The 144,179-nt window shown below is 37.7% G+C and overlaps 2 protein-coding genes across 2 annotated transcripts in view; both read right to left on the bottom strand.

The window, feature by feature from the left end:
• Nucleotides 1-35,453: 35,453 nt before the first annotated feature.
• LOC132129573 (PR domain zinc finger protein 5-like) lies at nucleotides 35,454-130,958 on the bottom strand. The gene is made up of 16 exons (XM_059541206.1): nucleotides 130,694-130,958; nucleotides 126,400-126,483; nucleotides 115,973-116,095; nucleotides 105,042-105,216; nucleotides 104,050-104,227; nucleotides 103,871-103,966; nucleotides 103,619-103,740; nucleotides 99,700-99,779; nucleotides 92,280-92,364; nucleotides 92,030-92,187; nucleotides 90,961-91,054; nucleotides 88,559-88,719; nucleotides 83,323-83,416; nucleotides 56,671-56,756; nucleotides 46,783-46,887; nucleotides 35,454-36,281 (listed from the first exon to the last, which is right to left on the bottom strand). Exons 1-16 carry the CDS (start codon nucleotides 130,790-130,792, stop codon nucleotides 36,117-36,119), a joined length of 1,905 nt encoding a protein of 634 aa, XP_059397189.1. The 5' UTR covers nucleotides 130,793-130,958; the 3' UTR covers nucleotides 35,454-36,116.
• A 9,451-nt stretch (nucleotides 130,959-140,409) lies between these two features.
• Nucleotides 140,410-144,179, bottom strand: part of LOC132129454 (protein NDNF-like) — an 18,203-nt gene continuing 14,433 nt past the window's right edge. Inside the window, exon 4 of the mRNA XM_059541070.1 lies at nucleotides 140,410-142,595. Coding sequence (XP_059397053.1) covers nucleotides 141,187-142,595 — 1,409 coding nt within the window. The 3' untranslated portion in view covers nucleotides 140,410-141,186. The remainder of the gene's footprint in view (nucleotides 142,596-144,179) is intronic.

Raw genomic sequence — 144,179 nt, 5'->3', positions numbered from 1 at the left:
TTAAGGAAAACATTATTATTATTATTTTTTTATCCAAAGCACAACCCCAAACAACCCTGGTCTCTGTTCATCACTGACTCCAAACAGGTGGGTGAATGAAAGCCAATAACTTTACACAAGATCTCTCAAGTTACCAGTTGTTTTTTAAAATGCTATGACATCAACATAAATTACATCTAGGAGACACAGGCCTCCCTGAGTAAGGCATCATGGGTACATGGGGCTACAAGAGCAACTGCAGCCCTTTGAAGATGAGAAAGTATATAAAAATCTGTTAAACAAACACTAATCCTGAGCAAATGTCCTCTTTAGTACTCGTCGCTGATGAATTACTGAAGGCTCGGGGCACACATAAAAAGAAGCAAAATAAAAACAGAGTGAAGCAATACATTCATTGTCTGCATATAAGTTATGACTTTTCAGCAGACTGTAGAGGAAGCCTTATAACTTAATTTGAAACATGCTTTTGTTACTGTTTAAAATAACATTCGTAGTGAGAAAGAAAATAAGGGTTGCTTGGAAATTATAAACCACTATTATAAATCACAAAAATGTTTCCTTTTTCTCAAGAACAGAAAAGTACGGTGCCACATTAATGCTGCCCACTCCAACACAAATGCAATATAAACAGAGCATTAAAAAAATACAAAACCTACATGACGACTGTAGTGTTAACCAGATCACTGCGACAAAACTGCAGCCGAAGTGTGTCAGATTCTACTTCCTGTGGTTCTATATTTGGATAACATACATTTCATTGATGCACACTTAAAATCACTCTTTTGTGAAGGATACTCATAAAAAAACTCACAAATTACACCACTTCAGTATCTCACTTATAGCGACAAGGAGTGGCTGTCTTTGTGAGAAAATTAAAAGTAAAGAACTGCAAATACAGACAGAAAAGTAGAAAGCTTACAGAAAAGGAGAGTTTAAGAGGACCCAGAGGCGAACCCTGTGGAACATCTTGCCTCATGCACATAAAATAAGAATTAATGTCACCTCTTTAGATTACATATTATATGGTTGTACAAATGTGCCTAAGTTTTCTGAGATGTCAACCAATTAATATATAATATCATTTTATATATATATATATATATATATATATATATATATATGATTTGTTTCTTCTAGACAATGATGCAATGAAAATGTTTGCATTAGATTTTTCTCCTAAGAGAAAGTAATCATATATGAGTTCCAGGGAGGTAATATCTCAAAATGTGTTCCAATTTGACCAGATACCAATGTCTAGAGTCCAAAATTTGAATATGAACTCTAATAATATGTTTTTTAATATGTTCCTCTTCAGAATCTTCCAATGTTTGGTGTACAGTATATGCAAATTGTTATACCTCTATACTCTTACTGTATGTAACAACAGATTAATTCATGTATTTTTTCATCTCTCTTTACAATGTTAATACTTCAAAGAAACACAAGGGAGATTTCAATTAAGTCCCTTGAGCTAAGAAAGAGCAATTCTGAGCTCTAATATTTCCTTTGGGTAAAGGAGAAAAAAGTTTCATTGAGCCACAGATGGATTTAGTGTGTGTGTGTGTGTGTGTGTTAGTAAATGTTTGTGTAAGTGTGTAGTTGTAACGACTGGGTGAAGGAGTGGCAGGAAGCAAGTGTGAGATATTTAATGAAGACAATGATACAGACAGTACTTGAGACACAAACAACGCTGGGAGGAATGCACAGTCCAAGATGGTGGTGATGAGTGACGAATCCGGAAGGCGGAGGTGAGTAGGCAGCAGGAGAGGGTGACACAGGAACTGCAGGGAAGCGAGCCGAAGGTAAGTGGTGTTGCTTGGTGGTGGGTTGCGTAGAGTGGACGGGGTTCCGGGGAGAGACGGACATCCAACGCAGAAACACACAAGAAAGCAAAGCATTGGTCATAAACATGGAACAACGCTCTTACGAACACAAGACGCTAGACAAGCCAATATATAGGGATGAGTAATGAGTGACAGCTGTTGCTGATGACAATTAACGGAGACGCCCACAAACTAATCAGTGCTGACGCGTAACACACAAAGTGCAAAACCCAGAGATCACGATTTACCAACCGTGACAGTACCCCCATCCCCCTCTAAGAACGCCTCCTGGAGTTCCCAGAAGGGCCTACCTGCTGATTGTAATCATCAATAAGGGAGTGATCCAGTATGTCCCTAGCAGGTACCCAACTCCTCTCCTCCGGACCGTAACCTTCCCAGTTCACCAAGTACTGGAATCCTCATCCCCTCCGTCTCGAGTCCAGAATACGATTAACCGAATAGGTCGGTTCCCCATCTACGAGACGAATTGTGAGCGTACTCCACCATAGAGAGTTGTTGGCTCCAGGAAGAAGGATTCTTGGAGACCAAACATCGCAACGTTCTCTCTAAATCTTGGTTGGCTCGCTCAGACCGCCCGTTACTCTGGGGATGATAACCCGAAGACAGACTAACCGTCGCTCCTAGCAATTTACAAAATTCCTTCCAAAATTTGGATATGAATTGGGATCCCCTGTCAGAAACCACGTCTACCGGGAGGCCATGTAACCGAAAGATGTGATCTAGGACAGTGACCGCTGTCTCCATGGCTGAAGATAATTTTGGCAAGGGAATGAAATGTGCCGCCATCGAGAACCGGTCCACTACAGTCAAAACGACCATCATGCCATTAGAGGGCGGGAGGGCGGTAACAAAATCTAGTGCGATATGTGACCAGGGTCTCGAAGGGACAGACAGCGGTTGAAGAAGCCCATCAGGAGGCCGGTTAGATGACTTACCACTGGCGCAAACTGAGCAAGCCAAAACAAAAACGTGGACGTCACGAGCCATAAGTGGCCACCAGAATCATTGTTTAACTAACCCCTTGGTTCGACTTATCCCTGGATGACAAGCAACATTAGAGCAGTGACCCCACTGAATAACTTTGGACCATAACTCTTCCGGCTCACATAAACGATTCGGTGGGCAACCGGGCGGAGGCGTTACCCCTTCTAAGGCTGTCTTGACCTTCGATTCGACCTCCCAGTGATAAGACAACTATTTTCTCAGGTAAAATACACTCGGGAGTCACCGGGCGGGCGGAGGGATCAAAAAAAAGTGACAACGAATCGGGTTTGACATTTTTGGAACCCGGGCAGTACGACAGAGTAAAATCAAAACGACCAAAAAAAAAGTGCCCACCGAGCCTGCCTGGAATTGAGTCTTTTGGCAGTTCTAATGTACTCTAAATTCTTGTGATCGGTCCAAACAATGAAAGGTACCCCTGACCCTTCCAACCAGTAATGCCACTCCTCTAAAGCTAATTTGACGGCCAACAATTCTCTGGTACCAATGTCATAATCGCGTTCAGCAGGAGATAAACGATGTGAGAAAAATGCACAGGGATGCTTCTTATCATCCGAGGCAGCACGTTGAGAAAGAACTGCTCCTACCCCCACCTCTGATGCATCGACCTCCACCACGAACTACCGCGTGGGATCATGAGCTACAAGGATGGGAGCCGAAACGAAGCAGATCTTGAGGTTGGTAAATGCAGTTTCGTCTGCATCCGACCACCTGAACGGAGTACTGGGGGAGGTCAAGGCCGTCAGAGGTGAGACTAGTTGGCTGAAATTACGAATGAAACGACATCCAACGCAGAAACACACAAGAAAGCAAAGCATAGGTCATAAACATGAAAAAACACTCTCACGAACACAAGACACTAGACAAGGCAATATATAGGTATGAGTAATGAGTGACAGCTGTTGCTGATGACAATTAACGGAGACGCCCACAAACTAATCAGTGCTGACGCGTAACACACAGACTTCACCCACAAAGTGCAAGACCCAGAGATCACGGATTACCAACTGTGACAGTAGTGAGATCCTATCACACTAAACACTGCATAGCTCAATGGAGCAGTTCAGAAAGCAGATGAGCAGGTGATAAAGGACAAGTTTTAAAGAAGTTCCTCTGTTTGAAAAAGAGATATATTCAATTCAATTCAATTCAAGTTTATTTGTATAGCGCTTTTTACAATACAAATCGTTACAAAGCAACTTTACAGAAAATTACGTTTCTACAATATTTAGTAGTAGCTTATAAGTGGTGACCGTCGGTTTGTGCACGTATGACAGGATTTTTAGAAAAAATAATACAAGACGTAGTCAGCCAGATGATGAACATTATTAATATTATTAATAATTAATAGTTATTATATGATGCAGTCACACTTGTAGCAATATTTGTTTGTTCGGTTTGTTGTTTCAGGGTGAGCATCATCTGAGGTCCTCTGATGGGTCAGCATCATCTCTTCAGACTGGAGCTTGTGTAAATCTTTGTTACATAGAAACAAATAGAGATATCATAAGCATAGTGCTGATCCAACAAAGTAAAATGTATTAGTTTAACCCAAGCTAAAGAATAAGAATGCACATTTGATGAGATGCAACTACACTCACAATTTAAGAGATACATTATTCGAATGCTTGGCGAAAGAGATGAGTTTTTAATCTAGATTTAAAGAGAGAGAGTGTGTCTGAACCCCAAACATTATCAGGAAGGCTATTCCAGAGTTTGGGAGCCAAATGTGAAAAAGCTCTACCTCCTTTAGTGGACTTTGCTATCCTAGGAACTACCAAAAGTCATGCTTTTTTCGACCTTAGGGAGCGTGATGGATTGTAACGTGGTATAAGGCTGGTTAGGTATGCAGGAGCTAAACGATTTAGGGCCTTATAGGTCAGGTAGCCAGTACAGAGACTGTAAAATTGGGGTAATATGATCATATTTTCTTGACCTGGTAAGTACTCTAGCCACTGCATTTTGGACTACCTGTAGTTTATTGAAGATGCAGGACAACCACCTAGAAGTGCGTTACAATAGTCCAGTCTAGAGGTCATGAATGCATGAAAGTGACGTGACATTCAGCCAAGTATGGTGACCCATACTCAGAATTTGTGCTCTGCATTTAACCCATCCGTAATGCATACACACAGAGCAGTGAACACACACACACACTGTGAGCACACACCCGGAGCAGTGGGCAGCCATTTATGCTGCGGCGCCCGGGGAGCAGTTGGGGGTTCGATGCCTTGCTCAAGGGCACCTAAGTCGTGGTATTGAAGGTGGAGAGAGAACTGTACATGCACTCCCCCCACCCACAATTCCTGCCGGCCCGGGACTCGAACTCACAACCTTTCGATTGGGAGTCCGACTCTCTAACCATTAGGCCACGACTTCCCATAACTAGCCCCTTGAACTAGCTTTTCTGCATCAGAAACAGATAACATGTTTCGTAGCTTGGCAATGTTTCTAAGATGGAAGAACGCAGTTTTTGTAAAATGGGAAATATGATTTTTAAAAGACAAGTTGCTGTCTAATATAACACCCAGATTTTTGACTTTAGAGGAAGTAACAGTACATCCGTCTAGTTGAAAATTGTAATCTACAAGATTCTGTGTAGTGTTTTTTGGTACAATAATTAATATCTCTGTCTTATCCGAATTTAATTGGAGAAAATTATTGGTCATCCAATCTTTTACATTTTTAACACACTCTGTTAGCTTAAATAATTTAGAAGTTGAATCTGTTCTCGTTTAAATATATAGCTCAGTATCATCGGCATAACAGTGGAAACTAATCCCGTATTTTCTAATAATATTACCAAGGGTCAACATGTATATTGAAAATAGAAGGGGACCTAGGACAGATCATTGTGGCACTCCATATTTTACTGGTGATAAATTAGATGACTCCCCATTTAAATAAACAAAATGGTAGCGATCGGACAGGTAGGACCTAAACCATCTTAGAGCCTGCCCTTGAATATCTGTATAGTTTTGTAATCGATCTATGAGTATGTCATGATCTATGGTGTCGAACGCAGCAATAAGATCAAGTAAAACTAGAAATGAGATGCAGCCTTGATCTGACGCAAGAAGCAGGTCATTTGTAATTTTACCATTTACAAACGATCTGCATACAGCACATTTTTAACACTCAAATATGCACATGAGTGCATCTTTCCTTGTTTGGAATTGAATGCTATGCCATACTATTTTGAAAGCATGTAGTATGTACAAATACAGTGGACAGTATCAGTAGTAGTAATTATTCTACTGCTTATGTCATGATGATTTATGACTTTGACCTTTGACCTTTTGACAGGTTGAACTTCCGGTGACCTTATGATGGATGGGTTGAACTTCCGGAATGAGTTCAGGGGTTAACCTATGACCGTTTCCCACGCATCGATCATGTGGTTTTGACAGAAAGTTTTACCCTATTGACCTAGTTAGTATTAAATTATAGTTTTTGACGGCTAGTTTAAACGGTAAAGGAAACACTCCCCACGCATCGATCAAGTGGTTTTGACAGAAAGTTTTACCCTATTGACCTAGTTAGTTCTAAATCATGGTTTTAGGAAACCCTCCCGATGCATCGATCATGTGGTTTTGACAGAAGCTGTTTGAACTTTGTGTCAGTTAGCTTGTTTGAAGTTTGTGCCAGCTAACTTGTTTGAACTTTATCCCAGTTATACGGTTATGTGTGTGTGTGTGTGTGTGTGTGTGTGTGTGTGTGTGTGATTATATGGCTTCTCCCCCCTCCCATCACATTCCTGAGCAGTGTATAAATGGGATCGGTGTGTTCTACGTTTATATATAAAACATTATATAATTTATATAATATAATAATTATGCTAAAGTTGGAAACATTTTAGTTATTTCATATATGTGACATTCAGTTATTTCACATTTATATATAAAACATTCTATAATTTATATAATATAATAATTATCATGCTAAAGTTGAAAACATTTTAGTTATTTCACATTTATATATATATATATATATATATAAAACATTATATAATTTATATATAAAACATTATATAAATTACTAAAACAATTAAAGGTTTAAAACACATTTTAGTTATTTCATATATGAGACATTCAGTTATTTCACATTTATATATATAACATTCTATAATTTATATAATATAATTAATTAAAGGTTTAAAAACATTTTAGTTATTTCATATATGTGACATTCAGTTATCTCACATTTATATATAAAACATTCTATAATTTATATATTAGAATTATCATGCTAAAGTTGAAAAAAAAAAATTAAGTTATTTCACATTTATATATAAAACATTCTATAATTTATATAATATAATAATTATCATGCTAAAGTTGAAAACATTTTAGTTATTTCATATATGTGACATTGTTATTTCACATATATATATATATAAAACATTATATAATTTGTATGATATAATTAATTATCATGCTAAGGTTGAAAAACATTTCAGTTATTTCACATTTATATATAAAACAGTCTATAATTTATATAATATAATAATCATCATGCTAAAGTTGAAAACATTTTAGTTATTTCACATTTATATATAAAACATTCTATAATTTATATAATATTTATATAATTTATATAATATAATTATCATGCTAAAGTTGAAAAACATGCCGTTCTTTATATTCTATCTTTTATATAATATACATAATCTGAAAGCAATTTAAATAAGGTTGAAAAACATTGTGTTCTTTTAAAAAGGTTATACATGAAACGTTTATAAAAAATATACTGAAACCGACTGTTTCAGATAAAACAAGATCCATTTTTTTAGGGGGCAGAAGAAGCTGTTTTCATATCAGCTTTGATCCTGACCCTCTGTGTCCCACTGTCTACGTCTGCACGCTACAGTGCACACTCGTCCGAATTTACTACAAAATCACAATATCTTCAAAGCCATTGTTAATTAAAACTAACGTATCTCACGCAGGAGTACCGTGTTTTGACAGTTTTCTGACGGTTCACCTATGAATTACGGTTGGTGCGCGGCTAGCATCTCTTGTACCCCTCTCTCTCTCCCTCTCATACATTCATTCGTCTCCAAGTCTTATTTTCTTCTTTTAATGAATATAAACACATTATACATTCGCAAACAATATAAAACAAAACATTTACATTAGTTTTAGTCATCACTAAAAATATACATTTTACCAGAATCGTGGAAAAAATATATAATTAAACAGAACAAAGAATATGGTCTATTGAGGAACCCGGATGTGTCGTTGACACAATTCAGTTAAATTCATTTCACATTAATCATTGCAAAACATTTTCTATATTATATTTAAAACCTTTTATATCCATCTTTATATCATATCTTTTTCAAAAAGCTGTTTAATTATTTATTTTAACCGTACACCTACAGTAGCACCACACACTAAAATGCTGCATGCACGTACATTTTTTTTATTAAATTTAGTTTTTAAGCGATCTGAATTATGACTACCCTATACATTTAATCATAAACCACACGTACCCTGTTATATCACTATAATATCCATTCCACTATATATATGTATTCTGATAAACCAAATAAACAAGCGGACATACGCATGAACATATCAAGTTAAAAAGAGACTTATCTCTATTTTAAAAAATATGAAAAAATAAATAAATAAAATTATATATGACAACGTGTTACTAAACCAGAACACACGTTTTAAACAAGTATTCATCATGTTTATAAAACACATCGCAGTAACAGACATGTTACTAAACCAAACCAAATCATTTATCATACATTTTTAATCATGTATTCGACATATACTTATAACACCAATGTCTGGGGGAGGGCAAAATACCTCCAGTCACCCCAAAACCCACTCAGACTCCAGGGGTTAAAGAATATGGAAATAAATAATTATATAATGACATCATCATCCTAAAGCAATTCATTAAACAAAAAAAGTATAACTTAAAAAAAAGATCACTTATTTTAAATGTGATAGCATAGTATATAAAATAAACATTTCTGATGATACATATAAAAAATATCCCTTACATATCCCTTACATAGACCGGGAAGAGATGTCCAAACATGAATGAAATATCCCAAAATAAAATAATACGACTTAAAAAAATAAAAGTAAAATGTTTAAATCATAAACAGAATCTCACAGGTCCAAGTTGGGGTATTCTCCTGTATGTGAGACCTGAGGGGGGTGCTTCCCACACCCCGCGCGCGGCGAGGGTGGAGTTCCAGACCGCATGATCTAAGCCAGAGGGGTACATTATTTCAAAGTTAACATTAATGTAATGTTTGAATAATCCGTACCCTCACTACATCTGATGTAATTCATTACATCTGTTTAAATGTTTCTTAATTCAACAAAATGATGATATATATTACCTAAAATATTTAGATTTTTATATAATATTATATAATAATTATTTATATCATATCATATATATAATTATATTATATTAGATGCGTTATGCATTAATCACTTTAGAATCTTTAAAGTTCTTATTTTTTGCATGATCTTCAAAGTTTTTAATACCATCTTTCTGTCTCCCTCTCCCTCTCTCACACGGACACACTGACACACACACACACACACACACACACACACACACACACAGACAATGAAACATGATGCCAAAGTCTTTCTGTATGTTTTAAAAATAAAACTAAAAATATTGATTTTGCTTTAAATGTATGCTACATTTGTTTGTCGCAGCATAGACTGTGAAGTTTAGATGAAGTTGATTGATCTTTTAGAAGAATTCTTTCAGAGAAAGACCCTCGATCGTATTCACCCATTAAAGATGGTTCAGGAGAGATGGGTTTCTGGACCCACGCATCCTAGAGATGTAATTTATGTGCGTTGCTACGGTCGTAAACCTTTCACATATCTACGGTACTTTCAGACACAGAGCAGGAAAGACATTTTCAGGGCCTCTGTTTAACCGTTCCAAAATACCTCCATTTAAAAGCAAAATTAAAATATAAAAATGACCGCCTGTACAGCTGTAGTTCTATTTTATATTAAAAGTATCCTTACTATCTACTATTACTATTTAACCGGCAGTATCCCCCCAACGTGTTTTCCATCAGTTGTTTGGCCTTCGGGCTTTTTACGTAGTGCTTTTCAGTTACTGTAAGATCGCTTTACACTAGTGTAATGAAAGTTAACTTTTCTTAAAGTTTATAGTTGTATTTTACTGTATCCGCATCCTTCTATCCTGTAGATTGTATGTGTACTGTAAAATAACAAATATACATTTTGCTTAAAGTCAGTAAAATAATTACACCTACGATTTGAAACGTGTTTAAACACATTGTGTGTCACTAAAGCAAGGCACGCCGTCTATCGTCTTATTTTTTTAAATAACCTGATGAGCAGCATTGTTTCTTCATATAATTTATGCCCCCGAGTGCTTTTCTCACACGAGTAGAAAACTCTTTCTCTTTGGATGTGTTTGGCAGAAACATAATTTCTACATCAGAAAATTTTTTAAATGTACGACTGAACTTTTCTCATTCGACAGAAATACTATTTTCAAATTATTTACCCGGCCTATGACACTCGGTGTAAATGTTCTTACCTAGAACAGAAAACATACGCTTTGATTATTTTGTTGGCATCGTGTAATGTTAAATGGTTTACTAAAAAAATTAAAGCACCGGCAGCTGTGATTTTCAAAATGAAAGACATGTACGAGCTAAGGATGTGTCAACTATTATCGTCATTTCCTTTTGACCCGGATAATACGGTAATTAATTTTCTATGCGAGTGACACAATATACAGTTCTCATACTATTGGTGTAAATAGCCGTGCTAAAACATTTATGACTATTTTTGCAGGCCAGCAGATCATGTCAAGGGTGTTTCACATCTAAGAATCACAATGTTTTGTAAATTACATTTTTCTTACACCTCGAGATTTAACCGTATCAAGATTTTGGGCGACCGTTCGCAATTTCATCATTTCGTCATCGTGATAGGAATAAATGAAAATTAAGAAATTAAGTTACAGTTTTTCTCTTCGAGATATTTCTTTTAGCGCAACTTCGTGTCTGTCCAAAAAGTGTGATCGCATGAAGCATCGACGCAAAAATGAAGTCTAGCTGTTTTACACTTAAAACTATTACAACATCAAACGTTACACTCGTTTAAGTTTCCACACTCTTGTTGAGATACATTTTTTTATCCATAACCTTTCGTGTATTCGAGCGACCAAATCACTAAGAAAGACAGTATAGCAAGAAAACTAACGTTTACAACGCATATAGAATTTATTTATTTTTTTTATTTGTAAATGATATTTTTATTACTCCGTTAGATTTAGTCATCGTGTTCGGATAGCCGATGACACAATTCACATTCTGTTTTAAGACTCCTGTAAGTTCGTGCTAACTCTCGCGTGGGAAAGAGAGCGGGGTGAGCGCATTCTATTCATTTAAGAACAATTATTAAACATTTGCCCAAACTTTTTTATTATTTTGACAAAACACAACACGACGACATTAAAGATTGTTATCAGTTCCTACGGCCACCTTCTTTGATTCAAATAAAGCAACATCTCTGGTGTACGTGTGTATGTGCTAAACATCTTTGCTTTTCCACTTCTGACAGATTTGTTAGATGGGCTACCGTTGTAATACAAACACATTTGAGAACTACGATGTTCTCACTTTTGTAACGGTTATAGAAAAATGCCATACACACTTTTGCATTTCATAATTCAGTGATTTTAGCTGTAATGAGCACATGAGACAAAAATTGTCAATGTGTGACTCGTAAACATGAATAATTTTATTTATTTATTTATTTTTACCAGAGATAGTCGACCGATCTGTTGACACGTTGTTTTGCAGTTTTCTGATGAAGAGTTTTCTCTGACAGCGGTCAAACATACACTGCCTGTTCATAGGAATTTTACAGCATAAAAATATCACCCCTACATCTAGAGCTCTTGTTCATATAGCCGATGACGACGTTCACATTTTACTCGTCGTACTCGTTTCAACATTTCCGCTTGACATTAAAGAGTAGGCCTATGCCCCTTCGGTCGTAAGCATTATCATCTACCGCGTGCTGAGATTTTTCTGCTTTGTCCACTTTTGACGGATTTGCTAGAGGGACTATGTCACCTCGTTGTAACGTGATTACGTTTAAGATCCATAAGATTGCACTACATTCACCTGAAAAGGTTATAGACTTACTCTTTTATACAGGAAACGCGTATCAGAATAACAAATACCTAATAGTGAAATCCAGTATTCTAAACTATTGTGAAAGTTTTAATGCAACTCTGTAAATAGCTTTTTTTTTCTACTACTGTATACATTATTGTTTGGTTGTCTTTGTACGGTATTTCAATCAATAAACCACTGTTGATAAGTCGTTCATTTAAGTGAGAGACGGGATGATTTTGACTGTTTCAGTCATTCATCGTGTTTAAGGTCTGTCCCGAAACTGCGCTACGACTGGAACTGCGCTCTGTCACGTCTAAATAACCCGTTGTTCTTTAAGAAAACACGAGGCGAGCAGTTTCTGACATCTATTAATTCACTTCATTTTTTCACAACCGCAAATGTTTTGTTTAGCATACATATTAGTTTTAGTCAGTTACATAGGCGTCACGCATGAAGTTTATAGTTATTTTAAATAATTATGATAGAGTTACAGGTTTAAGTTAGTGTGGCGCCTGTAAGCGGTGAAAACTTCAAGCATCGTCGACGACGGTGTTACTCAAACAGCCCATAGCGTTATCTTTTAACAAACTATTGTATTGCGCGTTACTAAGACAAAATCTGTAACAGCGTTCATTAATATGTTGAAATGAAAATAAACATACAAAACTTTATAATGACCGCGAGTTTAGTATAGCCTAACACCGCATAGACAAATGTTTGTTCTAACTCTTTCGCCCTAAAATTGCGAGATTTCTTGACTTTGCCGTGTTTAACGGACTCTAGATCTCATCGCGCCGTAGCGAACTGTAAACCACACACTTTCTCATCGCATTACGCTAAGAAAACATCACATGGTTAAAGCCTTTACACCATAAACTGTCTAAAGTTGTTAATGTACAAGCACAGTAAACTATTTCTACAAAAAATATCATCGCACTACAGTTTTTTTGTTTTTTTTTGCGTATGATACATCGTTCAACAATACTTTTGCACACTCATTCGACTGTATTTATTACCACCGTTCTCACGTTCCTGCTGTTCATAATGTATATATAATCCTTCATTGCATTCATATTTATATTCTGTATATACTCCGATCGATATTGTACGTATATAGCAACTACACTGTACTTTCTGTATGTCATAGCTTTACTTACTCTGCACTTTTATGAATATAAAACACTATATTCTCGCGCTTCTGGTTAGATGCTAACTGCATTTCATTAGCTCTGTACTTGTACTCTGCATAATGACAATAAAGTCGAATCTAATCTAAACAAGTACAATCGTACGCTTCCAGGACTTTGCTCATTCTTTCTGTTTAAATTTGTTTAAACGGACTTTCACATTCTTATTTTCACCAACTAAGTGTAATTTCCTAGGCCTCGCGGATTGTTTTTCTAGTTTTGCCGTCAACCCCTTTGTTCATACGCCGCGATATCTCTGTGAATCTGCTTGATTTCATAAAATATTTTATCTCTTACGTTATATCATTATACTATCCTAGTTTATATCAGATACAAGTTTGTTTCTTCATATTTCTCGCGAGTCAAACCCTAACCAAGCCCCCTTCACCCTACTCCGCTTTTGTGTGCAACACCCCCATTTCAACAACCAACCAAGCAACATTTGATACGTAGAAACAAGACCGCTCATTTTTATTTTTTGTTCGAATGTACAGAAGATCCGCCACTACTTCCTCGTGACTACGGCTAGTCTTTATTCCTTGTGAGCGGCTGACCTCATAAACTCTGCAGTTATCACAGGATTTTTTATGATCCGCGAACATCTTGTCAATCAAACTGCAACATCTTGTCAATCAAAACATTATCTACGTGGACTGACAGAATCGGCTTCAGCGATCAAAACGATCAAAAAATTGCACAAGGCCTGGATAGTCGTGGATTTTAAAAACACTCGGTTTACGTCTTGGAATAAATTCTGAAAAGGATGTCTGCCACTACCAGCGCTGGTGCGGATGAGCGAGTGGAGTGCGGCTGTGCCGAAGGAAAGATGTGTCCTGTAAAAGCCAACATAGACTCTATGTTTAAACAATGTTACAGAGAGCAAATGATCGATCTGATGCGTAAAATCATAGACGATGCGTCTGATCCGAATCATGATTGTACGACGGATTCCAAGCGCGTAACAAATCTCAAGAAAGAAATGGACGTTGTAAGAAGCCTGAAAAATAATCCATGGCCCGATTTGTCGAGCTTGTATACGACCAGCAAGGCGCCGATTTGTGTAACGACCAGAAAGATTCTGTATGTGACGGCCGAATGTAGCGACGAGATGTACATTAACGAGACTCTCTGTCTGTACGTGCATAACGGATTTGTGTGTGATGTTAGTCGCTAAACATTATGGGTTCGCGATACATGAAATTATTGAAACCGTCGTCAATTTCATAATAGAACAAAACTTGAGGGCCTGCCGAGATTTTCTTTTCTGGCTAGATAACTTGTGATGTCATCACTATTATTTGTAATAACAATTTGATCACTTTCTTCATTACTTCATTGTATGCATGTAAATTCAACACTGTATTGTTGAAATAAAAGTTTGAATCCCTTCACTGGATATTCTTTCACCGAGTTCATTTTTTGGATTTTTATGATTTAGCATACGTCCGAAGAGACTTACAAATGAGTACACAGTCGTGGATACTCTAATGGGGTAGAATGGACGGGAGTAGATGTAAGAGAAATATGAAGAAACAAACTTGTATCTGATATAAACTAGGATAGTATAATGATATAACGTAAGAGATAAAATATTTTATGAAATCAAGCAGATTCACAGAGATATCGCAGCGTATGAACAAAGGGGTTGACGGCAAAACTAGAAAAACAATCCGCGAGGCCTAGGAAATTACACTTAGTTGGTGAAAATAAGAATGTGAAAGTCCGTTTAAACAAATTTAAACAGAAAGAATGAGCAAAGTCCTGGAAGCGTACGATTGTACTTGTTTAGATTAGATTCGACTTTATTGTCATTATGCAGAGTACAAGTACAGAGCTAATGAAATGCAGTTAGCATCGAACCAGAAGCGCGAGAATATAGTGTTTTATATTCATAAAAGTGCAGAGTAAGTAAAGCTATGACATACAGAAAGTACAGTGTAGTTGCTATATACGTACAATATCGATCGGAGTATATCCAGAATATAAATATGAATGCAATGAAGGATTATATATACATTATGAACAGCAGGAACGTGAGAACGGTGGTAATAAATACAGTCGAATGAGTGTGCAAAAGTATTGTTGAACGATGTATCATACGCAAAAAAAAAAAAAAAACTGTAGTGCGATGATATTTTTTGTAGAAATAGTTTACTGTGCTTGTACATTAACAACTTTAGACAGTTTATGGTGTAAAGGCTTTAACCATGTGATGTTTTCTTAGCGTAATGCGATGAGAAAGTGTGTGGTTTACAGTTCGCTACGGCGCGATGAGATCTAGAGTCCGTTAAACACGGCAAAGTCAAGAAATCTCGCAATTTTAGGGCGAAAGAGTTAGAACAAACATTTGTCTATGCGGTGTTAGGCTATACTAAACTCGCGGTCATTATAAAGTTTTGTATGTTTATTTTCATTTCAACATATTAATGAACGCTGTTACAGATTTTGTCTTAGTAACGCGCAATACAATAGTTTGTTAAAAGATAACGCTATGGGCTGTTTGAGTAACACCGTCGTCGACGATGCTTGAAGTTTTCACCGCTTACAGGCGCCACACTAACTTAAACCTGTAACTCTATCATAATTATTTAAAATAACTATAAACTTCATGCGTGACGCCTATGTAACTGACTAAAACTAATATGTATGCTAAACAAAACATTTGCGGTTGTGAAAAAATGAAGTGAATTAATAGATGTCAGAAACTGCTCGCCTCGTGTTTTCTTAAAGAACAACGGGTTATTTAGACGTGACAGAGCGCAGTTCCAGTCGTAGCGCAGTTTCCGGATCAGACCTTAAACACGATGAATGACTGAAACAGTCAAAATCATCCCGTCTCTCACTTAAATGAACGACTTATCAACAGTGGTTTATTGATTGAAATACCGTACAAAGACAACCAAACAATAATGTATACAGTAGTAGAAAAAAAAAGCTATTTACAGAGTTGCATTAAAACTTTCACAATAGTTTAGAATACTGGATTTCACTATTAGGCATTTGTTATTCTGATACGCGTTTCCTGTATAAAAGAGTAAGTCTCCTGGTTAAATAAAGGTATAATAATAATAAAAAAGTCTATAACCTTTTCAGGTGAATGTAGTGCAATCTTATGGATCTTAAACGTAATCACGTTACAACGAGGTGACATAGTCCCTCTAGCAAATCCGTCAAAAGTGGACAAAGCAGAAAAATCTCAGCACGCGGTAGATGATAATGCTTACGACCGAAGGGGCATAGGCCTACTCTTTAATGTCAAGCGGAAATGTTGAAACGAGTACGACGAGTAAAATGTGAACGTCGTCATCGGCTATATGAACAAGAGCTCTAGATGTAGGGGTGATATTTTTATGCTGTAAAATTCCTATGAACAGGCAGTGTATGTTTGACCGCTGTCAGAGAAAACTCTTCATCAGAAAACTGCAAAACAACGTGTCAACAGATCGGTCGACTATCTCTGGTAAAAATAAATAAATAAATAAAATTATTCATGTTTACGAGTCACACATTGACAATTTTTGTCTCATGTGCTCATTACAGCTAAAATCACTGAATAATGAAATGCAAAAGTGTGTATGGCATTTTTCTATAACCGTTACAAAAGTGAGAACATCGTAGTTCTCAAATGTGTTTGTATTACAACGGTAGCCCATCTAACAAATCTGTCAGAAGTGGAAAAGCAAAGATGTTTAGCACATACACACGTACACCAGAGATGTTGCTTTATTTGAATCAAAGAAGGTGGCCGTAGGAACTGATAACAATCTTTAATGTCGTCGTGTTGTGTTTTGTCAAAATAATAAAAAAGTTTGGGCAAATGTTTAATAATTGTTCTTAAATGAATAGAATGCGCTCACCCCGCTCTCTTTCCCACGCGAGAGTTAGCACGAACTTACAGGAGTCTTAAAACAGAATGTGAATTGTGTCATCGGCTATCCGAACACGATGACTAAATCTAACGGAGTAATAAAAATATCATTTACAAATAAAAAAAAAAACCTAAATTCTATATGCGTTGTAAACGTTAGTTTTCTTGCTATACTGTCTTTCTTAGTGATTTGGTCGCTCGAATACACGAAAGGTTATGGATAAAAAAATGTATCTCAACAAGAGTGTGGAAACGTAAACGAGTGTAACGTTTGATGTTGTAATAGTTTTAAGTGTAAAACAGCTAGACTTCATTTTTGCGTCGATGCTTCATGCGATCACACTTTTTGGACAGACACGAAGTTGCGCTAAAAGAAATATCTCGAAGAGAAAAACTGTAACTTAATTTCTTAATTTTCATTTATTCCTATTACGATGACGAAATGATGAAATTGCGACCGGTCGCCCAAAATCTTGATACGGTTAAATCTCGAGGTGTAAGAAAAATGTCATTTACAAAACATTGTGATTCTTAGATGTGAAACACCCTTGACATGATCTGCTGGCCTGCAAAAATAGTCATAAATGTTTTAGCACGGCTATTTACACCAATAGTATGAGAACTGTATATTGTGTCACTCGCATAGAAAATTAATTACCGTATTATCCGGGTCAAAAGGAAATGATGATAATAGTTGACACATCCTTAGCTCGTACATGTCTTTCATTTTGAAAATCACAGCTGCCGGTGCTTTAATTTTTTTAGTAAACCATTTAACATTACACGATGCCTACAAAATAATCAAAGCGTATGTTTTCTGTTCTAGGTAAGAACATTTACACCTAGTGTCATAGGCCGGGTAAATAATTTGAAAATAGTATTTCTGTCGAATGAGAAAAGTTCAGTCGTACATTTAAAAAATTTTCTGATGTAGAAATTATGTTTCTGCCAAACACATCCAAAGAGAAAGAGTTTTCTACTCGTGTGAGAAAAGCACTCGGGGGGATAAATTATATGAAGAAACAATGCTGGTCATCAGGTTATTTAAAAAAATAAGACGATAGACGGCGTGCCTTGCTTTAGTGACACACAATGTGTTTAAACACGTTTCAAATTGTAGGTGTAATTATTTTACTGACTTTAAGCAAAATGTATATTTGTTATTTTACAGTACACATACAATCTACAGGATAGAAGGATGCGGATACAGTAAAATACAACTATAAACTTTAAGAAAAGTTAACTTTCATTACACTAGTGTAAAGCGATCTTACAGTAACTGAAAAGCACTACGTAAAAAGCCCGAAGGCCAAACAACTGATGGAAAACACGTTGGGGGGATACTGCCGGTTAAATAGTAATAGTAGATAGTAAGGATACTTTTAATATAAAATAGAACTACAGCTGTACAGGCGGTCATTTTTATATTTTAATTTTGCTTTTAAATGGAGGTATTTTGGAACGGTTAAACAGAGGCCCTGAAAATGTCTTTCCTGCTCTGTGTCTGAAAGTACCGTAGATATGTGAAAGGTTTACGACCGTAGCAACGCACATAAATTACATCTCTAGGATGCGTGGGTCCAGAAACCCATCTCTCCTGAACCATCTTTAATGGGTGAATACGATCGAGGGTCTTTCTCTGAAAGAATTCTTCTAAAAGATCAATCAACTTCATCTAAACTTCACAGTCTATGCTGCGACAAACAAATGTAGCATACATTTAAAGCAAAATCAATATTTTTAGTTTTATTTTTAAAACATACAGAAAGACTTTGGCATCATGTTTCATTGTCTGTGTGTGTGTGTGTGTGTGTGTGTGTGTGTGTGTGTGTGTGTGTGTGTCAGTGTGTCCGTGTGAGAGAGGGAGAGGGAGACAGAAAGATGGTATTAAAAACTTTGAAGATCATGCAAAAAATAAGAACTTTAAAGATTCTAAAGTGATTAATGCATAACGCATCTAATATAATATAATTATATATATGATATGATATAAATAATTATTATATAATATTATATAAAAATCTAAATATTTTAGGTAATATATATCATCATTTTGTTGAATTAAGAAACATTTAAACAGATGTAATGAATTACATCAGATGTAGTGAGGGTACGGATTATTCAAACATTACATTAATGTTAACTTTGAAATAATGTACCCCTCTGGCTTAGATCATGCGGTCTGGAACTCCACCCTCGCCGCGCGCGGGGTGTGGGAAGCACCCCCCTCAGGTCTCACATACAGGAGAATACCCCAACTTGGACCTGTGAGATTCTGTTTATGATTTAAACATTTTACTTTTATTTTTTTAAGTCGTATTATTTTATTTTGGGATATTTCATTCATGTTTGGACATCTCTCCCCGGTCTATGTAAGGGATATGTAAGGGATATTTTTTATATGTATCATCAGAAATGTTTATTTTATATACTATGCTATCACATTTAAAATAAGTGATCTTTTTTTTAAGTTATACTTTTTTTGTTTAATGAATTGCTTTAGGATGATGATGTCATTATATAATTATTTATTTCCATATTCTTTAACCCCTGGAGTCTGAGTGGGTTTTGGGGTGACTGGAGGTATTTTGCCCTCCCCCAGACATTGGTGTTATAAGTATATGTCGAATACATGATTAAAAATGTATGATAAATGATTTGGTTTGGTTTAGTAACATGTCTGTTACTGCGATGTGTTTTATAAACATGATGAATACTTGTTTAAAACGTGTGTTCTGGTTTAGTAACACGTTGTCATATATAATTTTATTTATTTATTTTTTCATATTTTTTAAAATAGAGATAAGTCTCTTTTTAACTTGATATGTTCATGCGTATGTCCGCTTGTTTATTTGGTTTATCAGAATATTATACATTATATATAGTGGAATGGATATTATAGTGATATAACAGGGTACGTGTGGTTTATGATTAAATGTATAGGGTAGTCATAATTCAGATCGCTTAAAAACTAAATTTAATAAAAAAAATGTACGTGCATGCAGCATTTTAGTGTGTGGTGCTACTGTAGGTGTACGGTTAAAATAAATAATTAAACAGCTTTTTGAAAAAGATATGATATAAAGATGGATATAAAAGGTTTTAAATATAATATAGAAAATGTTTTGCAATGATTAATGTGAAATGAATTTAACTGAATTGTGTCAACGACACATCCGGGTTCCTCAATAGACCATATTCTTTGTTCTGTTTAATTATATATTTTTTCCCTGATCCTGGTAAAATGTATATTTTTAGTGATGACTAAAACTAATGTAAATGTTTTGTTTTATATTGTTTGCGAATGTATAATGTGTTTATATTCATTAAAAGAAGAAAATAAGACTTGGAGACGAATGAATGTATGAGAGGGAGAGAGAGAGGGGTACAAGAGATGCTAGCCGCGCACCAACCGTAATTCATAGGTGAACCGTCAGAAAACTGTCAAAACACGGTACTCCTGCGTGAGATACGTTAGTTTTAATTAGCAATGGCTTTGAAGATATTGTGATTTTGTAGTAAATTCGGACGAGTGTGCACTGTAGCGTGCAGACGTAGACAGTGGGACACAGAGGGTCAGGATCAAAGCTGATATGAAAACAGCTTCTTCTGCCCCCTAAAAAAATGGATCTTGTTTTATCTGAAACAGTCGGTTTCAGTATATTTTTTATAAACGTTTCATGTATAACCTTTTTAAAAGAACACAATGTTTTTCAACCTTATTTAAATTGCTTTCAGATTATGTATATTATATAAAAGATAGAATATAAAGAACGGCATGTTTTTCAACTTTAGCATGATAATTATATTATATAAATTATATAAATATTATATAAATTATAGAATGTTTTATATATAAATGTGAAATAACTAAAATGTTTTCAACTTTAGCATGATGATTATTATATTATATAAATTATAGACTGTTTTATATATAAATGTGAAATAACTGAAATGTTTTTCAACCTTAGCATGATAATTAATTATATCATACAAATTATATAATGTTTTATATATATATATATGTGAAATAACAATGTCACATATATGAAATAACTAAAATGTTTTCAACTTTAGCATGATAATTATTATATTATATAAATTATAGAATGTTTTATATATAAATGTGAAATAACTTAATTTTTTTTTTTTTCAACTTTAGCATGATAATTCTAATATATAAATTATAGAATGTTTTATATATAAATGTGAGATAACTGAATGTCACATATATGAAATAACTAAAATGTTTTTTAAACCTTTAATTAATTATATTATATAAATTATAGAATGTTATATATATAAATGTGAAATAACTGAATGTCTCATATATGAAATAACTAAAATGTGTTTTAAACCTTTAATTGTTTTAGTAATTTATATAATGTTTTATATATAAATTATATAATGTTTTATATATATATATATATATATATAAATGTGAAATAACTAAAATGTTTTCAACTTTAGCATGATAATTATTATATTATATAAATTATAGAATGTTTTATATATAAATGTGAAATAACTGAATGTCACATATATGAAATAACTAAAATGTTTCCAACTTTAGCATAATTATTATATTATATAAATTATATAATGTTTTATATATAAACGTAGAACACACCGATCCCATTTATACACTGCTCAGGAATGTGATGGGAGGGGGGAGAAGCCATATAATCACACACACACACACACACACACACACACACACACACACATAACCGTATAACTGGGATAAAGTTCAAACAAGTTAGCTGGCACAAACTTCAAACAAGCTAACTGACACAAAGTTCAAACAGCTTCTGTCAAAACCACATGATCGATGCATCGGGAGGGTTTCCTAAAACCATGATTTAGAACTAACTAGGTCAATAGGGTAAAACTTTCTGTCAAAACCACTTGATCGATGCGTGGGGAGTGTTTCCTTTACCGTTTAAACTAGCCGTCAAAAACTATAATTTAATACTAACTAGGTCAATAGGGTAAAACTTTCTGTCAAAACCACATGATCGATGCGTGGGAAACGGTCATAGGTTAACCCCTGAACTCATTCCGGAAGTTCAACCCATCCATCATAAGGTCACCGGAAGTTCAACCTGTCAAAAGGTCAAAGGTCAAAGGTCAAAGTCATAAATCATCATGACATAAGCAGTAGAATAATTACTACTAGTATCCATTATTTTTTATGCAATACTGAGATGACCTGAACGTTTGCTTACAGTATTTAACAGAAAGCAATGCATGAGATACTTTATCCCAAAATGAAATGTGCTGACCTAACTTTCCATTTGAAGTGTGACTGTTATTTTATTATTATTTTCTATTATTATAGTATTTATTAAAATTTTGAATTAGCGTTTATTTATTTTTAATTTGAAAGTTATGTCAAATTAACCATGGCCCTGTGAGTTATGTGCTCTTCTCTCACTCATGGTGGAGGCACTGTAGGGATCAGTTAAACCAGCAATTCCCAAACTGGGGTTCACAGACAGACCAGCAGGGGTGCGTGAGAGAATGCTTTTGATGATCTGTCTGCATTTTTTGGAAAGGGGAAGTGAAAGAAAAATTTTACTTGCCCGACTGAAATACTAATCTCATCTAATTAAAACATAAAACCAAATTAATTAACATGACACAAATAAGAGAGTGCAGTTTTCCCCGAAAATCAGTACGACTGTAAATTCGACATTGATTTTAAACAAAAAAAAACGAGTAGTACTTCAAGCGATTAGTTAATATTGAGTGACTTAAGTCCTACATTTTAGTACAATAATGTAAATGTGACTGTTTTTGCTCGATTTGTTTAACAAAAATAGTTTCAAACAAACTTAGCAGCAGAACTGTCCTGCATCTCTGAGTAACAGACAGTGGTGTTTCATTATTGATCCACGTTTTTGAATTAATAACTTGACTCAATGATTCACTGGTCCATTCATAAAGACAGGTGCTTGCTTCATTCTTGAATGAATCGGCCTTCTGAAAAAAAAAATATTTGAATCCCTCAATGAGTTACTCATTAAGACATTCACTTGCTGCCACCTACTGGTGGATTTCTTTCAAATTTAAATTTAACTTTTTTTTTTACTTTTCATATTTGTAAATAATAATAATAATAATCATCAAAAACTGATGTAAAATACCAAGCTCACGCATTAGTAAAGCTGTTGTAATTCTGCAGTGTAAATGCATTCATGCTACATTTCAGCTTCATTAAACTGTCTGTGTAAATGCATCTTAATGCCACTTCAACTGCGTCTGTTTCTCCAGCAGTGGAAGAAATTGTTTTGTTAATACTTATTTAATTTGATTGGCCACAGCCCTACAAATCTTATTATATTAAGTGAAATTATTAATACAATGTAAGAATTTGATATAAAAGATGACACATGCATTTAATAAGGTAAGAGGGAAATTTTTAAAGGCAAACATAAATAAATAAATAAATAAGACCTGGAAATCAATTCAAATACATTTTAATATGCAGTAACTTTAGTCACATAAAATGTAAATGTAAAGGCAAAAAATTGTGTCCAGTGAAAATGCTGAGTGGCTAGTAAATTTGGAAAACCACTAGCCACAGTTGCTGGTGAGCAAAAGAGTTAATGTCAAGCCCTGTATACAGTAAATACTTGTATTTATAATTATATTGCGGTTAAAAATGTGGTGTTTAACCAGAGTATGGTGGTGGTGGTGCTTGACCAGTGTCAAACACTAGAAAAGGGTTCACGCTGAAAAAAGTTTGGGAACCACTGAGTTAAACTAACCAGGGCTGGTATGGTATAAATCATCTGATCGTGGGTGTATCTCTCTATTAGTTTTATTGGATCTTAGTGCTGCGTTTGACACAATTGACCACAACATTCTTTTGCATAGACTTGAACACTTTGTTGGCATCAGTGGAAGTGCATTAGCATGGTTTAAATCGTACTTATATGACGGCCATCAGTTCGTAGCAGTGAATGAAGATGTATCATATCGATCACAAGTGCAGTATGGAGTACCTCAAGGCTCAGTACTAGGGCCGCTACTCTTCACGCTTTATATGTTACCCTTGGGAGATATCATCAGGAAACATGGTATAAGCTTTCACTGTTATGCTGATGATACTCAGCTCTATATTTCTTCGTGGCCCGGTGAAACACACCAATTTGAAAAACTAATGGATTGCATCGATATAAAAAACTGGATGACGAGTAATTTCTTACTGCTAAATTCTGAAAAAACAGAGGTGTTAATTATAGGACCTAAAAACTCGCTCACAATTCTGCCCAAAAACACAGCCATGAATAAAGAATGGTACCAAAACACCCTCCAACAGCAACTTCTTCCAACAATCCAACAACAGTTTGGTGAAGAACAATGCATTTTCCAGCACGATGGAGCACCGTGCCATAAGGCAAAAGTGATAACTAAGTGGCTCGGGGACCAGAATGTTGAAATTTTGGGTCCATGGCCTGGAAACTCCCCAGATCTTAATCCCATTGAGAACTTGTGGTCAATCCTAAGGAGGCGGGTGGACAAACAAAAACCCACTAATTCTGACAAACTCCAAGAAGTGATTCTGAAAGAATGGGTTGCTATCAGTCAGGATTTGGCCCAGAAGTTGATTGAGAGCATGCCCAGTCGAATTGCAGAGGTCCTGAAAAAGAAGGGCCAACACTGCAAATACTGACTCTTTGCATAAATGTCATGTAATTGTCGATGACAGCCTTTGAAACGTATGAAGTGCTTGTAATTATATTTCAGTACATCACAGAAACAACTGAAACAAAGATCTAAAAGCAGTTTAGCAGCAAACTTTTTGAAAACTAATATTTATGTAATTCTCAAAACTTTTGGCCACGACTGTACAGACCATCAGAGAGAGAATATAGTTTCTGCCACTGTAATTTGCAACATTTGCTCGTTTACATTTTGCAAAACTTTTTTTTTTTTCAGAATTGCGAAATATAAAGTTTTGACATCAGAATTACATAACATAAACTCATTATTGTGTAAAAAAAAAAATCTTTTATAACTCCTTCAGCATTGGAGTTTATATCTGAAAATTCTGAGAAATGTCACAATTACCTTTTAAAGAAAAGTCTTTATTCAGTGGCAGAAACAGACGTCCATGGTTTTCTTTTTTTTTTTTTTATTATGTATTTTATTCCTGTGATCAAATCTGAATTTTCTGTTTTATTACTCCAGTCTTCAGTGTCACATAATCCTTCAGAAATCATTATAATATACTAAATTTATTTCAATCAATTCAATGCATCCTTGATGAATAAAAGGGTGTACCACATAATACGTACATACATCATTCCTTTTCTGTATCCTAACAAATTGGACTGAAATGTTTTATCATCACAGGCCTAACAGAAGAAGAGAAGCATTGAGAGATGTTTCCGCCCTGTTCAGAATTACCCTGTCCTTCCATGTGTTTGAGCAGATGCAGTATATAAAAGTGAGCTGTTTACTGTAGGCAAAGAATCATTGTGTGTGTTTGTGTGAGTGTTTTTTGGCTCAACTCAAGGGGTGTAGCCTTGAGACAGACACGGACACAGAGTTCTAGCCCCACACCAGAGAAAGTGAGAAATGTGTGTGTGTGTGTGTGTGTGTGTGTGTCTGCAAATTCTGATGGCCACATATGAATTGTGTTTTCCTGTCTGACAGATATGTGTTGTGGTATATTAGCACAGCGCCAAATATTCACTGACACCAAGGCCATCGCTTTTGTTGAGTATGTGTGTGTGTGTGTGTGTGTGTGTGTGTGTGTGTGTGTGTGTGTCCACATGCATGTGTGTGATCCAGAAGGTTCAGTGTAACTAATTGAGGGGTCTCAGACAAGTTTCCCATCTTTTCAGAAACACACATGTACACATACACTATAGGGTATTATCTTTGAATCCATGTGTCAAGGGGGAAGATGGTTATGCACAGTTATAGCAAGACGGAGTGGCAAAAAAGTGTCTGTCTGTGTGAAACTTTTTTAAATAAATGGAAATACAGAAGGAGAAATGTGACAGAGAAAATGAGAATTTAAGAGAACCCAGGAGCTAACCCTGTTGAACACCTCACCTCAAATACATAAAATAAGAAATAACAACATCTTTTCAGATTCTAAATGTTAATGGTTATTCCTGTGTACTTGTTATGAATTACATACTATAAGGCTTGGTTTAGGATTAGTTGCATTTATTGATAGGTCCATTTTCTTCTTTTTTTCCCCTTTTTTTGGCATTACTGTCATCTTACCAAAGGTTTTATTTTTGTTTAAAAAATTTGTTTGTGAGTCTGGGAAATTAGATTTTGTATTAGAGAACTCAGACAAACGTCACAAGGGTCTTCTTTTTTTCTGTATTAAAAATGTCTCTAAAATGTCATTAATTGTATTATCTGAGAGTAGAATTAGATGTCATTAACAATATAAGGAATCTTAAGAATTTAAATTATAATTTAGGAACTATTTAATTATTTATTTTAGATTTTTGATCACACTTTATTTTAAGGTCCAATTTTCACTTTTAACTAACTATATTTTTTTGCCTCAATAAACTCCAGCCAATATGCTAGTAATATGCTTTCTATTTAATAGTGAGAATTGGTCCTTAAAAGAAAGTAATTATTATTATTATTATTATTATTTATTTTTACACAAAGCTAATTGGCTGCTTAAGGTAGCTAATGTGTTTTGTAGTAATTCCAAAGTCAATTTCATGTAATAAATGACCATAATCAAGAAGATGATGAAGAAGAAAATCTTCATAACCCTTGAAACATATGAAACAAAATGTTGACACAAACACATTTTAGCTTATCCTTTCTGTTCAAATGTAATTGTTTATTTTGTTAGAATTTCCTGTGTTTTTTTTTTACTGTTGAAAATACATGCCTTCCATTCATACTCCAACTGGGGTCTTTCTCTGAAAAGCAGTTCCCATTTTTCTGTCAGCATTAGCCTACAGAGTGAGGACAGGTCAGTGTGTGTGTGTGTGTGTGTGTGAATGTGCAGGAGAGTGTGTGAAAGGCTATATGTTTATGCACGTGTGTGTCAAGTGCGAACAGGTTTGTGGTGGAGTGCTAATATATTTCGAGATGTTTGTGATGTGTGTACTGACTGACCTAAAGGTTTTTGAACCACACAGTTGTGTCTCTGTTTCTCCTTCTTGGCTTTACCAGATTCATATTACAAATTCAATCAACATGTTTCTATCATTTTCCCTCTTTTTGAATTCCCTTTTGAAACTTTTAAAGACACACACACACACACACACTTGGTCTTTCCTTATTGTGGAGAAATGTTTTTGTAGGTTTAGGATAAACCGCCCTGCATTTGCTGAAGACAAACCAAATAAGTGGAATTTAATGACTGCTCTTTGGAGTTGTATTCTCCTCCAAACTGGAATGTCAGGCTCTCCAGCAACCACTAATAATTCTCATCAGAGTGGTGGGCTGGCCGCATGTCCTCGCAACCTCTCGATGCCTGCCTCATTCAGCTTCCTGACAAGGGTATGAGGGAGAAAACTCCATTATGCTCGGTTTTCTTTTGCAGAAGGATGAAAGCATGGAATTCTGACTTGGGGATTGTGTGCTTGGCCTGGCAAACCAAGTCATGAGAGATACAACATGAAAAATTCTAATAACTCACTCGAATCTGCCTAGATTATAAAAAAAAAAAAGTAAACTGTAATCAATCTTCCACCTCTTTATGAGACAAAAATGAGTAAGAAGAAAACACAGATTTCCCTGATGGTTGGCTAGACACAGAGGCACTATAAAATCACAAAGCCATAGGAAAATATTAGGATAAATGTTTGCTCTGGCTTGAAGTAGAACTGTGGAGAAAATACCTTTAGAATGGTTTGGATGAAGGACACTAGCAGTGTGTGTTCTCGATGTCTCTGCTGATGTAATTGTCTTAGCAGACATGATTGAAGCAGTATTTTTATTTGGAAAGATCTGAGGAGGACAATGTTGATGTGGAGGTAATAAAGAGACCTGAGAACTATAACTTTCATTCAGCTGTTACTGTATGTCTGATCACAATCCCAGACACACACACAGTTCTTCTGAGGAACATTTATTTTGGAAACTGCAGCATATGTACTTATTGGTACGTATTTCGCGTCTCGGTAAAAAGTGCACCCAGGTACATTTATGAGATGAGATCAGGTAGTTTAAAATGGTCATTCTTTATCCTGCCAGCAGGGGCTTCAACTCTCAGGTAAAGGCAGCACGCAAAATTCACTGCTATGCTCTTTTATTTAAACTACTGTCTCTTTGTGATTTATCGCCTGCTTTTCTCTTCCTCGCTGTAGTTATGGGCCTGGGTTTACCTTCTTGGTACCACTCCCTCAATGCAAACACACATTAAACTCACTCTTTTCCTTAGATTCCAGAGCCACAGGATTCAATCTGGACAGCCATACTTTACATTCCGAGGGTCAGGAAGGCATCCCACACTACCTGTTACTGTGGTGACGGCGGTCCCATCTGATTGGACGGTTTGTGTGGTGAGAGGATAATGATAATCCTGAAGTCAGGGTGGAGACCAGTGTCACCATCCACACACACACAATAATTAGAAACACACAAATATACTCACTGTGATACTCTGTGTGTGACGTGGTGTTCTCCATCACCGCAGACAAACTAAAAAATTCCAGGATGTTCTTGCAGTCTGCGGTCAGCGTGTGCTGTGACTTTGGCCATCAGCGTGGGTTGACACGGACCGGGATGTTCTGTCACTCCTGTGGGGGTTGCTGTAGGAAATCAGAGGGAACGCTGCCAGGTTTGGGGCGTCAATGGACGGAACCCACAGTTTGGAACAGATGCAGCAGATACTGATTCAGTAGCCTCACATATCACTTCAAAAACCTTCTCACACACACACACACACACGCCCTCACAGCTATGCAGATGATGCTGAGTAAATCACTCTTGTGTGTGGACTAAGCTCTGTGATCGAGGACCAATAGAAAGGATGTGAGAGAAACAGTCCACACTCTGAAGTGGTTTGGAAATGGTAAACGGCCCATTGAAGGAATTTGAAAAGATTATTTCCTATATTTGAGGGCAACAGGTTTACTGTCATTCTCAAGCACATCCACATCACGACTTTTGACTTCTGACTGAAAGTCTGGTCAACTTTGCAGCTTATTTTGGCCCAAAAATGCCCACTTGAATAGGAGGCAATCATCTAAGCGATGTTTGAAAGGCCAAAGTTTTTTGGGCAATACATTGTAAAATTAAGCAGCAACTTATCTCCGCTAATCATTGTGGCTCAACTTACTCAAGTCTCGACCTGGACTCGGACTCGAATTGAGCTGGTCTCTACTACAGCTCTGGTAGATGTTATCAGAAATGTTAATATGGTCAAAAGACCTTCAGAAGTCTTTAGAAAATCATTAAGATAAAAATGAAAAAAACTGAGGAGGATAGAATTAGTAATAAAGCAAAAAAGTGAAAGGAAGAGAAATTAAAAGAGCAGATGGATGTAGGATTGTGTGCAAAGAATATTTAATATTTCAGCCTATAAAATGATTTCTCTTAAACTTCAGGCCCAATTACATACCAAAAACTTATTTCATTCGACAATACATGAGCCAGAAAGAAAGTACAGTATGATCAAGTGGCCAAATTTGCAAGTTATTTTGACCAAGAAATGCTTACTTGAACAGGAAACAATCATCTGAATGATGTTTGAAAAACCAACCACACTTATTTAATTGTCTCTGCTAAGCTCTGTACACGTCTTGACCTGGACTTGGATTAGAATTGAGCTGGACTCAACTACAGTACAGTACTGTAGAGATTTTCTAAAAAAAAAAGTCTAAGACTATTTATAGGTGCTTTATGATTCTTCATGGTAGAAAATGCTGAATATTAAACAACATTAAGTGAAAAACTTAATTGAGAGACGACAGGGATGGAAGATTGTGTGTAAAGAATATCTCACATTTCAGCCTATAGCCCTTTATTTCAGCCAACAAGACATGAGCCAGAGAGAAGACATGGTCAACTGGTCAACTATACAGCTATTTTGGTCAGAGAAATGCCTGCGTGAACAGGAAACAATCATTTGACTGATGTTTAAAAATGACCAACCACACTTTTTTTAATGAAGATTTTTGGGTCGCAAACTCTGAAATGAACTTGTAACTTGTTAAAAAAGAAATAGCTCAGCAGCCTCTGCTAATGATTGTTCAGACAAAACCAAAGAAACCAAAGTGATTTCCTGCAATTTCAGATCAATCCTGCTCAATGGTCAGCAGGAATTTTGCACCACTCCTCTTAACAAAACTGTCTCAGCGCTGCAATATTCCTGGGATGTCTGGTGTGAATTGTTCTCTTGAGGACACGCCAGACCATCTCAATCAGGTTGAGGTCTGGACTCTTGGGCTACTTTGAGTATTTTCTTCTGTTTGAAGCTATTCCGTTGTTGAATTACTCCTATACTTTAGGTGGTTGTCTGCTTGCATCACTCAACATTTGTTCAGCTGTGACTGGCAGACAGATTTTTATCAAAATGTCTTGATGAACATGGGAATTTATTTTTCTGTCAATGATGGCAAGCTGTCCAGGCCCTAAGGCAGCAAAGCAACCCAAACCATGATGGTTCTTCCAACATACTTCACACTTGGGATAAGGTTTTGATGTTGGTGTGCTTAGTTTTTTCCAAACCTCTTCAGTTACAGTACAGACCAAAAGTTTGGACACACCTTCTCATTCAAAGAGTTTTCTTTATTTTCATGACTATGAAAATTGTAGATTCACACTGAAGGCATCAAAACTATGAATTAACACATGTGGAATTATATATGGAATTATATACATAACAAAAAAGTGTGAAACAACTGAAAATATGTCATATTGTAGGTTCTTCAAAGTAGCCACCTTTTGCTTTGATTACTGCTTTGCACACTCTTGGCATTCTCTTGATGAGCTTCAAGAGGTAGTCACCTGAAATGGTCTTCCAACAGTCTTGAAGGAGTTCCCCGAGAGATGCTTAGCACTTGTTGGCCCTTTTGCCTTCTGTCTGCGGTCCAGCTCACCCCTAAACCATCTGGATTGGGTTCAGGTCCGGTGACTGTGGAGGCCAGGTCATCTGGCGCAGCACCCCATCACTCTCCTTCTTGCTCAAATAGCCCTTGATGCCTTCAGTGTGACTCTACAATTTTCATAGTCATGAAAATAAAGAAAACTCTTTGAACGAGAAGGTGTGTCCAAACTTTTGGTCTGTACTGTACATCTGTCCATAGGATATTTTACTATAGTAGCATGGTGGAACATCCAGGTGCTCAAATTTAGACGTGCAGTAATGCTTTTGGAAGTAAAGGAAGCAGTGGCTTCCTGCAGGATTTGCTCAGATGAAGACTGTTCTTGTTCAGGGTTTTACAAAATGTAGGTGTCACTGTTGAAGCACTGGAGGCAGAGGCCATCTCAAGTCCAAGTCTCAGACCATATTTTCTAGTCTTTGTCTTGGTTCGATCTTAACCAGAACTTGGACTCAAATTGGGCTGGTCTTGACTACAACACAGGCAGATGTTACTATGGTCAAGAGATTTTCTAAAATTCTTTAGCTGGGCTTTATGATTCTTCATGCTAGAAAATGCTAGAAAGAAAACAGAAGATAAAAAAAGTGATGAGGGCAAAGGATGTAAAGTAGAAATAAACTGAAAAAAGGAAAGGAGGAGAAAACAAAAGAAGGATGTGGGATTGTGTTCAAATAATATCTAGCCTATAGCTCTTATACTTTAAGCCCAGTTAGATACTGAAAACTATTTCAGCCAACAAGACTGAGCCAGTGAGAAGATATGATTTGAAAAGTGGGTAAGACAAAATCCCTCCGCTGTGATTCATTCTTCATTTTTTTTTTCAGAGATAAAGACCATTTGAACTCAACACTTTTAATCCAACAATAATTCACTCCCACATGCTTATATGAAAAAAAAAAAGTGAGGAATGACAAGAGGAACGTCATGTGCAGGAAGAAATTCAGTCTCCACCTAATAATGAAAGAGAAGAATTAAAATTATGGAATAATCCAAAAGAAGAAACCCGAATTTGGACTATACTGGTTTAAGTAATTACCAACCTATATCGAAAATACCTTTCTCATCAAAAATTTTAGAGAAGGTTGTTCTGTCTCAGCTTGCATGACATTTAGATATGAATGCTGTTTTAGATATGTTCCAGTCAGGTTTTAGGTCTCTTCATAGTACAGAATTTGCCCTTCTTAAGGTTTTTAATGATATTCTATTGGCAGTTGATTCAGGAAAGGTAGTAATTCTTATTTTACTTGATCTCACAGCTGCTTTTGATACCGTTGATCATGGTATTTTATTGCAGCTTTAGGAAGTTCTGTGTTTAGGTGAGATAAGAGCCTGGTTGGCAAGCAATTTTCTTCAAATGAACACTAATAAGACTGAGTGTGTTGTTTTTGGACCTTCTTCTGCTTCCAGGGAAGTTATAAGTAGGTTGGCCGCTATGAAGATAAGTGTTTCAGATCATGTTAAGAATTTGGGTGTTATGATGGATTCAGCATTAGTTTTAGATAAGCAGGTTACTAGTGTTGTGAGGGCTGCCTTTTATCACCTATTAGAGTGACTATTATTGTCATAATAGAAAATGAATAATGAGACTATTATTCATGCCTTTCTGTCATCACTCATTGATTACTGTAATTCTGTTTATATAGGTATTTCACAGGGTCAATTATCTCGTCTTCAATTAGTACAAAATGCTGCTGCCAGACTTTGGAAACAAAGGAGAGAGATGATTAATTCAGTTTTGTTTTCTTTACACTGGTTGCCTGTAGAATTTAGAATTGAATTCAAGGTTTTGCTGATGGTTTTTAAACCGTTGCATGTCATTGCTCCAAAATATATTGTGGACATTGATTCCTGATCAAAGTTCTAGAAACTTGAGATCTTCAAATCGGATGATACTTCATGTTCCCAAAAATAGATTAAAATCGAAGGATGATAGGGCTTTCACAGTGGCTGCACCTTGATTATGGAACCCTCTCCCAATGCACATTAAATCTTCCCCATCTGTGGATGCTTTTAAGTCTAGATTGAAATCATACCTTTTTGGTAGAGCTTTTAGAATTGATTAGAGGGACCAGGTTTTTACATTTTAATGTTAAAACTTGTTTGTGTGACTGTATGTAATGTTGCTGGAAAACTTTTTTGTCAACAGCAGTTGTTTTAAATGTGCTATAGAAATAACATTTGTATTGCTGTATAGTTTTTGTTCGTATCTTGAATTATTTCTATATTTTTTGCTGTCATTTTCATTTATTTACAGTTTTAGTATTTTTGTTGTTTTTAAATGTCTTTATATTTATTACATTTTATTTCAGTTTTAGTTTGAATTATTTTAGAACATTAAATTAAAATGGGAAATGTTCCCTTGTCTACTTGCTAGAATAAAAGAGTTTAAGTAGTTTATTTCAATTGACATTTATTTCAGGTAAAAAAAATGTATTATTAGTATTTGTATTTTTAGTTAACTATAATAACACTGGTGTAAACAAAATACCAAACTGTCTTAATCAGAATCTACTCAGTATTTATCTTTCTATACATACATATGTCTAATTGTTTACTTAAGTACTTTTATCATATCTAACCATGATAAAAATAGTTTTTTTGTAACTATTTAAAAGTTTCACTATTGCTTTCATAAAATTATATGAATATTTCGTGTGATTAATGCTTTAATAAAGTACGAACACCTGGGTTATGAAAATTAAAGAGAATAACTTATTATTACTGTATTATTATTAGTGGTAGTAGTAGTATCAATAATAATACAGAACAATTTATTTTCTGGGCTGGCTTTTTTTATTCCTGATTAAAATGCAAAAATGGATAAATGTAAACAAATGTTTGAATAAAGATATAGCATATTTAACTTTATTTGATAAATACCAAAGTGAATAAAAATTCTGAATGGCTGTTTGAAAGCATGTAAATAGTGTCTGACTTCCTTTGACCTTCCCGTGACAAACAAGCGGGAGTCAGGAGTTGTGCTTGCGTGGTGCTGCTGTGTGAACAGGGGTAACCATGGTAACAGCCATATTTCTGCTGTTCCTAAAGTGCCTCATGCTGTCAGAGAGTGAACTGCATCTTTATTCCTCAAGTCTGCTGCTTTGGTTGACTGAATGTTTACATAGCAAATGCGCAGACCTGTAACTGGTCGATGGAAAATAAGCTCATGTGCGTTCTAGATATCTACGCCATTCTGAGATATCTAGATTTATTCATGTAGTTTGAAGCGTCCAAGACAATACCATTACTGTTGTTACAGGAACAGAGAGGTGCGCTCAGGAAGGCGCATGCACACTAGCTGGGCTAGCCTGAAAAAAGGCTTTTTTAAACGCTATTGGAGCAAAAGAAACTACATTTATGAGACAGTTGTTTTCAGATTTCATTGCTGATTTCAAATATGAAATTTAATTGTAAGTTTGGTTAACAGTTTTAGACAATTTGATGTTTCCCCATTCAAAGAGAGAGGAGCTGCACATGCATGCCTGAGAGGTGTTTCAAAGATGGCCGCTCTGAGTGACATGACTTGCCTTTAAGGGACTTTGTTATTACCAAGCATTACGGCGCTGATCCACTTGTCCGTGCGACACTTCTGTCGCGCCGCGCTCCACTATATTCCTATGGGTGACGTCACGCGACTTTGTCGCACCCGCAAAGCATTCCGGGAAGGCGGCGCTTCATTTGAAAAAGTGCTGCGCGTCAAAAAGCTGGCCGATGCCCATCTTTATGCAAATGAAGTCCGTCAAACGCGGCGTGTCTATCCAATAGAAGTAGAGCATATGGAGACGGAGGAAAGTCTCTTCGCAGGTCACATCCTACTTCAAAAATGCGCGGAAACTTTAGTTCCAGAGTACAAAATGGAGGAGCTCCAACACAAGGCGGTGGTACTCCCCACACTCGCGCCGGACAACTTCACTCCGGATAGGGTGAACCCAGTGCCGACGACTTTTGAGGGATTTATTGAGGGAAAAGTCTTAGTTAATAGTGAATATGTGTTCCCTTATCAAAAACTATTGATCCTACACAAGGAGTAAAAGTTTTGTTCCTAGAGTTCAGAAGCAGAATTTGTGAATTTGGCTCTGGATCTCTGACTTAAAGAGTAATTTCTTTGCTATCCAAACCCACACAGAGGCTTTAATTATCCTATAACCAGTGGTAACCAGATTTAGAGAACAATCATTAACCAAGCATGTCTAATCAAGGATCAGAGCACATCCGATTCCTCCAACCATTTACCAAGAATCAAATGTTAATAATTAACTAAAAGCAAATGTGATCAGGGCAGAAGCACTGTCTTGTGTATCCCACAGAGAACTGCAACATGTCTCCTGCAGATGGACGGGGCAGGGTCGGGACAAATGTTTATTTAACAAAAACATAAACAACAGACTGAGCAGATTAGTGATATCAGTGATTAAATCGTTCACTTATCAAAACGAAAATGCAAACTTAGATGTTAACACAACATGGTAATCTTTCAATCAAATACAAACCTCGTGTGAACCCAAACGCTTAAAATATAAAATGATAAATATTGGATAATACAGTTAAATGCAAACCAACAAACTTTACTCTCAACAAGGATGTAGAAAATTGGTATGCCATGTTCTTTGGTCACGCAACATCTCTTAACATTTCTGAAAAACATCTAAATCTGATATTTACATACAAAAGGACAAACATGAACAGAGAAATGAAATGGATCAATATGATGGCTATACTTTGCTCTGTACAATTGCACATTTTCATGCTTTCCTCCTATTTGGATATGAACCCCCAGCCATAATTAAATGCCATTTAATGAGTCCAATCAGTCTGATAAAGTGTTAAATGTCTGAAGGAACTAAAGCGGTTCTGTACATGTAGATAATACAGATCTTTGGAAGGAGCATGGACACTTAAGCTTGTGAAAATGTCTGTTGTTTGTACCCTGTGTATGTATGTGTTCTTTGTATACTGGTTTTATATATGGCTTGAGTGGATGTGAATATGTTTGTGCATGACTGTCTATCCCTCTGTCTCTCCGTGGACGTTCTCCATGTGGACTTTGAGGTAGTCGTTGCGGGTGAACTTCTTGTGGCACAGGGAGCATTCAGCCATGGGTCTGTTGGGATTATGGGTCAGTTTGTGTCTGATCAACATCTTCTTCAAACTAAACGACAGGTCACACACCTAGAAATACACAAACACACAAAGAATAAACAATAATTCAATGGTTTCCTCATTGAAAAAATAAATAAATAAAAATAATAATATATTTAATATATATTTTCGTAAACATAAACTGAAACTAACACAAACTATTGGTCAAATCAAAACATTTATTTTCGTAAACTGGAATAATAATAATAATAATAAAAAATCACAATAAATGAAAAACGAAACGAAACTAACAACAGTTACTGAAATAAAATGTTAATTAGCGAAAATTAATAAACGTTTTCGTTATTAATAAGCTATTTACTGTGTGCGGAAAATCTGGCCTGTGGCTGTTTAGGGAAATGCCTGTTCGCGCGTGAAGCTGATGAGGCGATTAACCGCTCAGTGAAGGACTGTAACCTTGAACACATCGCTAATGCTGTTAATCCTAAGCAGCTGATCATAAAGGATGCGTCTGTGGCAGTGAAATGGAAAATAACACAGGTTATGAGACAGAAGTTGAACTTTAAACTTGAGCGCTGCATTTTTAGTTTCTTGTGTGAGACACTGGTGCAACAGCAAAACAAGACCGTCAAGCACAAAAAAAAACAAAAAAACTTTATTGTAGCCTACTTCTACTGTATGTTTGAGATGTCATATTTTCACAAAGGGTTGGCAGGCTGAAATGTGCTGTTATTATCTTTGTTTTTAATATTATCATCCATGTGGAGACACATTTCCCCACAATGTAGAGAATACCAGGACAACACACACACACACGCACACACACACACACACACACACACACACACACTGTACACAAACAGACAGACACACAATTTCATCTTTAATATGAATTAGTTTGTCTGAAGTTTTTACTTGTATATATATAAATTGCATTTATTTTTTTATTTATTTGTTGTTTAATCTCATACCATTATTTTATTTTTATTATTAAGAGTTAACTAATCTGTGCAAAAAAAAAAACTTTGATGAAATTAAATGTCTTGCTTTCGTCTTCACTGGAAGTGTTCTGTTTGCTCTACTAAACTATTACTAACTTTTGCTCTACTAACAACTAATAAAATAATATAATATGATTACTAAAACTGAAACTAAAACTAAATAAAATTAAATAAAAACTATATAGAAATGTGTTTGCAAAATAAAAAAACTAAAACTAACAAAACCATTGATGAAACTAAACTGAAATTTAAAACAAAATTGAGAATGATATTTAAATAAAAACTAATTTAAAAATGCAAAACTATCATAACCTTGTGACAAACATAAGGTTAACTGCAAGGTAGTTGGCTAGCACTCCAACTTGTCACTATTGAAAGAGACAAAAATGTCCATGAATAGTAATTAGGCAAAGGCAGTTAAAACAAAACAAAACAATAAAACCATTAAAATATCAAGTAAATAAGTATTGTGATACTTGGTTCCACAGTGACACTCTTGTCCCAAAAATTATTTCTATACCATGATACTCAATATGTTGTCCCACGGCGAGTAATTTTTATCTGTTGCACCTACACAAAATTTGAGGGGTTCCCCCACCTGCCAAATCCCACTTTAACCACTGTATATATATATAAACAAATAAAAATGTTTATATTTTTCATACCTGCAGGCTTACATTGAAGAAAGGTATTCAGAGACTAGGGGCCCTATCATACACCTGGCACAATGTGATGCAAGTGTGTTTGCTAGTTTTAGTCCAATGCCGTTTGCATTTTCCTTTCCAGCGCCATGTCGTTTAATTAGCAAATGCATTTGCGCCCATTTGTGGGCCCATGGGCATGCTGGTCCAAAAAAGAGGTGTGTTCAGGCGCATTGCTATTTTAAGGAGCTGAAAATAGACTGTGCAATAGACCAACTCAACCTGGTCTAAAGTCAATGGCACAATATTTTTTTGTTATTTAAAGAGCGCGTTGGTAGAAAATGCGCCTCTGGGCGGGTCCACAGTGCGCATTAACTTTGCTTATTACACAGAGGGATGCGCATCACACAAACTTGCCAAATATAAAAACAAAAGGATTACAGTGTAAACGAATATTATTGTGTAGGCTACATAAATATAAAAATGTAATGATGGATAGTCATTGCATGTTTTAGAATTAAGCTACCTATTTGCAATTCAGCCTATTACTACTTATAATGATGAATGAAATTGGCTAATTAATTGAACAATCATGCCAATACACACACATATATATATATTAACTGACTCATCGCTCTGAGCTTTGGTGGATGCAACCGGTTCTTTTGTTCATTATCTGGCTCGGCATTCATCTCTCTCTTCACAGCAGTTCAGTCAGTGTACTGTTTGAGTAAATGAATTACTTCGGGATTATGGGTTTGTTTGTACTCAGAGGGAGTGTCAGCCACATTAAAAAAGTTAACAGCTTAAGTCATTTGTGGATTAATGCGTATTGGAGACGCGAACCGTTTAAAACGATTCAGTTCAATTTGGTAAAAAGGTAATCTGGTTCAAAAAGATCCGGTTACATCGAATGATTCGTTCGCGAACCGGATATCACAAACTGCTTTGTTTTGAACTCTCTCGCACAACAGAACCGGAAGAGAAGACAATGCCTAATAAAGTCTATTTTTGCTATTTTTGGACCAAAATGTCGGTCCGCCATGGCGCGAGCACATCTCGCTCTTAATGAATGGGAATGGGAGATGACACTCTGATTGAACGTTACGCCATTACTAATTAAGAGAATAGGGACAACCCATTCCAGAAATGCGCCCAGGCGCATGGACCGTTTTTCCGTCATTACAATAGCAAAAGTGGATTTGGACACACCCAGAGTGCACCAGTGTCATGCGCTTTACACTTTGAGATTAGATCATTAAAATAGGGTCCTAAAATATCATTGAGATATGAAATAAAGGCCACTGGAGTGAGCTGTTGGCTTAAACTAGTAATCATTCACCAAGAAACCATCCTGAAACCATTTAGCAACACGCTAACAAGCACTTCAGCCACTACATAAGCAATGGCCTGGCAAACCTACACTGTGGCCGTGACTTTGGTAGGACAGGACATAATAAATTAGACTAGTAGCCGTAAGTGGATTTATGTTACATAACCAATGAAAAAGATCCATGAGAGGATGGTTTTTATTTTGGCATTTCACATGTTGTGAAACAGCTTTGGTTTACAGACTTCATGCTGTTATGTTTCGTGTGTTAGTGTGACTTCATGCCCTGTGACCGCAAAGAGGATGTGAAGGCAATGCTCAATACATCAGAGTAGACACACAAACAACCAATAACTGAAGAAATAAAAACACAACCAAAGAACTGCAAGCCAGGGAGAAATCTTCTAAAGTTTGCCACATGCTATTGGTTCAGACACACACACACACACAGCAGAACCACTGGACACAACACTGCCAACAAAACAGACACTCAGAAACAGCCAGTTAGCAAAGTGAAGCCAAACCAAGCAGTAAATCGGATTGAGTTAAATCCTGCAGTCTGAGCAGAGGCTTGGTGCCACGACACACACACACACACACACACACACACACACACACACACACACACACACACACACACACACACACACACACACACACACACACACACACACACACACACACACACACACACTCACTCACTCACTCACTCACTCACTCAAATATGCATCACAAATGGCACACAAATCAATTTCACATGATAAATCAACTTGATCTCTCCAAGAACACACAATATTCTTCATCTCCAAGAATAGACAGTGAGAGATATTTTTTTTTAAACAGCATGAAAAAGCACTTAATGCCGTGATAGACGACTTATTAGTTTCGGTCTCTCACTGTCACATGAAGTGGACATGTTGTTGTAAAAACGCTGCTACAGAGATGCTAAACTATTACTATATACTATTGTTCCAAATAAAAACAAAACAAAAAATTCTCTTATGCTCACCAGTGCTGCACTTGTTTGATTAAAATGCAGTCAAAACATTAATATTGTGAAATATTATTTCAATTTAAAGCGACACTTTTCTATGTGAATATATTGTTTAATGTATTTTCCTGTGATCCGCATCTGTATTTTCAGCATCATTCCTCCAGTCTTCAGTGTCACATGACTCTTCAGAAATCATTCTAATATACTGATTTACTTCTCAAAAAACATCTTTTGAATGGTAGTGTATTTTGGGGGTGAACTGTTTTAACAACTGTTACTGGGACATACAATGAATCAAAGTCATATATTAGATTTCAGTCATACTGCACATCACAACATGTAAGTGGATGCTTGTGCGCTCGCTATATTGGTTTTCACATGTTTTACGAGTCAGCTATTCTGACAAACAAAGGCTAACAAATCTTCACAGATTCTCATTGCTTGCATGGTCATGAAAAGTGTTAAAAAATCCAAACTTTTTTTCATGTTATTATTTTTGCCTTCTGGTCAGTACTTGCATTCATCTCAGGGCTCTCGGAGCAGTGTGCATGCTAAACACACCCAGAGCCTCTCAGACGTCCACAGCACATGCGGTGCGGTTCAGATCTAAAGCTCTTTGTGAACACAACACGCTCTGGTTTAATTCCGTTACACAACAGCCTCTACAAGACACCATACAAAGGTTGCGAGTTCAAGTTTCGGGGCGGCAGGAATTGTAGTTGGGGGAGTGAATTTACAGTGCTCTCTCCTCCTTCAATACCATGACTGAGGTGCTCTTGAGCAAGACATTGAACCCCCAACTGCTCCCCGGGCTGCCCACTGCTCCGGGTGTGTGTTCACGGTGTGTGTGCACTTTGGATGGGTTAAACGCAGAGCATAAATTCTGAGTATGGGTCACCATACTTGGCTGAATGTCACATCACTTTTTTTTTTTCCGTCACTTTCTTTAGTAAATCTAAAACACCATCACTCACAATCTAAAACAGAATAACAAGATCTGAGCCGATTTCTTAGGCCAAAAATGTGGCAATAAAAGGTTGAAGTGTTCAAATCCTCGTTTTGACACAAAATTGTGTGTTCTTTAACTTCAACGGGAGCCGTGAAAGACAGGCATGACCACCCCACAGACCACTTAAAATGCAGTCAAATATTAAAATAAAATGAATTTGGAGTATGGATAGTTTCTGGCACGCTGCACTTCAAAAATGCTGTGCATGAAAGAAGTCCCGGGATAATTTGCCATCATCAATGGAAGCCGTTCTAACAACTGTCATCAGAGCGCCAGATTTCAGATCAGATCACTCCAGGTTTAAAAGACTTGTCAAGTCAAAAGCAGAGAGAAAAAAACTGAGGAAACAGCCAATTTCATTCGCTTATACTCTTTAAAACAGTCAAAATAGAAAGACATGCTTGCAGTTTGCCATAGAAATGAAATGAATAGAGGGGGAATGTTTCTCATTTTCCTCAGCAAAGTGTGTGTGTGTGTGTGTGTGTGTTTAGATTTCTCAATAATCTCCTGAGGAGTGAGTTCACTGCTGGCAAAGTTGGAAGCTGCATATGTGTGAGTGTGTATCTTAATATAACTCTCTTAATTTACACAGGGCCTAAGAGAGAACACTAATAAAGCATTAAATTGTAGGTCTGATGTGAGGAATAGTAACAGCACTACTCTCCTCAACATTATTTGAGGAATCAATCACATCTGTAGCATAATTAAATCATACTTTTTGAAGTGAGGTGCGTTTCAATTAATGTACGTGCTCACACTTACAATTCATCTGACAGATGTATAAAAATATAAAACAGGCAGCTACTTAATAAAAAATATTTCTGGATTTCATTTTAATGGTTTAATTAAATGTTAAAAATATAAAATCATGTCTAATCAATTTAATTAATAAAACTGAAAAAACTGAATAATTTAATGTGATTTATACAATAAATGAACCCTATGAAATGTGTTTATTCTTCCTTTCTTTCTAGAAATACTGTGTTGTTTGTTCTATTTTGTTTTTTTCTAAATTTATGATTTAATGCACATTTATTATTTAAAAACAGTGGTAATCAAGTTAAAGTATAAAACATCATTTAATTCACATTTCAAAATGTAATCAAAAGAAAATGTAACAATTCCTGCACCTAAAAAACAAACAAACATGGTTTTAGATGTCCCAGGCTTCAAGGAAGTGCTAATCAGCAGTTAGATACTAGAACGCTTCTGTACAGTTCAGTCATGACAGCCCTCCGAGTGATTATTATTTTATCCAGCATTTATTGTAATGGGCATGAAATATACAAAAGCTTGATTTTGGCGGATGAGATCTTCTACGCTGCTGCTGCTGAGCAAATACAATTATTTGTTCAGCTTAGTTAAAAATAACAAAGGAAGCCTGCTGCAAGAAATGCATAACCCCCCAGCAGATCTCTACAGGTGGTGCTGGGGAGGAGGAGGGATAATATAAGCTTTCATAATCGTGCAATGTGCCGAACACAGGCTAGGATACAATGTATATGGATATGTGGATTAGGACATACTTCTGATTGGCTGATCATGACTGAACTATATATTTATAGTTACAAATTCTTTCTAATTTCTACTGACCTACACTTATAGTTTGAATGTGACAAAAATTAGAATAAATGAATAAGAATGTTAACTAACACATTCATTCATTCATGTATGTAAGTATGTTCTGAATTGGATCTGAATATTATTGTTATGAATTCCTTTGGCCTTCTGATATGGTGACAGCCCTACTGATGAATGCCCTTATGAATAATGCTTAGTAAGACCAGGAGTCAAAACTTTGAATTGCACTGGTTTTTATCATTATCGCTCATGAGTCACAGTGATCCGGTTCTTGTGTCAAACTCAGTGATCTGGCCTCGGTGGTTAACAGCTCACTGCAGGGGAAGATTATCGATGAAGAATGACTTCACTTTGGTCGGTCGTACACACAACACTGTCACATGACTTCAGAAGGCATGGGATTCTGATTCATATGAACCACATTTATTAGGGCCCGAGTACCAAGGTGCAAGGACCCTGTTGTATCTGTTTTGTTTATTAGGGCCCGAGCACCGATGGTGCGAGGACCCTATTGTATCTGCTCCGTTTATTATTATTATTCCACTTCTTCTTCTCCCAAATGAATCGCATTTTTTTTAGGGCTTAAACATGCTCAAAAAGTCCTGAAACTTTGCACACGCGTCAAACCTGGTGAACATTTACGTCTGATATAGGATTCAGAAGAGGGTGTGGCAAAATGGCTCGACAGCGCCACCTATACTAAGAAAATCAACAGCCTTCCAGCTATGTTTCACGTACATGCACGAAAATTGGCACACATAAGTAACACACCAATACCTACAAAAAAGACTCTTGGAGCAAAATTCTAAACCCAACAGGAAGTAGGTTATTTTTAATATTATGAGCAAATTTTGTGTAATTTTTGTCATTTCCATGCGTTGTATTTGAACGAACTCCTCCTAGAGATTTATTCAGATCAACACCAAATTTGGTATGCCTAATCTAAAGGCCTTTGCGATGTTAAATAGCGAAGATCTTTTTGTTTTTGTTGAAGGGCGTGTCCGTGGCGGCCTGGCGAATTTCGATGATTCGCCATGAAAAATGAAGTTGCTATAACTCAGACATACAATGTCCAATCTGCCCCAAACTTCAAATATTTGATAACACTTCGAACGTGAACAGATTGACATGCCCATATTCAGTTATAGTCATAGCGCCACCTATTGGCAACTAGTGTTGTCAAAAGACTACTAAAAAAATGAAAATGTCACGGTACCAGGTTTCTTTAAGTACCGGTAGTACCAAGGTCCCGTTCAAACCCGGTTCAGCACTATGATTTCCGCGAAGCAGAAAACGCGGACGGAATCTCAAAATCCAGTCATCAAAATGAAACTTACATTTTAATATGGACAATCACGGAATTTGTCAAAGTTAGCATAAATTAATCAAAATCAAATCTCCATATGGACCAGTATCTGTAAATGTTAAGCCGCAAAAGTTGGTTGAAATCTGCATCCTGCATGTTCTGCACGTTTCTGTGTAAATGAATGAATGGTTTGTTTACTACATAGGCTGAAGCGCATGATGCTTGCAATAATGAGGACATAAATACACAAACAACATCACCAGAACTGTTCTGAGTCACTTCACAAGCATTTTACCATTTCATTTGAGTAAAACCAGTGTCAATTTAAAGTTATTCACGGAAAACCGTCAAAACAGCCTCTACATTGCGAGTAAATCACTCACATATGTGAATAAATTTTACTCAGGGCGACTAAATTATGTCTATTGTTAGCCATTGGCTAATAAATTCTTTAGATATATTCTCAGATATATTTTCACTCGCTGAACACTGAGCGCTTCAGAGTTTTCTCTCCATCAAAGGATCTGTACTTTTCAATTCATCTCAATGGATGCACAGTACACCTGTATTTGCCTCTTTTACTGTCTATGGTATTTGCCGAACTGTAAACTCTGTGTCAAGGCGCACGACTCGCCGTCGCTTTGCTGATAGCTCTGTTTCTCACACATGCAAAGAGAGAGAGCGAGAGTCTTACCACGCTGAATCGACATGCTACATGTAAACTATATTCTTTGTTGTCTTCTCCTGTCAAAATAATGGACTTCATTTAGAATTATTCATATTTTCGAACAAGCAGAAGATATGCCGGTTTCTCCAGTAGTGGGCGGAGCTAATGCGCAAATGGCAATTTCATTGGCTGGCGCTAATCTATTACCGTCCCTGTTTTGATTTCAGCAAATCAGATTGACCGAACGCAGACAACGTGATTAATATTCATGAATCAGCAGCTCATCAATCCATAGTGCTTTGTATATTGCACAGTAGTATGGTAGTAGAATTAGTAGTATTATTATCTTTTAATAATAATTATTATGATCTATTACTATTTTTTTTTTTTTACAGAAAACCTCAATGAACAAAAATGTCTTAAGCATCACCACCAGTCTTAAGTTCAGATAAATGACAAATATGCATTCATTACAAATTCATTTTTACATAAAGGCATTGTGCTAGATATATTACTATTATTTTGTAAAATGTATGTGATACTGCTACTACTGTTAATTAAAAATTAATCACACAATATTTCTTCCATGCTTTAATTTTTATAGCAAATCCCCTTTATTTACCAAAAAATAAAATGTGTTTAAATTTCATAAATTAAAAGACAAATTAAATTTGGGTGAAACTTGTTTACTGTTTTTCATAATTATATTACTTGTAGAAGAACTTTAAACAAAATTGTAAATAAGTATAAAGAATGGCATTGGTTTTATTTTTAGTGATAATTTTTAATTAGCATATTTTTGTGTTTTGTTTTGGTACCGAAATTGTTTAGTTGTGAAGATCTTGAGTTTTCATTAAAAGGCGTGTGGGAATAAAAGATATTATAACTCATGCATAAAATGTCCGATCTTCCCCAAACTTCACATGTGTGAGAAGAGTCCTGGCCTGAACAGATCTGAAGGCCAATATTCCATCGGGTGTGGCAAAATAGCCATCTATAGCGCCACCTATACACTTTCAACGGAGTGCGCCTCGAGCTATGTTTCACGTACATGTACGAAAATCGGTACACTCATCTAACACACCAATTCCTACGAAAAAGTCTCTTGATACGAAATCCGAATCCCAACAGGAAGTCAGTTATTTAGAATTTTCTCTGCAAAATTGTTGTTGTTTTTGCCATTTTCAGGGGTTGAACTCCTCCTAGAGATTTATTCAGATCAACACCAAACTTGGTCAGTTAAATCTAAAGTCCTTATGGTACCTCTTTGTATCTTGAAAGCTCCTGTAGTCTTTCAATGTAATTGCAAGGAAACAAGTGACAGGTGCGTTTTTCACACAGGAAGGACATGAAAGTGAGTAAATGGTGACTTCTTAGTTGTTCCTCTATGAAAGTAAACATTGAATGAAGTTTGAACACTAATCTAAGCCCTGATTTGCTGGACCGTGTGTGTATCCTAAGAGCTGGAGACTATGACGCAGGATTCACCAATGGACACAAACATCTTTTCAGGGACTGTGAGAAGATAGAGAGGAGTTCAAAACTGCTGTGGTTTGGAGCTGATTGTGTGTGTCTTAAGGCGCTGAAGGGTCAGAGATGGGTCAGTTTGCACAGGGCGGTTTCGTCCTTGTGTCCGCGTGGCAGGACATCCTTCCACTGCGGCTTTGATACCACAGTAACAGCCTCACACTCACATAGACTCATGCAAACACAGCGTGAGTGTGTGCTGGTGTATGTGCCGTGAGGGCGTTCTGGTTCGTGGTCTGATGCGCGTCACGGTGCTGATTATGTGGACTCTGCGTGGGCCGCAGGGTTAAACTCAAGACCGGCTTTAGCTCTTCCAGCGGTCTTAGGCTAAACCCCTGCTGAACGTCACACACTACCCACAAGCCACCTCTCTCTCTCTGCTCTTCCATTGGGATGTGGCTGTGGTGCGTCAAGAGCGGTTGTGTGATAGTCAGCCATTATCAGACATAAAAAGAGCCTGTGCTTGTGTGTTAGAATGCAGCATTATGCAATGCGGTCTGCGTGTGTAACTCACGTCACACTGGAAGGGCTTCTCTCCAGTGTGTGTGCGCATGTGTTCATCCAGGCCACGCTTCTGACTGAAGGCCTTGTTGCACTCGCTGCATTTATATGGCTTTTCCTGAATGAGAGAGAGAGAGAGAGACAGTGAACACAGGAAAATCAGGTAATATTCTAATAATCACGTTCCTTCCAACAGCACAAATCGGCAACTTTGTATCATCATTTCACCCATGTAAGTATGACTTCACTGGTTATTCACGTGTTTTAAAACTCATAATTAAGATATGTGTGACTCCACTTGAAGGGCTGATAGTCTACAGGCAGGCGGCCCTTCAGACACAAGACTGGACCCTAATTAGGACTTTCCTAATTAGGATCTGAAGGCATGTGAGTGTGTAATAGTGAGTTCTGCTGGAGGGATTGACTGCAGTTATTGTGATTTTGAAGAGACTAATGAAGAGCTGATAGATTCAGAAAGAGAGTATAATTCCTCAGGCATGAACATACTGTACATCTAGAAACTAGAGATCCTTATTACACACACAAACACATAGACACACACACCAAAGATGGTCTGGGATAAACAAATGAAATGCCTATCATGTGTTACACACCTGGAACTCATTTTACATGGACACACGCATACATTTACTTACATAAGAGACTGAAAACACAGCACTGATGTCACACCACAAAAAACATGCATACATGCTGAATAAAACACACCTGGAACATACACACTTTTGACACACCAACCCATTTTAATCACTTAATAATTTATAATAATAATAATAATAATAATAATAATAATAATAATAATAATAATAATAATAATAATAATAATATACTAACAAATGTGGTGACCATTTTTAAATGCATCATTAAATATATATTTTTTCATAAATAGACTTTAAATCTGTGTTTAAAATATATATGTTTTGTAACATAAATGTCCTTACTTTCACGTTTACTCACTTCAAAGCACTGCTTAATAAAACTTACTGAACTTAAAAAGTGTACATACTGTATATTTTATATAAATATTTACTTTATGCATGAACCATTTTTTAAGGACCATTCTAACTGAAGCCAAGAAGTGTGTGACAGCAGATTTGTGTATTATAGATGGGATGTGGGATGTGTTGAGCAGAGTGGCGAACATGCATACATTGATAGTCCGCTAGGGCTGTGCAAAAAATCGAATGCGATTTTCATGCACATCTCATCAGTAAAGACGCTCCTGTAATTAGAAGTATATCTCCAGCACGTGCGTTCAGAAAAGGGTTGCCAGGTTTTGACAACAAATCTTGCCCAGTTGCTTCTTAAAACTAGTCCAAAACTAGCCCAATCGTGTTTCCAGGAGGGTCTCAGATAAAAATTGCTTCCCGGGGTTAATATATATTTTGTGGTAAAATTCGCATTTTAGGGGCTAAATATCACGTTATTGGTATTGGGGTTGATCAAACCGCGGACATAAAAAAAAAACAATCGCAGACTTGGCAACACTGGTTCAGGTGGAGCGGCAGTTACCACACAGAGCCGTAGTCTACTGACAACTAACACAAAATCGTTTTCAAAATCGACAAAGAATCGCCTGCGATTTTAACATTGATTTTGTGTAGATTGTCAGTGAATTACGGCTTGGTGTAGTAAATGCCAACCGGTGTTGCCAAGTCTGCGATTGTTTTTCATGTCCGCGGGTCAAAGTGACCCCAATACAAATATAGTGATATTTAGCCCCTAAAATACGAATTTTACTGAGGCAACCCTGCTAAAAAAAACGTATATTTTAACCCCGGGAAGCAATTTTTTATCGGGGAACCTTCTGGAAGCGCGATTGGGCTAGTTTTGGACTAGTTTTGAGAAGCAACTGGGCAGGATTTGTTGTGAAAACCTGGCAACCTTGATCTGAACGCACGTGCTGGAGATATACTTCTAATTACAGGAGCGTCTTTACTGATGAGATGTGCATGAAAATCGCATTCGATTTTTTGCACAGCCCTATAGTCCGCTCACACTTTCAACACCAAGCTGTCATGGGAATGGGTGGACATACATAGGAAGAGAGGATCCTGGGATATGCAGCAGGGCAAGGTGTGGTCACATTACACAGGATATGCAAGGTGCTGTGGATCAAGTGTTTTTGTTTGTCAGAGACAAATGTAATCAGTATGGGCCTGGGCCAGCGTGGACACGTGTGTTTGACAAAATGAGACAAAAAGATTTAGTGTAAGACAAGACTTCTGCTGTTTGTAGAGCAAAATACATCCAGCGTGTAGCTGAGAGGCTACATCACTGAATCAGATCAGCAGTAAAACTGTCAGCTGGGGCCGTGAGCAAAACAACCCCCACAAAATATGTAAAGGTCAAAAATCATGCACTACCAATACATTAGCACAGATGGACAATAGTGAATGGCCCATAATGCTTTGCAGCTTTGTCAGTATACCAATGTACCTTCTTCAGTCTGTTTTTAAAAGCATGTATCCTTTGCTGCCTGTGAACAAAAAATAAATAAAAATAAACGGATAAAAAAATCAGACTAACGGTTTAGGATGAGTTTGAAAAAGTAGGTTTTCAAAAATCTAAATGTAGGACAGGAAGTTTGGTCGATTATGGCAAAATTGGTATTGATGTTCTCGGCATGGTCATCAAGACCAGATAAATGACAATAGGCAAAACTAATCAATAGCTATTGGCATATTTTGAAATATTATTATGATTTTTGACCACAAGGTGGGATTGCACAAAAACGTTCAGTGCTTCAGACACATAACAAATTTTGTGATGATACGCCAATGCATTTGTAAAATGTATCATTTTACAAAAAAATTTTAAATGGGAAAATTGTTCAACTCAGTATGTCGCCTTGAATCTAAAAAAAAAAAAAATATTTTTTGGCAAAACTGTTCAGAAGTTAAATAAATAAATAACCATGTTGCACATCTCCTAACCTCTAGGCGGCACTGTGCTGAAACTGTTCAGGTACCCTGGAGTCATAATTGTTTTAACATACACCAAGTTTGGTTTGAATACGTTAAAGCCCAAAGTATACTTCAGCTGTCAGTGTTACGCAACAATCCACACACTGTCCACGGGATGCAATTAAGTGTCTGCTGACATTCACGCACACCATCCACATGCAGCCCAATTATTGTGACTGCTTAGACGATCCGCGTGAGGCGTGAAGTGAATGTTGAGACCGAACGAGTCAAGTAGGTGATACTGAGCATGTGTCGCTCTCATCCTTTCCCGCTCTTTCATGGTTGAACACTGTGAAAGCAGCTGAGCAAGAGATGGAATGGAACAAGTAAAGTGAAGTATACCTGGGCCTTAAAGGGTTAGTTCACCCAAAAATGAAAATTAGTCCATAAATGACTCATTCTCAAGTCATCCTACAGTAGGTGTATAAGACTTAGTTACAATACTAGTATAAAAAAAAAGTGTCTCACATTGCTCCGGGGGGTGAACAAAGGCCTCCTGTAGTGAATCAATGTTTTCACGAGCCTTACCGACGCATGTGCAGCGCTGACCCCATAAGTCTTCAGCCCAGAACTGATTCCGTGTACAACTGTTGGCGCAAGCTACATTAAAGTGATAATTAAATTTTGAATGTGGATATTTTTTCTTAGAAAAACACATCGATTTGCTACAGAAGGCCCTTGTTCACCCCCAAAGCCGTGTAAGACACTTTTTATTATGTATGGACGCTTTTTATTTAAATTCTTTTGGACTGATACACTTCAAAGAACTGAACTACAAAGAACTCGGCTCGGTGTTCATCTTCAGTTCTCTCTTCACAGCAGTTCAGTCAGTGTACTGTTTGAGTAAATGAATTACTCCGGGATATTGGTTTGTTTAAACTCAGAGGGAGTGTCAGCCACATTAAAAAAGTTAACAGCTTAAGTCATTTGTGGATTAATTCGTATTGGAGACGTGAACCGTTTAAAACGATTCAGTTCGATTTGGTGAACTGGTTCAAAAAGATCCGTTTACTTTGAATGATTCGTTCGCAAACCGGATATCACAAACTGCTTTGTTTTGAACTCTCTCTCACAACAGACACGGAAGAGAAGACAATGCTGAATAAAGTCGTAGTTTTTGCTATTTTTGGACCAATATGTATTTTCGATGCTTCAAAAAATTCTAACTGACCCTCTGATGTCACATGGACTACTTTGATGATGTTTTTCTTACCTTTCTGGACATGGACAGTAGACCGTACACAAAGTTTCAATCGAGGGACTGAGAGCTCTCGGACTAAATCTAAAATATCTTAAACTTTGTTCAGAAGATAAATGGGGGTCTTATGGGTTTGGAACGACATGAGGGTGAGTTATTAATGACATAATTTTGATTTTTGGTTGAACTTAAAGACAGACATGTCACAGAGTGTCGCCGCTCGTGCTCCCCCACGACGGGACCGAGGGCCTCAGCGACGCTCTGAGTCAGGGGCTTCTAGGGCTAAGTCCGATTTAAGATCTGTCATCGAAGCCCGGAAGTCCTCGACGAAAAGATCCTGACGCCAGGATCTTGAGGGTAGCCTCTACTGGGGTAGAGCGCGGTCCACCTCATTATACGGTGCCTGCCTCACCTGAGTGCCCTCAGGAGGTCAGTCTGCCAACCCTGCCAGAGTTTCAGGCCGCAGCGGCCTCCAGCGAGCACTACTTCCAGTTATTTCCGCCCGTGAGGGCAGCGGAGCTGGGATGCTCGCTGCCCCTTCGGGGGCCTCTTACACCAGAGGTCAGTCTCGAGAGACTGATTCCCTTAGTAGATTATTTAGCAGCGTGGAAACTACTGCCAAATGTATCTCAGTGGGTCCTGCGCACAATAGAAAGAGGCTATTGCATTCAGTTTGGTCATCCACCACCGAAGTTCAACGGGGTTACACCAACTGTGGTCGGCCCCCAGCAGGCTCTGGGTATGGAACAAGAAGTGAATACCCGATTAAGGAAGGAGGCCATTAAGGTGGTCCCTCCTCTATACAGGAAATCCGGGTTTTACAGCCGGTATTTCATAGTTCCAAAGAAGGATGGGGGGTTGCGTCCGATCTTAGACTTACGTCACCTGAACCGCTCAGTTATTCCACTGAAGTTCAAAATGCTCACTGTCAACCAGGTTGTAGCTCAAATCAGATCCGAGGACTGGTTTGTCACAATAGATCTCAAAGACGCATACTTCCACATATCCATCCTTCCACAACACAGGAGGTTTCTGAGGTTCGCTTTTGGGGGCAAAGCTTATCAATATCAAGTACTTCCCTTTGGCCTCGCACTCTCAACCCGCACGTTCACGAAATGTGTAGATGCGGCTCTGGTATCCCTCCGTATGCAGGGCATCCGCATTATAAATTATATCGACGATTGGTTGATCCTAGCTCAATCAGAGCAGATGGCGGTTCGACATCGAGATGTCGTTCTCACACACATGGGGGAGCTGGGTTTGAGACTAAACGCCAAGAAGAGTGTACTTCCTCTAGTTCAGAGAACCACCTATCTAGGCGTAGTGTGGAATTCGACCACGATGCAGGCACGTTTGTCTCCTGCTCGGATCGAGTCGATCCTCACATCAGTCGAGAGAGTCAAAGAAGGCCAGTCACTCACTGTCAAACAATTCCAGAGATTGTTAGGGCTGATGGCAGCTGCGTCCAACGTGACACCTTTTGGCCTGCTGCACATGAGACCCCTACAGTGGTGGCTCAAGTCCAAGGGCTTTTCCCCGAGGGGAAATCCACTTCGAGTTATCAAGGTCACGCGGCAATGCCTTCGTGCCTTAGACATGTGGAAGAAACCTTGGTTCTTGAATCAGGGCACGGTGCTGGGAACTCCTTGTCGCCGTGTAACGCTAGCGACAGACGCGTCCCTCACCGGTTAGGGTGCGGTCATGAGTGGCCATCCTGCCCGCGGTCTGTGGAGTGGTCGCCATCTGACATGGCACATCAATTGCCAAGAGATGCTAGCAGCCTATCGAGCATTGAAATATTTCCTCCCAGACCTGAGAGGTCACCATGTGCTGGTGCGTACCGACAACACATCAGTGATCTCTTATATCAATCACCAGGGGGGTCTGCGCTCACGCCCCTTGTACAAGCTGGCACACCAGATCCTTCTGTGGTCCCAGGGCAAACTCCTCTCGATCAGAGCAGTGTATATTCCTGGGAGATTGAATGTGGGAGAAGACATACTGTCGAGGCAGGAGCCGAGGCCCGGGGAATGGATGCTTCACCCCGAGGTGGTGAAGCAGATATGGAGAGTATTTGGCACAGCCCAGGTGGACCTCTTTGCGACTCAGGAGACATCGCAATGTCCCCTCTGGTTCTCTCTAGTTCATCCAGCTCCTCTGGGATGGGACGCTATGGTACAGACCTGGCCGAGGCTTCGTCTGTACGCTTTTCCCCCTATCGCTCTGCTCCCGGGAGTTCTGGCGAGAGTACGCCAGGACGGAGTCCGTCTGTTATTAGTAGCCCCATTCTGGCAGGGCCGAATATGGTTCTCAGATATAGTCTCGCTCCTCGACGGCTCTCCGTGGGAGATACTGATCAGGACAGACCTACTCTCACAGGCGCAGGGCACGATAATTCACCCTCGCCCGGAGTTGTGGAAGCTGTGGGTGTGGCCCCTGAGGGGGTACAACTGTTAGCAGCTGGTCTCTCAACCGAGGTTGTTGAGACCCTACTCCAATCCAGAGCTCCCTCTACGAGGAAACTGTACGCCCTGAAGTGGAAACTCTTCACTTCATGGTGCAGAGACCGCCAGCTTGACCCAGCAAACTGCCCAGTTGGTACAGTTCTGGAGTTTTTACAAGCCAGGCTCTCTGCGGGGTTATCTCATTCCACCTTAAAGGTGTACGTGGCGGCCATAGCTGCTTTCCATGTCCCTTTCAATGATCAGTCAGTGGGTAGACACCCCCTAGTTACACGTTTCCTCCGTGGTGCGCTGAGGCTGAGACCTCCAGTACGGTCCAGTGTTCCCCCCTGGGATTTGGTTGTGGTTCTAGAGGCTCTTTGCAAAGCTCCATTCGAGCCAATTCAAGACATCTCAGAAAGACATCTGACGATTAAAACTGCCCTGTTACTGGCAATCACCTCTCTAAAGAGATCTCCAGGCCCTTTCGGTGGCCCCTACCTACCTAGACTTTGCCCCTGGTATGGCCAAAGCATTCTTATACCCTCGAGCGGGTTATGTTCCCAAAGTTCCCTCTGTTACACCACAACCTATCGTACTGCAGGCCTTCTGTCCTCCTCCCTTTCGGGAGCCAGACCAAGAGAAGCTAAACTGTATGTGTCCAGTGCGAGCACTGGACGCATACGTCCACAGAGCTGCCCTGTGGAGAAAATCCGACCAATTGCTTGTTTGCTACGGTCCTTCTAACAAGGGTTCTTCTGCCACCAAGCAGACCCTTAGTCGTTGGATAGTCGAGGATATCAACGTCTCCTATGAGTCCTCTGGTCTTCCCCCTCCTTTGGGGGCCAAGGCTCACTCTACTCGGGGTATGGCGGCCTCTTAGGCCTTCTCAGCAGGTGTGTCCCTCTTGGACATCTGCAACGCTGCGGGGTGGTCCACGCCCTCTACATTTGTCAGATTCTACGATCTTGATATGCGAGCCACTCCGGGCTCTTCTGTTCTCCCGCCTTAGCTGTGCTCTTCGGATACACACTAGGCAGGGATTTGGAAGTCTGGCAGCGTGGGCACATCGTTCCCCAAAGCGCTAGACGCAGCTCGAGTTCCTGAAAAGGAACGCTTCAAGGTTACGTATGGAACCCTAGTTCCTTGAAGGAACGAGATGCTGCGTCGCAAAGCCATACTCCCGGCAACCCTGCCGGCGCTTGCTTCCCTATTCTAAGCTGAATCCAGCTGCACGGCACGTGCTTTTATAGCTTCCTGGTCGCTACGTCACCCCGCCCGTGACGTCACGCCTTTCCGATGGACGGATTGCACACGATATTCAGAGTCGGTCTCGTCAGGGACGTTCCCCAAAGCGCTAGACGCAGCGTCTCGTTCCTTCAAGGAACTAGGGTTACATACGTAACCTTGAGGCGTTTTCTCCCACTGTTTTGTCTCAAATTAACATTTTTAATGTTGTTTGCCTCAGAGCTGGTTAGTTTGGTTCATGGCTTGTAACTCTAAAAAGTACATTTTGTAAATCCTTATGAGACAAATGAATGGAAAAAAATACTTCAGAAACAAGGCTGCTGAAAAAAAAAAAGGAATCGGAAGCATTCTACGCTCTAAATTTTTTTTTTTTTTTTTTAATGGCATCTATGGTTTCATGTACTGAAGATACTTTAACATCAATGGAAACTTTCCATTCCACTTTATAGAGTAAAAAGGTTCTAAATATTATTAAAATATTCTTCTTCTTCTTCAAAAAAAAGAAATTGTTCTCTGAAAGATTATTTGAAGAACCAAAAATGGTTCTTTTAATGGCATATCTGCAAAACCCCATTTTATTTTTAAGTGTATAATGAACCTCATTTGAACAGAAAGGCATGTTTTTCACAGAAAAGACTGGTGATTTATTTTGAGTGAACATGGTGCATCACTGTTTTAGCATGAGTGAAAGCAGTATTAGAGTCAGCTGGAGGGTTTTGTGCTGAAATAAAGTCCTATAAAGTGGACAACTCTTTAGTGAGGCCCAAACAGAAAGAAATATCTTTCACGTAAGAGGATTAGCACAGCTCTGTCACTGCTTGTTCTCATTTCTGCATCACCAATGCGCTATTTTCACTTGATGTCTTAATGGCTGTGTTTCTGTTGTGTGTCAGTCCACAGCTCATTCGTTATGCTGCAGAACTGCAGGATCACGCTCCAAATTTGGCAAAGAGTTCCAATGATGTGCTGCATCTGTTCTGATTTCTTAGGTTTTCGCTGATGTTTCTGATGTTATCTGTGGAACAAATATGACGGACACTGCTATTCTAAACAACTGGGGAAAAGACGGGAGAAGAGTTATTTCAGGAAATTATGTAACAACAAACACCCATCCATTCATCGGAGAACAGCTATCTAAAAATTTTTTTCATTTCTTTCTATTTAGCAGATTTTATTAAGAGTCTCAACTAGCTCCCACTAAGCAATTTTCCACCCAATCATTGTTGGACTCATTTACATAATCATTACATTTTCTGGTTTCAGGTAAATGTTGATTACCCCAATGACTCAAATCCCTGCTGGGTTAATGATATTACAACCTCTGTGGATAATAAATAGTGTCAATGCCAAATGGCCTTGTCACTAACCAGATAACTTTTTGGTACGTTTTTCCATCTTTCCATTGGCTTGCTGTGACCCTGAAGTAAAAAGTAAAAATCCACCTGTTTAAAAACTCTCACATCTGTTAAATGAGTGGTGTAATCTGGTCTTAATCATGTTTCTGTAGCTGCTTTTATGTCACGTACATGGCCACGTCTGGACACGCACACAAACACACTTAACAATGTTTTAGGCAGTAGGCTTTTTAGGCAGATGTTGAAGAAAGTGTATTGCTTGTGTTTTGTCCTTCGATGAGGAGACATTCCTAATGGCCCGCTGCAGCAGAAGTTAAAAACATCCGATGTATAGACACTAGAAAAACACACAACTACACAACTAATCAGGATTAAAGGTGACATAAGGATATAGAGAAAACTCATAGATCCTAGAATATAGGTTTTTTAGTGTAAAATAAAAATCTCTCCACTTCACTTGTCTTAGGCTAATTTGGGAAGATGGTTGGCAAATTTTCAAATGAAAGTTACAGACGACTAGTACAGACTTTGACATGCTGAAAACACGGTTAATGAGACACAGTGCTGCATTGCAGAAGCAGAGCAATGCAATGGCAATGGGAAAAACAAAAGAGATGGGAAGGTGGACGTTCAGTATCCATAAATAAATGTGTGCTTATATGAGTGTAGTCTTACCCGGGTGTGCGTGCGTATGTGCATTTTAAGGCCGTCGTTCTTGCTGAAGGCCTTGTCACAGTATGGGCACTGGTACGGACGCTCACCTGAAGACAGACAAACACAAACAAACATTAGACTGTCAGACAATAAATATAAATTCTCAAATAGAACAGTTTATTCATCTTTTTTAAATATAAAAAAAATAATAATAAATGTTACATGTTTCTTATCACATTTGATGCATTAGGTTCATATGTCACCCTGGAGCACAAAACCAGTCTTAAGTCGCTGGGGTATATTTTTAGCTATAGCCAAAAAAAAAAAAATTGTATGGGTCAAGATTATTGATTTTTCTTTTATGTCAAAAATAATTAGGATATTATTTGAAGATCATGTTCAATGAAGATATTTTGTAAATTTTCCTACTATAAATTTATCAAAATTAATGTTTGATTTGTAATATGCATTGTTAAGAATTCATTTGGACAAATGTAAAGGCAATTTTTTAGGGATGCACGATCATGATTTTTCATGGCCGTTTCCGATACCGATTTTTTACAAGCAAACTGGCTGATTCCGATACCGATTTCCGATTTTTTTTTTTAAGCAACAAACAAGAATAAAGAAAAGTATGAATAAACAAGATGTTTATTTGGTATTTAATAGGCCAAACTGGCTTTTGGCTATTGAAAACAATAACGGTAACCATCTGAAATTAACGGCAGTATCTGCACAGTAAGTAGCCTACATTCAATATGAACATTATGGTACAGACATCAGCATTTAGCTTTTGTTTTTGAATTGGGTTGAAACTACATAGAACTGGACTTAAATGAAAAGATTAACTGTAACCATGTGAAATTAAAAGCAATAACTGCATAGTTCTACAGTCCAAACTTCCAAAATGTTAAAATCAAATAATGTTGGTGCGAATAAAACAAAGATGCAAAGTGTTTCATTCGTCCAATTAAAAAAAATAAATAAATAGGGTAATGATTCACATCTATGTTTTTTTAATTGAGCCGATGAAAAATAAATAACTATTTGCTCAAGTTAAAAAATATAGATGTGAATCATTACCCTAAAATTTTTTCATTGGATGAACGAAACTTTGTTTCAGTGTGCTACAGCAGGCGATTTTTAAATCAAAAGACAAATAATAATCCTATACAGAACTGACGTTTACTTCTGACTTTTCAAACGTGTTTGCAAGTTATACTTTACAAAAAAAGGATTTCAGTTTTGTCACAGTTTAGTCGGTTTCGTTTCTCATCCAACATGCGAGAAGTTGAGCTGAACATCCCTTCACTTTCTCCGCTTGTGCAGGGCGCGTATGGAATTACATAGGCGTGGACAGGTACAGTACGCTCGCAGAGAAAAGCCTCTTATTTGTGCGCCAGTACACAGTGCCTATCAGTGCCTCAGACATGAAGCTCTGCACTTCCAGTGCTGAACGGCTGCCCGTTTCCTGCGCACAGATTTTGAAATACTTCCACACAAATTACATGATAGGGAATGATTACAATGTAGTCTGTGCACGCGGGCGCACTTCTGGAAAAATCGGCCGAAAAAAGACCAAAAAACGGCCGATTGCCTATCGCGTATTTTAAGCAAAAATGTCCGGTTCTGATTTATGGCCAGTCAACTGGTGCATCCCTACAATTTTCTCAGTATTTACATTTTTTTTCACCCTCGGATTCCAGATTTTCAAATAGTTGTATATTGGCCAAATATTGTCCGATCCTAATTAACCATACATCAATGTAAAGCTTATTTATTTAGCTTTCATATTTTCTATAAATCTTAATTTCTTTTAAATTTTTGACACTTAAGTTCAGTCTAATGTGTTTCTGTTAGTTGCCATGTTTTTCCATTGTTTGAATTAGCACACCTCTTGTCCTTTTGGTTAATTAGTCTGTTTAAGCTCTATGATTCTTTCAGTTATTCATCTGCTCTCATTGCATTATTCTTCATTGTTGTTTTTCTTTCCAGTTCTGAGTTCATGGAATGTTCTGTCATGGAACTTTAGATGGCGCAGAGTGATAGGTTCTAACTTAACCTTTTATGGGTGGTGTTGGCGCAGTGGATAAGACACATGCCTTTGGTGTGAGACCCGGGTTCGAATCCACTGTGAGACACCAATGTGTCCCTGAGCACGACACTTAACCCCTAGTTGCTCCAGAGGCGTGTGACCTCTGAAATATATAGCAATTGTAAGTCACTTTGGATAAAAAGCGTCAGCTAAATGAATAAATGTAAATGTAATGTAATTTTTATAATTCCATCATTATTCACATGGTGCAGCTGATTGGTTTCTTTTCGTATCAGCGGTCAATGAGCTTGCCGCTCAACATTCAAATACTCAGCTAGTGCTTGCTGTAGCAGTAGCAGTGCGCTTCAGAATCTCTCCACTTCCCCACCTCCACCTGTATAGATCTGCTATGGGGTGTTTTCATGTGTTATATATGGGGGTTATTTCATGTATATTATATGTGCAGCAGCAGTATTTCCTACATGCTCACAGCAGCATGCCTGTGGATGTATCGGCAGTAGCAAGTCTCTGTACTTGATCTGCAGCAGCAGCAGAATAGCAGATCAATTCAACTAAGACCAAACACATTAACACTGTCATGCATATTACCAGGCTAAACTCTCCAAGAGTTGTCATTTAGCTCCATTTCTCCACATTTTTGTTATGATAGCATGTAGTAGATTCAGCAAATTTTGGTCATGTTGTTAACTTAGAGATCTTAGAATTTGGAATATAATATATGATACGGTAGACTTTATAGGGTTAACTTTATAGGGTAATTAATGGCTGGAGATGAAGAAAAACATTTTACTTCATGGTATATTTAAAGTGCTGGATTACATAAACATGCTGTGAGAGCACCGAGCAGAGTTAAATTTTCTAGAAAGCAGAGTCCATTATTTTGACGACAAAAAAAAAAAAAAAAGACAATTCAGTTATTTGGTTCTATTATCAAAGCTATGAGCAAGACTCGTAAACAAAGACTGTGATGTGGCATGTTTATTTGTAAACTGTTTTTAGGTAACTGAGATACAGTTAAATCATTGCTCAAGTTGTTGGTTTTGAAGGCCACTGATCCCCATCTGAGCAGCAGTGCCAGGACTGTTAAAATGGAAAATGAACGCTCTAATTGGTGATCAAGGCACATTATGGCTTCATCATCACTCCTAAGGTTCTGCACCACTGGAATCAAAGCTTGGAAAGACTGGAATCTTCTGCCTCTTTGGATCAAGAATATTTTGATGCCAGGCACAATCCAGCTTTGGAACAGATAGCCTGGCACAGAACTACGGAATCTGCATACTATTAAAGGCTCCAATATGCTGTGGGATTCAATGCAGAAAGTAACTGTGTCATATACAGAACTTGCAAAATAAGATGCATTTGATGACTTACTTTGATGGTTTAAATGCTGCACCTTCAGGCTGGATATCTTTTGTAAAAATTTGTTCCACATTTTTTTTTACCATAAATGCCTTTTTTAGCCCAAGATCAAGTATAGCTTGACTGGATACATCAATACAGCTGCATACTGATATTTCAATCAGATATGTATATATGCAAACTGAGCAGGCTTTAATCTTTATGAATGTGAATATATATATGATTTGGCCCACAGAGGGTCTAGACATACGCTGTCTGATCTTTGACTACATGAAGTTTGGAATAATGTGTACACAAGGAATCTAAAATATAAAAGAGGATTTCTCTGTCATCTCCGCTTGTCCCATCCAGTCCTCCTTCGTCCATGGTTCCCCTGTCCAGCCCTGACTGGGCTTCCGGTCCTCCAGTGCCTGCTCCTAGAAAGTGCCCTCCAGTGCCTGCTCCTCGAAAATACCCACCCTCCCGCACCCTCCAGCCTCCTGCACTGCTGTCGCCTGGCAGACCATCTGCTCACCCCTTAGCCCACCATCATTGTGGTGTGAGACCCATGGGACAGCCATCCTCCAGCATCCTCGTCTCCACTCTGGCTCCGCGGATCCTCAGCATCCCCCTGTTTCATTGGCTCTCTGTCTCTGCCTCAGGCTCCTCCTCCACCTGCTTCGCCACCATTGGTCGGCCCCCTGGAGTCGGAGGCCATTCCTCCTCCATGGCTCCTCCCTCCGTCGCCTCCACTGTGGGTCGACATCATGGCTGTGGCCTCCAAGCTCCTCCTGCCTCCTCCCTCCGTCATCTCCTCCCTGGACTTTGTCTGCCGGCCCCCTCCCGGATATCTGTCCTCCTCCTGAGTCTCCTCCCTATTTCCCACCCACTCCCCTCCCCATGTTGCTACTACGGTGCGAGGATGCACCTTCCGGGAGGGGGGAGTAATGTCACGCCCCTGGACACATTATGTTGTGTTTTCCCTCCACATGTGTTCTGTGTCCCTGTTAATTAGTTATTTCATGCACCTGTGTTTCCCCAATTATCCTGTCTTTGTAAGCCCTACTCCTTTCAGTTTGTGTTTGTTGGTTCTTGAATGTCTTCCATGTGCTCTACTGTATGTTCCCCTTTGGATTATTAAAAAATCTTATTTTGTGAATTCCTCGTCTCCTAATTCCTGGCTCCTTGACTCCTTGTGTAGTGTGACAGCTCATGCTAATTCACAGTGCCTTAAGTAATGTTAACCAATACAACTTTAGATTTTAATAATGCATTAGTAAATGTTAAATTAACGGTAACTAAGATTAATAAATGCAGTAGAAGTATTGTTCATTCTTAGTTCATGTTAACTATAGTAGTTAACAAATGTTAACTAATGAACCTTATTGTAAAATGTATATTTTTTTTTCCGAAAAAGTTAGAAATGTTTAAACGTCAACTAACTTAACTTATTTAGGTACTAAAAATTACTCAAACTAAAACTTAAACAATAATAATAAATTAAAGCTAAATATAAATATTAAAACAAAACAAAAAAGGCAAAAGTCATAAAATTACTCAAACCTAAAATAAAATGAATATGAAATTGAAAATATTAATAATTACTATATAATAGTAAATAAATAATACTAAAATATGCACAAAAAATGCAGTGGTCTTCATAAAATTCACATTGGATACCACAAAAGTTACATCAAAACTGTTTATTACAGAATCAATCAAGAAAAAAAAACTGTCCATATTATTTTGAACATAAACCATCCAAATTCTTAATATTACCATGAACTGCAAAAACCCATTAATTTGGCAAGTTAATAACAACTGACATGCCCTGACTATTTATTTATTTATTTATTTATTTATTTATTTATTTATTTATCTTATTTTTATTTCCAGTCCCACCACCCTTGCATAATCAGCAAGGAACATGCTCCTTTTTTTAATTAAACAGCTGTTAACTGAACAAATCACTCTTTCTTTAAATAAATTTAGTTATAATAAACATTTTCTTAGGCATAAAAATCTACCTCGGCTTATGCTATAAACTATAGTGAGCCCTTTTACATTACTATAATATAACAATTAACAACAGCCTTAAATTGAATTACTATATATTTTTAAATATAACAAGCAACAGTCAACTTAAAAAAAAACATATATATATATATATATGCAAATATGTAAATTGCACATAATGTCGTTTTAAATTAACTTCTGAATTATAAAAATATATTTTTTGTTGAAATATATTAATTTACACAGTGCCTCATAACTCGTTTCATAACAGTTTTACATTAGATAATTAAGACATCACTAACAGGTAAGTGGAATATAATGATTATATAGTCTAATATTTCGTGAATTGCTCTTCTCTAGACTTAATTTATAGCATACTAACGAGCTGTGGACACTGATGATTGAATGAGGTGAATGAAATGCTATGTGACATTTTGTTTATAAGCTGATTTATTGGCGTCTTTCCATGGTTGAAACACTGGTTGAGTGATTACATGAGGCATGAGATGTTCATTCATGGTTATTTCATGTTAAAATTAGTAGCTAGTAAAGAGGAGGAGAACTGCGATCTGTCACAACACATCAAAGAGCGTCAAAACGGCATTTGTTGTTTGAATTTCCTTGAAAAAGAAAAGACGTAATTTGAAAGATGAAACTGTTTCTTATCAAAAGTTACAATATATAAAACTGGAAGTTTCCAATGAAGTTCCAATCGTACAGTGGTTACGCTAACACTGTATTTGTTCGGAACACATGCGTACCAAACCAAAAAACTCATAATGATCATTTTTAGCATTAATACTTGTACCCTTACAGTATACAGTAATATATTGTAGTAACATTTTGCGATAATATAAAAAATCTGGCAGATGATATATGTAATATAGTGTCTGTTGCTTTACATGAGTGCACTGCATGCATAAGAATAAAGCTGGATATAAGCCACGTTTCTACCGCTGGAATTTTACCCAGGAACTAGGGACTTTGGGCTGGTAACCCATGTGTTTCCACCGCAGGAACCAGAATCTAAATACAATTCTGGGTAAAAAATTGCCCCTCAGAAACAGCCGCGGTGCTACCATTGTCACCCATTTTAGGTCTGGTCACACCCATTTTGGTCCATTTTTGGAGAAAGCTTCTCCCCATAAAATCCTCCCTTAGTAGCCACACCCTCACATTCTGTTGTGTTGGGTAAATAAATGGATAGAAAAACAGAACCTCCTAAGATATAATTTCGTTTCAGTCTTTTTGTGTATTGAACGTTCAAAACAATTAAGGTGTATTTCTTTGTCCGCTTCGGCACTGAGCTGAGGACAGCCATACAAGTTTCTGTCCTCAGTGCCGCAGAAAAGCCCTGGAATAGAGATGAAGGGAAACCCGGTTTTTCTTTGGGGGGGGGGGGGGGGGTTATTTTAACTGGCCCATCCAGTTTACTGGAGGCCCACCTACAATAAAAATCCTGGTGCCGCTATTGCTCAGAAAGTCCCTGCTGGCGAGGTAGTACTTTTTCAAAGTTCCGGAACTTTTTGGGGGCGGGACTTGGGTGCTAAACATGCTGATTGGTTGAGGTCACTCAGCATTGTGATTTCAACCAACATTTATTCTGATAATTTTCAAAATATTACTGTTATTGTGTCATGAAATGTAGTTTTAAAAGTATTTCAGGCGAGAATGTAGTTGTTTAAAACTCAAATTTGTGGTTTATTTATAAAGACAGTGCCTGTTTAAAAATGTGTTTCACCAATTTTGGAGATGGTGAGCTCCACACGATCAGTGAGAGCTCAGAGATCATGTATCTGCAGAGAGCAGCCTCGCCTCGGCTAGACCTTCTGATATGTGCCGTTGGATCTGATGTCTCTTTAGTGGTTAAACATAAAATTTTATTTCTTTTGGGTAAATCTAACAGGTAATATTTGGTCTTTATTTAATTTATCTATTAATATGTTAAAATTAAAGTAAAAAGAGGCAATACTGTTTGATATAATATTGCATAATATATAGGCCTACGCATTTCCCTGAACATTTTGTGGCTATTCATTTCTGCAACTATTAATATGTTTAAATGAAAACAAAAGGAGACCTGGTATTTGATATTATATTTTGTCTAATTGTAAATATACAGAGAGGAAAACTGCAGTAGCCAAGGCGAGCTGACTGATGTTATCAAGTACGCTCCTGTTTGCAGAATTACAGGATTTGCGTCGTCGCGGATATCACACTCCCCGAGTCGAACTCGCAAAGTCTGAACTACCAGGGATGCAAGTCCGAAATTTGCATACTTTGTATTGAGAAATGCGCACAGACCTACGTCACCAGACTATTTGCCCAATCTTTACAGTACTTTAGACCGCGGTGGAAACAAAAAAAAGTTACACGTACAATTGTTATGGGTTATTTCAGTGGAAATGCTGCAATATAGAGCTGTGTGATCATAAAGTTTATAATTTGTGATGACAGAAAACTGTTGTGTTGTGCACCTTTCGACCAAGCAGATAATAAATACACTGTGCTTTATTTATTCCATATTGCAGTCTGAAAGACTTATTTCTAAAATCAAGACTACGCAGTCTACAAATCAAGTTTTGCATGATGTCAGCAAAATAATTTCCCTGCATAAGAAACAAAGCTATGTATAATTGGAAGTCACTGCCACAGCTTCTGATGCTCTGGCATTTTGCGTAGGAATTATTAAGATAGTTTCAGAAAAGATATAAATATCAGGCTCAAAAAAACGTGAGATCCAGCCATCACCAGCAGGAAGTGCAGAGAAATCCGGGCACGTGAAACAAAGCTCTTTTCTCATTATGGGCCTTTTTGGGCTAATGAAATAAGTGTTTTCTGGATGGAGAATGGCTCCCTTCGGAATAAGTAATGTGACTGGCAATTGGGGCAGCCCCACAGAGAAACGTGAAATGGCAAAACATAACTTAATAAAACACTGCCTTCAGAGAGATGTCAACTGCTGTGTTCCTGTGTGTGTCGTGATTGTGCAACAATCCCCTTTCTAATTTGCCTTCGCCTTCTTGTTAACGCTGTCTCTCGAGGGAATAACTGTTGGATTCATTTACAATTACATTTATTCATTTAGCAGACGCTTTTATCCAAAGCGACTTAACAGATGAGGACAGTGGAAGCAATCAAAAACAACAAAAAGAGCAATGATATATAAGTGCTATAACAAGTCTCAGTTAGGTTAACACAGTACACGTAGCATGGGATTTTAAATAATATAATAAATAAAAAGAAAACAGATAGAATAAAAAAAGAATAGAGCAAGCTAGTGTTAGAGGTCTTTACACGTACACACACACACACACACACACACACACACACACACACACATACAATTGCATAATAAATGAAAAGAAAATATAATACAAAAAGATTAGAAAGGTAGTTAGATTTTTTTTTCAAGAATAGAATTAGAATAGTGAGTGTTAAAGTTAGAGGGTCAAATAAAGATGGAAGAGATGTGTTTTAAGCCGATTCTTGAAAATGGCTAACGACTCAGCTGCTCGGATTGAGTTGGGGAGGTCATTCCACCAGGAGGGAACATTTAATTTAAAAGTCCGTAAAAGTGACTTTGTGCTTCTTTGGGATGGCACAATCAAGCGACGTTCACTTGCAAGCTTCTAGAGGGCACATAAGTCTTGAATTTTATGCGAGCAGCTATTGGAAGCCAGTGCAAATTGATAAACAGAGGTGTGACTAGAGTTGTTCCGATTCCGATACTAGTATCGGAAATATCTCCGATCCCACAACAAATTCTGGCATCGGCATCGGCGAGTACATGAACCCATATACCGATCCGATACCATTTTCAAGACCTAGTTATGAACGCTAGCTTTGCCTAACCGCTGCACGGTTCTTCTTCGCTGCTCAGAATGCATTGCAAACACAGGACGATGTGCTGTAATGCCACAAGCAACCCCTGTTTAGAGCAGCGAAGAAGAAATGAAAACGCGTTAGCAGCACTGATCTATATATGACTGGATCGCTCATCGCGTTCTAAACTGCCAACAGACAGTGAAGCCGCTTCAATATTACAGATCAGTGGTTAGCAGTATGTCCGCTGTTTAGCAGTATTTCAGACTGGACCAACCAGACAGTAAAACGGCGACTAGGGATGCCACAAGTACTGGCACTTCACTACCAAGACGGTGCTGAAAATTTTAAAATGTGATGATACCAGCATCTCTGTAGAACCGGTAGTAAGTTTGAGTATATTCGTTACCCGCAGCTGCGTTCAGTCGCTTCCGTGTTAGTCTAAGCGCAGGGCTCCAGACTGTAGCCGAATATATATACTAGTGTCTGTAAATATTAAACTGCAAAATACTATTTAAATATTACTCCAGCAAAGTCTACATCTCTGTGGGAGACGGGCGCAGATGCACGGGAGCTCGCTGTTTTGTGGCTTCTGCCGTGTGTCACTATATGAGGACATGAACGCATAAACCGTCACTTCATGAGAATTTAACGTTTCATTTGAGAAAACTGTCATATCATAAACACAGACACTCAAAGATCTTCATGGCGAGTAAATTGACAATATATTAAGCTACTGTTGTAGCCTACAGTAGATTTAGCTACGTCTCTATGTAGTAATAATACGTCTCTATTAATAATAATAATTATGCCTAGACGGTTGCTTGTTTTTTACTTGTTTTGTTGTAAAGAGATTATCTGATTAATATAGAATTTTTTATATTCCTAGACTTATTTGTTGCAGTTTTTTATACACTAATATTGTAAAACTAAAATACTAAAATACCTTTTTTAGTTTGCGGTGTTAGATTTTTGGCTGCATTTGAAGTTCTTTTTCGCTTAAGAAATTAAATAATATTACTGTCAAATTCATGTCAGATAATAAAAATACTGTAATAAATACAGTAGTTAACCATGTATTTGTTCATGTTTTATCAAGGGATAAGTCTGGAGCACACCATAAAATAATTCTAGAAATTTACACAGGGCTAGTAGTATATACAGCTGTATATACAGATACACACCCAGGTATCGGATCAGTACTCGGTATCGGCCGATACCCTGAGCCCAGGTATCGGAATCGGTATCGGGAAGAGAAAAATGGTATCGGAACATCTCTAGGTGTGACATATTCTTTTTGGCTCATTAAAAATTAATCTTGCTGCCGTGTTCTGAATTAATTGTAAAGAGGGCATTGCAATAGTCCAGCCTGGACAGAACAAGAGCTTGAACAAGGATTGTGCAGCATGTTCCGAAAGAAAGGGCTTGATCTTATTGATGTTGAATAAAGCAAATCTGCAGGATCGGACAGTTTTAGCAATGTGGTCTGAGTAAGTCAGCTGATCATCAATCATAACTCCAAGGCTTCTAGATGTTTTTGAAGGAGTTATGTTTGATGTGCCTAACTTGATGGTGAAATTGTGATGAAACGATGGGTTTGCTGGAATCACAAGCAGTTCTGTCTTGGCAAGGTTGAGTTGAAGGTGATGGTCCATCATCCAGGAAGAAATGTCTGTTAGACAAGCTGAGATGCGAATAGCTACCGTCGGATCATCAGGATGGAATGAGAGTTAGAGTTGAGTGTCATCAGCATAGCAGTGGTATGAACAGCCAGGTTTCTGAATGACAGAACCTAATGATGCCATGTAGACAGAGAAGAGAAGTGGTCCAAGAACTGAGCCCTGAGGCACCCCAGTAGTTAGATGTTGTGACTTGGACACCTCACCTCTCCAAGATACTTTGAAGGACCTATCAGATAGGTAAGACTCAAACCATTGAAGTGTGGTTCCTGAGATGCCTTTTGCCAGTAGGGTTGATAGGAGGATCTGGTGGTTAACCGTGTCAAAAGCAGTGGACAGATCAAGCAGGATAAGTACTGAAGATTTGGATTCTGCTCTTGCCAGTCTTAGAGCTTCAACAATTGAGAGCAAGGCAGTCTCAGTTGAATGTCCACTTGTGAAGCCAAATTGGTTGCTGTCAAGGAGCTTGTTGTGTGTGAGAAATGTAGAGATTTGGTTGAACACAGCTCGTTCAAGTGTTTTTGCAATGAAAGGAAGAAGGGAAACTGGTCTGTAGTTCTCTAAAAGAGATGGAATGAGGGTGGGTTTCTTAAGTAGTGGAGTTATACGTGCCTGTCTAAATGATGAGGGAAAAACACCAGTGTGGAGGGATGTGTTGATGATGTGAGTGAGTGCAGGTACAACTGCAGGAGAAATGGCTTGAAGGATATGAGATGGAATAGGATCAAGCGGGCAAGTAGTAGGGTGATTAGAAAGGATGAGTTTTGAGACTTCTGCCTCAGAGAGTGAAGAGAATGATGTAAATGAGTGTAAGTTTGCTGGTGATATGAGCTTGACTGATTGTGGTGTGGAAAATTGTGCACTAATGTGTTTAATTTTATTAATGTAAAAGCTTGCAAAGTCGTAAGATGTTAGAGATGAAGCAGGAGGGGGAGGAGGAGGACAAAGAAATTAGGAAAATGTTTTAAAAAGCATGCGAGAGTTAGACGAATTGTTAATTTTGTTATGGTAGTATGCCATTTTAGCAGTGGAAACATTAGCAGAGAAGGAAGATAGGAGTGACTGATACACTAAGGTCAGTAGTATTTTTGGACTTGCGCCACAGCCTTTCAGCAACTCTAAGCTTAGAACGGTGTTCGCGTAAACATACGTTTACATTACGTTTTTCGATTAAAAAAGATGTATGTACAGTAGATTAATTAGATAAACAAAGAGGTTGGCGAGGAAAACATTTTGCTGCCCTTTGAATAATAAGGTTAATTAGCTCAGCTTCAAGGAGAATGCACATGTAAGATGTTCATTAAACATGAGACAGCTCTCCAAATGAGTCTGCCGAGATGTTACTAATGATCTGTTATGCTGCTGATTTGATGGTGACAAGTTTTCCTCATACTTCCAAAATCTGGATGCAATGCAGCAATCCGCGTAGTCCACCAAGCACAGTTCTTCGTAATGGAAAAATGATGCATTTCACATCCTTCAAAGCATTTCTATAAATGGTTTTAGGACAACACGCACATACAAGAAAATCTTGAAACTGGTCTTCACCAGCTGCATCTTAAAACCACATCTCACATCCCCATCTATCTCTTAAGATTAAATGGTTTCTCTTTTGGTTTTGGTCTGCATTCGGGTGTGTATTTATGCCATTAGGAAACATCCTCACCCTGTAAAACTATTTATCACCACTGCATCCATTGCAGTTAAGTTGATGTGTCTTGCATGGCTTGATGCATGATTGCAACTTTCATGAAGAATGTTAGTGTAGGTTTACAGGTCAGCATATTGACAAACAAGTCAATGTACTTCACAGATGTTCTTGGTTACATCAGGAGGAGATCCGTCATAATAAGTATGGTACTGGGTTAGAGCCTGTCTTAGAACATTAAAAGAGGGAGCCAGTGAGATAGTGTTCAGTTTGGGCCCTGGGTCGAGGGATTTGAGCATCTGTCAAGTCTGTAAAACAGGGATTAGTTCAGGACAAAAAGAGCCTGTGCTCTCACGAGCAGATGGAATTGAGGAGGACCATTCCTGACTGAAGTGCTGCCTCTTCTTCCACAGTCTGATGCAATATCATGTTATAAAAGGAGTCTCCGATATGGGGCAAATCCTTCCCTTAGGATTTAGCTCCACTAAATAGTGCACAGGGGTGTCCATACAGTACAGGTTTTTGCAGCTCAGTTTTTAACGGTTTAATTTGCGGTCTAGTTGTTTTTGAATGCAAGAACGCATCCTATGTGAATGGTCTTGTATGAATTAATATACAGGTCCTTCTAAAAAAATTAGCATATTGTGATAAAGTTCATTATTTTCCATAATGTAATGATAAAAATTAAACTTTCATATATTTTATATTCATTGCACACCAACTGAAATATTTCAAGTCTTTTATTGTTTTAATACTGATGATTTTGGCATACAGCTCATGAAAACCCAAATTCCTATCTCAAAAAATTAGCATATCATGAAAAGGTTCTCTAAACAAGCTATTAACCTAATCATCTGAATCAACTAATTAACTCTAAACACCTGCAAAAGATTCCTGAGGCTTTTAAAAACTCCCAGCCTGGTTCATTACTCAAAACCGCAATCATGGGTAAGACTGCTGACCAGAAGGCCATCATTGACACCCTCAAGAAAAAGGGTAAGACACAGAAAGGAATTTCTGAACGAACAGGTTGTTCCCAAAGTGCTGTATCAAGGCACCTCAGTGGGAAGTCTGTGGGAAGGAAAAAGTGTGGCAAAAAACGCTGCACAACGAGAAGAGGTGACCAGACCCTGAGGAAGATTGTGGAGAAGGACCGATTCCAGACCTTGGGGGACCTGCGGAAGCAGTGGACTGAGTCTGGAGTAGAAACATCCAGAGCCACCGTGCACAGGCGTGTGCAGCAAATGGGCTACAGGTGCCGCATTCCCCAGGTCAAGCCACTTTTGAACCAGAAACAGCGGCAGAAGCGCCTGACCTGGGCTACAGAGAAGCAGCACTGGACTTTTGGACAAATTGTGCATGTCATTCGGAAATCAAGGTGCCAGAGTCTGGAGGAAGACTGGGGAGAAGGAAATGCCAAAATACCTGAAGTCCAGTGTCAAGTACCCACAGTCAGTGATGGTCTGGGGTGCCATGACAGCTGCTGGTCTTGGTCCACTGTGTTTTATCAAGGGCAGGGTCAATGCAGCTAGTTATCAGGAGATTTTGGAGCACTTCATGCTTCCATCTGCTGAAAAGCTTTATGGAGATGAAGATTTCGTTTTTCAGCACGACCTGGCACCTGCTCACAGTGCCAAAACCACTGGTAAATGGTTTACTGACCATGGTATTACTGTGCTCAATTGGCCTGCCAACTCTCCTGACCTGAACCCCATGGAGAATCTGTGGGATATTGTGAAGAGAAAGTTGAGAGACGCAAGACCCAACACTCTGGACGAGCTTAAGGCCACTATCGAAGCATCCTGGGCCTCCATAACACCTCAGCAGTGCCACAGGCTGATTGCCTCCATGCCACGCCGCATTGAAGCAGTCATTTCTGCAAAAGGATTCCCGACCAAGTATTGAGTGCATAACTGAACATAATTATTTGAAGGTTTACTTTTTTTGTATTAAAAAAACTCTTTTCTTTTATTGGTCGGATGAAATATGCTAATTTTTTAGAGACAGGCATTTTGGGTTTTCATGAGCTGTATGCCAAAATCATCAGTATTAAAACAATAAAAGACCTGAAATATTTCAGTTGGTGTGCAATGAATCTAAAATATATGAAAGTTTAATTTTTATCATTAAATTATGGAAAATAATGAACTTTATCACAATATGCTAATTTTTTGAGAAGGACCTGTATGTAAGTGCTGCACTGATAAACTGTTAAGCCCTTTCATGTTTTGGCGAATAAAAGATAAATGGCAGATATAAAATTCTGCACTAATAAACTTCTAAATCAGCATCTACAGTAAGTCAGACACCACAACACTGTAATGTGCAGAATAAAAAAGGAAATCCATTCATCTACTAAAATTACATTTAGCACTTATTGTTTGAAAACCAACTTAGTATCAATTTATTTTAGAAATATATAATATATAGAGCAAGAAAACATTTTTTATTATTTATTCAATTTCATTTTATTGCAAAACTGCATGACTTTTTTAATTCTGACGATCATAAAAGATTGGGAAAGTTCCCCACTTCACTCAAGTTCAAGTTGGTCATGCTATGTTTGAAAGTGACTTTTTTAATTCTCCATATGCTATTCACAACAGACAAGTGTTGTTGAAGTGTCACTAATATGACTGCACCTAATGGTTTTTGTTTGTTTGTTTGTTTTCCCCTAAGGCAATTTCTAGGAGCTTTTATACTCTTTGTACAACGCTTTTTTTTTGTTTTGTTTTTTATTTATTTATTTTATTAGTATTCGTTAATTTATTTTTAGCTGGAATCATGCTTTTTGTACTTTCCCTATCCATAAATAAATAAACTGTGTGTGTGTGTGTGTGTATGTGTGTGTGTGTGTGTGTATATATATATATATATATATATATATATATATATATATATCCCTGTAAGTGCTCAAAAAGTGTGTACTGCCACTATTAAAAGTGACCTGACTGCCAGACGACATAATATCACACACAAAAGAATACCTTGTTGTGGCTGTGAACTGATGCATTTTTTTTAACTGCTAACTGATTTAGCATGTGTTGTAATGCACACCGACTTTGTGTGACCCGAGTGTCTCTGCTCTCTCTCCGGATCCCCGTCAGTCCCCTGTGGCCCCAGACACCCCTGTCTGCTAATCGATCCGTTTGGCCCCCCCTCGTGTGAGAGTGAGTGTGTCTGGTGAACAGATGGTTGTCCCTGTCACATGCTGAGAATTGTGCTGGTGTTACGGGGAGATCTTTGTACCTGTAGCTCAGGGCCTTCAGTATGAAAGCCATTAGTCCTGTCCATCACACACTCCATCCTGGCTTCCTCTTTCTAATTCCAACATGCAAAGCAGCTTAACACATTCATACACACACAGACAGTAAATGTAGGCCTGAATGCATGTGTATGGACCGGCAGACTGGAATAGTGCAGTAATACAATATTGATCGATTTTGACCAATAACTGATTGACTTTGATCAGTCACAGACACGCCCAACCATTTCACACTTGACCTAGTGATTACTGACCGACCTCCACAAATAATTTTGTGGCTGCCACACAGGCTTAAACGTTACCATGTAAGTGCTGTGTTCAGTACATACACACACACGCAGAGATGTGTAAGGACAGTCGACTAGTGGGGTCAATTTTGATGATCGATGATGACAGTATGAAGGCTTTTTGTTTAGCAAAAACATTCAGTTTCATATGCGATTTGTCTGTTCAGACCAATGTGAAAAAAATAAAAATAAAAATAGCAGGCAGGCTAAATGAAAATTCTAATTTACTCTCTGAAAGCGAGTGGCGCTTATTAAAAAATTAAATAAGGACTAGATAAAACAACACCAAGCAACACAAAGTACAGTAACAACAGAAACGGTTCTGGATTCTTCCGCTATTCACTGTCAATGCAAAATAGTCTGACAATGTTTGTGAGCATCACCAAGTTGCTATAGCAGTGGCTTTGAGCATGTGACCAGAAGCGTAAATCTTATTGGTAGGCCAGCTTTTTCTGCAGTGAGAAGAAAAAAAGATCAGAAACACACACACACACACACACACATAAAAGAATCTGTCGCACTGATGGGAATCGAATATCTGTGCCCATCTTGACAGATGCCTTGACAGCTGTTCATTCAAAAGGAAAAGTTTATTGCACCAAACTGTCATTTTGTGAACAAAACAAAAACCACTATGCAAGTCAATGGGGAACAGCAACCGAAGGTGAACTATCCCTTTAACTGGTACAATTGCAATTGTTACATTTGCATCCTTTTAAAGAAGTTGCATCAGTAAATTAACCACTTTAAAGCTTTACTATGGCAATTATATTAAAAATTCAATAAATTCACTGGCTGTAATGTTGCACATTGCCACACAGCGTTACATCCAGCTATGTGAACTGCTGTCAACACACTTCTGATGTGTCTCTTTTGGACATTATCAGCATAATTATATGTTAAACAGTTTGGCAAATCCTCCTGAAGAATCCTGACTTACTTCTACTGATTTAACATGATTAATTTACTGAACTGCAATTTCTTTGTCAATGCATCAGTACAGTACTTCAATAAAGTCATTAGGCTGCTTATAAAAAGGCTATATATATATATATATATATATATATATAGTATAGAAGTTTATAATATATAATATAGAAGTTTCACTTTTTGAATGGAATTAGTGAAATAAATAAACTTTTTGATGATATTCTAATTATATGACCAGCACCTGTATACATACATATATGTGTGTGTGCTTGCGTGTGTGTGTGTATATATATAAAATTAAATTAAAGGACAATGGGAAAGAGAACTAATGCTTTGTTTGTTTTTTCTTCTTATAAGATGTTTTTGGTGGGTTGGGATTGACCATTATTTTGTTCTAGCATGAAAAACACTGGCCGCCTCTAATTCAAACAACCCTCCAACTAATCAGAGTTTAAAAAGCGTTGTTTTGCGAAGTCCTAATCCCACTGCTGTCATCAAATCAATCAACAGTGGCAGATACAGTACCTCTGATTTTTTTTTTTTCCCCAAACACATCTTGAATCTGAATTCATTCAAGTGGAAAAAGCTGCTCTTCTTCTGTTGTTTGGATCCAGCAGCAGGCCGTTCAGTAGAGATGTTTATATCACACACATACATAATTTTACTGGACTGGATGGGTTTCACTTGCCAGATGTGGACGGACAGTTTGTGTGTGTGTGTGTAAGCGTGCACTGTTAGACTACTGTGAGAACACAAGCTCCTGCAGCGAGAACATCCCAAAGAATTACCCATCACTACACACACATACGCGTGTGCCTCGGCTTCCTTTAGCATTACAAGATATATGTGCAGGACTTCCTACAGCTGTGCTGTTACATTTCATGCTATCCTTCCACATCTGAGCACCATAAACATGTCACTCCAGCCCTGAGATATTACCTCTTTGCATCCTCAAGGTTTAATAGCTGTTTATTGCACCAAATTTTTGCAGCAAATAATTTTTTGGTAACACTTTAGTTTAGGGACCAACCCTCACTATTAACTAGCTGCTTATTAGCATGCATATTTTACTTGCTGATTAGTTGAGTTCACACAGCGTTGTGATTTCAACCACCATTTATTCGGATACTTTTCAAAATATTATTTTTATTGTGTCATGGAATGCAGTTTTAAAAGTATTTCAAGATGTAGTTGTTTAAAACTCAAATCTGTGGTTTATTTCTGCTGTTTGCAGACTTAAAGGACTTGTGTCATCCTGTCCACGTGAGTCGAACTTGCAAAGTCTGAACTACCGAGGATGCAAGTCTGAGATTTGCGTACTTTGTATTGAGAAATGCGCACAGACCTACGTCACCAGTCTATTTGCCTAATCTTCACAGTACTTTAGACCGCAGTGGAAACGCAGAAAGCTACAGGTCTGGGGGTGGGGTTCCTGTGAAAAAAAGTTCCTGGTACAAATGTTCTGGGAAATTTCAGTGGAAACGTGGGTTTAGTAGTACTTACAAAGTGTCTCATTCTGCATGACCATATTTAAGATCCCTTAATCCTACACATAACTAAACATAACTACCTTACTAACTATTAATAAGCAGCAAATTAGGCATTTATTGAGGCAAAAGTCATAGTTATTAGTTAGTTAATAGTGAGAATTGGTTCCCAAACTAAAGTGTGACTGTTTTGTAAACAAGCCTTAACACATTGAAACCCTTTCAAAGAAGTTGCATCACTAAATTAATCACTTTATAGCTCCATGACTATGGCTATTAAACCATTTATCAATCAATTCACTGGCCATAACATTGCATTTCAGCACTTACCAGTGTCTCATGGGCACTGAGTGCTGAATGAGCACTGAAACAGACATGACTAGCCAGTTTTCAACAATGGATCCTATGGTAGTTAAGCAACACTTCACCATTAGTTTTAAGTGATATTTAGAGCTTAGCTTATTTACAAATCAGTCACTTATAGCCATTTCTGCATATGACTTTCCACACAACATTGAAAAAATGATCGGAAATTGTGTTTAAACTTTGTGGACTGAATTTCCATCTGTCTAGAAGTAGTAAGCACTGACTACTTTATGGACATTTGTCTTAAAATGTGGAATATGTTGTGTGACTAAATCAACAGTTACTAAGAAATACCTTTCATTTCACGCCATGAACCTCGCAATCTCTGACAAATCCAGGGATCAGTTTTTCCTGAGAAACGCACATTCTAAGAACAGTATCCTGTAAACACGACTTTGTTTTCCATTAGAATGATTCAAACCTGTGCACGGTGCATCATGACCAACGGAAATTATGTAAAGCCTGGCCATTAAACTGGAATCAGACTGGATTTAAAGAAATCTATTGTCATTATTGTGTGCAAAATCCATCAGTTGGTCTTTGAGCAGCGCTGAGTGGAGTGTGGAACCCCAAACTCCTGCTTTCTTAAATAGACTGTAATCCAACTATATTGGTGTAGTACCTCCCTGACTCTGCTCTCTGAAACAAAAGTGAAAGAAACAGACTTTTGGTAGAAAAGAAATATGGATAAGGAAAACATGATGCCTTTCATCAAGTCATTTATTTATTTAAGTCTACGGCATAGGTCTTCAATCCTGCTCTTGGGGACCCACTGGCCTGAAGAGTTTAGCTACAACCCTAATCAAACACACCTGAAGCAGTTAATTAAGGTCTTCAAGATTACAGTTCAGGTGTGCTGAAGCAAGTTAGATAAAATGGGCTCTATGCATGGGATGTATAGCCTACGTACATCCAGTGAAATCTCAGGCTGCTTAAAAGCTTCCGGTCTATATTTAACCACAGCGGGAGTACATTACCAGCAGCAATCTTTTTGTCAGTGAATGATGAGTATAAACCACTGATCTTTAATAGAGAACTGGATTTCTCATGACTTCATGAAACTGAAGCCGCCACGCCGCCATATTGGTAATCCCTAGTATTCCCATACATTCCATTGAATTAATAGGAAATCATACAAATTTAATGAGTAAACATAACCTAACAAGTCAGCGTTTTTAAATCTGAAGTAGCTGTGTACATTCGTACAATGCAAACACCCTAGGCATTAGTGATGCGCGGGTCATCTTATAACCTCATAACATAAGAAATTGGCACTTTATTGCGGGGCGGTTTGGGGCGGGTCACTAAAAACAAATATTTTTAAAAATCCATTTATGTTGCATGGAATTTAGTGGTGGAAATTTTGCTTCTTTCAAGAGATTCGTTGATTTTCAGTTCGTTCACCAAAATGATTCATGCACTGATTCGTTCAGTGACCATTTCTTCATATTACACAAATACGCCAGCAGTTGGCGAAAAAGAGTGTCTTATGTGTTATGTCATAAGTCAACGAACGTATTTACTTGTGACAAAAACTGATTTGGCTTTATTAAAGTATGTGCATGATCGCATTAATATAATAGTCTAAATAAATTGTTCAGATTAACAAAGCACAAGGTTTTATCAGGGATTGAACGTGGAGTTATGTTCTGTATTCCAAATATGAAAAAAACGTATGTGCACCAATAACTGCGCTTTGTATCTGCTGATTGCTGATCGAGATTTACATGCTTGGCCGACTGACCCTGTATACTCTCATTCATTTCATTCACGAACGAGATGTATCAGTTCATTCAACTCTTTCACCTATGAGAAGATCGTATTCGTTCACTATATTCAACAAGTCACATGCTCCGTCACATCTTGAGTGACTCTTTTTGACAGGATGAAACAGTTCACAGAGCTGTTCACGAGCTGCGCATGCGCTGCTAATAGCGCCTTGCTCGCGCGCTGCTGTGGGAGGAACTTCATTGAACAAGAAATTAGTCTTTTACTGTCTATGGTCAGTGGATTACGTAAACGAGAACGATTCGTTCACCTAAAAGATTTGTTCACGAATTAACCATCATAGTGCAATTACCTATAGCCTAAATTGATAAGATTACGATATGAAGGTCTAAGTAGCAACGTAACTTCCGTGATGTCCCCAATGCGCGGGGCGGGTCAAGAAATGTTACTTTATTTGCGGGGCGGGCTGGGGCGGTCCAAATAATTTCATAAAAGCGGGACCCGCGGGTTGGAAAAAACCCCGACCCGCGCATCACTACTAGGCATGTTAATGGTTATTTTTTTTATTAATAAAAATGACAAAGTGCTCATTCTGAAATCTTAAGAAAGATTAATGCCTTGTATACACATACACCTTTATTTGCCTTGTACAGTTATTCATTGTTTATATAATTTTGTTATAGTGTTTTTATTCTTACAGTAGGTGCTAAATGAAAATGTTTCAACAATGATTTCGTTAACAGCATTCATTTTGAAGCAGGTATTGATTTAATTGGTGGTTTAATTAATTATTAATTTAGCATACAACATTTGACATGGAAATGGTAATGCTAGTATGTATTTGAACAATCTTCGAGAGTCTGAAATAGATGTTGCTCAATCAGGACAGTAAAAATATACACAGCATAATTTATTCAGATAAATAACTGACTACATTAAGTACAGACAAGAAGCTTTATTTCAATATGGTAAGTTAAGCTTTTCATTTCAGTATAGAGCAATATAGTAACAGATGCTATTTTATTATTCATTGTATATTAAAATACATTTCTGATACTAATACGTTAATGTTTCATAATTCCTGAATAATTACATACATAAAGAAACTGACTATATTTTGTGTTGGATCACCTAAATGATTTAAATATATCGCTTATCCTGCCCAAAAAGACCATAAATATTGCAGATAAAATCTGAAATAAAATTGAATTTACATACACATAACATAAAAACTAATCCCGTTTGACTGGTTTGCTTCAAATCGGGTGATTTTAGGTCAGTGTTTTAGCTGTGACTCAATGGTGCTCTCTACCAGTAACGATTAGTAAGATGGTGGATCGAACACTTCTGGTGGCTTCACTGCCTGTTGCAGTTTAGAATGTGATGAGCGATCCAGTCATATATAGATCAGTGGTATAAACTAATATTAATACATTTTATTGTTAGAATATAACATTAAGTATACCACAGTAATTTAATACAAAACTTATTTAATGAAAAGTTCAATAGAGTTTAAACATCTATGAGGGAAGTTTGTCCCGTTTTGTGAGGCTTCCCAAAGGTTTTTCACACTTCTCCCTTGGATGAAGAAACTCGCAGTAATTGGTTCTACATGAGGTAAGATCTAACCCTTATGATCTCATGCACATTGTATGACTATTGTGAACAGGGTCACTGTGGTTGCCCGTTTATTTAAAAACCTCTTCTGTGGGTCTGGGCAATATGGGTTAATGAGTTAATAAATGATTCACCTAATAAAAAAAATAAACAAATAAGTACTTGCATTTCATTACATTTCAACCATGCATTTTTTAAGTAACCTTCAGGTTCAGTGTAGAAAAGCTAAGTTGCATTGTTATTAGATTCTGTGGTGTGTATTTATTTTATTTTTTTCGATAAACATCTCACATCCAGTCTAGATTTGTGATGTACAACCAATGGGCTTTCGGAGACATACTGAACCTGCATCCCACAACATGGGTCTTGTGACCAGAGCGAGGACAGATACAATGAGGAGTGAAGTTGGAATTACAAGCAATGCAATGGTAAATATTGATATTGTATTGTTTTGTTGATGTTATTTATTTCTTACAGCGGCTTGAATAATTAAAATTGTCATTCTAGATTAACATAAACATAAAAATATTAAATTGTTTTTGTGGTTCAAATAACAATTTCTTTCGATGACAATTAAAGATTAAAACGATATCTACAGATAACGCTAATACACACTACACATATGTTGATGTTGTTAGCATTAAAAGTTTGAGAACAAAGTATAACAAAAATTATCATTTGCAAGGTTTGACATGATCTGAACTAACTTTGCAATCGTTAGATATAATCAGCGCGGTTTATTAAAAAACTTTTTTTTTCTCAGTTGGTAAGAACAAATCTGGCATTTATGGGAAACTGCTTATTTTGTGTATAATTCTGAAGTACAGTGAATATCCACACCAGTGTGTTGACTGACAGCCACACATACACCTCAAAACAATAGATTCAATAGAGCCGGGCCGATGCACAACCCACAAGAAAAAGACCATCCCTTGATTTAAATATAAGGCTCAGAGATTCTTTATCCCTGAAAGTCCAGTCTGATGTTGAAACTTTGGTTTAACAATGATTCCTTAGATGGTTACCTTTTGTAATTATCCACTCTATCAGTGATGTTTCTCATTGGTTTACACTAATTATTTATGTACTTGCTCAATAATCGATTCTTCTCTATTGGGGTTATGATCGATAAAATAAATCAATAATAATAATAATAATAATGATAGTTAATTGAAATAAAACTGCAATAAAATATAATTATTAGATGAGAAATTTTGCTTTGGCTAAAAACTGAAATATGCCGAAACACTAAAGTCACTCAAAATTAAAATTGGAAATAAACAAAAAACTGAAATGAAATCTAACGAAATCTTAAATCTAAATAGTAAATATACACAGCAAAAAAAAAAAATAAATAAATAAATGCTAATTCAAAATATTAAAAATATTCTAATAGTTTATAATAATACTAAAATAACACTGTTCTGTATTGCATCTTCTGTACTGCAGCTTTCAATCGGTTTAATAACTTTACATCTGCCAGATTTAAATATTACTTCAGTAGTGAATCTGAATTAAACAACTCTTTCCAAAGAGAGTTTTAGGAAATCTACATCCAAGTCCATCCTTAAATGGCACGCTACATTCAGGGCTACATTCAGACCAAACAGGACGCAGTTCTGTGGAAACGTTTCTAGTTAATGTTAGAGAGGGTGTTCAGATCATGGCTAATGTTTTGTGTCACTTTCACCTACGACCCTCAATAGCATGTGCACTGACATCATGGCTGAACTACTTTCACTGATGCGGGCACTAGACTAATGTGGCTTGATCTGTCCTGGAGGCAAACACATAGGCTTTTCCACACACACACACACACACACACACACACACACCTTATGCATCGTGGCTGTACAATGGCTCTTTTCAGTTTCGTGTAAATGAGATGTAAAACCAAGGGAACTTTAGCCTCTTCCAGGCCTTGACACCTCACATGATGTCATTCAGCCCTTCACATTCCGTAAGTGTTTCCTTTAGGTCCTCCTGCATTGCTCCCACCAATGGCACCACACTAACCCAGCAGAGTGTGCAAACCAAGACTAATGAATACATGTAAACAGGACATCCATTCACGCCGGAGTCCTTGGATCTGTTTGGACAGTGTTTTTAGTTCGACCTTTAAAGAGAAAAACCCATTCCGTCTTAAAACAGCCCTGTCTCTATGCACTTTGACGTTCCGTACTGCATCTTAAGGCCGTGACACACCATGCCGAAGGTCGGTGTTTTCAAGCAAAGCTTTTGACCCTAACGCAAAAGACGTGAGTGAACACCACAGTTAGCTTTCGTTGCTGTCTGTTCTTTGATGAGGTTTTGTGTGTCTGGATCTTTAACCTGTCAGCTTTTTTATACATTGCATTATTTAGTAATCATCATAAAACACTCAGAATTCATCATGTGAAAACTGTTTTAAAATCAGACATTGTGTTTTGATAATGGAAATAATACTTTAAATCATTTTAGGGGGTCCTCTGCCTAGTGCACAGTGTCAAGTGTCATTACAAACTTACTACAATATTTTATAATAAAAAATATATATATTATTATCTTGACAAAACATATCGTTTGATAGGTCTGTGTCTCAAGGTTTCATATTTGATGGCAATTTTGTGATTAAGTAATATTGTGACGGACATGTAGAAATTGTTTAAAATTTATTATTTTGGTTGTCACCCAGGGGTTATTTGTGGTATAGCACCAAAACTAAATTTCACCTGAACCTCGATTTTTGGAAATTAACTTAGAAGACTTTAAATATAAGACACGTGTCATATGGATATTTTTTATGGAACTTATACATAAGCTAAAGAGAATACAATTATTCATAGTGCTGTTTAGTGGTACAGTTTTGGTATTATAAAATGGAAATGAGGTGAGGGTGTATGTTTGTAAAGGTGGCTTTTGTATGCCGCGCTGGCTAAAAAGCGAAATGCCATGTGGCGCCAGAGGATGACATCATCAGCACGTTGAGTTCAGCAAAGGTGAATTTGTATTATTCTCCAAAAGTCAGACATGGCGTGAGCTGTTCTGTGCCCTGTCAGTCCAAACCCGGCATTACCAAATAAACAGCTTTGATCACACGTATTTCACATTCAGCGCTGTCTGAAAAGGCGGCGCTTTCACCACAGAAATTATAAAGAGCTTAAAACACAGCTTTTTGGATGTTAATGGGCCGGTGGAATGAACATTTTGTGTTTAGTTGAGCTTAAGTGCGGATCTGAGAAACAGATGGTTGGGTTTATGATTAGGTTTAGATGTTTTAATTAGGTATGATTTCATTTATAGGAAGTACTGGGTTGAGTTTAACTTTGGCAAAAAAAACTCTGAATCAAGCTTCTAATCAAGCAGGTAAACCAAACAAACCATCTTGAGATTAACCCTTTGAACCAGAGGAGAGGCTGTCAGTGTGGGTTTTAACCCCACTGAGGAGAGGTGAGCTGGGGGAAGGTCAGAGGGTTTTCCTGCTAGATCTATAGCTTGGTCATTCAACACATATAATGGAATTAAGCCTTTTAAACTACACAAACTAAATCAATAAAAAAACTAAATAAAAATAAAAAATGGGCTGGGGACTCGATTCTATCCATCAGTTGTTGAATGGATGAATCAAGATTTATTTTGTTATTATTATTTAACCAAATTATCCAGTTAACACTTTTTTTGGGTGGGGGGGGGGGGGGGGGGGGGTGAATCAATACACTGGTCTCCAGCTGTATACTGAATAATAATAATAATTATTATTATTATTACTTCTGGTCAAAACCAGGTAGACAAAGATACCCCACAACACTGAAGTTTCTTAGCATGCATCTCTTTACAAAAAGAAAAGCAAAAAATACTAGTGCAGTTGAAAAACTGAAAGTCAGATTTACAGGCAGCAGAGGTCAGGGGTCACAATGCTGGATGCCTACAAAGAGTGTTTCTTTCTTTCTTTCTTTCTTTCTTTCTTTCTTTCTTTCAGGCGCAACACTCACTCTCATCGTGTCTACTGCATTCCAGCACACACATAGTGTTTTTACTCCACTAGGCATGTGTTGGCCTTGATGAACTATGTGTGTATGCACGTGTGGGCTAGGGGTTCGAAAACAAGTCCTTATATGTGTGTGTGTGTGTGTGTGTGTGTGGAAGTCTGCTGTTATGGCAGCACACTGGAATGTTAAGCTCTCCACTATAAAGGCTCTTTAATGAGCGAGCTCTCTGTCACCATGTCCATGCTGAGATGTTCAAAAAGAGAACGATGGAGACAGAGAAACATGCCAAATGCAATTTTTTTTTCTTGAATTCATTGTCTGTATTCATGCCATGAAATAAGCATCTAAAGTATCGCTAAAGTATCTCTGTGAGTTTTAGCCAGCCTCTGGGGATCGATAAGTTCAGGATAGATGATGAAAGGACAGAATACAGTGTACATTTGGATGAGGAGGTCCTGACCTGTGTGGCTGCGGATGTGCACTCTCAGTGTGCCGTTACTGGCAAACTTCTGGCCACAGTACGGACAGATCTTCTCCTTCTCTCCTGTATGGGTCTAAGAGAGAGAAACATAGTACAACAGAGTGTTAACATTTGAGAACGATATTAGACTGGGGCACTTCAACAGCTCCCTTGTTGGGGTGGGGGGGATCATTACTCTTACTTACATTTTGTTTTTCTCATGCAAAGATGCCTTATGACTTTAAAAGACTGAAATAAAGTGAGTACATGAGTCACTTTTTTGGTATTTTCCTCTTTTTTTCCCCCATTTAATTTAACAGCCATGGCCACTATAAATGGTACGTGTAGACCATGTGAAGACCTGTGAGCATGTGATTTATTATTTTTATTATAATTATTATTTTTAATGAAGTCAAAGTAGTTTAAAAAGACAATTAATACATTCTAAACTGGTACAACCCGTGTAAAAGATTATTTTCATATTTTGGTTCCATCACTCTTAAACCGCTGAGCATGTACATTCTCATGCTGACCTTTATTCATAGCATTGACATGAACGCTATTTTTAAAGTTTAAAGAAAACGTATGAATCATATCAGTTTTGGGCTGTATTCCCATAGAGCTGCTGTAAACAGGTCTTATCTTTGAGCGCTGGAGAGAATAGCTGCACCAGCTCCTCCACCTCCTGCTATTTTCTCCATCTCTTTATCTTTTTCCTCCCTTTTCCGTCTCACTTCCTTTCCCGCCTCTTATCTCTCCCCTCCCATCTCAACTTCCCTTCCTCCATCTCTTCCTCTTTTCAGCCCCCCACTCCACTCCACCCCACATCACTCACTCATAAAGTGCAGAGAGACAACAAGCATTACTCTTTCTGTCAAATCCTTTAAAATGCTCCTGTGATGTTGTATAAAAACCTGTACACACACACAGACGCTCACATATGTCCACCAGATGAGTCTGTGTAGCATTAGATTGGGATGTGTTTGTATCACAGAGCTGGACACGGCACTTAACATTACGTAAAACACTTCAAAAGTCCTATTTTTGACTGTAGTATGACTGAAATGTCTTTGATTATTACACAGCTTCCTGCAATACTTCATTCTGATTGGCCAATCGTAGCATTTTGCAGTAAAATAATTGTAATATACCTGACTAGTTTCATATCTTGCTTTTTTATCATGTAATAATAAAGCAAATTAAATAAATATTTGTATTTATCATTGATACTGATCAAATTAAATTGATCAAAAGTGACAAGTCATTGTAATAAAGATTCCTGTTTCAAACTAATGCTGTTCTATTCATCATAAATCCTGAAAAAAAAAAGACTAATATGAGGCAGAGCAACAACTTACTGCATGATGGAGCCTAGAGAATCCCTAAAATTCAAGATGTGGGACAAAACGCCCGTTTGAGATCGTGTCTCAATACTTACATCACATAGTTAAGAAACATCACACGAGCTGTAGACTGAGTGCAATATCACACGAGTGCAAATATGATACTCATCTCATACAACAGTTCATTGAAAAGTTAATATTGTGTTATTTTAGACACAATGTTGTCTGTTTTTCTCAATTTTGCCAACTAAAATATAAAGACAAATCAGAACTGTTTATCCCCAAGCAACCCACAACCCAATTTGGTGAACTGTTTGACGCGTTGAACCATTGGCCATAGTCGCGTTGAATTTGAAGCAGCGCTGCACAGAGCGATGACATCAAAGTATGACATCAAAGCGCCGCGAGAGCGATTCAGAAGCACAAGGAGTCGTCTGCTCTCTAAAGCTCTCATGGTGCTTTGATGTCACACACTGATCAGATCGGTCTGATGGTGATGAGCCGCTTCAAGTCGAACAAGCCTAATGATTCAATGAACCACTCATAAAGAACCAGTTACTTCACTCCTGAATGAATCAGCCATTTGAACGAATCAAACGAATGAATGAATGACTCAAGGACTTAATCATAAGACATTACCACGACCTACTGGGGGAAGTCGTGGCCTAATGGTTAGAGAGTCGGACTCCCAATCGAAAGGTTGTGAGTTCGAGTCCCGGGCCGGCAGGAATTGTGGGTGGGGGGAGTGCATGTACAGTTCTCTCTCCACCTTCAATACCACGACTTAGGTGCCCTTGAGCAAGGCATCGAACCCCCAACTGCTCCCCGGGTGCCGCAGCATAAATGGCTGCCCACTGCTCCGGGTGTGTGCTCACAGTGTGTGTGTGTGTGTGTTCACTGCTCTGTGTGTGTTCACAGTGTGGGTGTGTGTTCACTGCTCTGTGTGTGTGCATTTCGGATGGGTTAAATGCAGAGCACAAATTCTGAGTATGGGTCACCATACTTGGCTGAATGTCACTTCACTTTTTACTGGCAGTTTTAGTCTATTATTTAGAGTATCATTTCATTAACTAAATAATTTTATATTTTCATAGTAATAATAATCAAATTAAGAAAATAAATGATTAGAGTTATTTTAACTGTATTTTACATGTATATATTTATATTCTTACATAATCAAAAATGTTTCTTGAGCAGTAAATCAGTATATTACAATGATTTCTGGAGGATCATGTGACATTGAAGACTGGAGTAATGATGATGAAAATACAGCTTTACATCTAATAAATAAATTGATATTTTACAATTTATTCAAATATAATAAAGTTATTTTAAATTGTTATTTTAAATTTATTTATTTTTTAAATTACAGTATTTTATCAAATAAATGCAGCCTTAGTGAGAATAAGAGACATATATATGTGTATATATATATATATATATATATATATATATATATATATATCATTATGTGATAATCAGGCCAGCTGACTTGTGTATATTATACTTAGTAAACCTCTTATGCGGTGAGAACAGTCACACACATGAGCTATATAAAAGAGCTTTTGCTTAAAATGTCAAGTAAAGCCCAGTAAAAGCCCAGAATCCCTCTATCATGACTCTTTGTGTGTCAAACTGAGGAATAGTTCACCCAAAGCTTCACTCCCATTCATTCTCTGTGAGGAAAAGCAGATATTCTATAGCGTGGTGTTTCATAGGGGTTCTGAAATGACACGAGAATCAATAAATCATGGCAATTTCATTTTTGGTTCACTATTCTTTTATATTGCACTGTAATATAAGTGAAATATGTTTAGATATGCTTTTCGTGTTTAAACATTTTCCCCACCCGTGTGTTCTTGGTCATGCTCGAATGAAAGTCCTTCCCAATGGCAAGAATGTTGTTACGATTGTTTAAAAGATTATGAAAACTGATAATTTGAATAATGTGCACTGATGAATCGTACACACAGAGATCACATTCAAATAAAGCAGCTTGAACCCGCTGCAAAATCTGCATCTGGAAATCTTTTGCCCTTACACAACATTCTGTATTGTGTGGATTCATATTAAAATGGCTAGATTCCCCAAACAATGGTTAATGTGATCACACCTTTACAGCCTTAGTTGACTGGAGAAAGCATTATTCTGGATAGAGGACTCGTATTTTAGCTGGAAGCAATGATTTGAAGTTTAAAATGTCTTAACAATGGATTACAAACAGTTTTTTTACTTCACGATACATTAACTGATGGACTGGAGTGGTGTGGATTATTGTGATGTTTTATCAGCTGTTTGGACTCTTATTCTGACGGCACCCATTCACTGCAGAGCATCCATTGATGAGCAAGTGATAGCATGCTACATCTCTCCTCTATGTTTTAGATGGACTGAGGGTGAGTAAATTGTCAACTAATTTACATTTTAGTTTTCTTTAATAAACAAACGCAAAGGGAAAATCATGAACACATGAGGATCAAGTCCTTTGAAAACCGCGTTCTGTAGAGTTTAAAACTTTTTTTCCCTTGGAATAATGTGCACTGATGAATTGTGCACAATAAGGGACATTTATTCAAAACATTTTGATTTCATGATCACAATAGCTACTGTTTAAGAGTATCATATCAATGATGGGGTATCTGAAATACGGCTGGGCCTCTATTCTCTTCACTCTGTCAAAAAGTAATTGAATATGATAAAGCTTCTTTACTCTTGTGCCAGAAGCAGGTCACATTTCAGTCCTGTCTGAAATTAGATAACACAATGTCAAATTCAGTCCATGCTATCTCAACTGTAATCACATACGCGGCTTTAAACTTGTATAGGAGTTTGGTGTCACTGTGCGCTGTTCATATTAAGTGCTTTAACTGAAGTATGAATCTGAGATGAAATTGAATATGAAGTTGATGACATGTGAATACAATCATCCTCTGTGTGGATTGGGGCAATAAATCATAATCGAGCTGTGCTCCATTATGATTGGAGGGACTGCTGGTTATACAATGTGCAGAATATACAAGATATAAGATGATTGTGGAATTCAGTTTCACCGTGCGTGAGAAAACACATATTGGAAACATTACTGGGCTGGATTATATGGGAGCTTACTTTGGCTGAAAAATAAATATAGGTTTTTATATTAGAAAAAAGCAAAACAGTTTTTTATATTGAAATTGTTCCATAAAACATACATTACAAACTGTAATTTTTCACCCCAATATGTAAGTGGAGGCATCTTGATTGCTCTGCTCTGATTGTACATTATGCTTATTACATAGCTACTTGGAAAATAAACAAATGAACATAAAACTTTGAGTTATTGTATTATGTGAAAAATCTGCGCAGAGTGATTAAAAAGATATGGAAAACTAGCTCAGCTATGTTATAAACAGGTGGTCTTTAAAGACAGGATGTCACGATTAACCAATCAGGATTTTAAAATAAAATAAAATAAAATAAACTTACATTTCATTTCATTTCTGGACCACCCATACAAAAGTGTGAGCACGCAAACTCATGACCAGATCAAAATGAAATCTGCACTTATTTAAATGTTTTAAAATGCTGCACAGAGCTGACAGTATTTAGGTGCAGTTTTGTTTACATTTCCTAGGCCAAAAAGTATAATTGTTTATCGTCAATAATGTAATGATATATGAAGAACAACAGAAGTAGGACTGGGAAAATTGATCGAGCAACAGTAAATGTGACCACACATTAACACTCTTACTGGCAGAGGGCAGGGCATATAAAGAACTATGACTAGAGTTTCAAAATGTCAAAGCTTTCTGCAGAGTCAGCTTATGATACAGATATGAAAAGTGTTTTTGACACGGATGACATATTGGATTATACTGTACTTCAGTACCAAACGTCTCTGATTCTGAACTCACCTTCTTGTGGCTCTTGAGCACAGATGGCGTGACGAAGGCCTTCTCACACAGGTCACACTTGTACTTCTTGTGGCCATCGTGTACGACCTGAATGTGCACGTTGAGTGTGTCCTTGCGCTTGAAGGTGGCGTCACACTGGTCGCACTTAAACGTTCTCTCACCTGGACGGAGAAGAGCAGATGATTGCAGTCACAGCACCACAGTGATTCAAGCATCCCATTCTAACATCCCACCTGGACTCCCTGTGAGACGCCAAACTTTAGAAGAACGTTCACAGCCATTGTTCCACATTTAAGAGCGCAGCTTAACAGGGATTCGCTTTATGTCCAAACCCACTTTGCTGCCCTGAGAGTCAAAAGAATTGTCCCATTATCTTTAATTATCTTTAGAAGAAAGAGATGTCAGCCCTCTATTTCCTGTTGTTTTGGAAGATGGAGAGTTTAAAGAGCAATGATAAAAGATCAGGTCACATGTTTGTCTCTCAGAAGAGGTCATTATTCTTTTCAGAAGATGGGAGTCTGTTGATCTTCTAAAGTCTTCTTCAAATCCCACAAAATTGTACACCAAAAAACGTAAATATGTGCTGTGAAAACCTCTATGGCTGCTCAAACAATGCCTTCTGTAACAAACACGCAGAGGCTGGGCCAAAACTCTAGTTCTGGTCTATAAATGGTTGAATCGAGTCCAATCATCACCGCATCTAATCACCAGCAGAACAGACTGAACGCAGGGTTATAAAAACCTGGACTAAGAACAGAGTCTTTTAAATGAATGAGCACGCAGGAGGCTATACCAGCCTTGTCATCACATGAGATGTTAATCTTCCTTCTTTTCCACACCAGTGAATCTCTTTATTCTTGAGGTGGTTTTGCTGGTATTTGGACACATTTCAGAGCCCATTAGGTGTGCTGTCTTCTTTGTAAGAAACTGGGTATGCTGTTCTGTACAGATCTGGTGATTGAGCTATTTGCTCTCCTGGTACAGAGCAGCTACGACCACCAATAGCATTCTGCATCAAGACATTTCTGGCAGCTGGTCCAAGATCTCGCTCCACATCAGATATGTTCCCATCGACTGTGACTGTGTCTCTCTGAGCAGCATTTCTCTCCATATCATTTCATTAACTGGACTACTGTATGTACCATGTGTAGAGTTGAGTCAGATCTAAATGTGAGTTTGCAGTCCGTTGTGGTTTTGTATTCACCATCTTTACTTTGCCCTGCTGATGGAACCGAAAAAGTCTCCTGACTGATGAATATATCATAGACGTACAAAAGTTTGGAATAGTACAATTATTTTTGGTAACACTTTACAATAAGGTCCTATTAATAAACTTTGGTTATTGCATTAATTAACATTAATAATGAACAATATATTTGTTACAAATATTTTGAAAGACGTCTCTTCTTCACACCAAGGCTGCATTTATTTGATCAAAAATACAGTAAAATAGTTATACTGTGAAATATTATTACAGTTTAAAATAGCTCTTTTCTATGTAAATATGTTAAAATATAATTTTCTGTGATGCGCAGCTGTATTTTCAGCATCATTACTCCAGTCTTCAGTGTCACATGATCTCCAGAAATCATAATAATATGCTGATTTACTGCTCAAGAAACATTTCTGATTATTAAACTTTGTGCATTTTTACTTTCTCAAAAAACTCATTCTGTATGATTTATAAGCGTTTTGCAAAATGGGGACATGGGTTATGTCCTCATAAGTCACCCTCTCCTTGTAATACCTGTGTCATACCCATCTCATTATACAGAGTTGTGTCCTGATATGATACAAAAACAAGAGCACACACACACACACACACACAAGCACACACAATGGGTGTTTGTGAAATATTTGTAGAAGACTCACCCTACTGAGCCACTCGGGCCTTTTAAAAACGATAATGTGTGTTTAATAGATAAGTCACAAAAACAGCTTTATTTCATAACCAAATATTGACACAGATGGATCAGATTATGTCACAGTGGGCTGTAAGTGATCACACACACACACACACACACACACACACACACACACACACACACACACACACACACACTGTAAATAGAGAGAGAGAGTCTCTGGGGAGGACAGCAGGAAATTCCTCTAGCTCAATAATCTCTGTGTGATCAGTCTAGACTGTGCAGAGCAGCGTTGGGGTCCCTCCTGCCCGGACCAGTCGGCTCCGTGAGCCCCTGCACCCGCAGACACAGAGCCCAGGGTTCAGGGGGCGCTGGGGGCCGATGGAGAGGCGCGTGTCTGTCTGGACCCGGTCTGATTTGAGTGTCAGGATACTTTGAGCTGCTCACATTTACTCACGAGTAACGACACAAACACAGAGCACTCGTGCAGCATGTGTGTTTGGAGAGTTGTGTTGATACACACACACACACACTTACTGGTATGAATGAGGAGGTGGCGCTGTAAGGAGAACGGGGTGCGGAACAGGGCCTTACACTCCTCACACTGGAAGGGCCTCTCCTCCGAATGAGTCTGCAGACAGAAAAACAGCTCAGAGAAGTGTTTTATTATAAGATGAATAAACTTCCATAATGTGATATATATCAGAGGCTTGTTGAGGTTGGTTTTACTTCAGACTTCAGATTTTCTTTGGTGGACAATATTGACTCGGGTTGTATTAACCACAAATGAACCACGCAGAACACCCGAGAAACCACCGGGCAAAGACCTAGAACAGCGGTTTTCAAACCAGTGGCCAGTAAATGTGGCTATGGGGGGACGGTGAAATCTTAGGGTGAAAAAAACTAAACGTACAAAATGCATTTTCAGGGCTATTTAACTTATTGTGCACTTAAAGGATTATGTCACCATTTTTTTTTTTTTTTTTTTTTTTATTCTGTCATCATTCACTCACCCTCACATTGCTCCAAACCTGTAAGACTTTCATTCATCTTCAAAGCACAAATTATGATTTGTAAGATCAGAAACAGCAGATTTTGGCCCCTCCATTGTAGTTGTACAAGCAAAGTAGCATTCGTATTTAGTTCAAAACATAAAAATGTTGTGAATGTTATGTTTCCTTGGTCAAATGAGCAGAAAGCAAAAGAGTTTTCATATTTACTTTCTAAACGAAAGACTAAAGTCATTTGTTAAGAAAGTAAATATTATCCTTCTAGATCTGAACGTTGATTTCTGTGCTCTTTTCTTTATTTCACACACTCTCTGTTCAGAGCTGTGTGGGGTTTTGGGGTTAATGCTATCTGCAGGGTGTAAAGGTCAGGGGTCACACGGGGTCATTACAGGTCATGTTTAGGCTGAAGGTTTTGATTAGGCTCCACAGTGGCTGATTGGGCTCCAGATTGCCATTAAGATAAGATGACAGCAGTTTATTTGGTCAAAAATCTGTCAGTCTCTCTGTCCATCCAACCATCTGTCTTTCCTTTGAAACTGGAACAAACGAAGGCCTCTCAAGACATCAAGAACACACACACACACACTAATCAGTACCTTTTTGTGGTTCTTGTAGACGTTGCGGTGGGCGAACTCCTTCCAGCACAGCTTACACTTGTACGGTTTATCCTCACTGTGGATGATCTTGTGAGCCGTGGCCTGATCCAGACGCTTGAAGCTTCGGCTGCAGATGTCACAGGTGTACGGACGCTTTTCTACACACACGTCACAAATAACAAACCAACACCATCTTACACTACTCGTTTTTACGGTTGGGATTATTTGTATGTGAGTGCATGTTCTTTACCAGAGTGTGTAATCATGTGTCGCTTCAATTGATTCGTGGAGATGAACTTTTTATCGCAATCAGTACAGTCAAATATCTCATGAACCTGAAAATACACCAAACATCATAAGACGCAAGTACAAAAATGACAAAATACTGCAAAGCTGAAAAAGGAATTTCTTTCTTTTGTGAAACACAGACAAAGATATTTCAAAGAATGCTGGTAACCCACCAATTTTGGTTACCATTTAAGTCCATTGTATGGACAAACTAAAACATTGAGGCATTTCTTAAAAAAAAAAAAGTTTGAAATAACATGAGGACCCTTTAAGAAAAACTACTTTTTCAAACGGTGAACTTTCAGTGTCACCAATTGTGTTTAGTAACCACAAAGTACAACAAACAGACAGCCCAGACAAGAATCGAATGCTCAGTATATGAACGTAATGACCAGAACACATCTGAGGTCTTTTATTGGACCGTTGAGGGTGATTGTTGAACTCTTGGGTGGGATTTAGTTGCCTGTTCTTGGTGTGTGACCTTGAAAATAATCCTTAACCCAATTCACAAAGGACAACACACACACACAGACAGATGGAAATGTAATTAAACGTCTGATCGGTTTTGAGTAACAAGTCTGCTAATAAATGTTCACATTTCAGTTCATCTGTTCATTTCAGTCCGACTTCTCACAGGGAATCAGGACGTACAAATTACTGTGAACTCTCTCCAGTCAGTTTCTGTTGAAAACTGCAAACGCGCCATAATAAAACTGTCAAATTTTCTCTGCTACTTCATCCAGTATGATGAAAACAACGCGCCACATGTGTCACAGTGCTTGATGTAAAACCAATGTTGAAGTACTTTGAAACACTATATTCCTGAGCTACACGCTTCTAATAATTTAGTTTAACTACTTTAAATTATTAGAAGTTTGTAGCTTCTAACTCTTTTGAAACATAGTTGGCTACACTATGAACTACTAACATAGAGTTGCCATCTATACTGAAGCCATTTAAAGAGGCATGAACACTACAGAGTTATAGCTCGGTATCGTTTTAGAATGAAACTCTAAGAATGAGCCGATTCAGTAAACTTCAGTAACCTGAGTGTTACAGCATTCTAGGAGTGTGTGCAATTATTTTCTTGTTTCATACTAACTACTTCTAATATCGAACAGGTTGTTACTGGAAAAGCTGTGATACTTGAAATTGCTTTCTGAGAGTTACTGTAATTCTAGTGCAATTAGTAGCACTGTATAAAAAAAGTGTGGTTTTACACAGAGTAATCCTCCAATTAAACACTCACTGAAGTTTTATACAACTGTCAAAACTGTGCCCTAACTATAAATCTGATGGATTTTTCCTGTGCCCTTTTTGCAGCGATGGCTCCTTCTAATTCGGTTTCGTTAAAATGTTAAGATGTCAAGTAAATATTACGTTTAAACATCATCTGTGTGAGCACCTATAAAGACTTTCACAGGGCAGGGTGGGGTAAGATGTGTCAGTGGGTAAGTGGTAGCACAAGATGCACCTGGACTCTTCATAATATTTGTATTTTATTTTAATCAAACCCGAGATTTCTGTGCCTCCATTGAAAGTCCTCTACACCAAAATGTTAATGCTTTAAGAAGTTAATGAAGACATTGTAAAAAGTCTTGTTAAGATACATGATCACTTTATATGATGAACAAAATTGAATGTATGCTATTACTCAGATGTAAACATTAATCAACATACATAAATAGAGCACATCAAATATGATAAACACAAGCTCAACTGTACCTGTGTGTTTTTAATGAACTTTTTGAAGCATCAAAGTTGTGGTTTAATGGACTTTCAGTGGAGCAGCAGATATCGCTAAGTTTTCGTTAAAAATATCTTGAAAAATATTTGTTAATTTGTAAATTTTTTCAAATATGAACATACGTCTTATGGGTTTGGGACAACATGAGGGTGAATAAATAACAGAAGTTTCATTTTTGGGTGAACTGTTCTTTTACATAAAAACTGGCACATCTTACCCCACTCTTCTCTACTGTGAATATATCTGATTTTGTAAGGTCATTTAATAAAAAAATGGCACTCTATTAATGCTCTGAAAGTCATTTCTAAGATCTTCTCTTAATGTCTTGAAGTACTGAGAGCAAAGCCACAAGCTCCATTCACAGCTCTGATGGCTTAGTTTTCTGGGAAATGCTTGGTACTTGTAATCTTCTCATGCCAGTTTATAAACGTATAGAGAAACTTTCTGCATGTGGAAGAGAAGCTTTCAAGTCTCCACTTTCACAAAGCAAATTATATTTGCAGGCTTTTCAAACGGCAGGGCTGGTATGAACGGCCTGCAGTCAGATGGACACGGTCTGGTGCAAAAAAGGAAGGCTGGACATCTATTACAAAGACAAAGATGGAGAGGGATGGAAAATCAGGAAAAAGGTCCATGACCAAACTGTGTGTTTGCATAACGAGCAGCCCAGGAAATGAAGTAAGGCCACAGAGATTGAAACTTAATTCTGCTGAAACGAAACTTAAATTCATCATGCTGCGGGGGAGTTTTTGTTAGACCTGATGCTAAAACTATTTCATCGATGAGTTGAGAAAGTACACGTGCTATGTATGCATTCCTTACCAAAAATTATAATAGATCAGCTTCCCACTAAATTAACTTTCTTTTGACAGAATAAAGGTCATACTAAATGGATAGATGATATTGAACCAACTATAACTACAGGTGCTGGTCATTTAATATCATCAAAAAGTTGATTTCTTTCACTAATTCCATTCAAAAAGTGAAATATATTCATTCATTACACACAGACTGATATATTTCAAATTTTTATTTCTTTTAATTTTGATGATTATAACTGACAACTAAGGAAAATCCTAAATTCAGTATCTCAGAAAATCTGAATATTGTGAAAAGGTTCAATACTGAAGACACCTGGTGCCACACTCTAATCAGTCTATTTACTCAAAACACCTGCAAAGCCTTTAAATGGTGTCTCAGTCTAGTTCTGTATCATGCTGTTGTCCAAAAGACGACCATTGACACCTTGCACAAGGAGGGCAAGACACAAAAGGTCATTGCAAAAGAGGATGGCTGTCCACAGAGCTCTGTGTCCAAGCACATTAATAGAGAGGCGGAGGGAAGGAAAAGATGTGGTACAAAAAAGTGTACAAGCAATAGGGATAACCGCAACCTGGAGAAGATTGTGAAACAAAACCCATTCAAAAATGTGGGGGAGATTCACAAACAGTGGACTGCAGCTGGAGTCAGTTCTTCAAGAACCACTATGCAAAGACGTATGCAAGACATGGGTTTCAGCTGTCGCATTCATTGTGTCAAGTCACTCTTGAACAACAGACAGCGTCAGAAGCGTCTCGCTTCAAAAAGGACTGAACTACTGCTGAGTAGTCCAAAGTTATGTTCTCGGATGAAAGTAAATTTTGCATTTCCTTTGGATATCAGGGTCCCAGAGTCTGGAGGAAGAGAGAAGGAGCTCACAATCCACGTTGCTTGAGGTCCATTGTAAAGTTTCCACAGTCAGTGATGTTTTGGGGTGCCATGTCATCTGCTGGTGTTGGTCCACTGTGTTTGAGGTCCAAGGTCAACACAGCCGTATACCAGGAAGTTTTAGAGCACTTAATGCTTCCTGCTGCTGACCAACTTTATGGAGATGCAGACTTCATTTTTCAACAGGACTTGGCACCTGCACACAGTGCTAAAGCTTTCAGTACCTGGTTTAAGGGCCATGGTATCCCTGTTCTTAATTGGCAAGCAAACTCGCCTGACCTTAACCCCATAGAAAATATATGGAGTATTGTGAAGAGTAAGATGTGGTATGTCAGACCCAACAATGCAGAGGAGCTGAAGGCCACTATCAGAGCAACCTGGGCTCTCATAACACCTGAGCAGTGCCACAGACTGATCGACTCCATGCCATGCCGCATTGCTGCAGTAATTCAGGCAAAAGGAGCCCCAACTAAGTATTGAGTGCTGTACATGCTCACACTTTTCATGTTCATACTTTTCAGTTGGCCAACATTTCTAAAAATCCTTTCTTTGTATTGGTCTTAAGTAATATTCAAATTTTCTGAGATACTGAATTTGGGATTTTCCTTAGTTGTCAGTCATAATCATCAAAATTAAAATATATAAACATTTGAAATATATCAGTCTGTGTGTAATGAATGAACATAATATACAAGTTTCACTTTTTGAATGGAATTAGTGAAATGAATCAACCTTTTGATGATATTCTAATTATATGACCAGCACCTGTACATTACACAACTAGCAAATATTACAACCCAGGCTCATTGGAAATATGTGCTTTTGGCGACGTTTCTGCTAAACAATATTATGTATCTCACTGCACATTTCATGGCAGTTTCAAAGTGAAATGTCTAGTAAATGGTGCTAAACCGTGCATTCAATAAGTGACTGTGGCCACAGGTTTTTTTTTTTTTTTTTTGTAGGTTTGTTTTGTTTGTTTTCTTTACGTTGCAACAGGCACATATTTCTGTGTTTACATTGCTTCAGATATGCATTGTGGTGTGTAACACTAACCCCATTGTGTTAACAAATGCAAAAGTAGTAGTAGTATAATTTTATTTAATGCCATGTCAGCATCTGAGGCTATTTTTAAGGCAAAGACTCAATTACAGAAATACAAATATCACATAAATACAATAAAAACGTATTGATTATATAACAATTAATAATAGGTCTGATATCTGATGGAGGAATTTGACATTCATTTACTTTCTCAGCATCCTAAAATTATTTTGAAGACATTATGTAATATTGTGCAAGAAATTAGGCTTTCTTAAACTAACTTATGCCCTGTAAAAAATCATATTTTGTATGAAAAGGAATAAAAGTCTTTTACTGCCTCTAGTGCAGCCATGCATACGTATAAGTAATTTATATATATTTTTTTTTTCCTTTTGCAGAAGTAGAAGTAGAGGCGTGTATTTCCAATGAGCCTGGGTAGCAATATTATAAAAACATTCTTAAATAATATTAAATCATTTGAATGCATCTTTGATTCAGAGCAGGAAAGTGTCCAATAAAACAAAACAACATAGAAGCTCCTAACAGGTTAGCATTTAACATTACCCCTGGGATGAATTTGACAGAAACATCAGCATTTCCGAAAAATCAGAAATGTACACCACAGCAGCAAATGCAGATGATTCTCTTGCAGGTGAAGCCAAATCCGGACAGCTGTGACTGGAATGATTCAATGACACAAAACGGCTGCGCTGAAAACCGCTGAGGAGTGAACACTGACAGGAGGAAGTGCCTGTTTTATGTCAAGTTTAGGCAAAGAGGGTGACGATAGCATTCTCCAGGCCAAAACAGAGCCGGATGTTGGTTTTGTGGAGCAATGGGAACAGCTCGGGATGCATTCCAATCATAAGAACAATAAACCTGCTTTGTGGTTCTTCACCTACCTCCTTCAGTCAGAAAATCATATGACCTTCATTTGTCACTTTCAACTCGCTCTGCCAAGGATTAGCATTGCGGTTTCATTGAAAAGAATCTAAAAAGTGGAATATGTATTGAAAAGGACGCCAACACACTATAACCATGAATCTTCCCAGGAATACATGGACCAGGAACAGACTTTTGTGGTGATTTGGAGATGATGATGAAGCTATTTGTTTGATATTCCTCGGGTCTTTTAGTAGAGGAACCCTGACGCCAGCAGGAAGGTCAGGCCGTCTGGACTCCCCAACTCTTAAATTTCACAAGGGCCACGGGGATGAGTTGTGAAACAAAAGACCTCTTTTCTGTACACACTCACACCAGTGGAAAACCTTACAACATCAACACAAAGCCCATCTCCAGCTAAGAGACAGAGAGATGGACGGCATACAAGAGCGAAGCAGAGTCTAATATGGCTACATTTCTTTTTTTTTTCCAGCTTTTCAAAAACAATGAAACAGACTAGTTACATATATGTATCAGACAGCAGCCAAAGAGAAGAAAAGAGGAAGTTGAGAACTTAAGCGAGATACGAAAGATGAGGTCCTAAATGGTGAACTTGATGTGGATTTTTGCTCTTGTGATCTTCATCTGTGACACGGTTACATTCTGACTTTATAACAAGAAATATGTGCATTATAAAGTCAGAATTGTGAGACATGAACTTGCAATTCAGAGGTCTTTTTTTCCTCAGATTTGGACTTTATATATTTTGAGAAAAGAAGTCAGAATTCTGAGAAAAATTCAGAATTGTGAGATATAAACTCTCAATTGTGAGGAAAAAAGGTCAGAACTGTCAGTTTATATCATGCAATTCTAAAAAACAAACTCAGAAATGCAAGATGTAAATTCACAACTGCCATAAAAAAGTTTACTTTATACAGCAATTTGGACATTATATCTCGCAATAAATATTTTTGAAGAAGAAGAATGATTGCAAGATAAAATGACGCAAATTCTGCGTTTGTTTTTAAAGATTGCATAAATTTGCAGTTGTGAGGGGAAAAAGTCAGAATTGTTATATAACTCACAATTGTACATATGAAACACACAATTGTGAGTTTATATCATGCAATTCTGAGAAAAAAGTTGGAATTGTGAGAAAAACAGTCGAAAGATGGATAAAAAGGCGCACATGAAACAAAAACCTCAAAAAATGCTATATGACCCGCCAAATGCTGGCCAAATCACAGATATGCCGATTAGCACGGGACTAATATTATCACAGGACCTCGGTGTTCGGTGAAAAATGGTAGGTCATTTGAGGGGGAAATTTTACTTTACAAATTACAGACATGGACGATTCACACAGGATTAAGATCACAGACAACCTCTGCAAATTTTACAAATGAAATGACTGGAGGTCACCAGGTAATACTCATCCCGTGCGAATAGGGCTTCTGAGCTAGTAAAGTGCTGCACCAAACATATTTAAATTAATTCATTTTCATACTTTTACTTGAAAATATGGCTCTGTTTATTGTAAATAAATGTATACAGAAACAAAAAAAGTGTTTTGTTTGCAAATGTCAGCAGCAGTATTTGCCTGTCACAATTAGCAGGCTGTAAACCCATTTTATATTTTCAAGAACCAAGTCAAGTCTCTCTGGATCGCAGTGGTGGACTGGTGGACAGGATGTCAAATCATATCCAGCCTGCAAGATGGAGAACTGCGTGGTGCAAATTGTGTTGAATGCTAGATTTTCCAAATGTTTATTCCATTACCTGATTTGCGTAATTCCTTTAGTGCTAAAAGTGCGGACTAAAAGTATGGAGCACTGCAAGCGCTGAGTGTGTCATTTGAGACAGGGCCAGAAAAAGGACAGACGGATAGATGGCATGACAGAGGAGACAGATTAAAGCCAAAATAGATGAAGTGAAAGGTAAGAAATATGAAGAGATGAACTGGATGAACGATAAGAGGAGATATATGGAGAGATGATCTGACCTTGCGGTGTTCCTGCAGGTTGAGTGAGGATGAGCACTTCTTATTACAGATGGTGCATACCAACTTCCTGCGAGCACTCCCTACATACACACACACACACACACACACACACACACACACAGGTCATACATCACATGAGCAGCAGGACACATCCTGATGGCATGAGGAGCTGCTAATGGAGACACTGCATCAGTTCCAAATAAACATCAGGAAGTCCTTACATGAAGCAGTTCCTGGGTCAGCATGAAGTACAACACCAAGACGAAAACATCTATATTTAAAAGGGGTGAAAGGTCAGCTAACACGTATTTCCCGTATAAAAGGAAGATACAATATCCCTCGATAACTGCTCTTAAAGCACTGGTTTATTGAAAATAATTTTAAAGGTCATATTCTACACTTTATTTGGAAATACACTTTAATCTTAGTCTAGGTTTTTTTCCGCAAAAACAGTCAGAATTTAGTGTTTTAGTTTTGTTCATTTGTTTGTTTTTGGTAGTGTGTCCTTAAAATTTCAATATGTAAATGAACTCTCTGGTGATTGGTTTATTTCAGCATATTGTTGAAACTTAAAGGCATAGTTCACCCAAAAATAAAAATTATGAAAAACAAAATTTCACACTCAAGTCCAGAGTTCCAAAGTTCCAAACCTGCATGATTTTCTATCTTACAGCATGTTGAACACAGAAGATACTGGTAACCAAAAAGTTGATGCTAGCCATGTACTTATATGGCTTCCAGTAACTACTTGATTACCAACATTCTTCAAAATACCTTGGGCCATATCATACACCCGGCACAATGCGGCACAAGGCGCAACGCAAATGTGTTTGCTAATTTCAGTCTGGCGCCGTTCACATTTTCCACGTCCAGCGCCACGTCGTTTAATTAGCAAATGCATTTGTGCCCATTTGTGCGCCCATGGGCATGCTGGTCTAAAAAAGAGGTGTGTTCAGGCGCATTGCTGCTCAAACCTGGTCTAAGTCTAACGTCAATGGGGCAATATTTTTTTTTGTTATTTAAAGAGCGCGTTGGTAGAAAATGCGCCTCTGGGCGGGTCCACAGTACGTGTTGACTTTGTTTATTACACACAGGGATGTGCATCACACAAACATGCCAAATATTAAAAACAGAAGGATTACAGTGTAAAAGAATATTATTGTGTAGGCTACATAAATATAAAAATGTAATGATGGATAGTCATTGCGTGTATTAGAATTAAGGTAACTATTTGCAATTCAGCCTATAACTACTTATAATGATGAATGAAATCTCTATGTTTTCAACTACCGTATTTTCCGGACTATAAGTCGCACTTTTTTTCATAGTTTGGCTGGTCCTGCGACTTATAGTCAGGTGCGACTTATTTATCAAAATCAATTTGACATGAACCAAGAGAAATGAACTAAGAGAAATGAACAAAGAGAAAACATTACCATCTACAGCTGCCAGAGGGCGCTCTATGCTGCTCAGTGCTCCTGAAGTCTACCCCAGAGCGCCCTCTCGCGGCTGTAGATGGTAATGTTTTCTCTTGGTTCTTGGTTCTAAATAAATGTGACTTATAGTCACAGTGTGCCTTATATGTTTTTTTAGACATGATGCGACTTATACTCAGGTGCTCAAACTCAAACTCCCATTCTAAACAGTGACGTTAGTTACCCTTTGTTACAGCCTTTACTGATGTAGAAACCACATGACAACAGTGTCGTGGACAAATGCGGAAGTAGTGTCTAGCGTCCAGCAAACCACTAGCTTGCTTCAAGCAGTTCCTTATTTACTTCTTCTTGCACATTTTATGATGGATTGTGTTACTTATTTATGGAACATAATTACTGTTTACCGTCTGCCACTGGTTCTGTCAACAAGGACAGCTCCCGTAAACGAAAGCATATGGGCCAACCAAATGAACCAAGAAGAGTTTGGGACAAGAGGAGAGAAAGAGCGAGGATCAGTATCGGTGTTGCATTTTCTAGATGGAGAGAGCTTCGCGACAAACTTCAACTAGAAAGAGATGCCGATCTCGCTTGTGTTTTACTTGACAGGTGAGTTGTTTTTATTCGTATCTTTACAGAAAATGTATGCAATTATAACAAACAACAAGATTAGTATTATGGGGCATACACGCCAAATGTGGGGCATCGCGTCTCTAGACCCGCGCGAGGACGCGTCTGATCCATAGTCCGATCGCGTCTTTGCATCCGTTAAATCCATGATTTATCTTTCCGTCTGATTGATTGCCGTCAGCGGTTGGGTAGAAGACAACAAATCCCATCATTCGATGGTCCTTCTTAGCGTCATCAAACCAGGCGATTGTTATTGTTTTGGTAGTGCGCCCTCTCGTGGCAGGTCCTACAACCTGTACCTTTAACTGACTCATCGCGCGGAGCTTTGGTGGATGCCTGCTTGTCCTGTAGATGATCTGCTCGAACGCTTTAACTTCGCGCAAAAGCAGATCGGTTTCTTCACTTGAGAAGCGTTCGGGTTTTCCGCCATGTAAATAGCGATCCGCCATGGCGCGAGCACATCTCGCTCTTAAAGGGAGATGACACTCGGAACGTTACGTCAAATTACTTATAAAGATAATAGGGACAACCCAATCCAAAAAATGCGCCCCGGCGCACAGACCGTTTTTCCGTCATTAAAATAACAAAAGTGGATTTGGACACACCCTGAGTGCACCTGCACCATGCGCTTTGCATTTTGCTTTAGATCGTTAAAATAGGGCCCCTTGTGTGTGTGTGTGTGTGGGTGTGTGTGTGTGTGTGGGTGTGTGTTCAACAGAAGAAACTCATACAGGTTTGGAGCAACTTGAGTGTGAGTAAATGATGACAGATTTTCATTTTATTATTTTCTCTTGAACAGGTATACAACAGTCAACACAGCAAATTTACATGTTCAAAGTTTAAAAACATAAAACCAGTTCAAAGTCTGCATGGGGAGTTTCCAAATCGCATGGAGACCTATTGAAAGACTGCATGTCGTCCACTGAGTTTCATCACACGAAGATAAATGTGACCTTGCTTGTGGATTTGAGAATATTTCAACATCCAGAGTGCTTAAATTCTTCTTGGGTTGTCTTTAATTCTAAATAATTAGATACGTAATTTTTTTTTCTAAATAACTTCACAGTCAGAAATCTTTTAGATAAATAACATAAAATGCATAGCAAACAATAATTGTAAATAAAATAACTTTCCTGAAAAACAAACAAGTTGTTGGCATGCAAAGTGTAGAAAGATTTGTTAATTATAATCTGAGATATCTTCTTTTGTACCATTTATCTTAATTTTAAGTTTTTTCAAATTCTGAAAACTTGATGGGATCCAGAGCTGATATTCACAGCCCAGAAAGCACAGAACAGAACCATGAAAAAGAGGTTTGGTTGGACTAGGCAGAGAGATTGTACGTTGTAATGTTTACATCTAAATAGTATGTCAAAGCTTTATCCTCTTCTCCATGTCCACTTTAAAGACCTTACTATAGCAAAACACACATTATTTATTTATATAGCTGTAAGTACTTCCACAAGCGCTCAGTTAATCGTTTAGCTTACTGTTTGGATTAATTTGCAAATGACTTATTTACTTGCATGTGGCTAAACGGTCCAATTATAATTACTGAAAATAACACTGAAAACATTCTGATACATGCTTTCATCAGCTGATTAGGGGCCTGCGACTCATTTTCTCAGATGTGTGCGCTTCTGGCAGAGAGACAGACGTGTTGAGAGTCTAGTGAAAAGATGAGTGTAGAGAGAGAGGGAGCGCTTAGCGTTTATCTGACAGACCGAGAGGATGAAGAGCGGTTCAGAAATGAAGAGATTAATGAAGGTGTTAAACAGCCGCTGATTAGACTCATTACAGACGGGTAATATCTCTCTCACAGTGTGTGTGTGTGTGTGTGTGTGTGTGTGACCAACCTGTGTGGACGTTGCCTTTGTGTTTCTTCAAGGCGTCTTTACTCCTGAATCTTTTCCCACAGCTCTCAACCTTACAGATAAACCGTCCGTCTCCTTTACACATCTCTTTATGCTGTTCAAAACTGCACACACAAACACTCAATTTTAACTTAAAATCACCAGGAAATGCTTCTTTAATGTGGCATGTTTCAAAGGGAAACAGGAGCAGTGGGCATTGCACATGAGAATGGAAACGGCTCGAGACTGATGTACCTGGACTCTGAACAGAAGGTGCTGTGACACAGGACACACTGATGAGCTTTTGAAGGGTCTCCTGATGAAGCGGAGCTCTCTGTACAGTGAAGAACACTGCAAATCAACAGGAAAACAGCATTAATACGTGAGACACTGATGAGCTGTGTACTGTGTGTGTGTGTGTGTGTGCTACTGACTGGCGCTGCAGGGCCTGTTTGACAGGAAACTCTTTTCCGCAGGAGTGACATTTGAACTCTTTGTCCTCTGTACTTCCTCTCTGATGAAGGCTCTGAAGATGTTCAGCTAACACTTCTTCACTGGGGAAGCTGCTTTCACACAGCAGACATGGGTAATCTTCCTTCTTAATCACCAGCTCTATACACACACACACACACAAGCACACATTATAAACCAGAGATGTTAGTTTTGCTCTGGCTTATGTAATGCTGCCATATTTATCATACAACATAATACAACAACACAGTATGTTGTGTGAATCGGGAGAGAAATCTGCACAGATCAAGCCCTGGTTTACACCAGAAAACAATTCAAAATAGCTCTAAATTAATATGAGGGTGGATTTTGATGTGAAAGGACAACAGAGACTTTTTTCACTGGAGGAAGTGTGATTATGGATTATGAATGCCTTGATGGATTTGTTTCTTACAAACACACAGCTTTTCACTTTTCAAGACATTAACTGATGGTCTGGAGTGGTGTGTATTACTTATGTATTATTGTGATGTTTTTATCAGCTGTTTGACTCTCATTCTGACGGCACCCATTCACTGCAGAGGATCCATTGATGAGCAAGTGATGCAATGCTAAAATCTCCAAATCTGATGAAGAAGCAAATTAATCTACATCTTGGATGGCCTGAGAATGAGTACATTTTCATCAAATTTTCATTTCTGGGTGAACTATGCCTTTAAGTGCCTGATAAAGGATATGAAGAACCGCGTTTCACTGCTGCATTTTGACACAATTATGACTACATGGCCATTAGACTAGAACAAAAAACATAAACTGCATTTATTCATAACAAATTATCATTACTTCTATTGTAGTTATTTATGCCATTATATTTATGCCTAATTATTGTGATCTAGACGGTTATCTGTAGACCCATTCACTCATTTCTGTGTAAATGATTCATAATCCCTTTTAGAAAGACCCTTAACATACATACCTGTTTCTGCACCGAGGTGTTTGCTCTCTTTACTGTTCCCATCTTCATCTTTGATGTCCTGGTCTTCCTCCAGGTCCTCCTCTTCCTCCTCCATATCGCTGTCCAGGTAGCCAATCAGAAGCTCTGTATCCGTCTCGATGTCATCAACAGCCAGATAGAAAATATTCTCCCCATCCTGTTTAAAGAAACAGTGTCAGCAACGTAATCCACATTAAACTGATCAAAAGTGTCAGAAAGTGTTTTTACATTGTTAGAAGAGATTTCAGTTTTTTCTGTTCTGTTTTGCTTTCTTTTCTTCAAAAAATCCTGCAAAAAGGAATATCACCGTTTCGACAAAAATATGAAGGAACTGATTTCCTCATTGATAATAATCAGAAATGTTTCTTGAGCAGTGAATCAGTATATTAGACACTGAAGACTGGAGTAAAGATGGTGAAAATTCAGCTGCGCATCTGTTTTTACTGTTTTTTTTTATCAAATAAATACAGTCCTGTTGAACAGAAGAGGCTGCTTTTAAAAATATTTACAAAACTTACAGACCAGAAACTTTTCAATGATAGTGTATATATGGTGTGAGTCATAATAAACAGAAATATAAGCTCTTGGTATCAGTCAGATTTCTATATCCACTTAGGGCTGAAACGACTCCTCGAGTAACTCGATTACAAAAAATGATCGAGGCAAATTCCTCTGCCTCGAAGCCTCTTTTAATTTATTTTAAATCTCACGTCAGGTTCTTTCGCAATGATTTTTTTAATGTGACAATGCGTTTACGTCACCCACAAAGCGGAAGGAGACACAAGCGCTGCGTCCGGTCCGAGATCGCATACTGTAAGGAGTCAGCGGTGTTTTGATTTGAGGGTGCGGGCAAACGTAAAGAAAACATCGTGACGTGTGTCCATTGTAAGATAGAGCTGGGATACCACAACTAGAGCCCTATGATTTCCGCGATGCAGAAAACGTGGAGGGAATCGCGGAATCCAGTCATAAAAATTTGCTAAATTTTGGATGAATTAATCAAAAATAGGTCATTGCACTTACATCAAATCATGATATGGACTAATATCTGTAAATATTAAGCCGGAACAGTCTATTTAAATATGAATCCTGCATGTTCTGCGTGTCTGTGTTAATGAATGGAGCAGAAGCGCGTCTTCCTTTATTAACACACACTGAAGCGCGCGTGACGCTCCGGTGATTTCAGCGTCTGCTGTCTCACTAAATAAGGACATGAACACATGAAGAACATCTCCAGAACTGCTCTGACAGTCACTTCATGAGCATTTGACCGTTTGATTTGAGTAAAACTAGCGTCACATCACATACACAGAGCTGTAAAGGTACGTCGACCCGTCAAAATAAAAGTCCGGTTAAAGACTTTTGTTCAGCAGAATGTACATAGCCTACTACTAAAAAAAAATCCAACATTATTTTTTTAAGGTTTAATCGCACAACATTTCTTCCATGTTTTATTTTTAATAGTAAATCCCCTTTGTTTACACAAAAGTTAAGTTAATTTTCAATAATTAAAAGATAAATTAAATTAATGTTGTATGTGTTTAATGTTTAATGTGCATCTCAGAAAATGCTTTATTTAAAACCCCAACCGAATGGGACTTAAATCCACTTAATTCATCTTTCAACTTTATTGTCATTGCTCACAGTACAAGTACAGACAAAGAAACAATGGGTAATAATTAAATGTTTATTTGTGATGTATGCATTGCATTCTATGCATTTAAAAAATACAAATATTTTTTTTTTCTAAAAAAGGAAACTTAGTTGTTAATTTTAAGAGACCCAGGAGTCTTATTTTCTCTTGCATAATTAATATTTCACTTTAATTAAGCAAAAACACATTTTATCCGATTACTCGATTAATCGATGGAATTTTTGGTAGAATACTCGATTACTAAACTATTCGATAGCTATAGCCCTAATCACACTAAATTGTTGATTACTGCATACAGAAAGAATGATCTTCCATTTGTAGGCATCACATATCAATCCTTGAAGTTAGATTTAAATGACTCCATAACACTAAAACCTCTTCAGATGTAAATGTAGCTCGTAGGAGGATTCAACTTTTCCATAACTTTTAAGGTGTTTGTATTAATTTCCAGACTTTTGAAATCACCTAATACAGTATTTCCAGGTTTTCCATGACTATGAAATCATCTACACTTTATTGCACACCTACAAGTTATTAACTTGAGTTAATGCAGTCAGCAAACATTTCGCTGGTTCATTTTCAATATATTATCAGCTCTTGTTCTGATATCGGTAAAATACTGCATGGCTGGAAAGACCTGTCAGCCAATCAAAGAATCAGAAGTAACTGTGTGTGTGTGTGTGTGTTATAACTGAATTAGACGTTGAAAAGCAAGCAGGTGTTGTCTGACACTGAACAGACAACACAACAGTGATCTGCTGGGAGACGCAATCAAACATCCACACTTCCTGATTAAGGTCAAAGGCCAAACACTTGAACCCCTGTTTAATGACTTTATTGGAACTTCATTGCCTAAAAGGTCATGCAGAAATAAGCACCGTTGCTGTACATTATGTTAAAAACACAGGGAGATGGTGAGAGAAATGTCATGTGTGACGAAACACAGACTCGGTTCTCTTGATGGCCATCAGACTGCCAACATCTCAAACTGAGACCAGTTCACAGACACACTGCAGTGCAAAGTCTGCATCCATCCACGTGAGAGAGAGAGAAAAAAATAACAATTCAATTTACTATTACATTGTAATGATTAATAATTTATAGTTGGTAAAGTATTATAGTAGTACATTGTCACTTTAGTTTATTGAGAAAAACATAAGACAAAATGTTACAGATACAAAATCTTGATATTTTGGGAACACATAGGACTTCCCTTAATCATATTTTAACCTTCTCTAGATTAAATTAAGTTTAATCAAACAGTATGCTGGAGTTTAGCCATAGCTACTGAGATAATGAGGGACTGTAAAAATGACAGCAATTTTAACAGTAAAAGACTGCTGCTGTTGAAATTGTACTATTTTTTTTTCCTGGGATTAATTGGAAATATTAAATATAAATTGCAATTATCTAAAATAAAATTAGTTATTTCACTTTTAGCTTTGAATAGAAGACTCTTTATACCAGTTTTAATAAGGTAGAGAGCATGTTAATGTATATGATAAATAAACCAGTAAACTAGATGAGATCAAATAAACAAGACATTTAAGTTAATATTCCCTTTACTGGCACTTACGTGAAATTATGAAGACATTTCTTAACTTTGATATATTTAATATTTTTTTAAATCTTTGATAAGATTTAATATTCACGTTTATAAAGTAATCATTAAAATAATGATCAGTTTTAATAATTATTAATTTAACCATTACCATTAGCAACCCACATCACATCTGGCATGCAGAATCATACTGCACATTTACATTCGGTTTTTGTTGTGAATGACTCTATAGTAGGGCTGAAACGATTCCTCGAGTAACTCGATTGCAAAAAATGATCGAGGCAAATTCCTCTGCCTCGAAGCCTCTTTTAATTTATTTTAAATCTCACGTCAGGTTCTTTCGCAATGATTTTTTCAATGTGACACAACGCATTTACGTCACCCACAAAGCGGAAGGAGACACAAGCGCTGTGTCTGAAATCACATACTGCAAGGAGTCAGCAGTGTTTTGATTTGAGGGCGCGGGCAAACGTAAAGAGAACGCCGTGGCGTGTGTGGCAAGATACAACCCGAATTCCGGAAAAGTTGGGACGTTTTTTAAATTTTAATAAAATGAAAACTAAAAGACTTTCAAATCACATGAGCCAATATTTTATTCACAATAGAACATAGATAACATAGCAAATGTTTAAACTGAGAAAGTTTACAATTTTATGCACAAAATGAGCTCATTTCAATTTTGATTTCTGCTACAGGTCTCAAAATAGTTGGGACGGGGCATGTTTACCATGGTGTAGCATCTCCTTTTCTTTTCAAAACAGTTTGAAGACGTCTGGGCATTGAGGCTATGAGTTGCTGGAGTTTTGCTGTTGGAATTTGGTCCCATTCTTGCCTTATATAGATTTCCAGCTGCTGAAGAGTTCGTGGTCGTCTTTGACATATTTTTCGTTTAATGATGCGCCAAATGTTCTCTATAGGTGTAAGATCTGGACTGCAGGCAGGCCAGTTTAGCACCCGGACTCTTCTACGACGAAGCCATGCTGTTGTTATAGCTGCAGTATGTGGTTTTGCATTGTCCTGCTGAAATAAACAAGGCCTTCCCTGAAATAGACGTTGTTTGGAGGGAAGCATATGTTGCTCTAAAACCTTTATATACCTTTCAGCATTCACAGAGCCTTCCAAAACATGCAAGCTGCCCATACCGTATGCACTTATGCACCCCCATACCATCAGAGATGCTGGCTTTTGACCTGAACGCTGATAACATGCTGGAAGGTCTCCCTCCTCTTTAGCCCGGAGGACACGGCGTCCGTGATTTCCAACAAGAATGTCAAATTTGGACTCGTCTGACCATAAAACACTATTCCACTTTGAAATAGTCCATTTTAAATGAGCCTTGGCCCACAGGACACGACGGCGCTTCTGGACCATGTTCACATATGGCTTCCTTTTTGCATGATAGAGCTTTAGTTGGCATCTGCTGATGGCACGGCGGATTGTGTTTACCGACAGTGGTTTCTGAAAGTATTCCTGGGCCCATTTAGTAATGTCATTGACACAATCATGCCGATGAGTGATGCAGTGTCGTCTGAGAGCCCGAAGACCACGGGCATCCAATAAAGGTCTCCGGCCTTGTCCCTTACGCACAGAGATTTCTCCAGTTTCTCTGAATCTTTTGATGATGTTATGCACTGTAGATGATGAGATTTGCAAAGCCTTTGCAAGTTGACGTTGAGGAACATTGTTTTTAAAGTTTTCCACAATTTTTTTACGCAGTCTTTCACAGATTGGAGAGCCTCTGCCCATCTTTACTTCTGAGAGACTCTGCTTCTCTAAGACAAAGCTTTTATAGCTAATCATGTTACAGACCTGATATCAATTAACTTAATTAATCACTAGATGTTCTCCCAGCTGAATCTTTTCAAAACTGCTTGCTTTTTTAGCCATTTGTTGCCCCCGTGCCAACTTTTTTGAGACCTGTAGCAGGCATTAAATTTTAGATGAGCTAATTAAGTGGATAAAAGTGTCAAATTTCTCAGTTTAAACATTTGCTACGTTATCTATGTTCTATTGTGAATAAAATATTGGCTCATGTGATTTGAAATTCCTTTAGTTTTAATTTTATTAAAATTTAAAAAAAGTCCCAACTTTTCCGGAATTCGGGTTGTAGAGCTATGGAATTACATTTGTTTCAATAATAATGAACGAAACTTTATAAAACTGAACGTAACTTTTTCAGAAACTATCAAAAATATGCCATTACAAAAGAAGAAAAACACAATGAAATCGAAAAGAAATGAACTCAGTCGCACAAATTTAACAGGCTCTTCAAATATGCTTTATTCTTTGTTAATGTTTTTCAAAGATTTGTTTTCACTAATCGTGGATTCTAAATTCATTGCCACAGATTTCGCTTACGTTTCGCAGTTTTTCGTTTGGTGTTTTGACACAAACCTGCCGTGGGGGTGGGGTTAACAGTGATCTACTTTTGATGGACAGGTGCTCTCTGACCGGGAAGACGCCACTCAGTGGCGCACATATTGGAAAGCTCTCGTGATTGTGATTAAATCTGGTCTCTACCGCAAAAAATTATTTTCACAGACAAAGTGAAAGACATTTATTTTAAGCCCATGCACAGGTTCTACCCTGTAAAGGGTAAAAAATCTGACATTGATCTTACATGCTCTTTTTGTTCAAGTTCTGAAGAAACCCTTATTTTGGTCATGTCCCTACACTCAGAAACTTTGGGATGATATTGGTGTGTTTGTCAACTGTAAGATTTTGCCAGGCTTCTCAGTACATATGAAAAACATTATATTTGGGTATTATGACTCTGACCCCACAACATTTCTTCCATGTTTTATTTTTAATAGTAAATCCCCTTTGTTTACCAAAACGTTAAGGTAAATTTCAATAATTAAAAGATAAATTAAATGATTATTTAAATTTAAAAAAAAATTATAATGAAATGTTTATTTTTGATATATGCATTCTATGTTTTCATAAAAAAAAAAAAATATTTTTTTTCTAAAAAAGGAAATTAAGTTGTTCATTTTAAGAGACCCAGGAGTCTTATTTTCTCTTGCATAATTAATATTTCACTTTAATTAAGCAAAAACACATTTTATCCGATTACTTGATTAATCGATGGAATTTTTGGTAGAATACTCGATTACTAAACTATTCGATAGCTACAGCCCTACTCTATAGTGAACCCTCAGGCGAGCTATTGCATGTTAAGCACAAAGATATGTTTTTAGGTGTTGAGATGAGCTGTGAAATCATTCTGCAATCACAGTATTATTCACATTATTTTATCTGAATCACAAGGTGCTACAGGTGCATTAATACTGACTGTGAGAAGGACACTGGAGGTTGCCAGGTCACTGCATTATTGGTTACTACTCAGCTGCCATATCCAGCTCATGTGACCTCAATGTGTACGCCCACATGTGCATGCCCACATGTCCCTGTGTGTGTGTGTGTGTTATTCGTCTAAGGCTCATTACACTTCTCTTATCTCCACACTCTTTGGTGTTTTCAGATCTCTGGCTCTGCAAAAGCACATCAACACGGCCAGACATAACAAACTACTCACTCCAACTCATTCCCTCTGCTTTCTGCCTCCGTTTCAAAGCTGCTCTTATACTCCGTGGCTCTGAATCAAAACCTAACGAGTTGCCTACGCAAAATGTTTAATTTGTATTAGTATGTTTAATATATAGAGCCTTTCCCAAGCTCAAGGACGTTTCACAATGAGAGTAGAAGAAAAACAATAATTGCATACTGTATATAATCAATTAAATGGACAATGGACCTTTGCCAAGTTAAAGACATGTGCGATTGCAGTTGCAGATCACAGTAGTAGTACAAACAGCCAAATACAAGCAGAGAACCAGAACAGTTTAAGAAAAGACATATTGTTACAGGTAGTATTGGTTAAATGGGTAGGTTTTGAGTTCAGAATTAAATTCATGCAGTATGGTAATTTGTCCTAAGAGACAGGGGAAGTTTATGTGCGGTGTTGGGAAGGTTACTTTGGAAATGTAATAGGTTACAGATTACAAGTTACCCTGTTTAAAATGTAATAGTAGTGTAACTTTTTCAATTACTTTATTAAAGTAATGTAACTAATTACTTTTGAGTACTTTTTGATTACTTTTCTAAATTTGTGAAAATTAAAGAATAATAAATGAAAGCATATACATCAACTTAAATACAGTTATCTAATAAGCATGTGATGTATTCTGTGTAATAAACTCCTGAAACATTGGCGTTTTTTTTAAACTGCTGTCTCTTTGCATATGATATGATGATAGTTTTCTCAAAATAAGTAAAATGCACATGAAGTGACACAGAGCAGTTCTCGAAATTATGTTTATGTGCTCGTGTACTCCTATACTGAGGCAGCAGAGGTTGAAAACACTGCGAGCTTCAGTAGGCCTATGTGTAGTAAATGAAACCATGTCTTTGCCATTAATTTACAGGAGGGGCGGACTGGGAAAAAATTCAGACTGGAAAATTCAAACTCAAACAAATTCATGGACAAAACTATTTTTTTGTATGGACCTGACATAAAAAAAGGTTTAAATCTTTAATTTGGGGACATGCAAAATAATTAAAAGTTGTCTCCTGAACTGCACCTTCACTTCCATTTTTCTCTTCAGTCTCTTTATTTTGCCCTGTTATCCATCTCTCTCATGACTTTAATACTCAAGATTGAACAAAACTATACTTTACAATACAATACTCTACAATACTACAATATCTTTATAGAAAAATCCTAATACTGTACACGAGTCATGTTTTTCCCTTACAAAAATTAACCTTGCTTTTATTAGCCTATATAAAAGTAAAATAACCTTGTTTTGTTTTTATTTTTTTGCAAATGGATTTGTATTTATTTTTAAATACATTTGTAAAATAATTTTACATTTTTGGTTATCACAGTTAAACAATAGTGACCATTTTCTCTGGATTTATAGTTAAATATTAAAATGTTAATTTTCGTAAGGGTTGTGTTGTTGTCTGTCGTAGCTCCCCCTAAACCTATAAAAAAAATCTGAATTTTTTTCAGCTAAATTACTACTGTAACATTACAACTGATAATAATGATGTCCTTAATATAGTATTTTGAGTGATGACTGATGAGCAACGTGCTGCTGCTTGAATAAATAAATAAAAAAAACAAAGACAAAAAAGCATCTTTACAGATGAAACTGACCTAAAACCCTGAACAGGAGTTCTGCTTCTCTGCTCCAGCAGTCCACTCTATTCTCTCTCTATATTCTCTCTCTCTCTCTCTCTCTCTCTCTCTCTCTCTCTCTCTCTCTCTCTCTCTCTCTCTCTCTCTCGCATTGATTACTCTGAGTCTGATCCAAACCGTTTGGCGGAGGCGCGGAGAGCGCGCGAGTCATGACTAACACTTCATGACTTATTAGAGATTTAATTATCAAATGGCGGATTCGCAAATGATCGCTTTAGTACATTCGGCAGGCAATTATACAATAATGATATTAAATAGTGGGGCAAAATCGGCTGCCAGGCCACCGGGAATTGTCCCGGTTCTCCCGGTGTCCAGTCCGCGCCTGATTTCCACAGACACACAGAACGTGCAAGAGTCATATTGCATTTTTGGGGCTTAATATTCACAGACACTAGTCCATGTCATGTTTTGATTCAAGTGTACTGACCTACTTTTGATTTAGTCATCCAAAATGTGGCATATTCCGTCCGCGTTAGGCATTTCGTTTTTATGACTGGATTCTACGAATTAGACTGTATTTCCGCATCCCGGAAATTATTAGGGCGGTATGTCTCAGAAAAGTCAGTGCAATTTGGGAAAGAAATCAGTTAAATCTGTATGTGGATGTGTGTAAATATTCAAATGTAATCCCCTTTGTAATGGTAAAAAATTTCATAAGTAACTGTAATTTAATTACTCATTTTTTCGTAGTAACTGTAACTAATTACAGTTACAATAATTTTGTAATTAAATTACGTAACGCCGTTACATGTAACTAGTTACTCCCCAACACTGTTTATGAGCCATAACCAGAGAAAGATCTACCTCCCAAGGATGATAGGTGAAATCTCGGAACACAGAGAAGTTCACCTTCAGATGATCGAAGTGGTCGAGAGGCAGTATATGGATAAAGTAAATCAGAGAAATATGTAGGAGCAAGACCATATACTTTAACTTTACTTTTTTTATACATTTTTCTGTGACTTTAAGGTATGAAGAAGAATTTTATGATTGATTATTGAGAATTGGAGTTAAGCCAGGGACAGTCCTTCAGCGGTCGTGGGCGGGGCTTGAGCAGTATGATGTCATATTGGTCAGAAAATCTAAACGATTGATTATCAAGTCTATTCTTGATTATCAAATCTATTCGGTTTTCTAGGGATAAAAAAATAAATAAAAAAGAAGTGACTACATTATTATTATTGTATGGTGGTTGTGTCCACACACTGCTAAGACACATTTATATGTGAACACTATGTAAAAGTGAATTTTGCATCCGATGCCCCGTTTATGTGAATGCCCTTCATGTAAAGCCTGTTGCAAAAACAGACAGGCAATTATGCTTTTTTCTAGAATAATTTCAACAAATAATAATAGCTAATTTTAACTAATTAAACTAAGTGGAAAAACCCATAAGAAAATATCAGAAGTGAGTGAATGCAGTCCAAACAGCTGATAAAACATCAAAATAATCCACAAGATATCCACACCACTCCAGTCCATCAATTCACATCTGGAGAAGAGAAATAATGTGTGTTTGTAAGAAACAAACCCATCAAGATGTTTTTTTTTTAACTTTAAACCATCACTTCTGGCCGAAATATAAGCCAATAATTATTGTGATGTTTTTACCAGATTTTTGGACTCATTCTGACGGCACCCATTAACTGCAGAGGATTCATTGGTGAGCACGTTATGCAATGTTACATTTCTTCAAATCTGAAGAAGAATAAACTCATCTACATGTTGGATGGCCTGAGGTTGAATGAATTTTCAGCAAATTTTCATTCTGGGGTGGACTACAACTACAAAAAAAAAATAGTAGAAAAAATCTGTTGTCTATTATCATTAGTGTGGCAATGTATTAAGCGCAGCTCACACAGCTCTGTTGGTCACCTTTTACTCTCACATGTAAATGTGACCACACCTTTAGAGTTTTGCGGTGTTAGCTTAGCAACATGCTAACCCAAAACTCAATTAGTAAAGCCTGATGGTGTGTTCACACCAGACGTGAATGTAATTATTTGCTTGAGTGGATTACATACATAGTCAATGCAAAGACGAGAATAAAAACAAATTCACGCTGGACGCCGCGAATGACACGAAATGTGGGATGTTTTCAGCGAACGCATGATATTTGCCTCAATTGTGTCTTCTTTCGCTTTCCATTGTATTTGGGACTTTTTGACGAGGTACAAAACAGTGATTGTAGTTATCTCCACCATGGTTGCTTACGCTGTTTTTATTCGAGGGAGTGACACCAAAAACATCCCACGAGTAATCTAAAGTGAGTGACGCGGTGCGCATCTGTGAACACACCATTAGAGTCAAACCTTACTTACACTTATTGTAGGTTGATGCAGACTTCTTGTCTATACAGTGTTCCAAATCAGTCCCTCAAATAAAGCTGTTAAGAAGGCAGCTGCCAATGTATTCAGTACCTAGCAACGATGTGTATCTGAGAGAATGTAAAGAGATCTCTGTGGTTATCAGGCTGTGGCATCGTGTCATACCTGAATGGCGGCCAGGTTCTTCTGCTCCTGTGAAGGGGCCTGATGAACGAAGCGAAGCCAGTTAGCATGGCGAGGATTACTAGCGTCTAGGATATAGAGCACGTCACCTTTATTCCCTCGAACCTGCAGAAGTGCACATATCCAAAGGTTACAAGCCATTCAATCAGAATCCAAGCAACAATGTTGCTCCTCAAAGCTGCTTCTCAACAACCACTAAACAGTCATTGAAAGCATAGTGTCCAATGAACAGTCTAAAGCTCCAAATATCATGCACCCAAAATTACACATTTTTAACCTCTTCTCCGGTACACATAGATGAAGTTCAATGGTATCAATAACTGCCATAATCTTGCAGTGAAACATGACTTCAGTGAGACTCTGTGGGCTGTGTATCCACTGAATGCAACCCACAGATCCATGTACATTAAAGCAGATTAAAAAGCATAATAGATTAAAGCATAATAGTGTTGTCATTGTTTTATATCATTTTATTAACTAAAATACTGCAAAATGCAACAAGAGTCAAGTGTAATACAAACCCGATTCCAAAAAAGTTGGGACACTGTACAAATTGTAAATAAAAACAGAATGCAATGATGTGGAAGTTTCAAATTTCAATATTTTATTCAGAATACAACATAGATGACATATCATATGTTTAAACTGAGAAAATGTATAATTTTAAGGGAAAAATAAGTTGATTTTAAATTTCATGGCATCAACACATCTCAAAAAAGTTGGGACAAGGCCATGTTTACCACTGTGTGGCATCCCCTCTTCTTTTTATAACAGTCTGTAAACGACTGGGGACTGAGGAGACAAGTTGCTCAAGTTTAGTAGTAGGAATGTTGTCCCATTCTTGTCTAATACAGGCTTCTAGTTGCTCAATTGTCTTAGGTCTTCTTTGTCGCATCTTCCTCTTTATGATGCGCCAAATGTTTTCTATGGGTGAAAGATCTGGACTGCAGGCTGGCCATTTCAGTACCTGGATCCTTCTTCTACACAGCCATGATGTTGTAAATGATGCAGTATGTGGTCTGGCATTGTCATGTTGGAAAATGCAAGGTCTTCCCTGAAAGAGATGACGTCTGGATGGGAGCATATGTTGTTCTAGAACTTGGATATACCTTTCAGCATTGATGGTGCCTTTCCAGATGTTTAAGCTGCCCATGACAGACACACTCATGCAACCCCATACCAGCAGAGATGCAGGCTTCTGAACTGAGCGCTGATCACAACTTGGGTTGTCCTTGTGTTCACCGACAATGTTCTCTGGAAGTATTCCTGAGCCCATGTTATGATTTCCATTACAGTAGCATTCCTGTATGTGATGCAGTGCCGACTAAGGGCCCGAAGATCACAGGCATCCAGTATGGTTTTCTGGCCTTGACCCTTACACACAGAGATTGTTCCAGATTCTCTGAATCTTTGGATGATATTATGCACTGTAGATGATGATAACTTCAAACTCTTTGAATTTTTTTCTCAGAAACTCCTTTCTGATATTGCTCCACTATTTATCACCGCAGCATTGGGGGAATTGGTGATCCTCTGCCCATCTTGACTTCTGAGAGACACTGCCACTCTGAGAGGCTCTTTTTATACCCAATCATGTTGCCAATTGACCTAATAAGTTGCATATTGGTCCTCCAGCTGTTCCTTATATGTACATGTAACTTTTCCGGGATCTTATTGCTACCTGTCCGAACTTTTTTGGAATGTGTAGCTCTCATGAAATCCAAAATGAGCCAATATTTGGCATGACATTTCAAAATGTCTCACTTTCAACATTTGATATGTTATCCTTCTTTTTTTACTCTCAATTTGTACAGTGTCCCAACTTTTTGGGAATCGGATTTGTAGATTAATACATTTTAATCTGCCATATATCAGCCATAATACAATCAGAATTTTAATAATGGATCCCTACTTACAGTATTATGCAAGTATAATTACATACTTTATTGATACAAACAGGTTGGCAAGACTATCCAGTGACAATGTAGTTCAATGTACCTACACCGCAATTTTCAAGCACTTTTTACTAACAAATTTACTTACACAACAATATTACACCTGAGAGTACCAGTTAATGCGGTGTACAGTACACAATTTCAGCCTTAAATCAGGCTGAAAACATTGTTACGTCCCACAGGAATGCTCTTTTCTTAAATTTGACGAGTACCTTTGTCCCACTGTTTCTGAATACAAACTATTATTTCTCGTTCTTAACTTACTGAAATGCAGACTAATAGAGACTTATTCTGACTAATCTTAAAAGGTAAATTCCCTGAAATTGCCCGCATCACAACAACACACACAGGATGAAAGAGCGGCATAGTGAAAAATTGATGATTTATCACAATAATTATATGCACTATATCTTTAGGCAGAATAGTGTCATCAGGGCAGGCAGATCAATAAATCAAGTCTAATGTGGCTGAATCCGACCTGGTCTGCGTTATAATTACAACTTTTATGCAGCCGAAAATATACCCAAATCTTTTAATAGCAGATATTTGATGGGATATTAGATACGGCATGCACTGGGAGATGTGTCTGGCATGGGAGAGTCAGCGTGAGTGGAGTTCATGCTTGCACGTCTCAACCAATTAATGGTTGCCTGGAGATGAGCAGTGATGCGTCTGTCTGAACAACAGGGGCAGCAACTTCTCCAGGATGGTTAAAATTCAGTCAGACCTCTATAATCTCAGTCACAGAGATACAAACTGATGGAATCAAAACTGAAATCCATTTTTGGTAGTCTCTGCAAAGACATCACTTTTAGTTTTAGCATTGTCTGAACAAAGCTCTAACCCCAGGTATTAAACTTTGGTTCGTAACTAACCCCGCACTGTTTGTGCTAGACACGCATGAATGAAACTGAAAATCATGTGACTTGTTGAGAGGTGTTTTTGTCTGGTGAACAACAAAACAGGCAAAAAAAAAGTCCAATAAACTTACAATGAATGAGAGAATTAAGCCAAATCACCCTTGTGAGGAGAAGCAAACTTTAGCAGGGCTTTAAAAAGAGTACTTATTACAGAAATATTTACTTTACCAGAATATTATTAATTGAAAAATGAATGTAATATTTCAGACACTAACTGCAAATTACTGAAAATGTATAATAGTTTAAATTTATATTAAATGTTGGCTGAACTTAAGAGTGTTTTTGACCCACTTAAAGGGATAGTTCACCCAAATAGCAAAATTATGTTATTAATAACTGACCCTCATGTTGTTCCAAAACCGTGAGACCTCCGTTTATCTTCTGAACAGAGTTTAAGATATTTTAGATTTAATCCGAGAGCTCACAGTCCCTCCATTGAAGCTGTGTGTACGGTATACTGTCCATGTCCAGAAAGGTAAGAAAAACATCATCAAAGTAGTCCATGTGACATCAGAGGGTCAGTTAGAATTTTTTGAAGCAACGAAAATATATTTTGGTCCAAAAATAGCAAAAACAGCATTGTCTTCTCTTCCGGGTCTGTTGTGTGAGAGTTCAAAACAAAGCAGTTTGTGATATCCGGTTCACGAACGAATCATTCGATGTAACCGGATCTTTTTGAACCAGTTCACCAAATCGAACCGAATCATTTTAAACGGTTCGCGTCTCCAATACGCATTAATCCACAAATGACTTAAACTGTTAACTTTTTTAATGTGGCTGACACTCCCTCTGAGTTCAAACAAACCCATAATCCCGGAGTAATTCATTTACTCAAACAGTACACTGACTGAACTGCTGTGAAGAGAGAACTGAAGATGAACACCGAGCTGAGCCAGATAATGACTCCTTCACGAGTCAAGAACCGGTTTTCGGATCACCAGTACTTCTTTCTGACAGTTCGATTCAATAAACCGGTTGAAGAAAACTGTTCACAGTTTCTTTTGCGCTCGACGTAATGGCGTCATTGGCGATGATTGCCCTTGATTCAAGCCTTCGGTTTACCCATGCTCATAACATTAGCACAGAATCAGTTCAGAATCAATCATCAAAAGAATCCGTTCGGTTCAGACGCTCTGTGTGCCAATTTGAAAAACTAATGGAATGCATAGTCGATATAAAAAACTGGATTACGAGTAATTTCTTACTGCTAAATTCTGAAAAAACAGAGGTGTTAATTATAGGACCTAAAAACTCTGCTTGTAATAACCTGGAACACTGTCTAACACTTGATGGTTGCTCTGTCAATTCTTCATCATCAGATAGGAACCTAGGTGTGCTACTTGATCGCAATCTTTCCTTAGAAAGCCACGTTTCTAGCATTTGTAAAACTGCATTTTTCATCTCAAAAATATATCTAAATTACGGCCTATGCTCTCAATGTCAAATGCAGAAATGTTAATCCATGCATTTATGACCTCAAGGTTAGATTATTGTAATGCTTTATTGGGTGGTTGTTCTGCACGCTTAGTAAACAAACTACAGCTAGTCCAAAATGCAGCAGCAAGAGTTCTTTCTAGAACCAGGAAGTATGACCATATTAGCCCGGTCCTGTCAACACTGCACTGGCTCCCTATCAAACATCGTATAGATTTTAAAATATTGCTTATTGCTTATAAAGCCCTGAATGGTTTAGCACCTCAGTATTTGAATGATATCCTTTTACATTATAATCCTCTACGTCCGCCACGTTCTCAAAACTCAGGCAATTTGATAATACCTAGAATATCAAAATCAACTGCGGGCGGCAGATCCTTTTCCTATCTGGGGCCTAAACTCTGGAATAACCTACCTAACATTGTTCGGGAGGCAGACACACTCGTGCAGTTTAAATCTAGATTAAAGACCCATCTCTTTAACCTGGCTTACACATAACATACTAATATGCTTTTATTATCCAAATCCGTTAAAGGATTTTTAGGCTGCATTAATTAGGTAAACCGGAACCGGGAACACTTCACATAACACCCTTTGTACTTGCTTCATCTTTAGAAGAATGGCATCTACGTTAATATTTGTCTGTTTCTCTCTTATTCCGAGGTCACCGTAGCCACCAGATCCAGTCTGTGTCCAGATCAGAGGGTCACTGCAGTCACCCGGATCCAGTACGTATCCAGACCAGATGCTGGATCAGCACCTAGAAAGGACCTCTACATCCCTGAAAGACAGCAGAGACCAGGACAACTAGAGCCCCAGATACAGATCCCCTGTAAAGACCTTATCTCAGAGGACCACCAGGACAAGACCACAGGAAACAGATGATTCTTCTGCACAATCTGACTTTGCTGCAGCCTGGAATTGAACGACTGGTTTCGTCTGGTCAGAGGAGAACTGGCCCCCCAACTGAGCCTGGTTTCTCCCAAGGTTTTTTTCTCAATTCTGTCACCGATGGAGTTTCGGTTCCTTGCCGCTGTCGCCTCTGGCTTGCTTAGTTGGGGTCACTTCATCTACAGCGATATCGTTGACTTGATTGCAAATAAATGCACAGACACTATTTAACTGAACAGAGATAACATAACTGAATTCAATGATGAACTGCCTTTAACTATCATTTTGCATTATTGACACACTGTTTTCCTAATGAATGTTGTTCAGTTGCTTTGACGCAATGTATTTTGTTTAAAGTGCTATATAAATAAAGGTGACTTGACTTGACTTGTGTCGGTTTGCTTCACGCTGAATCACACATGCGCAGTATCATCAGCTCCTCGGTTCTCGAATCGGACGCGTCTGACAGAAACGGTTCTTGACTCGTGAAGGAGTCATTATCTGGCTCGGCTCGGTGTTCATCTTCAGTTCTCTCTTCACAGCAGTTCAGTCAGTGTACTGTTTGAGTAAATGAATTACTCCGGGATTATGGGTTTGTTTGAACTCAGAGGGAGTGTCAGCCACATTAAAAAAGTTAACAGCTTAAGTCATTTGTGGATTAATGCGTATTGGAGACGCGAACCGTTTAAAACGATTCAGTTCAATTTGGTGAACTGGTTAAAAAAGATCCGGTTACATCGAATGATTCGTTCGTGAACCGGATATCCCAAACTGCTTTGTTTTGAACTCTCTCTCACAACAGACCCGGAAGAGAAGAAAATGCTGAATAAAGTTGTAGTTTTTGCTATTTTTGGACCAAAATGTATTTTCGATGCTTCAAAATATTCGAACTGACCCTCTGATGTCACATGGACTACTTTGATGATGTTTTTCTTACCTTTCTGGACATGGACAGTAGACCGTACACACAGCTTCAATGGAGGGACTGAGAGCTCTCGGACTAAATCTAAAATATCTTAAACTGTGTCCCGAAGACAAATGGAGGTCTTATGGGTTTGGAACGACATGAGGGTCAGTTATTAACAGTGTTGGGGAGTAACTAGTTACATGTAACGGCGTTACGTAATTTAATTACAAAATTATTGTAACTGTAATTAGTTACAGTTACTAAGAAAAAATGAGTTATTAAATTACAGTTACTTATGAAATTTTTTACGATTACAAAGGGGATTACATTTTAATATTTACACACATCCACATACAGATTTAACTGATTGCTTTCCCAAATTGCACTGACTTTTCTGAGACATACCGCACTAATAATTTCCGGGATGCGGAAATACAGTCTAATTCGTAGAATCCAGTCATAAAAACGAAATGCCTAACGCGGACGGAATATGCCACATTTTGGATGACTAAATCAAAAGTAGGTCAGTACACTTGAATCAAAACATGACATCGACTAGTGTCTGTGAATATTACGCCCCAAAAATGCAATATATGACTCCTGCACGTTCTGCGTGTCTGTGGAAATCAGGCGCGGACTGGACACCGGGAGAACCAGGACAATTCCCGGTGGCCTGGCAGCCGATTTTGCCCCACTATTTAATATCATTATTGTATAATTGCCTGCCGAATGTACTAAAGCGATCATTTGCGAATCCGTCATTTGATAATTAAATCTCTAATAAGTCATGACTCGCGCGCTCTCTGCCAAACGGTTTGGATCAGAGGTAGCCCCTAATCAATGCGAGAGAGAGAGAGAGAGAGAGAGAGAGAGAGAGAGAGAGAGAGAGAGAGAGAGAGATAGAGAGAGAGATAGAGAGAGAATAGAGTTGACTGCTGGAGCAGAGAAGCAGAACTCCTGTTCAGGGTTTTAGGTCAGTTTCATCTGTAAAGATGCTTTTTTGTCTTTGTTTTTTTATTTATTTATTCAAGCAGCAGCACGTTGCTCATCAGTCATCACTCAAAATACTATATAAAGGACATCATTATTATCAGTTGTAATGTTACAGTAGTAATTCAGCTGAAAAAAAATCCAATTTTTTTTTTATAGGTTTAGGGGGAGCTACGACAGACAACAACACAACCCTTACGAAAATTAACATTTTAATATTTAACTATAAATCCAGAGAAAATGGTTACTATTGTTTAAATGTGATAACCAAAAATGTAAAATTATTTTACAAATGTATTTATTTAAAAATAAATACAAATCCATTTGCAAAAAACAAAAAAAAACAAGGTTATTTTACTTTTATATAGGCTAATAAAAGCAAGGTAATTTTTTGTAAGGGAAAAACATGACTCGTGTACAGTATTAGGATTTTTTCTATAAAGATATTGTAGTATTGTAGAGTATTGTATTGTAAAGTATAGTTTTGTTCAATCTTGAGTATTAAAGTCATGAGAGAGATGGATAACAGGGCAAAATAAAAAGAATGAAGAGAAAAATGGAAGTGAAGGTGCAGTTCAGGAGACAACTTTTAATTATTTTGCATGTCCCCAAATTAAAGATTTAAACCTTTTTTATGTCAGGTCCATACAAAAAATAGTTTTGTCCATGAATTTGTTTGTATGAGTTTGAATTTTCCAGTCTGAATTTTTTTCCCAGTCCGCCCCTCCTGTAAATTAATGGCAAAGACATGGTTTCATTTACTACACATAGGCCTACTGAAGCTCGCAGTGTTTTCAACCTCTGCTGCCTCAGTATAGGAGTACACGAGCACATAAACATAATTTCTAGAACTGCTTTGTGTCACTTCATGTGCATTTTACTTATTTTGAGAAAACTATCATCATATACAAAGAGACACCAATGTTTCAGGAGTTTATTACACAGAATACGTCACATGCTTATTAGATAACTGTATTTAAGTTGATGTATATGCTTTTATTTATTATTCTTAAATTTTCACAAATTTAGAAAATTAATCAAAAAGTACTCAAAAGTAATTAGTTACATTACTTTAATAAAGTAATTGAAAAAGTTACACTACTATTACTTTTTAAACAGGGTAACTTGTAATCTGTAACCTATTACATTTCCAAAGTAACCTTCCCAACACTGGTTATTAATAACATAAATTTGCTATCTGGGTGAACTAATCCTTTAAGTAGGACTTGAGCACATCAGAATTTTGATCAGAATCTTTTCAGAATTATATAAATTGACTTTGAAATATGGTAAAAGTGCACTTATGTATTAATAAAAATAAACTCTTTAAGTCACTTAAGTGGTCTTTAATTTATTTAATATTATATTAAATGAAAGTCTTTTAAACATATAGAGGGATAGTTATATTTAAAGGGATAATTTTTCACACAAAAATTAACGGTTGAATTCTGTTAAATTTCTGGAAACTTTTCAGAGTTTTTGTTGTTGTTGTTGTTTGTTTGTTTGTTGTTGTTTTTTTAACTTGGTGAAATATGAAAGTCTTGCTTTTGGAAAGTTTGCTGAAATTTGCCGAAAAGTTTCTAATCCTGTAAGACTTTCGTTCATCTTCAGAACATTCATATGGAAACATTGATTGGCAAACATAAACAGTTGTTTATTTTTATGTTCGCTTAACATGTGAGAACAAACCTCACAGGTTCTTACAGAAGCTCAAACATAACACACAAGAATGAACCTCATAACTAATGTGTGCATCGATTAATGTTTATATGTGAATAAATTCAATTTGTTCATCATATAAAGTGATCAGTCTCTCACAGAGGACGAATCCTCTAGCTCAGGAGTCGGCAACCCACAGCACGTGTGACAACAGTGGCACGCAGAGGCAGGGGCGCTGCACAAGATCCCGGGCCCTATGCATAGGCAGTCCTAATGGGCCCCCCTCCCCTTGAAAATATATATTCCAGACTTTTCAGGGCCCTCTCTTCCTTTGGGGCCCTGGTAATCAGTACTGGTTTTACCCCCAGTCCAGCGCCCCTGCGCAGAGGGATAATCGCTGGCACTCGAGCACTAGGAAAAACTGCAGACTGATGTACATTTTGAGGTAATAACTTCTCTTAGTCACACAGCCTGTTAGGAGCTATAAATACTAAAGTGTGAGAATTAACTTGCGCTAGTCTACGGATGCGTGCGACTGCTGCACATACTAGGCACTTCAGATCAAAGCCTCAGCGGTCTAACAGCGCTCGCCAATGTCAGAATTACTGAGATGGCAACAAATCAACAGTCAACTTTTAATGATACGTTTTACGATAGAAATGTTAGATGACCGACAGCTGTATCCAGTGATGAAAACTACTCAAAAAAAAAATCTCAAATATGGCCATTTAGAGAGAGAGAGTTTAGTTACTTAAAAAAACCCACACGATTTTACCCCCTCGTTGCTGAGCAACATAATGTAGCGATTCAGTATCGATTAATAAAAGTCGCGTGGCAGTTCTAATCACACTGTATATCTGTTATTCAAGAAACGTGAAAAGTTTAAAAGTTTAAAAAACTATTTATTAAAAAAATCTTCAGAAACTATTTTCATGGAAATCAAATAGGCCTATGGACCTTTTTCACATATTTTCTGGTTTCTCTGCAGTGAAAGTCAAATTAAAGAGCATTGAATGGGAGATTAACACAAATATATTTTTTGCATTCCCATTTACTCAAAGCAAAAGAAAAACTCTTGAAAGAAGAACAAGATGATGTTTTCATGACTTTCAACAAAAGGAAACAAATTGAGAGAGACAGCAGTCAGAAGAGAGAATGTCAAATTTACCGTCCCTCCCATAAACGCTGCATTAGAAACACCCTCGCATTAGCGTTAACTGTTTTTTTGTTTGGATGCAAAGTTGATATAATACAAAGAATAATGTTATAAATGTGCACACATTAAAAAAAAAATACAAATATGAAAAACTTTTGAGGATTTCGATGCTGATAAACGTTAAACACGTCATCTTGTGAAAAAGGTCCACTTTTTTATCGTATTATAAAAAAATGTGTATGTACTGTATACAGCATGCATTTACAAAAAGGGTGGGTGGGTGTGTTGGCACAGTGGTCAACCATTTGTGATTTTCTCTTCTTAAAAACATTAATGTTGTAAAGTCATAAAATAGCCAAGATATTAACTGGCATTTTATAAATGCTTGATAAGATATGAGTTGCCTCTGAAGTGCTCCAAAGTGACATAAACTCAAAAAACGTATAGCAAACATTGAGGGTAAAGAAATGGAACGATTGTTGGTCCTAGTCACCCACCTCCCACATCAGTCGTGGATCCATGCTTTCATCCAAGTCACTCAGCATCCGCTTTTCACCTGCAAATGGACCAAACTTCTCACCCTGTGAAGAAAGAGTGAGTTTATTTGTGTGTCATATTCAGCAGTTTCTGTGTGGTATCTGAACATGATCAAGGAAAGGCTCTGTCAGATCTTTAAGAGTCTATGGGTAGATTCTCCATTCCCACACATTTAGAGAGATGTCAAGTAGTGCTGGGCGGTTTGACAAAAAAATCTGTATCACAATTTTTATTTTGTTTATGATTGTGGCGGTTTCAGTTTATCACAATTTTTCCTTGACTGGGCCTTTATATGAAACAGAATGCATGAAACTTTGCATTTTAATCACGTTCCAAAGAAATATGCTAGCATGAGCAGTTTTTCATTTAAATTAGACTGTATAATTTCACATTTTGAAGCAAACAGACCTGTCTGACTTAAGCTTTGTGAAACTATACTATATAAAACACATCTGAATGAAACAAAAACAGCAGACGGACTGAATGAGACGCAGATTCACTCTCTAACAGCAGCTGGCACTTATGGAACAGCAGTGATACAGCGTTTCCTTGCTTAACGTTGTAAATAAAGCAGTGCTGCGCTTATAAACACTACTTTAATATCTATTATATGATATTAAGATGAAAAGAAAATACCATCTAAACTTTTCTGAATACAGTCAGTTCGCCTCAGAGATACATTCATATAAAGCCCCAATCCCAAATCAGTGTTTAGAATTGCCATCCACTTTTTCGCATTGTGAGAACCATTTTCGCATAATGAGCTTCTTCTGCCTCGTACAGTATTTTCTCCTCTTTGCGTTGTGACCTCTGCCAGGTATGAGACGTAATCCTCATTATTGTTTTATCATTATGTATTTGACATATGAAGAAACAGTCGAGCAAACGAAGAGGACAGCAGTTTGTAACTGTTTAGTTTCTTTTCTCATTAGATTTTAACGCAGTTGTCTTTGATAGGAAACTCTGTTTTGCTTACTGTGTTTACCGTGGTAATCTTGTGCTCAAGTCGCCTTTGTTCTCATACATATCGTGTGGCTTAAAAAAACCCTCTCTAAATTCTGCACTTTTAAAAAACTACAGACTGGTATCCCTTCTTGCATTCACTGCAAAGGCACTTGAGCGAGTTTTGTTCAACTAACTCTCTATGTTTCTTGCACAGAACAACCTCCTGGACAGCAACCAATCTGGCTTCAAAAGTAGCCACTCAACTGAGACTGCCCTGCTTTCGGTTACTGAAGCCCTGCGACTAGCAAGAGCAGCTTCCAAATCCGCAGTACTCATCTTGCTGGATCCACCAGTTAACCACCAGATCCCCCTGTCCACCCTCATGAAGATGGGCATCTCAGAAACCGCACTAAGCAGTTCAAGTCTTACCTCACAGGTAGGTCTTTCAGGGTGTCTCTAAAGGGGTTAGATTTCCAAATAACAACTTCTTGCTACTGGGGTTCCTCAGGGCTCAGTGCTTGGACCACTTCTTTACTCTATCTACATGGCTTCATTAGGTTCTGTCATTCAGAAACATGGCTTTTCCTGTCACTGCTGTGCTGATAACACTCAACTCTACCTCTCATTCCAACCAGATGATCCAATGGAAGCTTTTCGCAATGCAGCATGTCGGACAGATATTTATGGATGGATGAAGGACCATCACCTTTAACTCAACCTTGCTAAGAAAGCCAGGAAACTTGGAGTTGTGACTGATGATCAGCTAAGCTTCACAGACCATATTGCTGAAATGACCCGGTCCTGCAGATTTGCCTTAAAAAACATTAGGAAGATTAGACCCTTCCTATCAGAGCAGAACTCAGAACTCCTTGTCCAAGCTCGGACTTGTTCTCTCCAGATTGGACTATGGTTATGCTCCCTTGGCAGGCCTCCCAGAATGTAATAACACTAGCTTGCTTTATTATTTTTCTATTCTATCCGTTTTCTTTTTATTTATTATATTATTTAAAAGCCCTTGCTATGTGTACTGCGTTAGGCTAACTGAGACTTGTTATAGTACTTGTATATCATTGCTCTTTTGTTGATTTTGATTGCTTCCACTGTCCTCATTTGTAAGACGCTTTGGATAAAAGTGTTTGCTAAATGTCTAAATGTAATGTAATATAAAATAATATCAAGCCTCTGCAACTGATCCAGAATACAGCTGCGAGAATGGACTTCAACAACCCAAAGAAAGTCAACGTCATACCTTTCTTGAGCAGTTTGCACAGACTGTCAATAAAATAATTAAACTTGCCTAAAAATAATGTTTGCTTACAAGACAACCATGGGTGCTGCACCAATATACCTAAACTCACTAGTTCAGACTTATGTGCCCTCCTGAAGCTTGTGTTCTGCAAGAGTAACACACCTCATGGTGACAAAATTATTAGAAATTGTGATTCTGTTTTAAGAAATATTAATTAAACGTGTAAATATTTCAATATTTGTACAAGTATGCACACTTTTGGACTCTAAGCTCTAATGGACGCTGTTCAGTGAAGCAACTGTTTTTCAGCACCCCGGGTTTCCAAGTTGGCAGAAAACACAGCATTTTTCATTGAATTAATCGTCAAGTGCGCTTGTTCCTGTTGGTGTTGTTAATCTGGCAACCTGCGTGTGCGTCAAGTCTGAGGAGGAGGGGCCGGGTGAAAAAAAACCCTCTCCAATATTTTGAATTTGGACTGCAATACTTAGTTCAGCCACTCTGTGTCAATCATACAGGCAGAACCTTCAACAGTTAACTCTCAATTCACAATGCCATCTACATTGCATGCCGGTTAAAAAAAATAAATCTTGCGTTGCGTAATTCAAACCGGTTTACCGTTTGAACCAGTATTTAGCCCAGCACTAATGTCGTCTCAGACCAGGCAATGTATATATAAAATGGTCTGAACTCTCCAGATGACATTTCCTAAGGCTTGTGCAGATGTTGTGAATGCTTTCGGCGATTTGACCCAATTAAGATCTGATGAACAGAAAAACCAAGACAAGCATAGAGAGTGTAACAGGAGGAACTAGGTTGAATCCTATTATGAAAAAAAAAACTAATTATATATATACACCGCAAATAATAATAATAAAAAAAATAATAATAATAAATGTTTTAATTAAAATATAATTTTTGGAGTATGTTTCACAAGAAAATGCTTTTTCAGGCATTTAATGTGTTTATCATTTAATGTTTCTTTGTAAATAATGGTAAAATTTGCTAAAAATTTCTTTATGATTTTTTTGTTCAATATATTTCATATTTCATATAATTTCCATACATAACTTGCAATTGTAGTGTATTTCAAATCTTAAAAGTATATTAGAAAACAATGTACTTGTAGTAATTGTAGTCTTAAATTATACTAAAATAATATTGATTAAATTAAATGCCACTTAAGTGTACTTGAAGTACATTCATGACTACATCTCTTACATTTAAGTTCACTTTTAAAAAGTTTTACATTAAAGTAAACTTTAAATCATTATGGTTTAATAATATTTTGTCATGCTTTAATGAAGGTTAATTCCAATTAAGTGGGTCAAAAAGCATTATTGAGTTAAACTAGTTGCATTTAATATAAATTTAAACTTTAACACGTTTTCATTTAATTGTAAATAACATGCATTGAAGTGTCTGAAATCATTACATTTAGTTTGTCCTTAAGTATATTATTGTAAAGTATAGTATTTCCATAATTATATATATATATATATATATATATATATATATATATATATATATATATATATATATATATATATATATATATATATATGTGTGTGTGTGTGTGTGTGTGTATATATATATATATATATAATTACACATATAAAAAATTTACATACATTACTATTGTATATACTATACAATAATATACTTAAGAACCAACCAGATAGATAGATAGATAGATAGATAGATAGATAGATAGATAGATAGATAGATAGATAGATAGATAGATGCAGTGTAATATCAATACATTTCCAGTAGCTGCATATTTTAGCGGAAAGTTTTTTTGTATTTGTTTTTTTTTACTCTGAAATGGTGTTTGGCATGATGGATTTTTGGCGGAAACGATGGTTACCATGGTGATTGTTTGTACGGTACGTGGCAGGCAGCACACGTAAGCACATACACAGAGGAATGCAACTACAAACAGGCGCCTAAACTTAATATACTATGTGCAGAGTAAAAACAGTAGGCTAAAAAAAGAAGCGTTTTATTACTGCACTTCGCATGCTTTATCTTTCAAGCCGAGAGTTTGTTTTCTATGCACGAACCTTTTTGACTGCTCTGGCAGTGTACAGCCCCATCCCGTCTTGAACTTTGGAGGACTTCAGCACGAATCTGTCCGGGACATACATGCCCAACATTCTCATTACTTCAGAAAAACGCCTTTCTTAACAACAAAACAGACGAAACGCGCTCGGAAACACTGGTTACGAGCTGCTTTAATATTCTCTGCTCGCTGTGTTTAGAAATCTCAGTCCAGTCTGGTCTTCCATGTTATTTTCTGTCTGTAAAGGAGACTGGCTCTGCGTTCCGATTGGCTGTTGGCCGTACAGGGAACGCGTTTCTGCGCTCTGATTGGTTGAAAGTTTCTGAAACTCCACGTTAGTGGCAGTAACGGAGTTGCTCTCTGCAATCTGATTGGTGGAAAGTTTGTTGCCGTGAGCTACATGTTTTACTTTCCCGGGATTATTGAGTAAATTTCATTATATTATTAAAAAAAAAACGAAATTGAACAAAAATTACGCATACTACGAATAATATTGACAAAAATAATAATCGTGTAACTAATAATAAAACAGTACATTACATTATTTTAGAATTATTTATTTATTTATTATTATTATTTTATATATATATTAAGATTTGTGGGGGAAAACCAGTTTCTGTGACAAAGGGGGAACACTAAGGGCCTCTGTTATATTGTTATATCCATCGGGGGGACATCCCATAACAAAATCGCCTCAGACCCTATTAATGTAAGCGATGGTCCAGATTTAAACATATAACAGCATTAAATTCAAAAAACATTTACATCTGACTTCCAAACACAGCTAATGCACCTCAGTATCAACATTAGCCTCTAGTCTGTCAGTGTGGTCCCTGTTTTATGTACAGTTCACATTGTGTTTTTGATAAACTATTTGATTTAATGCTTTATAAACAATCTGGTTGTACAACCAGACACATCAAATAAGATTCAAGATTTTTATCTTGTTTTCTTTATTTCTATATCTTTATTTTTATCTAAATAAAGGATGGATGTGAATATAAGTTGGCGTTAAAGTCAGCATGAAATCAAGACTTTATTTACTTTACTAGAGCACATTCTTGATGCAAACAATAATTCAGTGCAAGTTAATCAGCTGAAAATTGTTTTGAAAACTGTTTGTCTTTGTAATCTTTAATCGAAATCTTTAACTTTTACTTCCGCTCTGGAATGGCATTCCGTTTCTGATGACGTCAGTTTGACGGCTTGGGCAGAATATCCTTAAACACATCCCTCCAACCATTAGACTGATATGAGAGAGAGAGAGAGAGAGAGAGAGAGGAGGAGCACAAATATAAAACCATGCCCTCTATTCAATAATCCATTTCAGTTGGAAATATGTCACTACACTGAAATAAAGTCGGCAGCAACGTCCGGTTCACGTGGACTTTAACAATCCCAGCTCAGTGTTTGTGACCCTGTATTAAGGTTTCTGCTGAGAACATCTGAGGAAAATGCCTACATTTTAGTTTTTAAAGTGTACATATTAGAACAAAATGTACCTGTTGAAAAGATAGCACCCCAGTGACAGCTGTTGTACCTTTTGTTTTTCTGTGAGCGTATAGATATGCATAATTTCCTGCAGAAAAGCTATTCTTTAGCATTTATGGCAGCTGATCTGTAGTAATACTTGGGAAATATGTGGGTTATATGTTGTGTAGAATATGGTTAGACTATTGCTACTTTTAAATGGGAACCATCAGTATGGAAACATGCTTTTTGTGCTACTGCATCCCAAGAAATAATTTTAGTGGCTTCTAATTCATGTTAAGTTTGAGGCGATCAGTTTCATAAATGAACTTGTAATAAATATGCATATTTATATTATTCTCTTTTGAGGAAACAGAACATAAAATAATGTGTAAAAAAATGGTTAAAGAAACCTGCAAGGTCAATAAATAAATAAACATTTCTTAAACACATTTGAATGTTTTTGAACGAAGCTGAATGGAAAGTCTAATATGAAGGGCCATCTAACTCATCAATACATCCCTCCCCAACTTCCTATTTCAATAGGAAATACATCAACAAAGAGAAAAAAACTGCTCGTCAGACCATTTCATGGGGTCTTTGAGAGGTTGCTGAATGCATTGAAGAGATGAAGAGTATTTGGAGTGACAGAAGTTGTGAGAGTGATCTCTGTGTGGCCCATCTTCTTCCATCTCCAGACCCCCCCCCCCCCCCCCTAACCTTCGGGACCCCGCTGACCCCTGTTGCCATGATGCCTGCAGTGAGGAGTCTGTGGATGGAGAGTTGCGTCGATTAGGACTGAGTGACCCTTGACCTGACCCTACACACACCTCTACACACACACTTGAGCATCAACTTTTACTCTCTTAGCTAGAGTCACTGATCACATGCTGACCACACACACACACAAAACAAACTCAAACACACACGCATTTGAACTAAACAGCTCAACAGTGTGTGTAATAGCCACATGACATCAGTTTAAATCACAGATCAGCAAAGCCATGATTTGCTACTAGCTATTGTTAGGCAGCAGCAGGTGGTATTGGGGGAAGGACATGCTCATTCTAAAGAGTACTGATTGCACCAAAATAAATATTGGTTAACAAAGTGAGTCATATGTTGTCTGTTTTCCCACAATAAGTAAAGATGATGGGTTTAAATCACAAGCTTTTGCTTTTATATCTCCCTTTTGGAGTTTTACAGATCCTGGTCAACTGCTATTGTATGAAAATAGTAGCCTCGACATTCTTAAAAACAAGTAATATGGGTTTGGAATGATAAAAGGGTTACATAATTTTATTTTGGGTGAACTATTTCTTTAAAATCCAACTGGAAAAACTCACACACCTATAGAGTTCACTGGTGTTTTAAGCTGAAGTGAACACTAGTGGCAGCAAACCACCAACTGAATGATTACTCATTTATGATTACGGGGCAGATTATCAATTAATAAATACTTACTTAAATACTTAAATACATTTTATCATTTGTATCATACAGCCAGTTTATATGGCATTTTTGACATAGTAAACTTGTTTGGTAGCAGCATTACATTCAGTCCAAATCGGGATAAGAAAACCCAAGGAAAACAGGCTTAAATGGCAAAGTTGATTCAACAAATACAGTACATTCGTATCTTGTTTGCTTTTGTTTAAACTGTCAGTTAGGTTTAGCATAAGGTTAAGTGTAGGAGCTACATAATTTTCAAACATGAATGGCATGATAGGTACAACAATATTGCCAGATTCATATTGATCTGTTTTGGATATAACTAAACATGGTTTAAGTTTTAATGTGTTGCAAAAATGCAAGTAGCACCATAATATATTGCAGAAATGTCACCACAAGCATGTAGTGTGTTGCTTAAAGTACTTTAGCCATTGCCATGGATCCACAGCAATTCATCCTAACTTTAGCTAGATGATAATGTTGTCCAAAATGAAGTACTTCTGCATCTCTTTCTGACTCCACAACCAGTCAGACTGAGGATGCTACCAGATCCTAAGAGAAGTACAGACCACTGAGTACCTCCAAAAAAAAAAAACATTCCTCAGGGTCTCTATTTCTTTGTGCAAATATTTTCTCTGCAGACAAACCTCATTTTGGCAGTTCACACAACCGCCTTCATGGAGGATTTTCCCCAGCGTTTTACCATATTTCAGAAACACTTCTGATAGCTTGATACTGAGCCATCTTTTCATACTTGAGGTGTCTCCATCATCCAAACCATCATCATAATGAATGCTGTTTCTGGCCTGTCCTGCACTGCTGACGTTACTGTGTTTGACTTTGTCAAGCCCCCACTGCTTCTTGAGGGCCATCAGGATGGGAAGCGTTGATAGAGAGTGAGAGGGTGGGTAGAAAAATAGTCCTGAGAGACAGAGAGATCACAGTGAAGATAGAGCGTGAGAAAACGACTGCCACTAACAACAGACATCTGATGAAGGACAACACAGACACCAGACCACCCTTTATGAGGGCGTAACAAAACCCTGTCTCCATTTATTCATTTTTACTCCCCTTTATTCAGACAGAGACAGTAATAGCAAGTATAAACTTTCTAAAGTAAAGTGCAAAACCCTTTACTCTTAAGGTGGCATATACACTGTGTTTCCAAAAGTTGTTCTTTCCAGTGTTTCCGTAGAAGAACCATTTTTGGTTCCCCAAAGAACCTTTTAGTGAACAGCTCTTAAAATAACCTTTTTTTTTTTCTTAGATTAAAGAACATTATAATAATCTCAAGAACCCTTTTCCATTATAGATTTTCCAAACATTTTGTGCAATAGAAAGGTTCTATGGATGTTAGAAGTTCTTCATAGAACCACTAATGTAAATAAAAAAACAATTATTGTGACTTTTCTTGAAGTTAATGTCACTTGCCATGTCACATCTAGTCACATGACACATGGAAATCAAGGGTGTTTGAGATCACTGACTACAGATCTGACACATAATGTGGCAGTACATCAATAAACTCCTGTGGCAGCAGACTTTCTGGATCTGGATCTAATTGGAAACTCGATTTTTAAGAGTTATAGCTACGTACATTGACTTACCTTGAAATATTATTTATGATACCCAGAAATCAAGTCAGCTTAAAGTCATTAGGAACCACCCTACCTCCAAAAAGAGACCCTGGGAAGCGTTTTGTGAAGTAACCACCAAACTATCAGTATTTATTGTGCTGTCATTTTTGTCATGATGATGAAGAGGGAGATTTTTGATCCTCGTGAGGAGGTCTTTGGGGACAGATGGTCTGACCTCAGAGGAGCTGCCAGGACTGCCGTTGGTGAGACCTTACTATCAGTATTTCTGTCTTATGAGCACTATCACACAAGTGTCATAAACAGAGTTTGTATGTGGATGTTGAGTGAATATGTGTGTGTGTGTGTGTGTGTGTGTGTGTGTGTGTGTGTGTGTGTGTGTGTGTGTGTGTGTGTGTGTGTGTGTGTGAAAGAGTTACATCTGAAACCTTCTTCACCAAATATCTTCAAAAGTGTCACAAAGTTCTAAGGAACTGGGACACAAGCCATGCGTATACATGCATTCATTCATACACACACACACACACACACACACACACATGCTGAAAATCAGATAAGAGCAGAGCAAAGTTCAGAGCTAAAAGCTGAACCCATCACTCTGAGATGTGGCTTCCATCGCTCTAGATTTATTTCATTCCCTGTTTTCTCTGGCTGTATATCTCTCACTCTTCCCCCTAATAACCACATCTCTCTCCTTTTATAGTTCATGGAGAGTCGTCGGCCAGCATGAAACCATTTACTCTGTATATTTGAGTATTTTCCTCTTTTACGACACCAGTGTGAACTGCTTTTACAGAGAGAAGACCTGTTTTGATTGTGCTGTTATCATCTTACTCCGAGTGAGTGTTGGCAGCAAAATACAGCAACCGTGGCTTATAAGAATTACACAATAGAGGATACAACAAGGTAAATGAATTGTGTGTGTGTGTGTGTGTGCGTGCGTGTGTGTGTGTGTGTGTGTGTGAGAGAGAGAGAGAGAGAGAGGGGGAGAGCAATGGGGGAAAAGATACATGTTTGAATGAAAAACATAAGCTCTGTTCTAAAGTCTAATAAGCTGTCCAATTTGATAGCATTTTAAAGTATCATGGATGTGCAACCAATGCCAAGACTGCTCAATATGCAGTACGGTGATGCTGCCTTTTAAGACCCCTTCTTTGGAGAAATACTAAAGCAGCATAAGACATAACAAATTTAAGTCATAAAAGCATTGTGGGAACATTGTTTCAAATGTCTTTGTTTTCACCCAAAATATATATATATATATACATTTTTTTATTATTATTGTTCTAGGAACATAAAAATATCCAGTTTTCTTGTTACTAAAATATTTCTTACAATTTCTACTAATTAATTTTTTTACCCAAAATATGACATTCTAAAAAGGTTTTCATTCAACATTATGAGAATATTCACCAACATCATAAGAATGTTCCAGGAATATTGTTCAAAGAACGCTTCTGCAACATTATGAGAATGTATATCAAATATTAATGTCCCATGTTTTGTGCAGCTTTTAAGAAACATGAGTGAAGCTGTGAAAACGTTCCTTGTTCGCTAGGTATCCTTTATGAAATAAAGCTATTCCAGAAGGCACTGTGACAAACTCAGTAAAACCATATATTAAACAAAGCTGAGAGAAATTCTGGTGCTGTGGAAAAATATTGTCATCACCCAGTATTCATTAATAGTTACTAATTACAAAATTAATTTATTAAAAAAAAAAACATATATGTAATGGCTTACTCTATTATGCATAATAAAACAAATTGGACAAAATATAATTTCTTTCACTTCATAAACTTGAATAAATAAAGATGGTTGTGAACAGATGAATGCAAATGCACAGAGTATCAGACTAATCGGATTATGCATACTATGCTAGTTTTTAAGACCACAAAAACAGACATAAATTTTAATTATAATGTAGTTCAAACTACATATATCATAACATAACAGGCGCTACAAAGGGCACCCATTAAAAGTTCTTTACATTTATTCACTTAGCTGACGCTTTTATCCAAAGCAACTTACAATTGCCACATATGTCAGAGGTCGCACACCTCTGGAGCAACTAGGGGTTAAGTGTCTTGCTCAGGGACACATTGGTGTCTCACAGTGGATTCAAACCCGGGTCTCTCACACCAAAGACATGTGTCTTATCCACTGCGCTAGCACCACCCCAAGTGAAAATGAAAGTGAAGTGAAATTCAGCCAAGTATGGTGACCCATACTCAGAATTTGTGCTCTGCATTTAACCCATCCGAAATGCACACACACAGAGCAGTGAACACACACACACACTGTGAGCACACACCCGGAGCAGTGGGCAGCCATTTATGCTGCGGCGCCCGGGGAGCTGTTGGGGGTTCGATGCCTTGCTCAAGGGCACCTAAGTCGTGGTATTGAAGGTGGAGAGAGAACTGTACATGCACTCCCCCCACCCACAATTCCTGCCAGCCCGGGACTCGAACTCACAACCTTTCAATTGGGAGTCCGACTCTCTAACCATTAGGCCACAACTTCCCTAGCCATTTAAGTCATTTGGATCACTTGGGGATGCTATAGAGATCCAGTTTCGAAGGAGAAACTTATTACTTACAACATTTATAATAAATAGGCTAATTTAATTCAGTTTTTAAAAGTTTTGATAAACATTGCTTAATTAAATTGCAGTTTTATAAAAAAAAAATGTCGAATGTATCTTTATGCTTATCAAGGCTGTAAACACAGATAGCTACCCAACAGATCATAACGCAAGTACAAGGTAGATATTGCTGAAGTGACCAAGCATTAACGTGTATGGGCAAATTGTGGCCGAATTTGGCATATATATGGAAGAGATAGAATAGTATGCTATATGTTGCTATGTTTCTGGTATAGCAACATCCCATGTCTCCCATGTGCTTCAATCTAGTGTACTAAATCAGTCAATTATAAGGGGTTATTTCAGTATGGACTCTATTTTTACAAGGCAAATGGCTATACAGACAGTAGTGAGCAAGACCACTCAGAGTTTGGTTTGGTTTGGTTTAGAAAAGAAAAGAAAAGAAAAGAAAAAAAGAAAAGAAAAGAAAAGAAAAGAAAAGAAAAGAAAAGAAAAGAAAAGAAAAGAAACAAGAAAGGAACAAGAAAGGAACATGTGAATCGGTTGTCTTGGGATCCAGGGAATTTTGGTTTTATTACATTTACAATTACATTTATTCATTTAGCAGAGGCTTTTATCCAAAGCGACTTACAGATGAGGACAGTGGAAGCAATCAAAAACAACAAAAAGAGCAACGATATATAAGTGCTATAACAAGTCTCAGTTAGGTTAACACAGTACACGTAGCATGGGATTTTAAAAAATATAATAAATAAAAAGAAAACAGATAGAATAAAAAAAGAATAGAGCAAGCTAGTGTTTGAGGTCTTTACACGTACACACACACACACACACACACACACACACATATATACATATATACATACATATACACACACACACACACACACACACACACACACACTCATACACAATTGCATAATAAATGAAAAGAAAATAGAATATAAAAAGATTAGAAAGGTAGTTAGATTTTTTTTTCAAGAATAGAATTAGAATAGTGAGTGTTAAAGTTAGAGGGTCAAATAAAGATGGAAGAGATGTGTTTTAAGCCGATTCTTGAAGATGGCTAACGACTCAGCTGCTCGGATTGAGTTGGGGAGGTCATTCCACCAGGAGGGAACATTTAATTTAAAAGTCCGTAAAAGTGACTTTGTGCTTCATTGGGATGGCACAATCAAGCGACGTTCACTTGCAGAACGCAAGCTTCTAGAGGGCTGAATATAACATAGGTCAGAAGTAACAAATTTAGGTAAATGGTTGCAGAGCCATTGGTAGTTTTGTAGGCAAACATCAATGCCTTGAATTTTATACGAGCAGCTATTGGAAGCCAGTGCCAATTGATAAACAGAGGTGTGACGTGTATTCTATTTGGCTCATTAAAAAATAAACTTGCTGCTGCGTTCTGAATTAATTGTAAAGGTTTGATAGAATTGGCTGGAAGACCTGCCAAGAGGGCATTGCAATAGTCCAGCCTGGACAGAACAAGAGCTTGAACAAATTCACTCTCCAAATGACCATCTTTCTGTGAGTTTTGCACACACATTCCCTGCTGACTGTTTCATTAGCCTCTCTGTAAATGGCAATCCATGGCATTCCCAAACCATTGCCTCAAGAATTCCCAATTCATTCCTGCACCATTCCGATTACTCTTCCTCATTATAGATGGTCGACAATGAGGCTAATTTAAAACAGATGAGGTTCTGCCATGTCTGCAGTGACTGACAGGGTGTGAAGGGGACTCAAACCCAACTCCTCAGGAAAGACGCTAGACTGACAGTGTGAAATACAGTTTGGTTTGAGCATTGTGCAAAAACTCAACCCTATATTTGTGTGTACAAGTGATTGTGTAAGAGAGAGATTAATGGTGAGAAAGATATTGGAAATATAATTTTCTGTGCGAATACATATGCACATGCAGGTAACACTTTATTTTACAGTCCTGTTCCGTGTGCATACTATGTAGTTATTATAAGAATTACAATAATTGCATTGGTAATAACTAGATACTAAACCTGAACCTAACTGTAACCCATGTAGTTGCCATATAATACACAGTACTTACAAGTACATGTACTGTAAAATAAAGTGTGACCCAAACATATATCTAATTTGACACAGTTATATCCTTTTAAAACAAGTTTTTTAATTAAATGATTATTTTACTCAGTTTACAAACTTATCAATTATGGCTGTGTGCAGATAGCAATTACTTACTAGTGTGAAACAGAATGTGTCATGCAGGAATAAGAAATAGCAGTAGTATGCTACACTGTTGTCACAAAACTTTGTGCATGTTTAATAAAGTAAGTGACACTGAGTTAGCATCTTAGAAATATAAACTTATTTTGCATCACATGAAAATGTCTTAAATCTAAGCAGTCTTATCAAATAAACAAGAAAGACCTTGCGGCTTACATTGTGCATTGCATTGTGGGATATTCCATGCCATGTGCTCTGTTGTAAACTGCAATTTTTGGCAAATGTAATAAATCATTTGGGTATTCTTGACATGCATTGCTATGATTCATGTGAAAGATAATTTACTTCATATATATATTATTATTATATCATCCTGGCAGAGAAACACAGAACCGCTGAGATTACAGGTGTCTATATTTAGTGTTTTATGTATATGAATATTGGCAGAAAAAATCTGTACATGTGACACAGAGATGAGACACATTTACACACACCAGATTCACAAACTGAGATTATACACACACAAACTTGACAGTGGGGAAACGCTTCAACAACGTTTACTTTCATACAGATTTAAAACACATTTTTATCACTAATAACTGTTGTCAATAACAAAAAAATAATAGCAGTTAAAAAAATAAAACATTAAGAAGTATGAAATAATTTAAAAAAGTCTTCTAAACCATGTTTTTAATACAGGGCAGGAGAGCGGAGAGAAGGAGTCCTGGAGCTACCTCTAAGATGACTGGCGTAAAACCAAAACGAACGCACAAATAGAACGTAGACATAAGGCAGACAAATGGTGCATGCAGTGGCTAAAAGAGAACTGCAATTCCTCCAAACTCCCATTTCCATTGCATTGGGGATGCAGTACAGGGACTCTTTGCGTAGCAACAGCGATGGCACCCCCTGAGAACAAACCTTCAGGTGCCTTAGAGAGCGCCAGACTCGACTCGGTAATGTAAACATAAATAAAAAGGTTGATATCTCACTCTACAGGCAGTTCAGTAACCGCGACACATGCAGCGTTAGCATTAGCAATGTGCGCAAGTAGTCAGTCTGCAAAACTCTCCTTAGTAGAATATCACTTCGAGTTAAATAAACTTCTTTTTTTCTCATTATATATAATATATTTACTTCTGTGCAGAGTCTGTGCTTCGGAGTCTTTGTTTTTTAACAGTACTTCCTTGTTTTGACCAGTTTGCTCTGGTACTTGACTGAGTGGCCACTGTGTCCCACCACATAAACATCCAGGAGGTAGGTCTTTCCTGCCTCGAGGCCTGTTATGGTCTCTGTAGTGACTGCCTTCTGCAGGTTGGCGCTGTTAAAGTACTTGCAAACCACTTTCTCAGACTTGCGACGGCTCTCTGGTCCAGCGCACTGGTTCTGCTCTCGGCGTCGATGCTCTTCACTGTAACTTTCGGAAACTTCACGTCTGTAAACGCAATATTTGTTGCGCTCCTGTGTGCCAAGCCAAGCAACAGTGACAGAAAAACAGGTACGCAATTTATCGAAAGCCTTGATGCGGGTATCCTCAGGTAGGGCAGGGAAAGGTTGCTTGCCTCCGGCATGTGTGCTGGCCAGTACTTTCAAGGTGGAGGCACCCTTGCGGGACCCTCTCAGACGAAACAGGTACTTGGCTTTGGGCTTTCCTCTGAGCTGGAACTGGCGGACACCCTCCACATTCTGAGAGAGAACAAGCTTCCCATCACGCCGCACCTGAACTTGCACCGCGTCCAGACAGGCATGGACAAACAGCGTGACGCGCTGGTGAGAGGAGACCGGGGCAAAGCGAAGGAATTTGCTGCCTTTCCTCTTAATGAAGACATCAGTTACTTTCCCATCCTTGAGCTCCACTGTCTTCTGCTTGGCCTCTTCCTTGGTGCGGGCAAAAGTGCCCACGTATGCAGTACTCATGTTGGTGCCTGTGTTGACGGTGAACACATCAAAGTAATATTGTGTGTCTGGCTTTAGGTCCGTCACAGTAAAAATATTCTTGTTGCCAATGCAGATCTTCTGTATGTCTGCCACTTTGGGCTTGGGGATATATGTGCGACTCATCTTGTTGCTCAGAGCTCTGTTGGTGGTGAGGGAACGATCCTTGAAAACATTCTCAGATGGGACAAAACCAAAATGAGCAAAGTCAAAGGGGCTGAAATCCCGACCAGGTTTTGGAGCAATCATGAAGGCATCATCTAAGCTCATCTTGGCCTCAGCTGCACATAAGCTCTTGAAGTTGTGCTCCTTGTTAATAACCACACAGTACTGGATCGGCTGGCCCATGATGGAGCCAGTAGGACTGGGCTTCCAGGCCAGTGTGACAGTAGTACGACCCAATGCGGTAACATCAACCCTGGGGTCGTAAGGCAGTTCCGGGTATGGCTGGTCGGACTCGGGAGTTGTGGTAGAGTAAATCTTGAAGTTGCTGTCCTTTTCAGTGGAGATGATTTCCAGCTGGTACAAGCCAGAAGGGGAGCTAGTGGAGATGAACGACTCAACGTCATTTCCTTTGTAAGTAAAGAGTTCGGTCCCCTCATTGGCCGTGGCCTGCTGTTTCTGCTGTTCTAGAGGTTCTGGCTCACCTGGGACACAAAAGACACAGATAAATTCACAAAATTAGACCTTGGGAAACAAGCCCCAAAAAAACCTCAAAAGATAATGGGGAAAAGAGGGTCCCCACAGAACAAACCACAAACATCAAAAACAAGGCCCATTCTGTGTGGGAAAACTGCTTGGTGCTGTTTGGAGATGCACATTTTGAATGATGACTTGTTTAAACCGCACACAAACACAAGCCACATAAATTGTTGAACAAATGGATGTGGACACTTAAGCTCTCTCTGAACATCAATGACTGAGACATTTAACATTAACTGCCACATAATGACGCATTTCCCTCACCACTACAAAAAACAAATCTAGTTATTTACTTTCCGCTTCCTCCCCATACCCCACTTAACACCGCTGGAAAAAAAGAAGCAGCAATTTCCATCTTAACGGAAAGAGCATCGTTTAATGTTTTAATCCTTGTGAGGTCACTGGGTGCTACCTGCTCCGGTGGACATTAGCCACTCGTCTGCTGGCGGCTGTGTTTTGTATCCAAACAACCCTGCACATCAGAGGGTGACTTTCACTATGCCTTCCAAGGGAACACCAAGCTACACAGAGATGCCTTGTGGCTTCACTGTTCCTCGAGTTCCTTTCCAAGCCCTCTCTGTTCAGCTGGGCAAGAAAACATAATATTATGTTTGTCAACCAGAGAACTAAATGAACACGCGTTGCACTCACAGACCGTCTCCCAGTGGATATATTCCACAAACATGGGAAAAGATTTGTGTGTGAGTATTTATTTACTGTGACAGCTGTATGACAATATAAAAAGTACAAATTAAAGATGCTTGTTTGCATTTCATTTATAATGTAGTCCTGCAATTAACCAGATAAAAAGTGTATTGCACAGAAGTAGCTCAAGAGATTAAATGGAGTTCTGACTAACAGTACGTTTGAAATGTCCACTTTGTCTCAGATGTGTCTCCATTTTTTAAGAGAAATAAAATATTGTGTGTCAACAATTGTCTCATTTGGGTCTAAGTAATTATGTAGCTTAAACACTGGCAACACCAAGGTTATGGGTTTTATTCCAATTGAATGAAAGGTTTGCATAAATATAAATGCATAGAGCCCTAAAACAGGTGAGTACTGTAGCAAAATTTGAGGCATTGTTTAGCACTTTTCTGAATCTCTAGAGCAGTGGTTCTTAATCCTGGTCCTTTGGACCCCCCACTCTGCACATTTCTTATGTCTCCCTTATCTAACACACTCTTTTCAGTTCATGGAGCTGATGATTAAGTGTCTTAAATAAGGCAGTCAAGCTAAATTTTAAGTAGTGAAATATTGAGGAGATCTCAAAAAATGTTCTTTTCTACGGTCCGGTCCCACTAGAATGTGTGTGTGTGTATGCGTGTTTGAGTTATTGCAGCTGCGATTGACTGAATGTGTATGAACAAGGAAATGAGTCTGAAGGTGGATATCATCAACTGTGACTGATTTGTCTTTCAGGATCTTCCAATCACTGCCAAGTCAAGCCGTAGCTGGATGATCATTACACAGTGTGTTTTGTAAAAAAAAAAAAATAATAAAAATCTACATCCTTTGCATAAAAAGCA

This window comes from Carassius carassius, chromosome 46, assembly GCF_963082965.1.
Source record: "Carassius carassius chromosome 46, fCarCar2.1, whole genome shotgun sequence".
In the NCBI taxonomy this organism is placed as follows: Eukaryota; Metazoa; Chordata; class Actinopteri; order Cypriniformes; family Cyprinidae; genus Carassius; species Carassius carassius.
The sequence above is the reverse complement of the archived record's forward strand: the minus strand, read 5'-3'. Positions and strand labels throughout refer to the sequence as shown.

What these genes read in the sequence shown, in the direction of transcription:
- LOC132129573 (XM_059541206.1), bottom strand. Translation starts at nt 130,792, where the DNA reads ATGAGAATGTTGGGCATGTATGTCCCGGACAGATTCGTGCTGAAGTCC. An exon ending in CTGCCAGAGCAGTCAAAAAG is followed by an intron (nt 126,484 to 130,693) that starts GTTCGTGCATAG and finishes CTTTCTTCACAG; the next exon opens with GGTGAGAAGTTTGGTCCATT. An exon ending in AGAACCTGGCCGCCATTCAG is followed by an intron (nt 105,217 to 115,972) that starts GTATGACACGAT and finishes TTCTTTAAACAG; the next exon opens with GATGGGGAGAATATTTTCTA.